We start from the raw sequence: 143,769 nt of genomic DNA, 5'->3' as shown, positions 1-143,769 counted from the left end.
GAAATGTTAAGCAGATTCTTGTTGTCAGTAATGTTTTTCAGTGCATGAGAATCTCAACCTTTTCTCTCTTGGTATAGAGTCTGACTGTGAAGTCCAAAGTCTTTCCAAAGGACGTTCAGTATTTCTAGCTTGTAGATGAAAGGGAAAGAAGCAACCACTTCTGAAATCTGTTTGTGCGTCACTTACTTCTGTATAAAGGAGAGATTTAGATGAACAAGAGAACTATCTCTACTTTTTGCTCTTAGTTAATAACCATTTAGACTTCAAAAGGGCTTTTCTTTGCCTAAATCATGGAGTAGCAGGAGCTGAAAATTACGTGGAACTCTAGCAGAAACAATTCTCCTCAGAGCCTGAAAGTACATATAAATGTTTGCATACCCATGAACAGCTACGCATATTTGTATGTACACGTGTGTATGTGTACAAGTGCATGCAAAAATCCAGCCAGATTGTAGGAGAGGGGCCCTCTGTCTGCCTCAGTTTACTGTGTAAAGGTAATGGTATCTCAGGTGCAGCAGAAACACTGTCTGTAATCTTTTCATTAAGTAAGGTCTGACCAGGCTATATGTTGCTCTCACACATTCCTCTTTGCCACTCTGCCCCCATACTTCATATTTTGGTAGCCCTTTCCTAGGAAAGAAAGTTAGATGCCATCTAGTCAGTCATTATGTTTTGTTTGCCAGAGCAAGCTGTTCTTGGAGCAAGAAGGGTATAGGCAATAGGAGGGACAAGGCAAAGGGGAGAGATAAGCTTTATACTAATACTTAGAGACCTGAGTATTTTCTACTCTTAACTGTATAGCTATGTTTATATTAAAAAAGGAAGTAAGTAGTAGGAAAGTTCATGTTGAGGGATGGAAGGGGTGATAAGGCATGACTCTTGCAAATTGGCAGAGTGATTTAGTAGGGTCTTTTGTATAACTTAAGCAGTGATCGCACAGCAGAAGTTTGTATTTAAAAATAGCACTAGACTGCACGCAGATTATGTAACAGGATTTTCCCATTACTGTGGTCTGAGTTATATTTATTTCAAGAGACATAATCTGATGTAATACTCAATACTGAAATTCAAAACTGATAATTGAAAAATAGTGGACAAACATTCAACAACTAGCTGCACATAAAAGACCCCACCAGAAACAGTTCCTATAATTTTAAAACCAATAGGAAAATAAATCTAAGGCTAAAATAGATAGGTCATGAGTTTGGATGGATATCTAGAAAGATCTTCCTAGATGGATCCTAATAGAAGCAGGCATCCTATATTCATTCTTTTAAACTGAGGTAGTGTATTACAAGGTCTGTGCTGCTAATGCTGGTCATGCTTGCAAGGTACCAAACCACAGAATCAAGCACCTTTGGACAATAGTTGGTAATCTCCACAGCTGTTAGTTAGGCCTGCCATGTGCACAGCATAAGGTACCAGCCCTCTCAGGACCTTGGGGCATAAGGTAGCAGAAGGAGGTTCTGAGCATTCTGCCAGCTGCTGCTCTCTTTCTTGCCCAGCCTCCAGAGGGGCAGTGCCTATCTCCAGTAGTTTGAAATGTTAGGTGTTGCTGCCTGTGCCGGGGTGATGGCCAGCACACAGAAGTTGGTGACAAAAAGCAGGATTCCTGAGATCCATATGGGGTGGTAGAAGGATACACCTCCTGCAGTTGAGAAAAAAAAGGGCCGTAGCAGGTTGGACTTCATCTCAAAGATGTTTGCAGTGCTGAAAAGAAAGTTGTAAAGAGTTCCTAAAAGGTAATAGTTGTGGCTATGTTGAATCCCAGCACTATGTGCTAGAAAACCAGTGTGCATATCTGTGTTGTGCAGGACATCCTGTCTTACCACAACCCAGATCACTGTCTTATGGTTGTGTCTTGCCAGAGCTGTACCCAAAATGGGGATGGTGGTCAGTGGTAGATGTACCTGAAAGTGTTCTCTTTCCAGTGCTATGAAATCACAAGTCTTTAGAGAGAATATGATGTCCTCTGCTGCGTAAGGAAAATGGCTGCTGCATAAGTGCTGTCTGTAATTAATGTGCATTGTTGTACAGCACACTGTGGTGTAGATAGGGTTGAGGATTTTATACTTGGTACTATTAGTTTCCATCTATATTCTAGAACGTAGTGGAAGTGAATTCTCCCCTGGTTCTACGTTTTTTCTTGGAGGGTGTGTATGCTGTAGTAGGGACGTGCTAAGGTCACCAGAGGGAATATTTCTGTACTTACTCATTTCTGACTCTAAGCCTTAGCCCATTTCTGATGTCCACTCACAAATTATCCTGTAATAAAAACAGCAAAACCCAACCTTTTGAGATTTTTAAACAGATTTTCCTGCTTGTGATCTACCCAGATGATCCCTTTGCTCAACACAAACATCTGTGACAAGGTGTGTGAAGCTGAACCGGGGGTTGTCCTTGCTATGTCTGCTCAGGAGGAGAAATACCCATTAATTTGAAATTAAGATTATTAGAAGCTGGGAACGTGTTTGTGAGAGGCAAATTTACTGATTCCTTCCCACAAGAGCCTCTGTTCTGGCTCAAAGAGCACGGTGGGCTGCCTGGAGGCGCCCGGGCAGCGGGCGATGCCGTTTCCCGGCCGGCACGGCGGCAGTTGGAGCCTCGGGGCGGTTCCGCCCGGGCTGGGCCCTTCCAGGTTCTATCCCCGCTCGGGCGGGGGCGGCCGGTGCCGGCGGCCGCGATGGGGCCGCTGCCGGGGCTCCTGCTGCTGCTGCTGCTACTGGGCGTGGCGGGGTGCCCCGGGGCCCGGGGGGCTCGGCCCGCGGAGCCGCGTGCCGCGTGGGTGACGGTGCCGCGACAGCTGAGCCCCCGCGGCGGCGACGACGCCCCGGCCCTCTCCTACTGGCTGAACGTGGGCGGGCGGCCGCGGGTGCTGCGCCTGCAGCCCAGGAGGGGCCTGGTCTCCCGCCCCTTCACCCTGGTCACCTACGGCCGCGACGGGGCCCGCCGGGAGGAGCACCCCTTCGTGCGGGACAACTGCTTCTACCAGGGCGACGTGGTGGGGAGCCCCGGCTCCCTTGTGGCCCTCAGCACCTGCAGCAGGGGCCTCCACGGCGTGCTCTGGGTGGAGGACGATACCTACCAGATCGAGCCCGTCCCCAATGATCCGGCCTTTCGGCACATTCTCTACCGTATGGAGGGAGACAACAGCTCCGAGGGAGCCAGCTGCGGACTGACGCCGGAGGTGCTGCAGCAACAAAAGGCTGTGCTGCCGTGGTTTAAGGCTCCCAAGTCAGCGGGGGAGAACGAAAAGCTGAGGGACTGGTGGACGCACATCAGGTATGTGAAGATGGTAGTGGTCGTGGACCACGTGCGGTTTGTACAGTCAGGCAGGAGCAAATCCAAAGTCTTGAAGGACGTCATGCAAGTCATCAATGCTGGGGACATTTTGTGCAAACAGCTTTCTGTCCGGCTGTTTCTTATAGGACTGGAGATCTGGACTGAAAAGAACATTATAAATATCACTAACTCTATTCCCCAGGTACTTAATGCATTTAACAGCTGGAGAAAGTCAGACCTGTTACCTCGGATGTACCACGATGTTGCTCACTTATTTGCATATCAGTGGTTTGGAAGCAGACTGGGATTGGCATATATAGGGACAGTGTGTAATATGCACTGGGCATCGGCTGTTATTTCCTTCACTGAGAAAAAGATGTTTTCAATTATTATCACATTTGTCCATGAGCTGGGCCATAATCTTGGGATGGTCCATGATAAACCGGAATGTAATTGCAGACGCAAGACGTGCATTATGTATGAATACAATGCTGAGACTGATTCGTTCAGTGACTGCAGTTACAAAGACTACTTTGAGCTGGTTGTAAATGGTGCTTCATGCCTTCGTCAGCCACCAGCGCTTGGCAGTTTCTACACCGGGATAAGTGAATACTGTGGGAATAAAATAGTAGAAAGAGGAGAGCAATGTGACTGTGGTTCAGCAGCAAGCTGCCGAAGGGATCCTTGTTGCCGCACAAACTGTACATTTACTGCAGGTTCAAACTGTGCGTCTGGAAGATGCTGCAAGAACTGTAAGGTCCTTCCAGCAGGAACACTCTGCAGAGCAAGTACGGGCAGCTGTGACCTGCCAGAGTATTGCAATGGGATTTCCCCTCAGTGCCCACTGGATGTATACCTACAAGATGGAACTCCTTGCAATGATGGTGTTTATTGCTATCGAGGAAAATGTTCTTCCCACAATGAAAAGTGCCAGCGTCTCTTTGGCAAACAAGCCAAGGCTGCCCCTTTAGATTGCTTTAAAGCAGTGAATACTCAAGGTGACCGGTTTGGGAATTGTGGTATTCGTGACAATATCTATTTTGCAAAATGCAGTATTAAGAATGTCTTATGTGGTAGGATTCAGTGTGAAAACATAGTCATAATACCTTTCTTGCAGAACCATGTAACACTAGTCCAAACTCCTGTTCGAGATAAAAATTGTTGGGGACTCGACTATCACATAGGGGTGGCAAGAGCAGATGAGGGAGCTGTGGAAGATGGCACACTGTGTGGTAGTGATATGCTTTGTATCAACAGGACGTGTATGAGTGTATCAGTGCTGAACTACGACTGCAACATGACAAAGTGTCATGACAGAGGAGTGTGTAACAATCGCAAGAACTGTCACTGTGAGTATGGCTGGGCTCCTCCATATTGTGAAGCCGAAGGATTTGGAGGTAGTGTTGACAGTGGACCCCCTCCACCTAGGAGGGCTGAGAGAGCAAAAGTAAGACTAGGACTATTGGTGTTTTATTCTGTGTGTTTCATTGGAATAGCCCTTTCCATCTGTTATAGGCAGAAAGTAGAGGGATGGCTTGCAAAGATAAAAGCCCCATTCCATAGAATATTGCAGTTGTTTCAAAGACCAAAAAAAAAAGAAGTTCCTAAAGAAAAGTCGCCTGCTGGTAAGTTAAAATCCCCCAAAGATAAAAAAGCAGTATCTTGGGATTCTATTGAGGAAATATCCTCAGAGCCATCTGATAACTCATCAAAATAATTCAGCAGGTTCTGAACAGCTCTAATCTCATGTGATATCATTAAATGCAGAGTAAATCTTATCTCTATATATTTTCTTTTAAGTTAATAAATGCAGGCAGTAAGGCATGCTGTTCTTTGTACCCTGAGCTCTTAAACTGATGTAGTTAAGTAAACTGCAGGTATTGTGTTTATACTTCATATCAACAGTATAAAAATGCAAACTTCTTAAAACAGGTGTAGATAGATGACTTATATGGTAGGATTCAGTGTGAAAACATAGTCAAAATACCTTTCTTGCAGAACCATGTAACGCTAGTCCAAACTCCTATTCGAGATAAAAATTTTGCGGTTTCAACTATCACATAGGGATGCCAAGAGCATATGTCAAACTACTTACTACTCTACTTGCTTCAATTTTCTCCTTCACCTAACGTTTTCTTCAATTCAGTGAGAGAGATGTTTATGAACATTGTTTTGTTAACAACCAAAGAGAAAAAATTGCACTTGCAGTCTCCACTGGTTCTGTGTCTCTATTTAATTCACATCTATGACACACAAACAGGTAAGGAACAGGTATTGCAGTGAGATACAGCTGTCTGTTTCACAAGTGCTTACAGCTGTTTACAGGGAGCAGCCCTTCAGGAGGGAGGTAGATCATAGGGAACAGGGTCTTCCTTTTGTGGAAGAGTAGAGAAGGATTATCCAGATCACAACCAGTAAGCATTGCATTTCTGAACTGTAAAATATATGTCAACAGGGTAGTGACACCAAATCTGGCATTTCACAAGAACAAATAGTTTTTATTTCCTGGAAATTTTCCAGTGTCTAGACTGCTGACTGCTTCTGAGAAGTGCTGTGTATTTTATTGTCTCTAAGAGGAGCTGTCAGTGGGGCTCCCGAAGTTAACTGAATTTCTAAAGTATTTGGAATTATTCTGCAAGTGTCTCCTACCTAGAATACCTGCAATATTTGATAGATACTTTATCTGACTATCTCAGGGGGTTTCTTTTGGCTTATTCTCTGATTCTTTCTTCAGCTATAACAGAATGTGTCCTTGCAGCTCTATGGAGTGCTACACAGGAGCATTGTCATTTTAATTTTTTTAACACAACATAAAATATGTCTAACTTCTGAAAAATATTAGGGACATGGAAATACCATTCAGTAAGTTTTATTGTTATTATTTCTATTACAGTAGTAACTAGACCGTTCTATCAGATCAGCATTGAGAGGAGTCTGTTATCCAGATCACAGTTAAAACTTTTTTTTTAAAGGTGTTTCAGGATAAAGGGCTATAATGCACTTGTCTGCTAACAAAAGAATTATCTGTATTTAGAAAATAAAGAGCACACTTTTAGCAAACATTCTGTAAAGGCAGGATAAGTACCCCAACACTTGGGAACACTTGGGAAGAAAGATATTGGTGACTCTACAAATTGTTATGGTCAACTCTTGCTGCGTCCCAAATATATATGTTTTTAGAATATGCATTTTCCTGTAATTTTTTATGTGTATTTCTTTGGTGTCCTGTATCCAAAAAGGGCCAATTATATTATGATGGGATGTGAAATAGAAAGCATGTGATTCACAGTTTTTCCCAGCTTTTTGTGTAGAGCAAATGGGTCCTTAAATATTTATCTATGCTGTCGCAGAAATGAGGTAACACATTGTTTGTTTAGGCTGTGCTTATTGTCATGATAGAACATGGATGGTTTTGATAAGATGATGAAAACTTGATCCTGCATTTATGTCAAAAGGCAAGATACTGCCCTTGACTAACACCACATCTATTCCTCATGACCAGAGACCTCCTTTGGGGGTTGGGGGAGTGGGAGGGGTGTCCTCTAAGAAATAACAATTGTAATTCAGGTGTTGCAAACAAGGGATCCAAGACAGACAAGAGAGTTGTGAATTAATTGAAAGATGGAGATAAAAAGTAACAAAAGCACTACACCCAGCACCTTCCAAGTACCTGTGCACATCTAGTACCTACTAAAACTTTTTTTATTTTGCTTTTTAAATACAAAAAGAGTGGCAGAAGTTTCAGGTTGCTACCTTGATGGCCTGCTGTTGTTGATCAATAGTATACTATAAATTTCCAAGTATGCTCTCTCTGTGCTGAGACAGAGAAACACTGGAGTCAGGGAGTTCTTGTTTACAGAGCTGCACACTGAGGAGACAGAGGTGTAAATGAAAGCACAATTTAGCCCAGAAAGCTTACTTGCAAATGCAGTTTTGGGAAAGATAAAGTAATAAAATGCTGTAGGTTCTGTTTTTCTCTATGCTTAAAGATTGTTCTGGAAAACCAGGACCTCCATAACTGGGAAGAGGCTTTCAGTGAGCTTTGGATAAGAGTATTTTTGTATATTTTTCTCGCATTTCTTCTTGGGCCATATGAGCAAGACAAACATGTATCTCAACAAATCCAGTTTATGTTTCATAAAATGTGTAAGCTCCCTTTCTGAGATTTTTCTCCTTGAAAATATTAATATTAGTATTAGTATTATTGAGAGCAACAGAACTCAACAGAAACAAGTGAAGCACAGTACAATTGCTCACCACATGCTGCCTGATACCTAGCCTGTCCCAGAATGTGTTGGGCCCCCTTACAAATATCTTCCCCAGCTTATATATGGGACATTCTGTGGTATGAAATATCCCTTTGTCCACCTGTCCTGGCCATGCTCCCTCACAGCTTTTGTGCACCTCCTCACTGGCAAGAGTATGAGACACTGGGAAGTTCTCAACTTAGGGTGAATGCTACTTAGCAACAACAAAAAAATCTATCACATGAGTCACGGTTCTGCTCATCATTGCAAGTGTAATTGGACCTTGAATGCCTGTCTCCCACCTCTGAGGCAGGTGTTCTAACACTCAGTTTAGCACTAAGCATTAATGTTGTAGCAGTCAGAGATCCAGTGCCCAGGTTGTCTCTCCCTGTTAAATTCAGGAATCCGGAAGTGCAGATAATCTTGGAACGAATGCAGTCAAAAACATCTGTTATTTTTACTGCAATACCAGTAGTGTAACATGGAGGACCAGATAAACTGGTCCTCATTTTCATCAGAGAGGTTCCTGCAGCACGTAGATGTGGCTGTCCTCATAGTGCCAAGCAGTCAGGTGGTTCGACTGACATTGTTCCCTGTTGTCATTGTCTATATTGATACACTTATAGCATGTGCTGAAAGAGATAAGGATAAATTTTTCCTTGCTATTTCCTGATAATCTATTGGTTCAATAAACCCTGAGGTGCAGAGTTCCAGGTTCAAGTGGCTCCTCTGTTACACAGCAAGTTGATCTACTTAGCCCTTTATTGCTGGGTAACTATCTAGAGTTCTGTAGAGTTCTGAGGAAATTTCTCAAATCCTCAAACCAAACACCTTCTACAGGATCTAGTTAAGTATTTCTTGCCCCAGCGGCAGCACGGTGTTTCTATGCACCGTTTGTGTTTCTGAATCTAGATCACTTTATTGCACCACAGGGTAACTCGGCGTTGGCATGGATGTTCTCTGTGCTGCTTGCCTGTATTGGGCTTTTGCTCCTGCCCAGCATGGTCTGATCTGTTTTTCAGTTTGCTGTGAGGACAGTTAAAAGGGCCGGGAACAGGTCATATATCCCCCGTTCTTCTCTCCTACGCCTACCCCAGATAACTATGGCCTACTCCTTAACCTTCCTAGAGGAAACCAGCTCCAGCCTGGGGAGCAAGGCAGGGCCAGGCACAGATGCCGCGCAGGGGCCTGGGAAGGTGCGGGGGCAGGAGGACGCTGTGGTGCGCTGGGCTGGGCGCCCCTGGGCCCGCTGCTTTACCGCCTCTGCGGTGAGCGCCGGTGGCGGCTCCGAGCGCCGGTGGAAGCAGCCCCATCCCGCGGGGACTACAACTCCCAGCGCTCCGCGGCGCGGCCCGGCGGCGGCCCAGGAGGTGAGAGCGGCTGCCCCGGGAGCCGAGTTCTCCTTCAGGCCGCAGCATGAACGGCAGCGTGGCGGGCGGCGGCTACGCCGAGGAGATTATCCGCCTCACCCGCAGACCCTCAGGTAAGGCAGGGGCGGCCTCTCCGCGCTGCGTCCGCGGCCCCTCCCGGGCCGGGGCAGCCGCGCCGAGGCCTCCGGAGCCCCCGCCGAGCCGGAGCGGAAGCCCGGGGTGGCGGCGGCCGGCGGGTCGGCCGTGACGGGCACCGGGGCGGCGGAGGGAGGGTCCCGGCGGCGAGGATAGAAGCGCAGCGCCCAGAGGTGCCGGGCCCAGGGGCCTCCCCTGGAAATAGCCGTGGCGGATACCCTGCTGCGGGAAAAACTCGTGAGGGAGAGCTGGCCGGGTCAGAGTCCGTCCTCTGCGGGAGCTCCGGTGGAGGCTGGTGTCCCTGCGGACAACTCGCCTCCGGTTTTCCCTGGAAGTTGCCATCTCTCTGGTGGAGCTGTGCCGCTGAGCGCCCAGCCGCGTTGGACACCCTGAGTCAGGGGCCATTCGGAAATCATGTGCCCAAGTGGCCGTCCCCTGTGTTGTCAGCTTGGCGTTCATGGTGCAGCGTACCTTGAGACGCTTTGTGGTGTTTAGAGAGAGGAGCATAGGCTGGAAGAAATAGGGAATAGGGCAGTTCGGTGGGGCGTTTTTTGGTTTTGCTTTTCATGTCTCAACAGCAGGTGTGCTCATGGAAACCGTACATTTTTATAGGATTTATGGTGCCGTTCAAATGACCTCACTTTCAGAAGTGAGGCAAGTAAACGCGAAATGTACGACTCTGGAGCAAAATCCTGGCTATAGAGAATGGCAGGCTTCAGGAAGGCTTTTGGAGCTAGAGTTGTACTTTGGTGTTTGAGGCCTTCTCTTCAATTTAAACGAGTAGGAACGAAAACGTGGCAGCCCTTCTGTTCTGCACAACTGCTGGGTGCAGCTGCTGGCCAGCCTTGGCTCCAGGGGCTCCCCAGAGACCCCAGCAGCCACGTTGTTGGTGGGTGTGTTTCCTTTCTCTGGGGTGGAGGTAGGTCCCGTGCAGGGCTGGGGTTGGTCCTGGCCCTCATGCTGGTGCTCAGAACCCAGAGAGTGTGAGCAGTGCTTTGCCTCCCCTGCTCACCAGATTGGCCTCTGGTCTGAAAGATGTGTAGCCCTACCTGCATAGCCATGAGCTTCAGCTAATGAAGCTAATGTGCTTGTCAGGGAAAACTGTGCCAAATGAAGCTGGTTCCGATGGGAATGCTTTTTCCATACATCTGGGGAGCTAAAATTTTAAGGAAGGTGTAAGGGAATGTTAAAGGGCATAGTTGAGAATGGTCTTGAGTATGACCACTGTTATTTCAGTCTTGATTACCATGAGCAGCATTTGTCCAGTCATTGAGATGGGCTGTGCATCTTTAGATTTAGGTTTCTAACTATGTTACTTGATTTGAAGGTCCTACATCCCCTTCCGGCCTTGATGCACTTTCCATGTGAATTATTACTCATTTCTGTGGAAGGAACAAAACACTTATCTGTGAAGTACAATTGGGTACTGTAATCTCTTGGAGTTTTGACTGCAACTTTTAAAATAGGTCTGATGCTAAACATGTCTGGCAAAAAGTTTGCATTGGTTGTGAATGTATTTCCAGTGGGCAGGACAGTGTATATTTGTCTTTTTCAAATTTTCTTGTATTCAGTCTCTCATTTCCTAATCCTGCCAGTCCTGTTTTTGGTGGGTTTTTTTTTTGGTTTTTTTTTTTTTTTTTTTTTTTTAATGGACTTAATTTTTGAGGGACTTTTTTAGTTCAGAGAGGGTAAGTGAGGCATAGGGAGGTCTGCAGCCTCAGGGAGGGTCAGTAGTTTAGCCCAGAGCCTGCTTTTAAAGCTCTGCCATTCTACTTCTGATCCCTTATAGACAAGAGATTTAGTGCTATGTCCTCTCTCCCCTTTTCTTCCAGTTGTGCTGTGTCTCTTTCTGTGGCTGCATGAACTGGAAGGAAGAGAATAGCAAAGAGCTTGAGGATTGATAGGGAAGATATTTTTAGGCAGAGTGCAAGTCTGAGTGCTGGAAAGGAAAGACACAGTGAAAAAGCCCTGTGAATACTTAACTTAGTCTAGCACAAACTGCTGCTCTTTGGCATGAAGATCTGCCTCTGCTGATGGAAGCTGTGAATCTTGATTATTTTTCCAGTCATGGGTAAAAAGTTGCAAAATGTATACTTTTTTCATATATATATATATATATATACACCTATTTTAGAGGTTTTATATATGGGAGAAAATCAATGTATTCTGAGATCCTGATTCCTTCTTTCTGGCTTTTTAATAAATGTTGATTAAACCTTATACTTTCTGTAGTATTGATTTTCCCCTTTCCTAAGTTAATGGCTTTATGGCAAATAATTTTTAGGAGTGTGGATTTAAATTTTTTTTTCTTTTCATTTTCTATTGAAAGGTGTATTACTGTGCACAACTGGCCATTCTTGGAATAGATATTGTTCTAATTGAAATGTCAGTATTTCTTCAATTTTCTCTCACTTTCATTTTTCCCTCACTTGTCCGAAGCTGCCAGGAAGGGAAGGAAAAAAAAGGTGTGGCAAAATTGCTGCTAATATTTCTTTACTTCCCAACTGTAGATGTACACTTAATATACCATGAGTCATTTTGTAAATGCTTTAGTCTCCTGTGACTAATTTAAAATGCTGCTTCCCAGCAGGCATAAGGTGGTTTTACTTTCATTTGAAACTCTGCTTCCCAAGGTTTCCAGTTCCAAGTTCAGGAGAAAATAAGAAAGAAAACAAAACCAAATAAATCAATCTGGCTGAATGTGGGCAGAACTTGCCCTCAGCTGTTCTTGACAATAGCTTTTGGATGACTGGTTCATGTCATAAAAAAAAAGTTGTGGTTTTTTTCCATTTACTTTGATTGTATATTTGATTTTTGTTTTCTTTTTCCTTGGCTTTTCTCTCTTTTTTCATTGCAGGCCTCTTAGGGAGTCTTTCTTGTCCCTTTTTAGAGAGGAACTTAGCTGCATGTACAGTGGGGAATCTCATAATCTTTGAGTTTCCAGATTTTTAAATTCAATTTGTTCTTCTGGGTTTTAATGAAACAAGAACTCTTAACTTTAGTCCAGAAGCTGGATCCAGATATCTGTAACTGAGGCTTCCTTTAAAGAATAATACAAGACGGCAAAAATGTATAGTGGACATCAGGTTTAATAAATGTATGTGTATTCCTGTTTGGTTTGCATTAAATCTGCAAACTTTGTCTTTATTTCCTATCATGTTTGAATTAATGAAACAGAACAAAGTGATTGTGTACAATTTGAAGTAGCTTCATGGAGCCTAATCTTCTTCTTGGAGGCAAAACACAGCACTTCCAGCTCCTGGGATGTGGAAGGGGAGTCTTCTGAGCTCTAGGTGCCCTCAAGCTGGTAGCACAGTTCTCCTTGCCTGTTTCCTCATCTGTAGATAGGGTCTTATGCTCCTTGCCTTTCCTTACCCTGTTTTCCAGCTCACAAAACGCTTGTCAGAGATGATTTCTTGTAGCTCAAAGGTAGTGATTTACTATAATCTCATGTGAAATGCAGAATACTTTCATTTTCTTTCATATTGTGCTTATGAATGTTTATTCCTGCTGAGGGCTGAATCAGCATCTCAGAAATGATGGCAGGCCCCTCGCTATTTCCTAGCACCCACCTGAAACAGCTCACAGGTGTTTTGTGTAATGAAGTATTAACACAAATGGGGTCCTCAGGTATTTAGTGTCTCTCCTCTGCTTTCAAGACCAGTTTTATTAGAATAACTTTCGTAGACAATGGAAAGGTAGTTGGAAAGGATAATGGAGATTTGTGTGCTGTGAGTTTTTGTATGGTGAAGAAAGCAAGATAATGTGGGAGGATGCAGTCCCCAACAAGCAAAACAGCAAGAACATTTGAAGCTTTAAGCTTTTTCTCATCAGCTTTCTTTTTGGCTTGCCTTAGGGTTGGGCTTCAACATTGTTGGTGGGACAGATCAGCAGTACATTGCCAATGACAACAGCATCTATGTCAGCTGGATCAAAAAGGATGGGGCAGCTTACCTTGATGGCCGATTACAAGAAGGAGATAAAATTTTAGCGGTAAGCCCTTTCTTCTGTTGTCCCCTGTGTTCTTGATCAGTAATGGGATGTGAGAGGCAGGTTTTCCTTCACAGTGCATAGAGAGGAGGGATGTGGTGAATGAATGAGATGCTCCCAAGCAAACTCCATGGAGGAGTCACCTTAGGGATCTGGGGAGAGCTCTGAGCACTAGGGATGTGAGTACCTCTACACATGGGCTTATCTCCTCTGCCTTCTTGATTTGCCACAGAAGTGCTCTGTGGTGCTCTGCTTGTGTTTCCTCTGTGACTTGCCTCCCTAAGGTTTTAGAATCCTTCAAGTGTTCTCTTGCTCACAATGGATTATCATTTACACACATGTAAATAAAGGTTTTCCACCTCTTAAATTTCTGGTTTTTGACTGGTAATCCATGATTTCTAATCCTTTTGCACAGGGGGTTTTTAGTTGATAAAATTTCTAGGCCATAATATTCTTCTCTTCATTTCAGCTCCTCAAGAATAACATAGGCTGCTCTCCTTTTAGAAAATTGTTTTCAAGTGTCTGATGTTCACACCCACTGGTTCTTCAGATAGCTGGCAATCATGCAAGAAAGCTTTACAAAGTGATGGGTGAAGAAGTAGCCTCTCCTAGTATGATATGCAACCTTTTTGTACTCCCTAATTTTATTTTACACTTGCTTATTTTGTTCCACATGTGATCTTTTTAGCTTCTATAGACTACCTTGCACTAACTGGAGCCTATTATTGATCCAGAAAGTGATATTAAGTTAAATAGAGAATATTCACTTTTTCCTGACAGTTTAATATTTATCTACTTGTGTTTGGGATGTCTAAATATGAAGAGAGGGGAGGGACTGGATGTGATCAGTTGGGATAGAGTTAGGGATAATGGGGGTGAAAATGAAAAGGTAGGATGAATTCACTCAGTGAAGGAAATCAAGTGGGTTATAAAACCCTGTGCCAGGATATATTACTTTAAATTAAAAAAAATCCTAACACTTGCAAGTGGATCAAGTGGATGCCAAGAAGCGTGTATGTAATGGGTTTTTTTTGGTTGGTTTTGCTACATCAGTGTGCTTATAAAAGTGTGTTTACAACACTCTCTCAAACAGATGGATTTCAAAGGTACACCAGTAGATGAAACAAGGGAAGAGACTTAAAATAATAATTTTGCTGAAGCTGCTCTTTTATGTTCATTAGTTGTCAGAATCACACCTTTGATTTGTTTCCAGTAAAGCAACAGCATCAAAAGCTGCTATTGACACAACTGTGGTCTTTAATTCTTATTTTGCTTCTAGGTAGTTTTTTTCAGTACCTCTGTGTTTTCACTTGGACTTTCTCATGTCCTGTCCTAACGTATAAAAAGACATCATAATATTAATTAATTAATTAGGATCTTTATGACTATAGTATTATGCCCCAAATGCAGAATTTTGTGAAACATGAAGATTTTTATGTCTTATCCTTCATATGTTAGCCTGCATCATTAAAAATTTGTTTGCTTTACCTTCAGCATCTAGATCTCCTTTTCCTTTTTTGCTAGATCAATGGCAAAGACTTGAAGGATTTGCGGCACAAGGATGCTGTGGAACTGTTCAGGAATGCAGGCTATTACGTCTCTCTGAAAATTCAGCGCAGGGTATGTTTTACCTCTTCCTTAGGGTTATTTCTGGCTCAGTTTAGACTGGTTTCTGTGATTGGTGGCTGCTTCATGAGGAAGAAGAGTACTGTGTCCAGGTGCTCAGTGTGATGCATGCATATAAAAATTTCGTTTGACCTATGACCTTCTCTCATTGCCTCAGCTGTGTCTCTGTATGACTTTGTAACCAGTGTAACCTTTGTATCAGTGAAAAGGGGAGTTTAGAGATGTCCCCAGGTCTTTGTTTTGCTGGAGTGCGTTGTGTTTGCTCACCCTTCTCCCTTCTCAGAGGTAAAGCTTTGTGTGTGAAGACAGAATCTCAAGTTGCCCAGTTTTATTTCAGTGGCTACAATCTTACTGGAGACAGAACTCCTTTTGTTTCAGAGGCCGTCACTCAAGTTAGTGAATTGTGTACAGCCCAGTGCTACAAGACAGACATTGACGTGCTGGAGCATGTCCAGAGAAGGGTGATAAAGCAGGTGAAGGATCTGGAGCACAAGTCTGGTGAAGAGCAGCTGAGGGAGCTGGGGGTGTTTAGCCTGGTGTTTAGCTCAGGAAGACCCTATTACTCTCCACAACTGCCTGGAAGGAGGCTCTATCCAGGTGGGGGATTGGTCTCTTCTCCCAGGCAACAAGTACAGGACAAATGGAAACATCCTCAAGTTGCATCAGCTCAAGTTTAGATTGGGTATTAGGAATTTCTTCACTGAAAAAAGGTTGTCAAGCAGTGGAACAGGCTGCTGTGGGAAGTGGTTGAGTCATCATCCCTGAAGGCATTTAAAAAATGTGCAGATGTGGTGCTTAGTTAAATGGTAAACTTGGCAGTGCTGGGTTAATGGTTGGTCTTAGAGGTCTTTCCAACATAAATGATTTTACAATAATAGGAAATATAGACTGCTATACTTTAAATATACTGGCACCATTTTCGATGTAAAAGGAGAGAAATCATTAATTCCCAGATAGCATGGAAGTTGACAAAAGAAATACTGATCTACCCAAAGCATGCTGGGGAGAGGTGGCTTGCGATCCCTTTTCTACTCCCTTAACAAAGGAGTATGTCTGCTGGACCAGTGTATAAGGCAGGTAAGAAAACCAGAGAGAATTGCTGATGTCTTTTTCCTGGTAAAGAGAGCAGGAAATGGTGTGGTGGTAAGTACATCAAGGGGTGACTGGGTATGTGTGTGTCATTTTTCTGCTGTATGAGGTGTGTCCTGCTCCACTTGAGTCCTAGTTTAGAAAGTGGCAGAGAACCATGAAGGTGTCTGGTAGTGACTGGGTACCCCGCATTTAAGTTCAGTCCATCCTAAGCTGTTTTAGCCCTCCATGTGTGGAGTCTGCAGGTACCTGGGGAAACTATTTTGACCATTCTCACAGAACCACCTGGTCCAGACACAGAACTGGGGGCTCTCTTGTTATGGGTTCTGACATAAATAATTTTTTTTCCTTGTAGTTGCAGCCACAGAATGGCCCTGTGGGTCATGGAGGAGATGGAGAATCAGGTGGGCTTCCTCTGGCAGCCATTCTTGTGCCAGGCCTGGCGCTTGCTGCGACAGCAGTCTGGATCTTGCTGAGGTATCGACAGCGGATGTGAAGAGTTCACGGCTGGGATATCACTGCGTATTTTACACAGCTATGATGCAATTTAAAGATAGAGAATCAACAATCTTGTCACAGACTGATGCCAAAAAGGATCATTGCCTATCATCAAAGTTGCTGCTGATGTTCGTATATATTGATTTTGTTGCAGGGTGGATAGAAGCAGAGAGAAAAAAAGGAAGGGAGAGGACTGTGTTTATGTAAAGAGTGGGATAGCTGTATTTTTTGACAAATCGAGGAGGTTTTGCCATCCTCCTCTATTTTGCACCATGAACTTTCAAACGCACTCATCTATTCCACATTTTAAGGTTTAACTTTTGGTTAAAGGGAGTGGGAGTGATTTTAAATCAAAAAACATTTTCTAGCGGCTTTGCCTTGTTTCCACAGAATTTTTTCTTGAATCTAATGAATTGTGTCCAAACCATGAATAAAGAGAAGCAATGCAAAGGGTTTATTATTTTTACCATTGAAGTTTTGTTGGTTGTTGCTGAATAAATGCCTTAAATGTGTAAAATCTGATCTTTGGTTTCGCAGGTAAAATCTTCAGTGTTGCTACTGATTTAACAGCAATATGCAGTATTGGTGAGACATTTTGCCAGTTGTGGAAAGATAGAAGATAGCTTGCTGCTAGAAGATTTTGATTGTCAAAATGATAGTTCATTTTTTGGTCAGAGTTGTAAGAGAAAGCTTTCCACAAAATGCTAGCATACTGGAGAGGGACAAACGGACAACTGAGTCACAAGGATAAGTGGTGGCAAGAGATTCAGGCATGCTGAAGCTGCAGAAGAGTCTTTAAATTAGTAGTGAAGCAATAGTTCCTCCATGCATCAGGTGGGTTGAAGTCTACATCTCTCAGGTTAGAGGTATGTTTTGGGGGTTATTTTTTTGCGCAGGGAATATTTCAGATAAAATTTTCTGTAGCAGCTAACTTGCTCTCTGCAGTCAGAAGACTCTTATGATGATTGAAAAGGAGAAGCTGAGAGCAGGCTGGGATTGTCCTGGCTTTTGCTTGTTTGTGAAGAGTTATGTGATGTTCAGGAGATGGGCAGTCAGCTTTAAGCCAGGGTAAAGCCTAGCAGGTAAAACCAGAGGGAAGAGACCCTCCTCTGGAAAGTATATGGCTGAATTTACCTCCAGGGTCTCATCTCCTCACTGTGATTTGAATAGATTTAAATGCCCCAGCTTGATAGGAGCTCTGTGTGTAAGACCTGTTTCTCTTGTCTCCAAGAAATCAATGTGTTTTGTTGTTTTTGTAAAAGAAAAGTAAAATGCATGGTCTGATCTGTATGATGCCAAAGAAGAGATCACATATGCAATATATGTTTTCAAAGAAAAACTGGTGTCTTGGTGCTTTACTTATCTCTGTTCTCATAGGACATTGCTGATGTATTTGAAATTGTTGTGTTTGCTCAGGGCTGTGTTCCTGCTGTCTGCTGGAGATAGAAGTGGTTATGCTGTTGAACATGGCATTCCTAAATCACCTTGGAGCTTCAGAGCACTTGGATCACATGAAATCTTGCTTTGGCCTATAGACTGCTCTAGTGTAAGGGGAAGAGAAAACAGCAAGAATTTTGCTCCATTTTCTTAGGGGACTTTGGGAACAATATTGATGTTGACTGGCCTGGGCTAAGGCATGCAGTGACTTGCCTTGGCCTGCAAACCAGTTGTGCCTGATAGCAGAAGAGCTGCTGTGTAGACAGATCTTTGCAGCTACCAGCAAAGCATGAACCAGCTTGTTTGTGACCTGCTCTGAATATTTGGCTGTGGTGTCCATGTGCAGCACATGTGTGTGTTAAGGTGGGTGATTAGAAATTGATGCTGTTTTATCACAGCCTTCAGAATAAAGGGGCAGACATTAAGAAAATGGCCTGTCTTGTTAGCTTTTCCCTAAGTTGAGTTTCTGTGATGAGTAGTAGTATGTGGATCAGGCTAGGAGGATGAGAATTTATGGAAGGTAATGGTTAGTTTTAGTCATTTCCCATTGAAGTAAGAGAAAGCAAAGCCTTTGGGATCTTTTGTTTGTTTGTTTAACCTTTCAGCTTTGTGACTTTGATACCATTCAGACATGACTGTCATCTATATTGCAGGCAGTTTATTAGGGAGGGGAGGGATTGTAGTCAATGCTCAAATAATTGATGTGGCTTACTAAAAAGGAAAAGGCCCTTCTGGTGCATAGTGTTCACAATTATTGAACTGCCACTCAGTAGCTTTTTCAGAAATCTGGGTAGTAGTTTTTACTCAGGATTTAAACCATCCAGTCTAAAAGTGTATAACACCTTTGTGTACCTGCCTGGTACCAAACAATCCCTTTCCCAATCCCCAGCCAGCTCTTTTCCCCTTTATTGACAAAACCCAAGTGGAAAATACCTCAGCCCCAAACTCTCTTGTGAACTGTGGCTCATGCTACTTTCTTTCAGCAACTGGACTGTCTCACCTAACCTTTCCATGATTTTCCAAAGTATTTTCCACCGTGTGGTTTCTGAAGCCTTGAGTTTCATCTTTGCACTAGATACTGTATATACATTTTCTATCATTGTAGAAGAAGCAAATTTTAAAAAATCTAGTGACGACAGCTTGTAAATACAAGTGATCAAAGAGAGTTTTGCCTTTTGTTACAACTTAAATCTCTGGAGTTTTTACAAAAGATAAGTTGAAATCCTGAAGACAAACAGAAAGCATCCTAACTGTAGTTTATGTTTGTTTTGTTTAAGAACACATTTGCCATTAATACTGAGGGCAGCTGAAACTCTTAAATACCCATGTTTCTCTCCCATTCTCATTTGTTCCCTCAAATGTATTGTGAATGTGCTGATCTGCTGAAAAATGGATTTTCAGGTCCATAATTTAAGGACAAATCTATCTAGTTTGACTTAATGTATATTCTAAGCATTTGTGTCTCAGTCTTCAGAATTGTATGTGCTAATAATATATATACTACTAGAGCATAACAGTGAGACAGAGCAGCTAAACTTGATTTGAAGATTGGTAGATGCACTACTTCTGGCAGTTTTTAATTAACACAAACTAGAAAGCAGTGTGTGGGAGGGAGAAGTGTCTTGCTTTCAGTTTGCCTTCAGGTTCCAACAACTGGTTTGTTAGGTTATTCAGTGCTAGATTAAAGAGGCCTCTAATAACTGATAGTCCCTCCCTTTGAGGGGATTTGTGTGTTGTAATTGCCTTACCTCTCACATTATTTTTAAGAGATGAAGCCAACTGAGCCCTTTCAGATTCTCTGTTTCTCTCTTTTAGTAGTTTCTGTGGTTCTGTGTACCCTTTCCAGTTTCTGTATTGCTTTGTAAAATCCAGACACCCCAACCACATGGGACTCCCACTGTTGACCGTGCCAGTGCCCCATACAAGGAGTTTTTCATACCATCTTTGTCTGCAAACTTAATTTTTTTTTCGTTAAGGTATGGATAAGTACAAAGCACATTTCAGCCAACTCCCAAGAGCTTGCTTTTTCTTGACTAGACTTTACAAGTCTCTTAATGTGGCATACAGCTTTGCCCTTCTTCATCTGCTGTCTCAAGTGTCCTAAGGAATCTGTAAAAGAACACCATTGCCCCATGAGGGGTAACTTCTCTTAGTTTGTAGGTCGAAAGAGTGATTCCATTTGGTCATAGTGGGATACTAGAAACATGTGTTAAGTGCCTGTATATACCAACTTCTAAATCCTTGTCCATACCCAATGTGACCTGCCTGGTGTGAGGGAAGATGTCTGACTCTGCATTTTGTTGAATGCCTGCACCTCCTGTTTGCATTCACTGTGCACTGACCAGCCAAGATTACTGTCTGGTTTTGCCTTCTGCTAGATCATCAACAAAAATAGTGAATGGAGTTTGGTACGGGGGCGACTTCCCCCCATAGTTATGAGTTTTCAGTAGCTGTGGGCATCTCCTGATTTTGGGATTCTTTGTCTGTTTAATGGATGTATTTTGATAGCACATGGCATTGACTTTTAAAAGATACATCTATTATTTTCTTCAGCATGTTGCATAGTACTAAGTAGATTATGTCTGAGTGGTAAGTAAACTTCATCTGTTCTCTTGCTGGCAGAAGCTGATACAAGGGTAAGGATTCGGTCAGGCGAGCTTCATGAGCCACTATTTTTCCCCATCCTCTCTTCTAACTTATTGATGTGGGCTTTACTTAGGGAACTTATTTTTCTCTGCTTATGTTGAAGGACAGAATAGATAATTTACTAACGGGACAGTATCCCCCAGGCTGGGGGCCCAAAGGAAGGCTTACACAAAGAATTCTGAAGGAGGGCCTTGACTATACCCTTGTCCTCAGGGTTTTCCTTGTGACACTGAGGCAGGCTCATGCTACATCCATGCTGTGTGTGGTACCTGTCATCTCTGGAGCTCTGTGCTCTCTCTGCCTGTGCAGCTGAGGGGGACTCCAGGCCTTCTTAAGCTTCATTCAAGACAGGGCCAAGTGTGATGAGAACATACACAGGTGTTAATGAAGAGCAGGGTTGAACAGACTCAAAATAGCTTTCCTTGTCATATTTGACAGCTTTTGTCCTTGCTGCTGCAGCTGTAACTGATCATGGGCAAACTTCACTGCAGAGTGAGTGTATATTTCCTACCTGGCTGCCCAAACCAACTTTCCTAGGCTGAAACTCTTAGTAAGGAAGAGTAACTGTGATGTTTATGCAGGGTAATTATTCAAAGCAGTGTGTGAATGATAGGAGATTGTTCACCAAGCTGGTATCCTCGTGTTAGTGTCCAAGTCTTCCAGCCATGTTTCCACTTGGTAGAGTTCTCTTTCCTCTTGTATCTCTTTACCACCTCTCAGCAGCCCAGCATTTGTGCCTGGCTTGCATTTTTTTGCCATGACACAAAAGCACTGATCAGCTGAATATGTGGTTCTGAAGCTGTGGAATGAAGCTGGAAAATAAACCAAACATAATCCTGCACATGGACTTCTGTGGCTGTGGTTATAAAACAAGAAAACTTAGTCAAAATGCTGCTTCAGAGAAAGCGCTTTGCTACTGCTGTCTCTAAATGCTGTTTCAGATGCTGGTGCCAGAACACGTATGCTGCTGTTTGAGGTGAACAGTGCAATATGGAGATATGGGCTGCTGTGAAAGGCCCTAATTACAGAAGATGGGCTGAAGAGGGAGAAGGGTTTGGATAACCCTGAGGACTCAACAGCTGCTGCTAAAGGACAAGGTTTGTGCTTCTGTTAATACTGGCAAGTATCTGTGCTGATTCTTTGCAAAGCAGGTCCTACTTGCCCAAAAGGCAGGCATACTGTTTTTGCATAAGGTCTTGATTTTGAAGCAGTTAAATTTAAAGGGATTTGTTCTCAAAGGCTTCAGTTGACTGAAACAGATTCCAACAGTCATGACATTTAACATTTTAGAAATGAGATTGTAGGCTGCCCTTTAACAGGGGAAACCATTTCTGATGTGGAGCAAAACAGCAGAAGATACAGAGATTCAACATCTAGCATTGAGAAAAACCCCCAGTGTTAAGCTGGTGTTCCCACCATGATTCCCCTGGTAGTGGGGAAAGGTGGGAGGAGAAGGAGGATGGCAGATAGTTATCAAATGACTGTTACTTGTCAAGTGCTGATCTATTTTAAAAGCACGAAAATGGAAGCTGTGGGACAGGGATGAGTTAACAGGAGGGCAATCCACGTGTGCCACATACCTGTCCTCCTGAGATTTTCATTCAGAGAGAAACTCAGCTTGTTTAACATGCCTTTTAAAGGTATTCCATACATCTCCCATATGGATTAACTCCTAAGGTGCTAAAAGTAGAATGCTTGCTTTGTGAAACCAGCAATGATGGCATATTTCTGTAATTTAACAATTGTCCGCGTAAATGCTTTGCAATGCATAGTTGCTTTAGCACCCATACTTTTCATGAGGGCGCTTGATACCCTTAATCTATCTGACTGCTAAGAAGAATGTGGAGCAAAGAAAATGAGAGATTAGTGCAAATGACACATTGTGCAGATGGTTAAAGGGATGAGTCAGACTCGGATGTGCTAATAGCTGTTATTGATGAAGGAACTCTTTCTCAAACAGTTGTTAGTATGGTTAAAGTTTATCATCTGGGGGCTTGTGTGTTTATCCCCAGGCTTTAAAAACACAGACTGTTCAAGAGCTGACACTCAGCCATTTGCTCACAGCTGCTTGCACACATGGCTGCATGGAGATCTTCTCCAGCAAGATGATCTATGCCAGAATCAGGAACTGGCTGTACTGTTTTCCCTTGGCTAAGGGGATACATGCCAATTTTTGAAATAACCTTAAAAAGGCAGGAAGAGGGCAGAGAATAGAGAGCTTTAATATTTCACCCAGCACATCTTTAGCTTTACAAACCATAACAAATTGCACACTAGAAGTATCTAGTTACATACAGCAGGAGGAAAATCTGCCCATCAGTGGAGTTACCTGTGTCAAAGAGAGGGGATGTTCTTGCCTTTCACTTCTTTCACTGCCTAAACAGTTCCCCACTTTTTGAAGGGGCTGTATTGATTGTGCTTCTTTCAGGATGATATTAATGAACGTTTGCATGGTAGAGACAACTCCAAACAAGGGAACTGGGTCCATATGTCATACAAATTCAAATACGCTTTGCTGGACCAAGTGTTTGTTTGGAGTGGAGAGAATGCTATAGCTCTCTGAGCGATAGTTCACCAGCACCAACTATTTTCTAGGAATCCGGTCTTTTTCCAAATCCTTGGTTTTGGATTTGCAGAGCTTCTGTTGACGTTCTGTTCTCTCTCTGAATGGAAGAAATCTTCACACAGATAACTTTGCCTCTGGTCAGCTATTGCAAAAGGTGCCTCAGATGGTTATAGGAACTCAGGGAAAGGCGCAACTGCCCCATAACAATGAAGATCTGCTCTCAAGTAGAAAGAGATTTGACTATGACCCATAGCAACTGTGTCTGGCCACAAATCCTGCTACAACAGCAGCCTTAGAATACTGAAGTCATGTAAGAGTCATCAATATGAAATATATACTTAGGTTCTCTTTAGTTCATTTGTAGCACAACCTATGAAAACACACCATGGAGTGTAGGTACACAGTTTGTGGTAACTGGGAGTGGGGCTGCAACAAAGCCTTAACCCCAATGGGCTACAGCTGTGTGGGCCAGGTGAACAGCATTGAAGGTAATGAGACACAGAGTGCCCAGGTGCATTGACCAATCACCAAAGGGCACACAGGTGCAATGCATGTACCATAAGGGTACAAAAGGCTGGCCTAAAGAACAAGAAAGAGCAGATGCTTGCAGCCTTCTGAAGTGATGTTGCTCTGTATGGGTAGATATCTGAAGCCTTCTGGTGAAGTAGGTCTTGCTCTGTTTGGGCAAATGCTTACAGCTTTCTTATATTGTATGGTGATATTCTGTGTATTGTGGCCATCTCAACTATGACGTCTGCTGCTACATGAAGATTTAGAGCTTTTGATCTCTTCTGGGCGTGAATGTCTTGCCTTGTCTTCATGAGACAAGACAAACTCTATCTTAGTACCCCTTTCATGAAACTCTGCTTTTCTGACTGTGGGGGACTAAATTTCTATCTGAAATGAAAATGAAATTTGGCCCCTAGGTTTTCTACTAGGGAAATGCTGCAGGAAGAAGTATACTTGGCTTCCCAAATGGTTCTTAATTACAGCCTTTGCTCTTAACAGTATAAAACTTCTTTATGTTCTCTGGAAATTAATGAGAAAGCCTTATCAAATCTCTTGGATATTTGAAAAAAATTTTAGTGGGGAGAGCTAGTGGTTGAACTAGATAGGTGATATTCTTTACTAGATGAGAGCTTAGCAGAAGAGCAAATTGAGTCACTAACTAGAAAATCTGCTAAGACAGTTTTGTATTTTAAGCTAGTCAGGCAAAGGTATCACCTCCCTGTATAAAACCTACATAGTGGTATCACTTAAAATACTGTTATTGTATTGCTAGTCTTCTCCTCCAGTTCACAGGTTTTAACAAAATATATCCAAGTTTTAAAAGTCGATGGATCCTGCTGTTGACCTGTCATTAATGGAAAATTGTTCCTTTCCCCCCTTTTTTCTGCCTTCAGTCATGGGTCAGAATAATCAAATTTTACTTCTTGCAATTCAAATAGAAATTATTCATTACTGCATGATAAGGAACTTCACTAGATGCCTCAAAAAATAGGAGTTGTTCCATTGTTCTTTCCTGCTAAATGTTTTATTGATAAAATTAAAGATTTACAACAGAGGATGCTTTTTCTTTATGCTGTAATCCTGGAGGGTGTCTTTGGGATTCTGCTTTCTAGGAGCCATTTAACTGATTTATTAAGAAAGTGAGCAAGGCCTAACTTGCCCATATTATTATTGGAGCCTTTTGAAATTAGGTAAAGAGAGCATGTAATCCAGCTCTCTGGAAGAGTTGCTGCTCTTAAGGCTGCATGTTTTTACTGTGTATCTAGTCTCTTAGATGTTCAAAATCTAGGCCTCACCCTTTGCTGCACACAGTCCAAATCCCTTTGGGTTGTTAATACTAAATAATGTGATAATAGAATTTAGAAAGGATAGGAATCTTTGATCTTACCTTTCCATTAAAAAAAACCTATTGAAGTCCTTTTCTCATGTAGTACAGCAGGTAGTGTTTTGCTTCCTCCTTGTCTCTTTCAAGGAGTTACCCAGATCTCACCTCAACACTCTCTCCCTGAGTTGTTCTTCAAGACATATTTGCTTGTTCTGTCAGGTTTTTTGCTTTCTTCTCCTACTCTCCTGGTTTCTGTGGTGTTTCTCCTGATTCATCTCTCACTCTCCTGCACCTCTGTATGCGCAGCCCTCTACCAAAAGCAACAGAATCCTTAGCACCTTTTCTAGAGTGCCTGAGTGACCCCAGAAATGCCTTTATTCTGGACAGTGATGTACGTTCATGTTTGGAATGCAGACTGCTAAAGCTCTTCAGAGAGTGTATTAAATAATTCCTAGCTTTTCTACTAGTTTCAATATATACTTTGTTGATTATGATAGATTCTTACCTTTGTTATCAAACTTCAAGTCAGCTAAACTTCCACACATGGAGATAGGCTTCAGGGTGCTGATGTGGCTGGTAGTGTGTCATTTACTGCAGAGATTGTCTACCCAGAGTCACATGCAGAAGGAGACTGGAGCTCTCTCTTTGGAACAGTCTTGTTGTTTCACTCCTCTATGAACTTTTCCTATTCTTTCACCCCTCAAATTTACCAGAAATGAAAGTAAGATTCTTTCTGCTTATGGTTCTCCTGATTGCTTCCTGTGCCTTTTTGTAACAATACAGTGTTTTCTATGCTCCTGTCCTCCAGAGCAGAAGCTGATCTTAAGAGATGGTATGATTTTTGGTTGAGATGCCAATGGAAAGCTGTACAAACTCTCTAGTCTTTTTGCTGGTACTTTGCTGGTCAGAAGAGTGCCAACCTCAAAGACTGCCTCCGGAAGGAGCTTCTCTTTCAGGGACTCTTCTGGGAAGCTGTGAGTTCTCAGCTCATTGAAGAGTCACAGACTGAGTTGTGCCCCCCACAAACTCTGAAGCTGTATGGTGGTCAGAGCCAGTCCTCTACAGATGATAGCACTGAGAGAGATTCAGGAAGGGATGATCTATTAATATTGCAGTGAAGCAAGTGGAAGATCTCCCAACAGGTAGTGAATTGTTTTCTGGAACAATTGAATAAAGCTATAGTGACCTTGTAGTGTTGAGGGAGTAATACATATAACCATTAGAGGTAGTTATCTTATTTCTGTGGAGAACCGTGTAGTTGGTGGTGTTCTAACAGCTGATTTCCATTTACAGGTTGTTATATTCTTGTATCTTGTTCAGAACTGAAGATCACTTGAGGATGTTGGCAGATAAGGTTCTTTTATCTACAAAATGCCCTTTCCTTTCCTTGGCTTTATCTTTGCCTCTTTCAAGCATCAACTGTTATGGCAACAGGAAGGTGGGAGGCAAATAAGCAGCTGGCAGTCTTCCTAATGGGCAGAAACATAGGCTGGAATCCCTCTTGAATTCTGCAGCACAGTGGTAGAACTGCACTAACATTGCTAACAGTGGCATAGAGTGCATTTTGTGCTCACAGGGTAGCTGGATTTAATGAGGTGAGATACTGCTCATGCTCAACCTTCTACCAAATGTGAACAATGTCATGCATGTAAATGCAGAAAACACAGTTTAAGGTTTTAAAATGGCTTTCCTTATTTGTTTATTTTTTCAGAACAAAATGATAAAATATGGTTTGGGCTGCAAAACTGGGTCTGACCTAGTTGCTTACTTGTTGATTCTGGACTACTTTAAGAAGGAAAAAAGAGGGACATTATGGTTGCCTCTTTTAATCTGGCTTTAATGCGATGCCCTTCTTTTAGCCTTGCTGGTTTTCTACAAATGAGAGGAAGTGTGTGTGTGTATGTGTGGTTGGGGGGGAAGTAGGTTTGACAACGATGGCATTAATACTGGTTTTCCAGGGTTTGATTTCCAATATACCTGTATTTAATTCCCTCTGCTGCTGGTGTCTTTTGTTGGACCCTTACTCTGCAGACTGTTTTTCTGACATATTTCTATTAGGTTTGAATTCATTCTTTTTTTGCCTGCTGAGAGTTTCCTTGGCTCAGACCATTCCCAGTTATAGGATAAAAAAGGTCATTTTGCAGTTGATTTGCCACTAAAATAACAATGTTTAGTAACTTACCTTTATTTGACCACACATCAAAATTATGCAGATTTACCAGGTTTAATGTGACAGATTCATTCTTGATGTGATTGGAAGGCTGAATGTCCATAGTTGTCTGTGAATGGAGATGAATACATATTTCTGATCTCAGTCTTACTCTCTTTAACTTTGATTGAAGTGTCAATCCAAACTCCATTGGTTGCCGTCATCTGCTTATTAACTTGAAATGAATCCAAAGTTTAAATGCTCTCCATGCTTCAGGGCAGTTCAAATTTGAATTTCAAGGAGGAGGAGGATCTGGAGGTAGACAGGAGGGAAAGCCAGTGGGGTTCCGTAGTTACTAGAAGTGTTTTAATTAAGTGGAGTAGAGCTACACAAATTTGATAATCTGAGTTCCTCTTCAGACTACTGCTGTCTATTTGGAGATACCTGTGCTGGTTGTGGTTCCTTCTCACATCAACACTGTTGTGAGAGCCATTTTATCCTGTCATTTTTAATGGAAGTTAAACCAGGAGTGATAGTATTTGAAGGCTGTCACTTCTGGCTGACAACTACTTCACCTCCATTTTTGTGCACTCAGCTTTGTTTCTTAGCATCCCCTGCAAAGGTACATGTTAAATATGTGAACTTCTGCATGCCTGTATTATGTATGAACTACCTACAAAATCCATTTGTTTGAGAGCTGTTCAAAAGTCAACATTTAGACATGTAAGGTATGAGACTGTGTCTCTGGTGGCAGACTTTGGATTTAATCCTAAAATACTTTCCAGGCTGCAGCTATAAACACAACTGCTGTAAGCAGCAGTGGGTACGGCCAGCTCAGCATGTGTCAAGCTGTGTGGTGACAATTGTCAATAGAACAGCTCTTCTAGAGTCACTACTACTTTTATTGTTGGGGCATCCCAGAATGCTGCTGCCTCTTACACTGAGATGCTAAAAGCCTTACTTTGGCCCCTGCTAGCTTCTACTCCCAGCCATCTAGAAACAGAGCAGAAGGAACTGGAGCTATTACAGCACTCTAGGATTGGAAGGGTGGAGGAATCAGGGCCTGAGCTGCCTGTGGCAGGGAAAAAGTACTGAATTAATTTTCTGTGGTGCTCAGGGCAAGCTGTGCCCCAGCTTTTCAGAACTGAAAAGGAGTTAGTCTTTACAAACTCCCCTGGAAAGTGTAGTAGTGCTGCTCACATAGAGCCCATGAGTCAAAGCCTCCTGGGAAGCATGTTTCCAGAGTGGGCATCAGTAGAGGCAGTGACAGGGATCTCCTCTATGGAGCAGCATGTGCACAGTGATGCAGTCCTGGCTGTGTGACACAGGGGCTGCTGCCCAGGGCCTATTCTGTCCTGTCCCCCTGGAATCGTGGTCGCATCCAGACTCTGCCACTGTCTATAAACAGCATGGTGAGTTCAGATAGAATAAGTGCGCATCAACCAGTGGGTGTATATTGAAAACTGTAAGGAGACCCAGCAGCAGGGAGAGTAGGGGTATTCTTCCCTTTTGTTGTGGGAGGAATCACTGGCAATTCCTTTTTAAAAGCATTATAGGAGCTTTTAGGCTTTAGTGAACAGAGGCTTGGCACCACAAGTTCTCATCGCTGTGAGAAGCCCTCAGCAATTTGCAGAATTGGGCTGCACCTCATTATGCAGGTTTGACTAGCACATGAATTTCCTTCTTTCCCTACACGTTGCCTTGCTCTCCAGGCGTGGTTAGGACCCTTCCTCTTTCCCCCTTGCCATGATTCCTGAACCTGTAAAATTGTTCTTGTTTCCTAGCACTGAAATCTGTTCTACTCCCTATGTCTTTTGGGTCTGATTTTGCTTCTGAGCTCAGTGGGGCCTCAGTCCATAGTTTCAATATATTGGGAGAAAGATGTTGCTTATAAAAAGCAAAGCAACCAACATGAATTCTGAGCAGGAAATCCCTTTCAAAGTGTAATACGTTTTAAGGTAAAGTGCTTTCAAAAACAAAGAAAAATCCTAAAAAAAGGAGTCCTTTAACTAGACAAAGCAAAATTAATTTGGCACATTGAATGACATGTTAATAAGCATCTTTAGGGTAGATGATGGTTTTGATCTGATTTATTTTCTAGTCCTGTGGAGACAGCTGATGAATTATATATATATGGTTATGGCACGTATGAATTGTAAGTCTCCTCACAACTGAAGGCAAATGTCAAAGGCACCATGTGTTAGAAAAAGACATTTTGTTTGGTGGGTATTGCTTATTCAGAAAGCAGGCTTCTGTTTTATACATATTCTGCTTTGCTCAGTTGGGTGTATCCATTCTTTGAGCACCCATCCTGTGGCTGCTGCGTGTGGCTGAATGCCTCCTCCTCATTTGGGTAAACAGCATTTTCTTTGATAGTGGAGAAGGAAGAAGGTATGATCAGTGAATCCTTTCTCTTTGTCATTCTTGCACTCTTCTAGTAAGCAGAACATGTCTGTCACCCCTGCAATTTGGAGGTGCGGCATGAGCTGGGTTAGAACTGAGTTGCTGTAAGGAAAAATGTTTGTGGCCATGTCCTCCCCTCTTGCTGACTTTATCTTCCTGCCTGAGTGGGAAGCAGGTTTCTCCCACCAGTGCTCAGAACTCTAGCCTGGCCTTTTTCCAGCAAACAGAAGACTTCCAACATTCAGGCTGAGCAAAGGACATCTGATGCTAAGCTTATTTCTCCTGATCTTCCAGGGCTTCTCTCAGAGAGGTAAAGCTTTCCTAGAAGACCTGGCTCTGAAATGGTTCCCTGTAGAGTTTTCATCTGGTCTCTTTTAACCTCTCACTTCTGACGGTGCAGAGAGAAATCTAACAGCCTTGGTGCTGATTTTTGAGAGCAGAGTGAAGTGTCTCTCTTCCTGCCCCCTCCCAACTTCTGAGCAGCAAAAGCTGCAGTCTGCAGACTTTGCTCACAAGTGGGTGCATGTTCTTCCCAGGCAGTGTCCAGGTGATTGTGAGCTGAACAAAAGCGAAATGGGAAGGTGATTGGAAACAGCATAATGCTTGCAGCACTGATAGTGGAGCACCTTCCAGGAAATATGTTGTATCCACCAGAAACCCAAACCAGAATGTTTCCTGCTGAGCCTATGCATGTTCTCCCTTCACCTGAGAATCACCTCAGAAACTAGTGTAACTCAGTGAGACTGGGAGACTCCAGGTACAAGGACCATCATAACTTTAAGACCTGTGTATTGTTAGTGTTTTACTGACCCTGCAGGAAGGAACAAAGTATGGTTTGGGCCAGCATGTTCCAAGGATGAGGTTGGTATGAATGAGAGCAAAGGTATTCATTTCCTTATGGATTGACCTGAGCAAGTCAGACACTGGATAGGGGTATGACCATTGTTGAGTAAATCTAAAGATGAAATTACCAAAGAATTTTGACTCTGTGACTGTTCCAGTAGAACACACGTCAAGGAAAAGTAGAGCCGCAAGGTGCGGCAAGCATCTGTACAAATATTGTCCCTAACAGTCCTGAGTGGTTGGAGATGCCCTTGTGCATATATGAAACAAGCCTCTGATAGCTGCACCTTGATTCCCATAGCTCTGTGTGGTCTCCTTCTCCTAAATCCTCATCTCTTGCTTACCTGCTCTACTTGCACCCACTGACTGCCATTTTTGTGCTGTTGTGGTTCTTAGCCAATCTCTGTAAACTTGGGGACTCTGCTGGATGGTGGTTTTGAAATATTTCTACTTTCTGCTTTTAACTATTTCCTACTCACTTCTTTCTGGATGCTGCCTCCCTCACAGATTCTAGAGCTGTGATGAGGCAATGCAGGGCAGTTTACAGGAGCTCTTCAGATTACATTCTATTGTGATTCTTCAGTTCCTACAGAAATTATTGATTCCCTGTTGCATTGTAGTCCCAGGAAGGCAGGCTCATGTTTCACCAGTGATGAGTGGTGGAGTAAAGTACAAGGGAGATATAGCCCTGATGAAAATGCCGTTGGAATGGAAAGTAACATTACTTCTCTGCTGTTACACACCCTATGGATATCTGAAAGATGTCACATGTGAGAGTTTCCTTTCTGCTAGCAGTGGGTTTCATAGATGGATAGTTCAGGTGTTCTGAGTTCATACAGGAGTATCTTGGCAGTAACACAGCTGAGCTGGAGCAAAAGATATTGTTTATTGTCCCTCAGCTGCTGGGGACAGGATGCATTTCTGGGTTGGATAAGTTTGAATGGCAGGGAGAGGAGACACTACTAAGCAGATTTTAAGAAATTTCATTCAAACCAACAGTTTTTAGAATCTAGCATCTGAATTTCTCTTCTCATACCAGGTACAAGGGATATGATTAACACAGATTTCAGAAGCAATGCACTTCAATATAATGGAAAACACTGACCTGTGTCTGATTCCATTTGGGATCTTGGTAACATTTCAAATGTGGCAAAGCTAAATTCCATCAGCATAGCAAGATTTCAAGAGCCCCTCTGGAGTATGCCCAGAATATAAAACACAGCCAACACCCCTGCATTTTAGCATGTCTCTCTGAGTGGGTGCTGTGGGTGCGTGTGACTTGGTAGCTAAAGGGGAGTTGCACTGCTTGAATTTCTGAGGATTAATTCATTGAGGCCTTAATGCTTGGTGAGGTTGGGATGCTTTTAAGCTGAGAAAGGAGAAAGGTTGATCTCCTGCTGGAATTCCATTTTGCAAGGAGTTCCTTTCTTTATATTGACAAGAGTTGTTCTACTGCTATGTGTTTTTCATCCAAAAGGCTCGTTGTTTGGGATTGTTTGCTTGTTCTCCTTTTCCAGGAGACATTCTTTTCCCATGCAGTCCCAGTAGGATTTGCCAAAAGAAGCAAATTTCCTTCTCCATTATCCAGGGAGAGACTCAGGGCAGTGAGCAAAGGAATTCTAGCAAAGTGTTATACAGAGAATAATAGTGCACTGAACTCCAGTCAAAAGTTTGTTATATGTATGTGATTCTATATGTAGATGTGGATATACACTTATTTGCATGTATATTTAATGAAAGCCGAGCACCTTTGTGGAAAAATGTCCTTGCCAATATTTTTAGTTTCATTAGACTTTCCTTTTCTGCTCTAATAATCCATGTTCCTTTGGAGGTAATCAAAATCTGTACCTGTCACTTTACCCTTTGGTTAGTTTCAGTCTCTAAGTTGTATTAAACCCTTTCATTGTCTGACTGCCCTCTCCCTCATTCTCTGGTGATGTTTTCGGCCTATAATCTCTGAATCCTTGTGTACTGAAATTGGTACAGTCTCTGCCATCCCAGAGGGGCCTCCAGAGCATTTCAGATGGTAATTTCAGGGCAGGATGGGGGAGGCCTGATGAATCTTTATCATGTGTTTCTCCTTTGTTACCCTCTACCCACTCATTTCAGCATATCTTCACACTGTGTCTTTTAAAATTGTTTTCATTTTCTTTTGTTGAGGCCATACCCTTGGCTTAGTCACTCCATAGTTCTTGCTATGTCAGAAGCATGCCCTTGTGTTATAGCAGAGTTTAGCATAGCTTAGTTCTGCTGCTTTGGCACTGGAAGAACTCTCTTCTTTTTCACTCAGATAGTAAAGTTTCCCTTTGGTATAAATAGATTAATTGCAGTCTTTGTTGGTTCCCACTTAAAATTGTGTCCCAGGCATGAGCAGGCTGGTGTGTCTGCCAGCCAGAGTGCTCTGATGGTAGTGCCAATGTGGTGTAGTTCTCATTTGCTCCATTGGCACATCTAAACCAAAAAAGGGTTTGTGCTGGGCTGCTGCTTCCTGCCAGCCATTTTTATCTTTCTTATTTAATGGTGAGCAGAAAATGTGTAGGACACACCATTTGGGTCTGTTTCACAAAGAACTCAGATGCTGCTGCTGTAGTGCTGTGACTGAGCTTTGTAGCTGTTGAAGAGTACCAGAAGCAGTTGCTATTTCCATGGCTACTTTGACAAATTTTGTCTCTAGATCCACAAGGACTGCCAATTAAACTCAATTGATTTATTTTCCCACCAATTTTTTTATTGCTTCTAAAAAGAAATTCTGCCAGCAGCCCAGTTAGTTCCCTATCCTTCATCAAATAATAGATAGTAAGGACTAAGCAGAGTTCATAGTGCAAATCAAAACAGACTGGGAACAGATAAGAAGCTAAGCCTGGGTGTGGATGGCTTCAAGAAGGGTCAGTTTTCAGCTGCTGCCTCTGACTTTTTCCCCTCTCCTCTTCCTTTTCCCATCAGCTTCTCTGTACATCATCTCCCTCTTCTGGCTGTTTCAGGGTTACAGAAGCAGAGGGGCTGCCCTCTGGCCTTGCAGAAGAGGTGTTGAAATCATTGCATCAGCATGAGCTCTTTGGCCAGTATTTCCTCTTGAACTCAAAGATGTCTTCTGTGGTAAGAGGAAACTGGGAGGAAATTAGATTAGACTACAAAACAGAAGTTATTTTCTTATCCTATTGGTTACAAAGTACAGTGGTGCTGGTTTAGGGGTAGGGGTGATATGTAGAGGCTATTTCTTCTTGCACACTTCTTAATCCTTCTGCCATTCCCCACCTCTTGTGGGTGACATTAGGAGTTAAAAAGGAAGAGAGGTGCTGGTCTGGGAATTCGCAGCCCTCTGACAAAAGAAAGGGAGAGGGCTGAGGAGGAGGTTAGTACCCTTCTGCTCCAGTAAGACATATGAAGGATAATGAGGGCAGTCTGGATATAACTGATGTCTTTGGAACTTTAGCTTAAGGACAACCATTTTATCTCTTTAAGTGCAGTGATGCTAAGTTTTTACTAAATATTCAGGTGTCACTGCAACAACAGTGCATATGAAATCAAGGTAGCAGGTGTGATGTGCTTTGAGGATCACACCATTATCCTGTTGGAGCAGATGAAAGAGCAGATGGCATAATTGCAATTCCCAGGTTCTTTAGACAAGGTCTACTGGAGACTGAAAGGCACAATCCTCATGTGATTTTAAGGCGTGTTATAACATTTGATTTAACACAAAGGCAAATATTAGTCATAAAGCAGGAAAGAAAAATTATGCTATAGAAGTGGTGAAGAATCTGAGAAGCTGGAAGATTTTTTTTTTCTGCCTCAAGCCATTATTGGCCTTAAGTGCTGTGACTTGTACTTGCCTCTGTTAGAATACTGCTAAAGCTGTTTTGGGCTTTTCAGTAAGGAGTAATTTTTTAAAATCTCAGGAACTTCTATTCTTGAAACACCTGTCCTTTAAGATCTTCACCCTAATTCAGAGCTGCTTCTTCCAGAGCAAGATTCTTCCTTGCTGTTATTTTATACATGAGAATTATTGTTGCTATAGAAGGTGAATGTGTTTACTGCTGTGCTAAGATGCCAGTAAGGGCAAGGCAGACACTTCTTGTTTTTTCAAGATGTAGAAAGATAAATGGCATATCTTTGTGGAATAAAATAACCAGAGTCAGGGAGTGGAATCAACAGGCAATAGGTTCTAGGAAGGGGCTTGAACAAGGCTGAAGTGTTAGGTCTGGCAAATTCTGAAAATGCAGAGAACTGAAGATGCACGTGTGTGTATGGAGCAGGTGAGACAGAGAGAAGGTGGGGGAAATGATGCTGACAGCAAAGCACAGGGAGGAACAAGCCTGCTATGGGGTTTTTGCTTTGTTGGTGGAAATAAACTCTTGTGTTTATTTTTTTGAGCCAGGAGGATGATATGTGCATAACACCTTTACTGCTAAAATATTTTTTTCTTAATAGGAGCATAGATAGTCCTCTGATACTGGCATACTGCATAGGCAACAAAGGAAAAAAAATGCTCCATTATTTTATTTTTAACTTTATTTAATTTTTATTAGTGTACTTTTTAACCAGAAAGAAGCAAATATCACTCTTTGTTAGGTTATGGCTGTAGGTGGGAGTCTGTGTTCTTTAGTGTTCATGATCCTTATATGAGGAACTCACAGAACAGGCAAACTCTGATATACATCTGAAGCAATGTTGGCTGAAGCAGTATTTTTATATCCTTATTCCATTACATCAAGCGAAGTTATGAGACTGAGCAGTGGGTTCTCTCCCACTGGCTGTTCATTCCAGCACTGACCTTAAGAAATAATGTGCTTAGGCCCATTGCCTTTGGTTTCTTCTGTGATTGAGGGTTGAAGTAATCTATGTTAGCTATGGAGCTTGTTGAGAAGATCACCAAACTCAATTCCAATAATAATAAGCTAGTCCATTAGTCTGCAGTGCCACCTAGCCTCCTCATCCTCTGGGGAGCAAGTAGTATGGCAGGAATATTTAAGAAGAAAAAAGCTACTTGGAAAACATTCATGTCATGATCTTTTTCCCACATCATTTAAAGATAACTTCTCATGAGAAGATTTTATTCAGTAGTCAGAAAATTGTTGCCCTGATATTAGCCAGTGCAGAAAAAACAGGGAGAATTAGAGATAATTTTTCTTCAAAATGTTAGTTCCTTGTTCAATGCAAGTATTACTCATAATTTGTAAGGAAGCAGAAAGCTAGTGCATGACTATTAAATTTTTGAACAGTCTGATTCATCTCAAAATGATTCACAGACTATTGATAGTAGTCCTGTCAGCAGTTGCCATCTCTGTGGTGAAGCTGGAGTGGTTAGTGACATACCACTAGGGCTTTGTGGCATTTCGTAGCATTCATAAGTTAGAAATATGCAAGATAATGAAGGCAGCAAATGTAGTTTTGCTGGAATGGGGATATTATCATCTCTGCCGTCTGCTGAAATCATGTAGATTTGGCATCTGTCCTTGGGTGGGGTCACAGGGCAGATCGCTGGGAGCAAAATGGCCCTGGGAAAGGGGAACCAAGACTCTGATGCCTACCCTGTCCACACATGCCTTCAGAAGCCAGGACTGCTTCTTTCCCATTCCTCCTTCCCGAATTCTTTACTGGGTGAAAGGCAGTTGGTGTGCTTGCGTTTGGAGAGTGGCTGCTGCAGCATAGCCATTTGGCTTTGTTTCATGGAAAGCCATGGTCCTGGAACTGCAGGAAGAGACGAGACATTAGCAAGGATGCAGGTTAGGAACAACAGCGTCCCCAAATCTGACAGGATTAATTAGATTAGTGAGGGGCAAAAACCACATCCTTGCATCCATGAACTCCACCAACTTTGCAAGAGGCCTTTGTGCTTCTCCCAGCCTCTCTGCCCTAGGTCCAGCTGAACCTTCTTCATCACTGTTGCAAGACAGAATTGTTTGTCCTCACCTTTTGGGTGGCTGGGTTCACATTTTTTTGCTGTTCAGATGATAATCTGGTTTGTGTTACAGGATTGCGGATAAATGTAAGATGGGGAAGATCTATTAAAATAATCTGTTTCTGACCAATACATACCTATGACTTCTGGGATAGCTTCTGTCTTCCTAAATAACAAATGTATTTAATCTGAAGCTCTGTAGAAACAACACAGCTTTTTGCTTTGGCACAGTTAAACAGAATCTCCCTTCATTTAGACTTGTGAGAGATTAACAGATAGGTCCTTTGTGAAAATCTGCAAATGGTGACTGAGCATGGGGCCACTCTCATGATGCCAACAAGAACAGGCAGAAAATGGAAAACATGCACTGCCACAGGCTGCCTTTGTGCAGTGGGCTCATTTGCCATTGCCAAGTAAGATCATGGACTAAGCTCAACGAGTGTAGGTGGGATGGGATGGAACACCATTACTGGTTGTCTTTGCTATGGATTTCAGCTTACATTATAACAGTGCTCAAAACCACTGGTACCTAGAATATTGACCTAGAATAAATTATCATATAAGCCTTCTCTGTACCACAGAAGGCTTATATGATAATTTGAGGGTGGGAGTAATGAGAGGAAAAATATCTGAGTTTCATCTCCAGATCCTGCTAGATTTTTCTTCTTTATCAGCAGACTTTCCTTCACTGTTTAATGATGTTTTTGTATATGAGTTTTGTTTGAGAAGGCACTGCAGTGGGTTTTGGCTTGACTGAGTCATTTGAGAAGTGCACACATGTCTAATGGTTAGGCACAGCCTGTTTGCTCATGTGGATTTCATGAAAAAGCCTGTTAGAGCGCTCTGGGCACATGTTTACAGAATTTATTGGGTTAAACAAAACCCATCACTAAGCCTTGTTAAGCTATAAAAAGCTATCCAGATTCAGAGATCAAATGAATCAACTTAAAGGTCTAACACTAAAGCCATACCTTCTTGCTTTTGTGAGGGAATGAGCTGCCCAGTCTCTGTATCTAACCAAACAAGAGATGAGGTACTCCTGGGGAGTTAGAGCTACCATTTTTGCTTAGGTATAGATTGAAGGCTCACTCTTTAAAAATAACAGGGGTTTTAAAGTTAAAACTGGTAAAAAAAAATCAACCAGCTAAAGCTGGTCATAGTAGTATGGTGGTAATAGTAGTACTGAAACTATCAAAAGGCACTTGTGGGTGCACCTGCTGTTGTCTGTGGTGTTTGTTTTATTCTATAAGCTAAAAGGTTCCTTGTATTGTTGGAATGCTATAATAACTCCAGAGAATGGCAGCATTCTATTGGCTAATCATCCAACATGAGAGACAAGCAAAATAAGGAAAGGTAATTACATTGCAGTATTCTGAAAAAAACCCAGCAACCAACCACAGTGATTTTTAAGGGAATTCATACAATCAAAGAAGAGAGTGGAGCACCTGTAATTACTAACCACTATTAACAAGCTGTAAAGAGTAGCTCTTGCAAGTTGCATTTTACCCTACTTTGAACATACAGTTTAGAAAAGTAATAGGAAAGTTAAAAATTAAAACCAATTTTGAAATACCTTGAAATACTTTTTGTTATTTCCTTATTTCCTTTATGAAAAGTTCAAGGTCTATGAAAGGACTGCAAAAAGAGGTTTAGATACAGAAAAAGGAATACCTAAATTCTGTGACTAATACTGTGATGAGTACATGCAGCTCTTTAATTAATATCCTGTACCACTAGCTTTGATCACTTTTCTGCAGAATATGATAGCTTGACTGAGAAAGAGACCCTGGACACTAATCTGTAGACAGCTTGAGAGTGCTGGAAAAATGTCACTTAGTAGCTGGGGAATATGTCTGGGAACAAATGCTGGAGCTTCTGTCTCCTTTTCTGTTGGTTGTCTTCACCCGATGTTTAATGCATAAAACACATTGGGAACGGAGCCCAGGCCTCTTGAATCCTTTGTTGTGTGGTGAGCAAGAAGGATGGCAGGTGTTGTGAGAATGTAAGACTAGGCTTCCAGTTCCCTCTAATCTAACCAACAGGTGCTTATACCAAAGGCATTCAGTGGCCCCAACAGGGTGGTTTTGAAGGAGCGTGGCGTTTTTTTCAGACGCTGTGGCCTGCTTTGCTTCCCAGAAATACAGCACAAATTACTGTGTACTGTCCCTTTAACTGCATCTGTTGGCTGCTTCTGACCTGTGATAGTTTGTGCTGTGAATTTTTAATAGCAATAATAAGAACAACTACTTCCCTAATCCTTAGTATAGGGATGTTTGGAATTTTCATCCCAGTGTCCAGGCTGGAAGTCTCTGTGTACATTGTTTGGCTCTCACTTGACAGTGTTGCTTTATGTAAGCAGAGGAGACAGTCCTGTGCTGCCCTGGGGCCTCTCCATGGCCCAGGAGCACCATTTCAGCCCAGCCTGGGGCCATGCCCCTGTGACATAGATGGGATCCTGTTCTCCAGCTCTGCTCTGCTGGGCCTGACACATGGGTGGATGTCCTGGCTTGACCTTAGACCTGACTTATTCTTATAAACTTGCCTGATGATCTGGACTTGTGGCTCAGTATGGTGGCCATCTGCAGGCCTGCCCTGCACACCTTGCTCATGGCCTGTAGGACAGACCAGCAGAGGGGAGAGACACTGCCCTGTCAGTCATGTTAGGAGCTGTCAGCCTTCATTGCTCCCTGACAAGGAGCTTTATATTAAAAAGTTGTGAATGAGAAGGGAAATGAAATGTAAAATCAGGATTGACTCAATGAGGAATTAAATGTAAATATTAACTTTGTTTCCCCCTTCTACTACTAACACACACCTAGCTTTGAGCTACAAATTCCCACAGTCTTGGATGAAATCTTTTAAAGTATTGAAGTAATCCAGTTTGAGTTTCTTTCCCTTTGTGGTGCAATAAGAAGTTAAATATTTCACATGCTACCTTACACAAGGAAAAAGCACATTGCTGGCATCCTGTGCTGATTTTCTCTCCCCATTTTTTCCCATAGCCTATACTCAGGTCTGACTAGAATCTGTCAGATCCTTGGTATATGCAAGTGCCTCAGTTAGAAGTGAGATTAAACTCCTTAATCAAAATACCTCTTCTCATACACCCAGAATAAAGTTACAAAGCTCCAGCACCTGTCCAGGTGATGATTTATTCCTGTAGATGGAAGGCAGGAATTGCAACTCCCTTTTCATTCTTCCATACCTTCCACCACTTTCAAGGATCTGAAAAAATACTGTCTCTAGTTTTTCAACAGCCATTTTATATTTTCTTTAAGGAGGATAGTCTTGCTAATGTACTCAGAACAGGATTATAATGACAATTTGACATGTGTAGAAGCACTTTGTAAATTCAAAATTACAAGTTGTCAAAAAATATAATGGACAGCTGGGGTGGTGTACCTGATGTCAAGAGAAGATCATTAAGTGTCTTGAGGTTTAAACTGGGCAGCCCTGCTGTGAAATATACTTAAAAGCCCCATTGTCTGCTGAGTTGCTTCTGAGCCTTTGAAAGTCCATGAGGGTAGATTAAGGAAAAATGTTAATTTTAACTAGAATTCCTGAATAGCAATGCAAGCAGACAAACTTGCAGATAGACCATCACCTCTAATGCAGCCATTATTTCTCTGTTGCACTGCTGTTCTTTTGTTCTTGTCCGCAGTGGAATGTCTCAGCTCTGTTTACAGTGCCCAGCAATGCCACTTTTGTGACTGTGACCTGGAGGAGGTGGCTGAAGTTCTCAGCTACTGACTTGACTGCCTTGCCTAATGTACCAGATAATTCCTTAAGGTTGTACCTAATTCTTGTTTTTTTAGTCCATGCTGGGTAGCAGCACTCATTTCCTTTTAACTCTCTTCACCTTTTTACCTTGTCTCCTCTAGACACCGATCCTTGTGGATGCACTCGTACCATAATAGTAAGTGGGGATGATCTCAGATGAACTCAAATATGTGAATCCCTTTAAAAGGAGTGCTAAGAATGTTGGGCTTGCAATAGGCTGCTTAAATGTGAATGAAGGTGCTGTCTAGCTTTAGGTGTATGTATGGAAAAAGTGTGTCTGCTTTGTCCTAAAACCACCATAAGTGCTTAAAAGAAGAATTCAAAACACAACCCAAGGCTTTAGTTCCAGCTGCTCTAACGAGTAGTGAGAAGAATTGACCTTTTCTCTGTATTTGCAATTCATTTATCTTGTAATGTTTTTACAACACAAGATATGGGCTCTGGTGCCTATAGGCAGCAAGGCTATCTGTGGGATTGTACTCATGCTCCTGAAATAGAACAGTTCACTTTCTCAACTGGCATCAGCCTGAGCTGTTGATGAAACATTTCAACACAGCCCAAAGCAAACCAAGCCTTGTGAAGAGTTTATATGACTGTAAAACAACTCATATTAATGAGATCTTTGAATTCAGACTGATCCCTTCTATCTGGAGCTGTAATAAGTTGTCTGGAGTAGAATGGCATAAAAAAGGAATTTTCAAAGGATCTCTGAAACACTGATGAGGCTAAGACACAATGTGGAACAACTTTCTGTGAAGGGGCAAAAAGGGAGAGCAATGACATTTGTAATGTAGTTCTCACCGTTGTGGATTCTCTCCCTCTAACTTGAAACGTCTTAATGTGCAAGTGACATTTACTGTCTCTCCTACAGCAGAAGTCCTTTAAATAACAAATGCACATTTAGGCTGGCTTTGATCTCTTGAAACAATATGATTGTTTTAAAGACATGTTTTGGTTTTAATTCCCCCCTTCTTCTAGCTCTAAAGTTTAGAAGTGGAATTCTAGTAATCTTTTTTTTCCCCCTAGGTGATGAATTTTGAAATGTTTGTGGGACAAAACATTGAAGCTTGTGGCTGCCTGTCACCTTTCCCAAATCCTAAGTATTTGTAGATGCCTGTCTCTGGAATGTGTATCTGATTTAAGTCTCTAATTGATTTTAGTGAACTCTGAGCATAGCAGTCATTGGAGTTAATTTAGCAAATAAGCATGTGGGTAAGTGTGGGAAGACCTTGTAGTGCTGCTTTTCTTTTCTAGTTACATCAGTCTGCTATTCCCTCTCCTTTCAAGTCTCCTTAAAACATTACCATCTCTAGAGCAGGACACATGTCCCAAAGTGACAGTCTGGGGGTATCTGTGACAGTTTAGCAGGAGCCTCTGGGTTTCAGTAGGCGGTTTGTCTCACAAGTTAGGGCATGAACCATACAGCTTAGCTTTTTGCAGAGCAAGATCTCCATTGCTCCATAGCCTTTAAAATGACAGTGGGGGCTCAGTTATCCTCTGAGGAGTATCTAGACTCTGAGATGGTAAGGAGGAGGAAGCACCTTTACCCACCTGCACAAGCTGCTCCTTCAGATGCTCAGATTGATGGTTAATGGCACAGTTAGAATTGGTGGATTGGAGAGCTAGGGAAGGGGGGAAGTCAGGGTGCTGGTCAAGTCCCTGTACCATGTGCGTGAGGTTGTCCAGCTCACCCATGGAATGACTAGTCCAGATGAAATTACTGTGCTGGGGTCCCTGACATGCTGCATGTCATCATGCCTAAGCCTGAACTGTGGCTTCGCACTTTCAGAATGCATACCTAGGGCAAAGCAGTTATGGATCTCCTTTGGCAGTGTCTGGAGAAAAAAAAATTATCTGACTTTGTGTTGGCACTTAGCTATGCTGGACATGGACTCACTTCCTTTTCCTACTGCCTGCCTTCACTAGAAATTCTCCTGCACACTGGTTAACAAGTCTTATACAAGGCTGCAGCTCTATGGTCTTGTCTTTCTGCTCCTGACAAGGGAGGTGAGCCCTTCTCCGGACGGGATGGTTCCCATGTGGCTGAAGACGGGGCTGAGGCATGCTGGGCTTTGCTGATGTAACAGGCTCCCTGCAATTTTCATTCAGATCTGGTTGGCTGTGAGCTGGCAGAGAGCCTCAGCCTCAGATACGCCTCCACCTCAGATGAGGTCATCCCTGCTTTTTTTTTTTTCCCTCCTGCTTCAGAAATCTGTTGTGTATGAACGTTTAAGGTCAGAGTGCTAATTTCCACACCACTGCAAATCTCTGGGAGCAGGAAATCCTTGGTTTCTGTCCCAGCTGCTCTCTTTTCCGGCACCATCACAGACTCTGCTCTCCCTTTAAAGAGAGAGGAGGAGCAAAAGGAAGACGAATTTACCGCAGTGCATTTTATAATTGATTCTCGCATCCAGTTCAGAGGGGAATGTTTGCTGGCAAGACATTGCAGAGCTTCACGGTCCTAACATGAGTGTAAAGTAGCTCCAGGAAGAAACTCCAGACCCTGCTGCTGCCAGAAGTGAAACTACTCGCCCTGCCCAGTCGCTTGGTCCCTTCCCCGCCCTCCCCCCGTGTGCCATGCAAGGATGCATCCAGCCAGCAGGGGACGGGGTGGGTTCCCTCGGCTGTCAGTCAGTAGGAGCTGCTCTGTTCGGGACGAGCTGGTCGCGAAATAAGGACTGGCCCTGCGGAGAGCAGAGCACAGAGAGCCGGAGTGTCCAGCCCTGGCCCCGTACCCTGCCTGGAAGCATCGTCTGCTCGGCATCTTCCTCCCTCCAGCCCCAGTCCGGTTAATCCCGCCTCATCTCCCGCGAAGAACTGCCTTCTAACTTCGGCGCCGACGCAAGGTCTGCCTGCACGTCGTGGGCAGGATGGGGGTTGCGGCATCCCCTCTCTGCCCCGGGGGCAACCAGCCCCCTCCTCCTCTTCCTCCCACCGCCGAGCCCCGCGCTGGAGTCCCTTTGGCACAGCCTCTTCACCATGTCCTGCCAGCGGCGGAGAGCCCTCAAGCGAGTGCCTGAGCGGGACCGGCCCCAGCACCGCGGGCAGATCCCGGCTCCGGGCGGACCGGCCCCAGCACCGCGGGCAGATCCCGGCTCCGGGCGGACCGGCCCCAGCACCGCGGACAGATCCCACAGTGTCTCCGGGCTCCGCCGGCGGGAGGGAGCTCGGCGTCCGCTCCAGCCCCGCTCCCTGCCTTGCTGGCCCGGGTTCCTGCGTGCTGCTGGCAGCCCCCTGCGGTAGCGGCACTCGGCTCTGCCGAGAAATCTCCCCGCACGCACTGCTACCCAGCTTGCTCACGGCGCCAGAAGAGGGCTTGTATTTGGGCTCAGAATCTGTCTTCTGTGGATCGGGATTTAAGAGCTCGGACGGTGCCTGGTTACAGTGGTGTATGAGTCTACAGACCCCGAGGTGCACTACAGAGTTAAAAAGAAACCTTGGATCTGTCACGGCGTGGAGGGCTGAAATAAACCCTATACAACCAGCAAACCAAATCCAGGCCTTCCTGCCTCCCTGCAACCAACTTTACACACACACACCCAACCGTGAGAATTCTCTCCTTTCCTCCTTCCTTCAGCGACTGTAGGATGAGGCATTTTCTTCTATCTGGCTGAGGGTAAAAGCATACCCTGGGGGCAGCAACACACATCTGGCAGGGACTGAAAGGTTTTAATCCAGCCTCCACTGCAATCAACAATGGCAAATGAACCAGTGATTCTGAATGTTTATGACATGGTGAGTATGAAATACTACTGACTGGGGGGCAGTGGGGCTGGGTGGGAGTTCATACTTGGAGGGCAGGCACTGTACAAAGAGGAACCAAGCACAGATCCCCAGAGAGGCTGATCCCCCCCCCCCCCCCCCCTTTTCCCTGGCCCAAACTCCTCATCCAAGTCTATCATGCTCTCATGTCAGAGTGTCAGAGATGATGCTGATCCTGCTTCTTTTTTTTTTCTGTTTTTTTTTTTTTTTTAGTGTTTAGCCTATTTGTCCACTTTACAGGTATTGTGCCTGATTTTCTGCAGGATTTTTCAGGAGCAGCACTGGGTGAGGAGAGGACTCTTTAATTTCCAGTACCCCACTTAAGGAAGAAAATGTGGTCACCTCTGTACGTGTTAGAGATAATTTTCCTTTAATTTTAAGTGAACAAGCATTACCAGGCTGTGGGGCTGGGGTCAGGATTTCATCTAAGGAGGAGAAACAGCTGTAGAGTTGCAGTAAGAACATAATTTCTAATAATCTGGATTAATTCCTCATATGCATAAGATTGTAGTTAATAATGTTCTCTGAAGGTTAATTGCAGCAACAAGAGTAAGAAACTGTCTGGTGAAGTTTCAGCACAGAAAGGGGCCTGGGCACATGCTGCTCAGCGATATTTCCTGAAAGTTCACAGGGCAGCAAGTGGTTTTCCTTGACCTCTTCTTGCAAGGGGGAATGTGAGTGGGTGTTTTCTGTGCTAGCAAATCAGAAGGTCCAAATCTTGGCACAAACCCCCAAAGAGAAGGCGGCTTGGCACAGCCTATTTCCTTGCTGGTCTGACAGAAGCTGAGGAGAATCATGTTCACATGAGAAGTGTTTTGATGATTATGTATTTCACCTTTGTTTTTTGATTACCAACTAATGATTTTTAAAAAGTAGTTTTCAGATCGTCCACAAATTTAATAAAACTTTCTGGGGAAAATATGGCCCAGGTGCTGACTGAGCTCTAAATATCCAGCTCCAGACCTTTAAGATTACAGCATAGATTTGCCAGGCAGTGACAACTTTTACCAGGAAGCCCACAGAACAGTGTGGGTTTCCCTGCTGGGGAAAGCCAGGGAACAGACACCAAAGAGATTAGGAGTGGGTTGCTGTAAAAGTCAAATGTCTTTTTATCACAAGAATCAAGGGATCTTTGTGAACTAAGGCAGGTGGGTTGTTTTCTGAGGGAAGAGAGAGTGGTAAAGGTTATTTAGGTAGGACTATATCTGCATTGGTGAGCAGTCCAGAAAGCACCAGTACTGTGGACTGAAACTGCCTCTTCCAGAGCTATTATTGGTCAAATTGAGCAAGTCAGTGTAAAATCCTTCCCAAGACTTTGGTCTTGAGTGTTTATTGGTCAGTTGCTTAGCAGCCTGAACTGTTAACTCCCCCAAGTTCTTCAGCCAACGGATTTGGTAACCCAAATAGGTGGTAGCTAGTGCCTGATAACAGGGGACTTACATTGCAAATGCACATGAAAGGATTTATCATTAATCCTTTGAGGAAAATAAAGGAGCTGTGTTGTCCTTTTATAATATCCACTGACTTCCTTGCAATTTTTTCAATTTGTTCTGCAGCAGACTATGGCCTAAGCTTTCCTCTCTCAGCCCCTGTTGATCCATCCCAAAGCAGTGGATGTTTCACCACTAAGCTGAAGAGATCCAAATACTGGATGGACATTATCTTTATATGTTTGATTGATTGACGCCAAAGATGAAGCCTTAAGTAATTAAGGCAGAAGGAACTTGCTGTTCATGGTCACTGTGTTCTGAGATGGACACCCAGACACAGTGAACAGAATTGAGGTCACCAATTTACTTCAGACTGAGTAGTTTTTGCTGCTTAGCAAACCATGGAAATCGTCATGTGTAAGTACTAACTCCATGGGTTAACCAGTCTATACACAGAAACCAATCTATTTTTATACAGCATCTGTTTGACTACCACTGAGTCACCTGTAGCTCAAGTCCTACCTTATGACTACTGCAGCTACATGCTTTTCCATTGCTGCTATGATTTTAACACCACGAAGCCTGGAATGTAGCCATGCAAAATCTGCACTTTGTTACACTGTGGTGGGGAATTGCGGGGGAACTGGGAAATGAGCACATTTGCTTGAATGACTGTTGGAAAACTAGCCTCAGTGGAAAAAACCCAACAACAACAATAAAAAAAAAGACAGCTTGGAACAACAATTAACTGGATGTGAAGTTCTGCTTTCCTGACAAAGAACATGACCCCCGTATGGCAACTGGAAGCACTTACACTGCAGGAAAATTTATCCCCAGGGCAGAAGTTCAATTATGGGCTTTGTGCAGCTATGAAATACCCACTCTGTGTAGTCTTGTGTATTCAAAGATTATAGCCATTTATCCTTTTACCCACTGGATATGAAGCAGGCTTCTTTAGGAAAAAAAAGTGCTGCTGTTTAATGAGGTGTTTTGCACAAATTGCTGAAGCAGGTAGATCTATTTGTAGGCTTGTTTTCTTCAGCATAAAATAATGGAGCAAAAATGACTGGGTATTCCCAGTGTTCTGAATATTGTCATCAAAAGCAACCTATCTTCACCCTCAGCACACAGGGTGGTTATACCCATCTCATGCCAAAGAGCTTGTACACTTGCAAAACAGAGCAAGTGGACTTTGCTGCTCAATTAGGACAATTTAAAGAGTAGATATGCAGGATACTGAACTCTGATTTAATGTGTAAGTGTGAACACAGAATAACAACATGGATCATGGGTTTGGTCACTGATGAATCTCTTTGCCAGTCTGAATTCAGCTCTTGCATGGACTTAATCTAAGCCATCTGCTGGTTGGAGACCTGCAAGAAATAACTAGGTCTATAAAATCTGTGACAGAGTTTGCTCAGATTAGTCAGTTACCACTTTCCCTTCAGAGGGACAAATCAAATTTCCTTTCATAACTTCTTGCAGCTCTCTTTCCTCCAGTCTGCCTCAATATACTGTTTATTGTGGAACAGATCTTACTTAGACCACAGGCACAGGGTTGACTTTTTTTAGTCAGGATATTATCCTGTTCCCTCATCACTTTAAGTTTTTGAGGCTTACATTGGAATAATTTATTTAGTTGCTGTACGTTAATAAATGTTGCCTACTTCAATCAGGCAGGAGAGTAACTGCAATTATTTCCTGGGTTTAAATCTTTAACAAGCTAAACACATTCCACTAAAAATAGTTTTCTTGGAAGAGATTCAAGTTTGGGGGCTCTCCTATTTTCAGCTTATTGCCTAGCAGATTCATGCTATCATATAAGAGGCAAAGATATTCATATCACTATTGTTCCTCTTTTATTACAGCTGAGGTTGTCCTGAATTTCCCCTGTCTTTGCAGTTGATAACATGCAGAACTGTTTTGATCTATTGGCATTTTTGCTTACTCCTTCTGCTGGGGAAAATGAGCCCCTGAGATGTGCTGCAGAGGAGAATGAAAGCCCTGGTCATCAGGGAGTCAGGGAGCAATGACGTGGGATCTATTTGAATGAGAGGGGGGGATCTCTTACTCAGCCTTGTCCCACAGTTACTCCATTGATTCCACTGACAATACTTGTCATTCCCTCTGGAGAGGGAAGTACCATTCAGGTCACTGTAGATGGACTGAAGAAAGGAAGATGCTTTGTACCTCTGCCTTCAGTACATAAGGAGCCTTTGAGTCTATTATAGAAACAGCAACAGGATTGCAAGCAAAGGACTTAATTCTGTGACGTGATTGTTTTGAAGCATTGAGTAGATCATGGAGCATGTCATTATCTCTCTGGAGGAAAGAATAAGTCTAGTTACTCAAAAATGTGAACGTATTAGTGCTTACTGTAGGTGAAAGTCTCCGATGCTCTCAGCTCACTTAGTCAGAAGAGTGAAAAACCCTAGTACAGGTGGTGGCCCCATCTCTACACTGCTTGTTAGTTGTTTGTGAGCTGCTGTGTGTGGAGAAGCACAGCATCACCTGACTGTATTTGGTATTCCAGGAAGCCACATAGAGAGTAAGGGGAATCTTTTGTCAAGTAAGTTGATAGCTGTGAAATTTCTTGCTGTGATGAGCTGAATGGTTGTTCTAAGTCAATAGTAGAACTTGTGGTCTTGAAAGATTAAGTAATGGACAGTCACTAGGATTTTTTTTCCCCTTCTCCATATGTTGACCACACATTTATTTTTTGTATTTAACAAATAGAGAACAAAAAGCAAAGTATTACCTTTGGGAGATTTTTATTAAATTCTGGCAACTCCTAATATAGATATATAAAATTAAATGCTTTGATTTTCCTTCAGATATTTGCGAGTCATTTCTGGTCAAAATTATTAGTCAAATCTGAATCATTTCAGTTCTCCAAAACACACTATTCACTCAAAGGTTTGCCATGTTCTTGGAAAGACATGGCAGGTGTACCCTATTCTTATTTGTTCTCTGACCAGTCACAAAACTCATAAGAATTCCCTCTTCCATGAATAAGAATAGGCTAGGAAAAATCTGGAGTGTTTTAATCTTCTTCACAGGCTTGTTGAGGAGGTAAGTGTAAAGATTTTGTGTTTAACATTTGACTCTATCACTGACTCTTCATTTATCTAGATTCTTATTCATTCTTCTGTCTTCAAATCACATCAAGCTCAGGGTACTGGGGAACAAAGCAGAATGGTGAGCTAACAGGGGCTTGGAAATGGGTTCCCCACAGTGCTATAGTGTATCCAACAGGAGTGCTAAATGCTCTTTTTTTTCTAGGAGTGGTCAGACATAGTGCTGCTCAGAGGTGTGAGGGATCAGACAGCCCTCAGGGGCTTGTTTTATGCATCTTCCTGGAGGTTTGAGTTGGCCTTCTGTGCTGATTTTTTGTTTGCTTGGTAGGACTGTGTTTAGATTATTCAACTATGCGTATGCTGCATAATGGGTTCAGGGTTCACAATAACTCTTGTGTCATACTATGATACTTTCTGTTATGGGCCCAAAAACTCACTGGGAAGACTCTTGGTTAAAGGTCAGAGAGCCTAAATAGACCACTGCTGAGAATGAGGGAAAAGAGCAGAAAAAGCAGAGTCCTGAGCCCAAGGTATGAGAGGTGTGTCCAGACTGCTTCAGTTTTCTTGGATACAACAATTCCCAGTGCAAATGCTCTTGACTTTGGAAAAAAAAAAACCTCAATATTTTTTTTTAAAAGAAAGGTGTTATGGCAAATTTGGTGGCAGTACATTAGAGGTTTCAAATAAATCAGACTGAGCAGCCTGGCAGTCTTTGCAGGTGAGGAAAACTAGGCTTTGTTTCTGCATCTCTTTTCCTCCTAGACTGCATCAATTTCATTTGCGTGACAACAGGCTGACCTCAGGCAGGGTGGTAGAGTGGGACTGTTCCCTTGCCCTGCTTGAATGCAGGAGCAGAGGGACAAGAAAAGCAATTTGTTGATGCTGAGCACGGTGTTGTAGTCAGTGCCTGCTTTAAGTCTGTGAGATGATGAAATGTAACTAGATATCCTTCCTCTCTTGTCTTTGGAGAGAGGAAATCAATTGGAAGAAGAAGAAAAGATTAAAAAACCTATTACAATGAGCTGCAGCTGAGTTCTTTCCTTCAAGAAGAAGGAATCCAAACATGTCATCTGATTTAAATCAATTAAAGAGAAAAAGAGGAAGTGGCATGGCCCAAGTTAATAAGTCCAGCAATGAAGTGTGCCCATTTATGTATAGTAAGTGAATTTTTGTTGTCTTAGCAACAGCCTAGAGATGTGTTATCCATTGGGGGAGCAGTCTGTTTGGATGTTGTCAGGGTGACAAGCTGGCTACCTGTCTGTGCTACTGCAGATCTTCTCCAGCACTGCAGCCCTGTCACTGACTACTGTATGCTTATGCATGAGATGTCTAAAGAGCTGTCTCTTGACTGCACACAGGGCATTGCTCCTCCAGCCCCAGCATTTATCCCATCAGCAAACTCACTGAGACAGTGCTCTGTTGCCCAGTGGACTGACTTGAACTGACTCATCCAGGGCAACACAGGAGTTGGCACTTCTGCTAGTCCTGCTTGCCTTAGGAAAACTGCTCCCCAGCATGCACCAACAAAAGTAAGAAACCTGAGGAGAACCTAGGAAAGCTAAAGACAGTGTTAAAAAATGTGTGAACTCTGCTTCTGGAGCAAAAGCCTCATGGATCCTGTCATTAGCCCACAGTTCCCACATCAGTGCTCTTGAGTTGGTTCCTGCAGGTAACAGTCTGACTTGGTATTTCTAAAGCACTTATTTCAAGGCAGTCTGAACCCTTGTGGGGTCAGGAGACTCCTGTGCAGGATTTCAGGTGTAAGCCCAGGGGCTTAAAGTAAGGTCAGCTCTAACCCAGAGATATGGAAGATCCAGAGTTACTTTTGCTGATACTGGAAGCTGTTCTTTCACCCTGTCCACAGGCGAAGTCCCAGTTCCCTGGCCTGGCTCTGAGCAGCTCTGAGAGAAATGATTGCTTTGTCTTGAAACCATATGGAAGTTGGTTTCCAGTGATTTTTCTCTGGTGCTTTTTGGGCGTTCCCCTTACAGAAAGGCAGATTCCTTTTAGAACATGACACTTCGGTCAGCAGGATTTAGCTTCTGGCTCACTAGGCTGTCAAGGTTCCTAATTTTACTTGGCTATTCTTTAAAACAAACAAATAAGCCCCCAAACCAAACAAACCCTTCTTACTATTGATGAAAGCTGATGTGTTGACAATACTGGAGCCTGTCATTCTCCTAACAAATAAATTTATGCTAGCAGTAGGAAAGCAGACCTTTCTCTCTCTACATCCCTACTACATCCCTAGTGTATAGGTTGAGCTGCTCTGGTGTCATGGCTCAGCTGGTCATCCAGCTTCCTACTCAGGCAGCCCACAGGGACTAAGTCATACATGCAATGGGAGCTTCTGTAGGGGAGAGCTGAGCATTAGTGAGCTACCAAGTTGGAACAGCTGTCAGATCCATTTCCAAGTGTGGTGATCAGCAGGTATATAATTGTGCATTAGTGCAATGAACTGAATTTAAATGGGTGTCTTAGGGCTGAAAGCTATGTTAGTGACCTGAACTGCCCTTATTCTAATTCTGTTTGTTTCAGTCCCTCTTGTTCCTGTCATTATGCCAAGATGACATAGCTGGAGCTGGGGAGGGAGTCAGAGACCAATCAATACAAAAAAATTTATATTTTTGCTGGGGAAGAAAAAAACCAAAATTCCCAAGTCTAATGATTCTTTCTCTAACAAGTGGACTCAAACTGTTAGGAAAGAAAAAAAATATTTGCTGCTGTTCTAACAACCACTGGATGTTTTTGAGCATGAAAGATCCAGGGCAGAGAAAGCAGGTATCTTCTCATTTCAGAGCTTTATCTATCAGCCCATGAATCTGTGAGACTTCTCATCTCAGAGGAAAATATGAGGCTGCATCCTAAGATTGGAAAATTGTTTTAATTGGTAACTTAATTTTTAAACAATTAATCTTAAGGTGTCTGGGAAAGCAATGATAAGGGAAATAGAAAATCTGGGAGAAATAAATGATCTGATAGGTGGGAATGCTGATCTACAGAAGCAAGTGTCTGATGCTAGAAATACTGAAAGCATTTCAGCCTGTTTAGTGCATTCATTGTGTGTGTCAACATATGAGTTGAATGCCATGTGATTCCTGATAGATCCACATCTCTGGGAAAGGGAGGACCTGGCACAGTGTAAGCTCTGTTGATTGCATGGTTTGCTGAACCTTCAACCTTGGATCTGTTATTTTGCTTTCCATATGGTCATACTTAAACACACAAGGAACTATCAACCCATTTGCTGTTCTCGTCAATATCTGCTAGTGAGAGACTTATACTGGATCCTGATGCAAGAAAATAAGCTTCCTAGATGCTGATTGCTGCCTTGGGGTTTAGAGTGTACAAGGAGCCCAATGTAGCCTTCCAGAGTGAATTACAGGCTTTGCCATAGGTTCGCTTTCCCTAGGTACACAATGTTCCCCTAGACATCTGTTCTTGGCTCATCTGTGTGTCTTGCTCTGTTTGGGATTACTTGGAGCTGATGAATTTATAATTGCCCTGTATTTGTCATCTCCCCTAGCCCTGGATTAGCCTGGTGAATGTGAGAAGTGACAGAAAGGAGTGAGAGGTTAACCATGGGATTAATCTGATAAGTCATTACCTCTGTCATTAACCTCTACTTTTGGGTAGTACCTGGGGTAAGAGCCTCAGCTATCTGCTCTAGTTCCATAAGAAGGAGGCCTAGGTTGTGGGTATTTTCAGGCAGGGCTTGGTTGCTTTCTTAGCAAATCACTTATCTAGAAAATGAAAGGCTATACCTAGCAAAGCATCGATATAAAAGGACGTTTTAGGATATTTGGCTGACCTCTGTATTTCTCTCAGGAAAGGTTGAGGTATTTTCCCTCATTGATCTTCTATCATAGCTATCAACTTTGAAGAGATGCCTTGACTATTTCAGGGCATTTGAGATGGCATCACACACCCAGAGGTTTCATCATGAGTGCTGCTTATGTGCTGGGGCAGTAACAGTACTAGTTCTGCATTTGGCTTCTACCGTTTAGTGTGCTGATGCATCTGGGGTGACAGAGACCAGGTTAAAATCCCTGGGGGTGTCAAATACAGCTGCCTCTTCACACAGGTCTGCCAGAGAAGCAGACAGCAGGAAACTCTGGATTTGCTTGTTCTGGGTCTCCTGTGTGAAAATATTTCTGTATTGTTTGCTCACTTAGCAGAAGAGTGCATATTTCCAGTGAATCCTAGCTGTTCCAGGAGGTTGTCCAGGCTGGAGCCAAGCTATAGTGCTACTCACACTTGTCCTATGGCCCACTGAACATGTATTTTGTATGAAAGGAATCTATTCCCTACTTTATGCAATTCTAAAACTGCTTCACCACAAAGGAATGAGAAAGCTGGACTCCAGATACACTATGATAGATCAGCCAGGCCACTTCTCTCTGAGGCAGGTGGAGAGTCAAATTCCTTCTGTCAGGCTGAGGTTGTTAGAAAGTTGGTTTGTACCCTCCTGGACAAGTGTGTGGGCTCCTGGTTATTAGGTACAAGCAGAAAGCACTTGCTCCTCCTGGGAATTAAGAGGTCAAGCTTGCTCTTCCCTCATCCTACTTGTTTGTTTTCAGTCAGGGCATTTTTAGACAGATGTCAGGCTTTGTTGTGCTGAGAGGATCTTTTCTGCCCTTCCTTCCTTACCTATCTACTAAGCCTGCAGATTCAGTTACTTGAGGAGCTTTTTTTTCTGAGTCTGTCCCAGCACTAAGAATTCGAGGGCTATTATGCCTTTAGAGCAACCCTGTGATGGAGACATTGTGGAAAGGGGAGAAGGCAGTGCTGAAGGTTTCCAAATCTGTGGAGGCCAGAGCTAAAAAGGCATGTCCCAGGCTGAAATCCACCCACCATCTGTCTCCAGCTCTAACATTCATTGTTCTTGATTGCAGTACCATTTGCTGTACTTTTATTCACTCTAATTTTTATGGCTGCTTGTTATCCAAGACAGCTGGCTATCTTCTCTTTGGCAGTTCTTTGGATGTAGAATAGACCTATTTTCTATTGCTGGAGCACTGTGCCTTGTATGCTGGCTACTGCAAGAACACTGGGGGACAGGGCATTGAGGAATAGGTTGTACTGAATTGAAACAGAACGGATGAATTCCAGTGTAAGCCAAGGAGAAACAGGGGCAAATTAAATGGGTCCAGTTCAAGCTCAGGTATTCTTGGGACCAGAAGAAAGGTAATACTGTAAATCCTTTTTTTCCCCTTATGTGTCTCATAAACAAGAGCTGTGACTTCTGCAGAGCAAAAGCTTCTGGAAGGATGAAAAAAATGCAAACCACATGGATCCCTAAAAATTTCAGTTGTTTTTATTGTCTGGGTCAAATTCTGTCTCCTCCCCTGGGCAGAGTGCTGCTGGCAGGAGGTGTTCTATGTCATGGTAGCCAGAGGCCTTGGCAAGCAGGCAGGACACCCCTGGGGGGCAAGGGAGGACAGCCCTGGGGGACATCCCAGCACTGTGTTAATTAGATTGGTTATACATCCCCCTGATGGCTGAGCGTGTACTCTTCTGTCCCTTGTATTCAGGCAGAGCTAATAGGAAGGAACATGTCATCAGAGAGCTGAATTGGGAGGTAAAAAATGAATGGGTATGGGGAGGAAGAGACTCCTTACACATCTGTTTTTCAGTTTTTAACTGCACAGTATCAACTAAAAGTTTTTCAATACTCTTTGAAGCACCCTCTACTCTTGATAGAAAGGCAAGGAAGCAGGAAGCAAACTGGAGTAAAGGTGATATTCTACAGCTCACAAGTCCATCTGTGGCTTTTCAAGTGCTGTTTGTAATATGGCATGTTATTGAAATGCTGCAAGGATTCCCTTTGTAATGTGTAATTACTCCCAGATATGCAGTTCAGTGCCTATTGCAGCTGCTGTTCTGACTAATTTTAATGTGGTTAAAGCCATTCATGGATCAAAGAAATTTATACAGATGAAATTTTAAAGCTAGTGAAAAGAACAATTTAATAGTCTCTAACACATCAGGTACTTAAAAATCCTGTACTTGGTACCTCTGAACTTGGTACCAAGTACAGGATTTTTAAGTATCTGATGATAAGTACCTTGACCTCTCATGTCCAGAGGACTTTGAAGCATATTTCTAACTGTCTGTTACCTCTCCTGAGATCTCAGAGGTGTCTTATTAAAGCTGGTGTTCAAGCCTATTAAATACATGAATGCAGCTTCTAATGATGCATCTCATTTAGGTGAGCTTGACACCAGAAGCTGGGAGGAATCATTGCTGCCCTGGTCCCCCAAGTGCATGGGATAGTGAATTAGTGATAGCCACCTGGAGAAGTGCAGGATAATACCTTCTTCTGTGTTGGAAGATACTAGCAAAGTATCTTGAAAAGGCTGCTGACTTCCAGGGGCACACCAACCTCATCACCTTCTTACCCTACCAGCTCCCCTCCCTCCCTTCTGAAAAGTGCTGCCTCAGCTCCAGGGGATTGCAGATGGGAAGCATCTGTCCTTGAGCTCTCAGTCTCTCCAGCCAGTTAATTATTAATCATCACAATATCCCTTGTGCCAAGCATCTGAACTGCCTATGAAGCATGGAGAACAGTTTTATCAGTCCAGTCAGAAAGTTTTAGTCTTCTGCTACTCATTATTGTAAAGCTGTTGTTCTGTGAAAGAACTTAAGCACCCAGAAGTGATAGTTTATCTCATCTGAGCCCACACCAGATGACCTGGTACTAGCAGGGGCAACAAATGTGAAAACTGAGAAAACGCAAGAGAAAGTTAAGCTTCTTTCATGAGTCTGGCAACAGAACTGGTGCTGTACCATTGTATGGGATGAGAACTGTAATGCTACTGGTATATTGCCCATTATGAACACCTACCTACTAGGAACATACCTCAATATTTAGCTCTCTAAAAGATACCTGCTAGGCTGTTAAATCCTGGGTGGCACAACTAATTTTCTGTGACTGTTGGCTGACTGTTGTGCCTCTCTATGGTATGCTGCTGCTTGCCTTTGCTTAGAATCAGAGACATTTGAGGTTGTATGGAGCTCTAGGACTTACCTGCACTCTGATTCAGCTTCTGTGCTATTATAAAAGAGAGACTGAGAGGGGACAGACCAAAGAATAGGCATGAAAGAAGAAAATTGCTGAACTCATGTCAAGGCACTTACTATTGGGAATATTCAGACATGAGAACCTGACACCCAACTCCTTCTAGCTGGGACAATTCTAGTGGAAATGGAATGGCACCAGCACTTCATTTCTGGTTGAGGCAATATTCCACTTTCCTGCTACTATTTAAAATCCTACTGTGGGAAGCCTTGGGTGTTGCAGTAAGTGAACCCATTAAGACAGGATGATACACATGGCTTAAATTTTGCTCTTTAGGATCCCTAGGATATCATTAGCTCCTCAGGTACCTCTATGTTCTCCTCTGCCCTTCCTTCTGTCCCAGGATGCCCTCATGCAGATTGAAAGAAATTATAGTGGATCGGATAGCATGCTTTTTTGTCTAAGTAAATTGATGATTGAGTATCAATAATTAGCACAGCAAGGGTAAAACTCACTCTTCCTTCATTCTTTTTGAAGATACTATGCAAAAGACCAACTCTTATTTACATGCAATAATAGATGGTGATTTTTTTTTTTCCTCCTTTCAATTCAAACATAACATAGTGTTCAATGACACCACAATGTTTTGTGGAAAGTACAAGTGCTTTGAACATGTGGGAATCAAAAAGCTCCAAACAGATTGTTTGATGCTGCCAACAAAGCATGTCCTTGGACTCTGGCCGAGAACAACCAAACCTTCATTTTGAGTAGAGCACTGGACGTTGAGAAAGAGAAATACCCAAACCTTAGTCCTAGTTCCCATCTCAATTGCATTTCTAGCAAGCCACTTCAATCTCTTTGCCTTGAGTCATCTCACCTGTAAGACAACCTATTTATGGGATGCTTAGGTGTTTAACACTCTGACTGCTTTTTTGGCACCTGAGATGTAGCTGCCTGGGTGGGAATGATTCCCATAGGGATGAGAGGCAGCAGCAGGATTTCTGGGTGGTGAGCTGAGGGGCAGCAGCCCTGCATCCTGCTGGCTGCCTGACCTGTGTCCAGGTGAGCACATGCCCTCCTGCTCCATCCCTCTTGCCTGCCCTGGCAACTGTTCCTGTCCTTCCTGTCAATCAGGGGGTGGTGGTCCCAATCCCTTCTTACCATAGCCTGCCTGGTGAGGATAGGGGATTTTCTGAAGTAGTCACCCACCACACCTGCTGCCCTCTGACCACAGACAGCAGATGAAGTGTTTAGAGATAGCTGCTATTTCTGTCATTAGCATCCAGACTTCCTGGGAGAAAACTGCTGAAATCTGTGACAGCTGAAATCTGAGTCAGAGGAAGCTTTTAACTTCAGCATGTACAAAAGCAAGGGGAAAGTGGGGGAGGGAAAAACAGAGCTCAATTTGCTATTCATTTAATTCTGTCAGGAAAGCCCAGGCAAATCAAGATGATGGTGTGCGAGTTGCAAACACACAGGTTGCAGCATGGTGGATGTTGTTCAAGGGATGGAAGATGCAGAAGAGGTGGGTAAGAAAACAATGCAGCACGAGAGGGCTGTGTGCTGTGCTTTGTGACAGGATACATTAGCTCCCCCTGAGCAGCTCTGTGCTCTGGACCTTGCTGATGGTGCTTGACAATTTAAAGCAAATGTATCTCCATGCTGTGTTGCTGTTGCAGGGGGTGGAACAGGATACCCAAGGGATCTGCTTAGCTTTTTCCACTCCAGGGCATGGTCCTTTCTCAGTCTTCTCCAGCATACTTGCCATTATTTCCCTGGAGAAGGAAAAGGCTGTTATTCCCAATGTGCAGCTGAGGCACTAGCTTGCAGAGAGGCTGGCGAGTCTGATGATAGGACACGAGGAAGGGAATGAAGCTATGTCAGGGGAAGTTCAGACTGGACATTAGGAAAAAGGTTTTCACTGAGAGGGTGATTGGCCACTGGAAGAGGCTCCTCAGGGAGGTGGTCATAGCACCAGCCTTGCATGTTCAAGGAGCGTCTGGACAACATTTGTAGTCATTACAGTTTAGATTTAGGTAGTCCCGAGAGAAGCAAGAAGTTGAACTTAATGATCCTTATGGGTCCCTCCAATTTGAGGTATTCTATGACTCTATGATTAGGTAACTTGTTGTACACTCCCTTGGGTTTTTATGTGGAGTTAGGATTGTGAGACTATTCTCATTCTTCTCCAGATGTAGCTGCTGAAAATGGTCTGATTTCTTTTTAAGGACTGTGATAGACATTTCAAAGCAAAGTGTTTTACTGCAGCTTCCTAGTTTACCTGTGCTCTCCTTTGACAGAGTTCAGATAGCTTCCAGCACTGAAGGGAACTGTGGGTCAGAAGCACTCTTCCAGCACTCAGTCTTTTCAAAATGAAAGTGCAGGCCCTCTGTTGTTATCATGATTTCCTGTTTGAAAGAAAAGTACCAGGATTTAATGTCGTACTGTGATGCCAACAGGATCAGAGATGGTTCTTTCCAAACTGATTAATTTACAGAGCATCTCTGATGATACAATTCAAGAAGCTCTCTGAAAAGGTGTCACTTAGTAAACTGGGGTAAATGAGTCAGAGCATGAACGATTAGTGCTCCCCTTTCCCCCTCGTGACTCTGTATAAGCTTTGGACTGAGAAAGGAGGAGGTAAAGGAGAAACAGTCACTCCCAGTTCTGCCCAATGACTTGACAACAGGATTACGTTCATGTTAATCCATCAAAATTTATCCTTTGCTTTAGAAATAAAAACAATTGCTCTAGACAAGCCTGAAGTCTTTATGCTGATGTGTTTATACAGGGTATAATTTAATTTGATGGCCAATGGATTTGAAAATATTGTTGTTTAACTTGGTACTGGACAAAATAAAATGCTACCTAGGATTTTGGGGGGATAAGGACACGGGGGTTACAGGAGGTGATGTGGTTAAGCACTGCATGCACATATGTGGTCTGAGGACAGCTTGACAGACTGCAGGCTTTTGGAAAGAACTAGTCTAGCAAAGGAGTGGGGGGGGAGAAAGCATCTGCCAGTAAATAGATGGATAAAGATGTTTCTTGCTGCTTTTAAGGAGCACCAATCATCTTTATAACTTTGACAGGTGGCAGTGGGGCAGGAGGGGAGGAAGAGATTCAGAGAATTGTGTGGGTGGTGAAGAAATTAATCCTAATGAATTGGAAGAGCAAATCCACAGTGGGCAGAAAGCTTTGGATTTCTGCCCTGCTGGATATGAATAAATAGAAGAGAATCCCTTTTGCACGCAAGAGCTAATTGGGCACTTACAGCGTGATCTCAAAACCTTTGCTTAAATTGTATTCTGACTACCAAAGTGTGAGGCAGATTCTCTCCCACAGGTTCACAAGGCTTGCCCATTCTTTCAGACGGATGAAAGCTCATCTTTGAAACACCTCCCCTCCTTGTATTTCCAAGGTTTCCTTTCCATGTTTTCATTCTTATTCACAGAAAAGAACACAAACGTAAGAACTGCCAAACTGTTTCAGACCAAGGATCCATCTAATCCAATTTCATTATTCTTCCCTCAATGCCTGCTCGTGGTCACAATTGGGAGATGGAGCAGCACAAGCATATATGACACTTCCTTCTAACACGTTCACACATTTTTAGCCCTGGGGCTTCTCTGAGCTTGACCTCTGCTTCTTTACTAGGCCTCCACAGCTCTTTCTTCCATTCAATTTTCCTGAGCAAATGTAACCTCCTGTATCAACAGCCCTTGCTGGTAGCTTGCAGGTGTATTACTTAGTGGTGTAAAGCTAAGTCCTCTTCTGATTTCCTCACTCCTCCTACTTCTACAAAAATAAAAGTGGGAGGTTCCAGCATGGGAATCTCACCAGTTTTATTTTGGAGGAAACAAGAAAATTCTGATGGAAAGATTAAATTAATTTTTTCTGTAACAGTGGGTGGGTGGATTGAGTTCTCCTTTTGCAGCTTTGCTATCACTTGGCCCTAAAGACTTCTCTTCTGACCTTTTGGAGGAAGGATTGAAGAAATAAATGTTACTGAGGAGGCTATTCTTTTAATTTTTTAGGTCTGTCTAGAAGCTAAAAGTGAAAATGTTTTCATCTGCTCTTGAAAGGACAGGGTCTTGAGACAATTTGAGTGAGGAATGATCAGTAAGAGTGCTGCCTGCAGTGCTCTCTGCTGGACACTCAGGTTCTCCCATCCCTAATTTGTGTGTTCATGATGTCTAGATCTTTATTGTGACTGCACTTGAACTAAGATTTGAGTGCCACAATGCCAAGCAGTTCCACATGCTCAAGAAACAGAGCATCGGAATGCTTCCAAAATCTTGGCTATTCTTAAGGCTTTAAAACTCAAGACTGATTCCTGTTTACTTGAAGCATCTTCCAAAGGCTCATTTGTGACATGAATCATGTTCTTCTCCATCCCATCTCTCTGTTAAACCTAGCTGGCATTCTTTATCTCCTGAGTGTTTTTCTTTAGGACTGGCACCAGTGCAGCAATTCTTCACCAGGCTGGTCTTGCTCATGTCTGTTCTGTAGTGCCATCTGATCACACAGATGAGGAGCACGTGCCTTGCTAGGACTGAGCTGGAAGGGAAATCAAAGAAGGTATTTGCAAACATGGGTGCACAAAACCCATGGTATAAGTGTTCAAGTGAAGTAGAAACTACAGCTACACAATTACACAAAATAGAAATGAAGCTCATGTCAGAGTAGGTGGTCTTTTTTTTTACAAAGAGAGAGGAAAAAATGTGCATTGCTGGCTATTTTTCTCCATCCAGCACTGTTTTCATACTTGATTACCTGAACATTGCTACTGCAGGGTAGCAAACCAAGGTGTGTGTTTACTTTTGTTGTTTACCACTTACAAATGCACTTTGGAGGATGAAGTAAGTTGAGAGTTAAAAATTTGCATCTTCTGTAGTTTACTTGCTGAAGAAGGCTGTCTTCTGAGCAGGCCAATTATTGCCACAGAAAGCAAAGGCATTCCTAGGGATTCAGCAGCACAGTTGTGTAAGTCACCATGTTCTGGAAGAGGAGGATTAGGAGAAAATTGTTCCTATAAGGAATTTTGCCAAGGACTAATCTGCAGTGCTGTACCTTTGGTGCAATACTGGGCTTGTTTCTAGGCTTGATTACTAAAATAGCATATGTGAAAGGAGACCGTTGGATTTGTGCAGTCTTGGACATGTTTGCATATTGCTAGCCAGCCACTTGATGGAAAGCAGAGGGTTAAAGCACTGCTGTTCTCTAAGGCTTTGCTGCACACATACAGACTGCATTTATGTTTGCAGATGTGGTGCATGAGCAAATATGTCCTGTTTGCTTGTGAAGTTTTCTCAATGTTCTCCTGTGGATGGAGGTAATGCTCTCCTGCTTACAATATGCTGGTGTTTGCCTTGTCCTGCTGTTGATGATTCATTTGTGATACCAACAATGAGCCTTAGCCATGAACTGGGATTCCATCCTATTTCACAAAGACACTTTGTAAATAGGAGCCAGAGAAAGAGCTCTGGCTCCAAAGAGATGATGAGCTACTTCTCCCCTAGATCTGATATGAAGCATGAGAAGAAAGATAGTGTTCATAAACCAATCTGGTGACACTAGCCCCTCCTGAGATCTCCCAGTCATGCAAGCAGTCTTTTGGTCATGATGCCCAGTTTTATGTTATCTTGGGGATTTTATCCCTTTGTGGTCTCTTACAGTAAGAGAAGCTAAACAAGATTATTGTGGTGTTAAAGGGAATCATAGTAAAATGAATTATAAAAATGCTACTGAACTTGTATACTTCATAGAGCAAATGGAACTTTCACATAAGATGAAATATATCTGGCTGGGCTGCTGATCTTATTTGTTTGATGAATCTGTTTACCTCTTGCATGCATCCATCTAACTTGGGAGAAGGCAGATGTATGGAGTGGGAACTGAATGGTCTCAGACCTATCCATTCATCACCTGCATGACTTTCATTGCTAGAGTGTCCAGATCACTTCCCTGCTAGAAAGGAATAGAAATATTTTTTTCTCTTGGTTTACTGGATAATTAGCTTAATTTATGGCTTTATGACCATTTGTATTCCTTACCTTGCATGAGTGAACTTACAGAAAAGCAGCTCAAGGGAACTGAAATCCACATGTGCTGTACAATACCCTTAATCACATATGCAAGTCGTGTCTGTATCAAAGGTGAGACCAACTGAATGGGGTTTTGCCCTTGTACTGCACTATGGATCACTCTGGAAAGAGGGTGATGACTTTTTTAGGTCTCTGACTCTCTGAGAAGAATTTCTGGGTCAGTATGGAATATGAATTGTGTATAGTGTCCTATTATGAGCATGTGCTCTTATTTTAGATAGTAATGAAAATGGGGGTGTACTTGGAGTGTGCTTCTTCACCTCCAGATATAAGTTGCAATCTGCTTTTGAGGAACTTGACAGTGGCTGACCTCCTCAGGCCAAATAAGGCTTTGTTTTTCTACAATAGATATCTAGGCATCTAGAAGGGTCCAGATATCTTAGAATACCTTCTTCTTAGAAGGGCCAATCTATGGAGGCAGCTTAATCTGAGGGCAGAGGTCTTAGATATTAGAGGATGTCGTGAGCTAGGTGAGGCATCACAGTGCTTACCTCTTTCTCCTACATCAGCCTGGCCACAGTTCAGATTAGATGTCTGCTCTGCATGCAGGAGAAACATTTGGCAGTTCTCTGAGGGATCTGGCAGACAACACCATTTGCACTCCACGGTACAAATACACAACCCTTTCTCTTTTCACTGAAGCAAACGGGAGCCAAGATGTAGTTGCAGTATCTAATGGATTTTTATAGAAATAAATACTAATGGGGGTGGTGAGGAGGAGACAGAGGGAGGAATATTCCCAGAGAAACTAGTTACATAAGGCAAATTCTCCTCTTTGGTCTTATTAAAGTATTTCCTTATCTTACCTTTTCTCCTTCAATTCCTGATCTTACAGGGTATATTTCAGATTGGAGATACTGTAAGATGCAAGTCTGTGAAGGAAGCAGTTGTCTGAATCTCTTGGGTCATTTCAGATCTGTTTCTAGATTTATGCAACATACAGCAGACTAGCACAGAAGATTTGCTTTAATACAAGTGTAAAATTGCTATTGTGCCCAGAAGAAAGGAAATATTTAGGGGAGCCTGAATACTAGTCCAACACATGCTGTGCTGTTTATGAGTTGGGGGTAAGGAGAAGAAAGAGAGGACAACTTAATGTTTTCCAAAGAAGCTTCACTGTCAGGTTTATGCCTCTGCCTGTGCAATGGTGTGTGTGCCCCTTGGGAGAAGCAAGCACAGAGGCTGTCCCTTTGAAGGGACAAACACCGGCATTTTAACCTGAAGTGGTTTGCACACAAAACAGTATCTTCATAGTGCCAAATGCTATTGCCTCAATGCCACCCAGTGCTGCCAACAGCCACTTCTGTCTTCTGGCAAGAGATGGCTGTTAAATGCTTTTGGAGCAGCACATCCAGTGCTGCCCATTAAATAAAGACAGAGGGAATTCTTGGGGGAAAGAAAAAAACAACAAAAACCAAACTTCCTGTAGCCCCCACCCAAACCAAAGCAGAGTACATTACATCAGAGTTGTTAAGACACTCCCACAGCTTTTTAATTGGTTCCCAACCACAGTGGCATGCTGCACATATTAATCATTCTGTTGCATCTTCATATGGGGGGAGCAAAAGTATCCCTAAAACACTTTGTCAGCATCCAGTAGGTAAATGCCAACAATAAGAAATTTCCTCATTTCCTAAGCTATTCATGTTTACTATCTTTGGTAATTTTAAATAGTGTTACAGTCACTCAGCAGAGAAGCCCTAGGGTCATGGGTTATAAACAGTTTTCTGTCTGAACTTCCTGACTGCTGTTTCTGTATCAGTTTTGTGCCTTGAAGACAATAATTATTCCAACAACCCATTTTGGCATTGAGCTAGGTTATAGAGTTACCCCTTCTTGAGACAGTTCCCTTCTCAAGGAAATGTTCCTTGCTTTACTGTTTTATTTTTTTTCCTTCTTCAGACCAGCAGAAGTGGGTTTTGAGGGAAGACGTGTTTGAATCTCCATGCACAGCAGCATTTTGTCATTGCTATATTCAGGTTCCTGAATATTTTCTGTTTTATCTCTAAAATTCTAACCTGGAGATATCACTGTAATGCAATTCCTCAGTAGCTGTGCAGGAAGAACAGAGAGAGAGTATACAATTTTGGCAGAAATGCACATGTATCCATTTACCTGTATGAAGTGCAAAGAGATGAGACACTGTATGAAGAGTTTTATCCAAGACAGGACAAACACTGTAGAGTAGAAGGACAGGTTATTAGCTGCAGGAATCTGTATTTCCCAGTGTTTTTCTAAGCTAAGCTGGTTAGGCACCCTGCCAGCCAGGCAAGGGCCCTGGAAGGCCCTGGAACCTCTCCAGGAAAAACCTCAGCTCACATTGTGAAAGGGTTTCCCCTATCTATGCAGCAGAATAGATTCTCTTCTCAGAAACTCGGAGACAAATATTGATTTTTTTTTTCTTTTGCCATAGCAAACTATTGTTAGTGGCATGCAGTCAATTTCTTTCATGGACACTATGAGGTATTTTGAATGTGTGCCACCAAAGCCAGCATGGAGTATAGATTGCTTAGTGCAAGCACACCCTGCCCTGCTCTTTTCTGATCTGCTCTTGGCTCAAAGGACAGGCACAACTGGCTTTGGCAAGTGAATGGGAATGAGACTGAGTGAGAATTTACAGGCCTATACAACATATAATTTTGATTCTACACAATCCTTGTACAAAGAGAAAATCTGGGGCATCTTACATTCTTTTTTCACTTTCTTGTAAGGATCCAGATTCACCTGTGGGTAGGTTTAACTCCTGGCTATGAGGTGCTAATGCTACCATTAGGAATCCCCAGGGTGACTCCTACTTTGTGGATCTTCATCCTTATTGGGGGTTCTCTTTACCAGAGTGTGGAGCTCACACTGTAGTGGAATGGGAAGGTCTTCCATTCAGATTGCTGATAATGATGGTGTTAAACACTTCAGGGTAGATGGGAATTGGAAGAAGAATTTGGAGGATCACAGTCTTGAATGTGAGTGTAGTATCATGCTGATGAAATTTCAGTTTTGACCTGGTCTGGAGTAAATCTGTGGTATGTCCATAGCAGAGCAGGGAATCCCTCTCAAATTCTTGTTTGGCATCCTAGCTGTGGAAACAGCATGGTGAAGTGTATTTGAAACTATACTGTAACTTGAAAGAGATTAGTGTTTTGCATGTTCTCATTAGAAACCCAAGAAGAGATCACAAGAAATCTGCCTCAGGTGGTCAGGCATGGACTGTTGGTGTGCCTGGGGTAACCAAAAAGCAGGTATTTGTGTTTGCCCAGCCAGGAACATCCAGGCAAAGGAGGGCAAATCAATAAGGAAGAATCAGTGTCATATTAGCATTTGGCTATCATGGAAGAGAAATTCAGGAACCTGAGCAGGGATCTAGACAAGCCTTTGGAAGAAAAGTCTTAGCTGCTGGTTTATTTGGTGGCATGAATCTTCATTCTCTTCTGCTGGGCAGTTTACATGTGCATGCATCACTTTGATGGAGAAGCTATGGCTGGTGATTAGGGTGTTCATCTTGGATTTGAAAGACTGAAGTTCAAATTTCTGCTAATAATCTGTCAGAGCAGAGATGAACTGTGCTTTTCAGCACAATCTCTTGAGGGATATGCTACAGCTGCTTGTCAATCAGCTGTTCTGTGGGGGACCTGGGGTGCATGGTACCTGCAGCCCAATACTCGGAGCAAAGCAGATGCTTTGGCCTGGGCAGGACTGATGAGTCAGCTGGAGTGTGTTTGCAAAGGATCCACTGAATGTCTGTTTTCTCTCTGTAATGCTGGGTATCAGGATGGGTTAGCTTCTTCTTTGGGAAGAAACACTGCTACAGATCCACAGAAGACAGCAAAGGATCCTTACCAACCAGGAAAAGGAGATGTTAATGTTTCTTGGTCTGAGCAAGGTCGCAGCATTACTCCACATCTGAAAAATCATTTAACAGCCCTATTTGTTATTACAGTTCTCAGTTACATCCTTTCTGCAAGAGGAAGGACAGAGAGCCCTAAGGCTCTATTGCTGACCCTACCAGATATGTCAGGGTCAATTCAGTTCCAGAGCCAAAGCATCTGCACTGTGCTTCAGACAGCTCTGATGAGCTCCTGTCCAAGCTGTTGGGTATTTATCTCCCTTGCATTTTTTTTCAGCTCATCTGAATCCTCTTTGATGGGAAGCCTACTTATTGACAGTCTGGGCTGAGGGCTCACAATACAGATAGGTGTGTAGTGTCTGAAATACACTCAGCTAAGAATGTTAGCAGACTCCTTGACATTAGCAGAGCAAAACAGTTCAGACCATTCAATACTCTGTCTTGTACAGGCACATTAAGGCTTTCCAATATCTGGTTTTGAGTCATACAAATGTTTTCTTGTTCTTTTTTTGCTGCCAGGAATCTTCTAAGCACTTAGTCAAAGTCTCTCTTTTTTAAAGTATGTTGCTCCTACTTGAATCTTTTGTGTCATTCTTAAGAAGTATTCCCCATAATTCATGTCAGCCCTTCAAATATTTGCAGATTTGTCATTTGCAGTCATTGCTTTGCTAAGCTATTAGTGCTTCTAAATTAATTCTTATATGTCAGTCTTGCTACTTCCCTGATCATTTTGCTGCTGTTCTTTTTCAATACCTCTCAATTTGTCATTGTGAATGCATGTAAGGCAAAGGTATTATTACTTCTTTAAGCTTCTAACACATGTGAGTTTCTCAGGCACATTCCATGAGTGAATATATTTCAGTGTAATCCTGCAAATGGATGTGCTTTTTTTCATATGCTTGAGATGAAGAGTTTCATAGAAGTTGTCTGAACTAAGGGGATACAACATGTAAAGGGGTGTGCAATAGCATGGATAATCCTTCTTCAGGGCTGCTTATAAGATTACTGTGTGGGACAGGCTCCTGGCACTGGCACATGCTCCAGCAACCCCTCCTCAGTGACTTCTGCTTGATATCCCAGTCCCACCCTGGCTCACTGAGCTGACTCCTTCAGGTACAGTCAGTAATGAAGTTTAGGGAAACAGGTGGAGGTTGGAAAAATGGTATATTGCTTCTTGTATGCTGTAAACAGTCTGCTATAAATGCCATGTTTGGTACACAGCTGAGATGGGCCATTAGTGTGCCTGGTGTGACAAACCCTTGGCCTGGTGGGCTGGCTTTGTGTGAACCTTCAAACAGAAGAGACAGGGATGGTCATTCTGCAGGGACAGAAAATAGTTGTTTATTTTAGCCAGCAAGTTGCCCTATGTCTCTGTTTGTGAGGCAGGTTCTCCCTCGAGCACTGAAACATGAGTTGGATGAGTGCTGGCTCTCCTCATCAAGAGAGCTGTGTTTGATGCAGAGCACACCGGGTCAGCTGCCTTCAAACAGCAGCTTCAGATGTGCATGCCTTGAGGCCAAGGATGCACAGCAGTCAACTTGTAAACACCTCACAGATGTAGCTGCAGGAGGGAAGCTCTGCTCAGGACAACACCTGCCAGCAGCATAACAGGCTAGAAAGTATAAACAGTAATGGAGAAAGCAGAAAATTGTAAGAGACTTCAAGTAATACGAGTATGCTGAGCTAGAACTGTGCCTACCATTTATAGGATGAGGCTGTAAGTGGAAGTGCTGGAGGTATCCCATTGTCACAGCTAAATCTTGCTTGTGACTTTTAATTAAAATATTCTGAATACACACAAAAGTTAACTTGTGAAATGCTTACTGTTTCATTTCCACAGCATGATTAATAATTTCTTCTGTCCTCATATTCTTCCACTAAAATCGCATTGCGTCACAACATTGAAGCATAAGTAGATTTCCAATCTCTCTCAGCAGCAGCATCAGTTTTTAATCCATACACAGCATTTTAGAAGCCTCTGAAATAAGCTCTTTATGCTTCTTGATTGTAAAGGTTTTATTGTTGGCTCATGCATCAGGCAATTCAGATGCATATTATAATAATGTCTGAAAAGCCACAGTAAACTCTGAAGAAATTCTTCCTGAGGAGACAGCCAAAGAATATATTCAGCCCAACCTGAGAAGAAAAGTTCCTTTGCAGAGCAGGACTTGGCTGAAATAGAAGACCTGCTGAGACAGAGCTGGCTGCTGCAGTCCTTCAGAGGCTTGGCCTCTCATTCTTCTCCAGGCTGCAACTGAGCATCCTGCCTTGGGTCTCCTCTCCTAGTATCTGTGGGTTTGCATGAGGGAATACATTTAGCAGTATCAGTTTTAAGCATCAGGCTGTTGTTTCCCAGGAAATCCTTGTTCTATTAGAGTGTATTAACCTGAAGAGTAGACAAGTGTCTTCAGCAGAAGCTTCTTTCATTCAAAATGCAGCAGAGCAGAGGCAGTTGCATGCCAAAGGATGCCTTGTCCTTTTCTTCTCTCTGACTCTGCTCCTCAGATGTCTGCTCTTCAGCCAATCCAAGTATGAAGTGTGGTTCTTGAGTGGGGTCCTTGTGTATCCCTGCCTCATCAGAGCTACATCAAGCTCTCTTGCTGCACTGAACCTGCAGAGTTCTCAGTATTTGAGAATGCTCTCCTGGAAGAAAAACTGTAGTTCCTGAGCTTTAATCAGTTCTGGCAGTTGGGTTATTTGCAAGCAGGCCAGTGACTACACCCTGAGAATTGTTTTTCTTGATATTTGAAAGTTACTGCCTACTGCAACTGGAGGCTGCACCTGTTTGTAAACACAGACCTCCTCACTGCAGCATTTTGTTTCTTTAACACTGTCTGGAACTGTAGCTGAAAGTTAACATACCTGACTAAAGCAGGTGCTTTTGGCTGATTGGATTTGGAGTGACCTGATGGGTTTTCACACTCATGTCCTTGACTTGCAGATTGATAGCTTTTGCCAACAGTGAAGAGGACCTGATATAGGAGATGATCCTCCAGCTGGAAGAGCCATGTTCTGTGTGTGCTGGAGGGAGGACCCACCCAGGTAGCTTTTCCCAGGTGTGAAGTAGCAAAGACAGGTCTGTGTCATCACTCCTCAATACTCTGTTAAGCTTTATTTAGTTCCTGTTCTGCCCACATGTATTTAAACCCTTTCCTACTTAATGTGTAGTCACTGTAGTATTAGGAAAATAGCATTTTAGACTTGATGAATACACAAGCCTTGGACTCCTGGAGAATGGAGTGTAAGAGACACAGGTCACACTGAAATGAGCTTGAGTCTCACCCAATTGCAAAAAAAACCTTGCTAATAGTAGCTATGCTGTAAAATTTGACGTCATCCCACATGATAGTGAGTTTTTACCACTAGAGCTCCAGGGCAGAAGGGGTGAACAGAAGGACTAGGACATGTTTCAGGACTGTGTGCCTGCCTGGGGCCGTGGAACAGAAGTGAGCACTGCTGCAATATGACTGAAGAGCCCTGGATCTGCAGGAAACCCCCTGTTCTGCATGTCTGTAGTTGAAGTAAAGCCTCCTTCATCCCTGCCAGCATTACTTGGGGAATAATCTGTGATGTTTTATGGACCCTTTCCATCCACCCCTGTGGGACCAAGATTCTGGATCTTGATTTAGAATGATGTATTGAGGAAACAACTCTTCTGAAGCTGCTGACTGTATGCTATAAACAGCTGGGATTTTCTGGCTCATTTCCTGAAATGCTGTTCTCTAGCTTTCCCCTCCAGTTTTATCTTTTGTGCTCTCAAATTTCTGGATCAATGCATCTCAGGACATAATGCTGAGGTATTACTTTGATGTTCCCTAGCTGGTCTCCTGCATCAATCTGATGTTGCCTTTAAAAGACTGCCTTTTGTGCTGAGATTTAACATTGCAGAGCATTCTCTTGGTGTTTGAGATACAGCTGAGCAGTGTATTTGTTAGTGCACACAGTCCTTTGCATGTCTTTGTGAGGCTGCTTAGGTAACTTGACTGCAGGGGCAAGCACTGCCCTGGGTGTTCTCCACTTGGATTTGTTGAGCCAAGGGTCTCTTCAGCAAGCCAGATTCCCCAACCTATAAAGAGGAGACATCCTTGTAAAGGGTCAAGTACAGTGTGAGACTTGGCCCTCAAAAAGGAAAGGATTAAAATCAAGCTCAGGTGGTAGGGCTGACAGTCTCTTTTGGGACCTGTGTTGACACGAGTCCCTTAACATGCTCCTTGCTCCCTAGCAATGTCTAAATATAATTATTTACTGTTTTTTTCCTTTCTCCTAGAAGCAAAGCTCTGCCAGTGAACTCACAGGGAAAAGGAAGTAATCCTTCTGAATTACATGCAAATGGTGCTTTGAGAAGAGATAGGAAGAAGTTAGTTACTGTTTCATCATCTGCACCCATCCTTGGTAAAGGTGTCTCATTCACAGTAGTGTGTGGTCGTACCTGGACATCAGAGCACCAGATGAGGTCACAGCCAAGCTCTCTCTAGCCTGGTATGCTGGCTCAGACATTGCTTGTGTGTGACACCTGGTGAAGAGTAGAGGTCTCTGCAAGGACCTATGACACTGGGTTCTCTGAGTTTGCAGCTATTTATTGAAATCAGATCTAATTAACAACTGGTGGATTTCTTTCCTATATGTTAGGTATGATACAGATCATAACAAAGGAAGGCTTAGCAGCTGTTCAGTAGTGGATGGATCTGGTGGAGTGGAATATCCAGTCAGTATTGTGGTGATAAATAGAATACTGCTTAGTGGGTTGGCTGCTCAGAGAAAGCATCAAGAGCTCAGAATATCTGCGATACTCATGGAAGAGGTCTTGTCTCCAGCATCTGGGGAGCTGTTTAGTTAAACTGCTGAGCACATTGATGCAGGAAAGATTTTGGTGACACACCATGGAAAGTAATGAAGTGTGTTTGAAGCAGGGAAGACAGAGTTAGTGACAGAAACTTCAATGTTATAGTACAGTATTAGTTGATGGTGGAAGGTTGGTGTTACATGTCCACTTCTGTCTGGACACTCATGTGTCTGGCATGAGTTCCTAGGAGCTCCTACTCTGAAAACCCCCAGGATGATATAATCTGCCAGTATCACATCATCTGATTCTCCATTCTAGACCTGAAAGATGCATGTCAATATAATGAAGCTTTTTAGTTTCTTTCTTTTTTAGAAAGTTAGGGCATGGTTCACTGTTCTGGACTTTTACTTCTACCTCTGTGAGATGGATAAATGAAGGGAATAATGCAAGAACTGACTCAGAATATCCCCCAGAATCTAAACTATCTCACTGGTTATTACTGACCTCTGAACCAAACCAACAGAAGATCAGGGAAGACCTGAATAAAATCTGAAAATTTTGAAATTCTACTTAATCAGAGATCTTCATTAAAAGCTATTAATTGATACATTACAAACTAAACACAGAGGTTCCTCTCTGGCTTTGAATTTTGAGTTTTGGGCTATCTGCTGCTATTATGAGGTGATTATAGCCTGGTTAGCCTTCCTCCCTGCCTCGTTTATCATCTGAGCTGTTCTCTGTTGAAGATGGAAATGAGACAGAATGCTCTAAGTCCCTCCTGTGTATGGTTTAGGGCACAATTTTCCAGGCAGTGTGCAATGCAAGCATGAATCACAACTCCCTTTAAGATACTGCTGTATTCGGTTCTCTGGCTCTTCATCTGACTGAACAGGCTGCCGATTCTTCTTTTTAATCTAAGCAATAACCAATTTACTCCAGAAATGAGCATTTGCTGACTGTTGCTGCTGTTCTTATGCTCAGAATTGTAAACCCCTTGGAAAACAAGGCCAGCTTGTGCATGTGTGTACAAACCTGATTTCAAATCTGGCTTGGATTCTCTTTTCCAGCTCAGCAAGTGACTGACACGTTCACTTTAGCATAGCTTCCTCCCAAGACAAGCCGGAGACTGTGCCAAAGTGCTCTGAGGCATTCACTGTGAGTTCAGTCACACACTGGAGGCAGACTCTACAGCACCCTGGAGACAGGGGTGAGATGAGGACAGTACAGCCGTGATTCAGAGCTGCCTTGCACTTTGGTCTTGCTAGTAGGTCATATCAGTATTGTATCAATTGAAGCTAGATGGAAATCAGACTCCTCTTCAGTGCCCCAATCAGGGCGTATTCTGAATTAGAAGCTCAGCCTGACCACAGGATGGAGTATACTGCTAAGCTCGATATGGCTAATAGGAAGAGCAAGCCTAGGTTAAGGTCTGCTAAAGAGAATGGAAGGGGTAGCTCAGTGACACCAGACACAGGGAAGATTTAGCTTATTCTGGTTCCACAAGAAGCTGCTATCAGATCCAGAAGAGAGTTTAATGAACCTGTCATGTCCTTGTACAGGAACAAGTGAGCAGCACTCATTTTCCTCACAGTGGTAGATTAAAACCAGAATTTAGTTACTAGAACATGTATCTTCATTGCACAGCAACTGTAAGTGAACTGCAAATATAACAGGCATGGGCAGTTTCCTCTGTGCCTGAAAACATCATTTCTGTAGCAGTGCAGCTCTGTAGCTGACCTAATAAACACTGATGCTGAACAGGGCTAATTATCTCCAATGCAGCATTGCCCTGGCATGGCTGTACAGCTTCTTGCTCTGGAATTAGCTTAGCTGGGACTTGTTTGGGTGTCTGCACTGTCCTTCACGGTGTGGTGGAAACAGGCCCTGCGCAGCGCTTGGCAGAGGAGCATCACACGCATGCACTGGACTGCAGTGCTTCTCTGCTCTAAATGTAACGGGGACCTCTGGGCTCCAGACAAAAGAGTCACTTAGCAGCTCCTCTTGAAAATTTCTCTGACCTACTAGGGCAACAAACCTCCAACTCTACGATGTCTTTGCCTAAAACCAAAATAATAAGTAAGGGTGCTGGGAGGTGATGTTATAGGGTGTGTGGAAAATAATTGGGGATTCTCTTACTGAAGATTTTGAAGGTTAAATAAGGCAAGTGAATTGATAAAAGTGACTCAGTGTCAGATATTAGGTGAGAAGATAGATAAATAATCACACATCCTGTAGCAGCTGGGTTTATGCAGGTTCAGGTCCAGTTGTATCTTAATACAGGTTAGTATCTTAGGTGGAAAAGGTTAGATGAGCATTTTTTTGAGAGCTAATCCAGTCCAGCCGAATAAACACAGTGCCCACTTCTGTTGGTCTGTAAGAGCCTCAATTTGTTTGCCTCAAGATAATTTCAAAATCTCTCTTCTCCTTAAGAGGAGGTGGGGAGAGGTGGGATATACCCTAGACAAAAATAATGTGTTTCTTTTCCACTAATGCTTCCCAATGTGACTTTTCTCTTACTGTAGTACTGGATAAATGAATACACCTCCACCTTGGGGATTGGTGTCTTCCACTCTGGCATTGAGATCTACGGCAGAGGTATGAAGTATTTCCTTTTTACTGCCTGCAGAACATGGGGACAACTGTATGGCCAGTCTGATATGGAAAAGCATCCCAAACTTACAGCTTTTGGCAAGGAATGTTTTGAGGGATAAAAACTGAAAAACTCAGCCAATTCTCTTTTCAGAGTCCATTGTGGAGTCTAGGAGGAACTCGTGCAGTTCTGTTATGACCCATGTAGTCCTTCTTATTCAGCCTGTAACTGCAGCCTGTATAGCTTGTGCAGGTGTGTAGCAGGATGGCAGATGGGAGGAGCCATTCTGTAGTGAAGGAGGGAGATAGAGAATGGGAGAAATCGGGGAGGGGGAAGAGAGGTGGATCAGGGGTTGTCTTAAGGCCTGTAGATGTGTTTGTGCTAATTCCCCGTCAGGAAAAATCTTTTCTCCATTTATTCTTTATGAATGTGGTCTAGAAAATGGTCTAGAAATCTTGGAATCTGGGTTTCCAGATACTGGAAACTGTTAATTCTAAACAGTAGAGTTACAAAGAAAGGAAAATTTTTTGAAATTGTCTGGATGGGGTACAAGCTGATTAGAGCCACCCATTTAAAAAGTCAAGGCATCTGGAACACATCTGTAGTGTGGGGAAGGATGAACTAGCATCACAGACTTTGTTTCCTTTTTCAGCTTTAAATGGGAATGACTTGACTACTCACTAATGGTATTTTCATGCAGTGCCATGCAGTAGCCAGAAACCCCTGTTGGTGCTATTTCCATCTTGAGCACAGAGGCTCTCACAGGCCCTGTGAGATGGCCTGTGTGACACCATGAGGATCACAGGCTGTGTTTCACTGGCCCTGTATGACATGGAGGGACTCCCTGGCCTGACCTTTGTGCTGAGGCAGCAGAGTACAATCCCACTCACTGCCTGTAAATCCCTCTGGAAGATTTGATTTCTCCCTGCTCTAGAAACGGCTTCTTCCAGCTCTGTAGCACTACTGGAAGCCTCTCACAGTTTAGCCAGATGTGCCTTCAATGCAGAACTTTCCACTGAGAGAAAGCCACCTGGATGAGGACAGAGACAGACTCGGAGTTTTCCTGGTGCTGTGGGAAAGGAGTAGTGCTAGCATGGAGGGAGGCTGTGAGGGCATCCTCAGTCCAAAAGGTAACCAGGCAGCAAAAACGGCTTTCAGAGTCTGGCTGAAACTGATTTTGGCAAGAGCCCAGCCCCTGGTGCTGATGTTGAGCCATGCAGACAGCTGCCATAGACTTTTTCCTGACATGGCGTTCATTCGATTACTCACAGTCTGTTTCTTTTCTTGTCAGAGTTTGCCTATGGAGGGCATCCCTACCCTTTCAGTGGGATTTTCGAGATCACACCTGGCAGTGCGGTAGAACTTGGCGAGACCTTTAAATTCAAGTAAGGGCCCTTTTCTACATCTTCCCTTCTGCCCCTGGTAGCCATTGGTGTAGGGGGAGCAGGGAAGTCCTGTCCTCTGGGTCCTCCTTTCACTCTCCTCATAAGTGCCCTCACTGCCATCCTTTCCATGATCCTGATTCAAAGGCAGCCCTGCAGGGATTTTGGAGGTGGATAAAAGAGTGCGTACAGCAAACAGGGAACAGTGATGCACTGTGTTTGTCAGGGGTTAAAAGCACACTTACGAACGAGTGCAGTTCTCTTTTCCTATTTTATTCATCTTCTGTTCTTCCACTTTTGCCTGTTACACAAAGCAAATGTACAGGGGGAAAAATAAGACTTCTCCTTTTATGAGTACCCCCTATTTGTGGATACTGCACAGAATACCTGAAGTCATCATGTGTGTTTTTTGCTGCTCTGTTACAAGGGACAGACTGGCTGTTAGAGGAGTCTGAGAGGATGCTGCATTCTTGTTTTGTTCGAAATGCTCAGACAGTGGGACTGTGAGTCAAGGAAATGTCCATGGCAGGGGGGCTTGACCTTGCCAGACCACCAGTTTATGTTGAGGGCCATTTTAGAGCAAGTGCTACTGAGTGAATATTGGGAGAAGCAATAGGTTTCTGCATAAAGTTTTCAGTCTGCTCCTTCCTGGCCCAGGGGACCCTCTCAATTGTGGAAAAAACATCTTCTCTCTTGTAATAGAAATTTATCTTCTGGGATGATGGGCAGAGTAGGAGCAGACCCCCAGAGCTGAGACTTCCCTGGTGGTGACCAAGAAGATCTCAGGACTGTTGTCTGTGATAACTTGCTTTGTGGAAAAGCTGTGAATATTACTGTGCCCTTCTGTTAGTCAGAGTCTCTGATAGCCTCAGATATGCATGTCCATAACATTTTAAGCCTGTCCTTCTTGCCAATAGCTGATAATTTCCTTCTCCCTTGGTATGTATTGCACTTTTCACTGTATCTTTCTGTTCTTCCTGTTGTATGTTTTTATTTTAACTAGAGAATCCATTGCCTTGGGCACTACGGACTTCACAGAAGAGGACGTGGATAAGATTATGGAAGAGCTGGGCAAGGAATATAAAGGAAATGCATACCACTTGATGCACAAGAACTGTAATCACTTTTCTTCTGCTCTGGCTGAGGTGGGAACAAATGGGGTTTATTTATTCATTTTTTACTGCTTCAGATCTGGAGTAATGTTCACAGCAAGGGACCTGGGGTCAGCACACCCTGCCAGGTCAGAGCCCATAGCCAAATATTCTCTCTTTGCCCTTAATATTTTTGGAAGCCCTTTGCTGTTGAAAGGGATGGGATCAGAGATAGAGATGTGGAAGGTTTATCAGTGTTTGGTCCAAACTGTGTGGGAAAATAGGAGTGCTTGTAATTTGGTTCACTGAACAGGCGCTGAGCAGGAATTGAAAGGACAGACCTGGTTAGCATGCAAATGTGCATCATTTTTATTACAAACATAAATAACAGTGTATGATCTGCAAAGGCATAAAAATGGTTTATCAGTGTTCTGGAAACAAAACTTTGTAGTATTCAGAGAGTGGGCATTCTTTTTCTTTATTTAATCTGCACCATCCAAACCAATTAAAAAAATAATTAATTTTCTTATGGACATCTTCGGTGCTTATTCCATGTTCTCAAAACCACTGTGAATTTTGAGAAATTATTATAACAGAGCTGTTATTTCTATTTAGAGACAACTGAAGCATAGAGAAACACAAATTTTATTCCATCTATCTGCTGATTTTGGGGTATCTGATTTTTGATTCCCAAAGATGTGATTATTTTGGGGGGAAGTTGCCTTCCTCCTCAACTCCCAGATGAGCTGGTTAAAGTGTGTTTCAATTAAGATGTGAATATTCAACATTTGTGTAAATCTGATTTCCAGATTAACCCAGTGTCAGAAAATGATGGGAAAAGCAAAAATGGAAGTGACCTTCCATAAAAACTCTTTTGGTGCTTTCCATTTTGCTTTATGGAAAACTCAAGGAGAGAATATAATATGTCATGATATGGTAGGGTATCAGTGAAACTTTAATTTCTCCCTCTGGAATCCTCATGCTAATTAATTACACATCTCTTGCCTTTCTTCATCATATGGGGCAAGGGTCCTATTCCTCTTTTGCCACAAGTATTCATTCATCCCCAAACAAGTCCATCACGGATCCCAAGTGAGATGTGTGGAAAAAGTACTGTATGACTTTGTAAGAAAAAAACAAGTGAATCTGAGAACCAGCAACTGATTTACAAGGGACCCCCTTAGGCTCTTAGGAACACCAATTCTCTATTGGTTCCATCCTTATTAATTATATGTAGAGTCCTTTCTGCAAATGTTAGTAAATTAAAACAAACAGGAAGGAATTTAATTGGTAGAAACAGAGAATGAAGTTCCAAGCAGTACACTGAGCAAATCAATGTTAGTCACACTACTAATTTGGAATCAAATATCAAATTACTAAAACAGAAAATAGGAACTTTAACAATTATGAAGGAAACTCAGAAGAAAGCTGTGGGATTACTAGGAAAAGATAAACAAAGTCCTTTACCTGCAGCAGTGAAATAAAGTTACTGCTTACTAGGTACTTTGAAAGGTAAAATGTCTGTCTTGTCTCTAAGCTATAAGCTCAAAGCCATTCTTCCTTGATTCTACATCAGTGAATCCCTCACTGCCCCTTCCTTGTCCAGCCTTCCTAACACAAGTAAAGAAGTCTTACAGAAAAACTAGTTATGTATTTTTAATTTTGTTTTCAATATGCTTTTAGTGGGCATCTTTATTGGAGTGGAATTTAGGGTTAAGTTTTCCTGCAAGAGCTTTCTTGGTGGATTTAGAGCACTCATTCATTGCCCCATAACCTGTCTACATTGTAAAGCAAAAGCCTGAATGGCTGGTTCTGACACTTCTGCTCCCAGGAGCAGAATTTTCTTGAGATTTACGTCAGTTTAAATAAGCCCTTCATAGGCAAGCAGGATTTTTTGTTGCTGTTGCTCTTCACATATGCCTGTGTTTATCAACCCTCTCTAATGCATTACAAATGCGCACCCAGAGGAGCTGGACAGCAAGCCCAGGAGCAGAATGTCCTGGATGGTCTCTAGCACAGGGATACAGAAAATGGGAGGTGGAATTCTTATAAAAATAGCTGGTGGTATGACACTAAGCAAAAGTCCCAGCTATTCAATAAGCCTCCATCAGCAACATGAGGAATATGTGTGGCTGCCTTGCAATAGGTAGCCCCATCTATTCTGGTAAGTACAGTAATTGTGAAAATTTGGAGCTGAGTGAGAAGTAGTGTAGCTTATCTTGGGATACTTCTGACCTTTTGGAAGAAGTCTGCTTGAAATCTGTTGAGACAGAACTGGAAGTTTCTATTCTCAACATCTGAATGCTTTCTTTACTTCCCAGCCTAAGTGATTTTTTTTCTCTTCTTCTTCCCGTAGTTCCCATTAAAACTAAACAAACCAAAAATGACCCCATTGGGAAGCTCCAGTCCCTTCCGCACAGAACTACAAGATGCATCCTCACAGTGCACAGAACATGATGACTACATGATGACTGGCTCACAAGCCTGCATAGATAAGTGTCATCATATAGACCAGAAAACAGAAATTATATTTGCTCTCAAAAATCAATTCTGAGATGCATCTCTTTAGTATTTGTATTGCTCTTTTCTTCAGACTCATCAGCTATGAATGAGTAATAATAACAACAACAGCAAAACTATTTAGCACCTATTATAGCATACTTACGTGACAGTTAAAGACAGTAAACTGGAAAAATTATTCAAAGAATTAAAATAAAAGATGTAGAAATTTTGCTCAACATAATGAAGCACTGGAACTGGGGTTTCATTCCAGCCACAAAAATAAAGATGCCAAGGATTTTGTGTGCAAATTCTCGATCTCTCTGTTGGCTGTAGCCCATCTGAAAGGTGATGCTATAGGTACCACAATGTCCTTTCACCACAGAGAGGGCTTGGGGTGAAGGATGCTTTTTAGCATGAAAGAGGGAATGCCCTGCTCTGCTCCCAACAGCCCTTTAGGCTCTTCTGCTTACAGGCATAAACCATTGTGCACAGTTAAGGAGAGGGTTGTTCTGAGCCTCCTGGGTAATGCCAGGCAGGTCACATCCCTGTGCTGTGCCAAAGTATCCCCCTCCTCGCATATTGGGTTCTTTGCTTCCTTAAAAAGGGGCTCTGAAATCTTATGATGACAGCTCTCTCACCTGCCAGTGTTAGTTGCTTGGTTTCTGTATGCAAAACCAGAGACAGAGCTTTATAGCTGAATGGTGATGTCTGAGTTAATGAGTGTTTACACAGACCTGGCTGGCAGGCCTTGAGGCTTGTAGGCCCTGTGCTGGGGAGCTGTGTTCAGGCACCCTAATTTCCTCAGCTGGCTGTGGGTTTGCTAATGCTAATTAGTATCCATGCAGAGGTTCTCCCCGTGGCAGGGCCATGGGCTGGGAGGATAATGCCATCTGGTCTTATAGCCTGAGGGTAAATGTAGCCATGTGTGCTGCTGACTGGAGTCACAATTCTGCAGAGAGAAAGGAAAGGAGGTGTAAGATTGGCCCTCCTTCCTGGATCAGCTTCCTCAGAATCATATTGTGAAAAAACAGTCACGTATCTAATTTCCAGGACTTGTAGGACAGGTTCCACATGCTGAGAAGGACTGCTGAAACCACACTTCATTTTCAGATTTTTTTTGTTTTCTTTTCCTTTACCTGTGTTTTCTCAACAAAGAGAACATCCATTCAGAAATCTTCCATCTACATCTGTTTAGGAAACATTTTTTTCTGTCAAATTTGCATTTAATATGATGATGTCTTGGGTCTCCCCATGATAACTAGTAATAGTCTTTAAGAGCTACATGCAGGCTGACTGCTGATGGTTAAGGACATGTCTGGACCCATGACTGCCACTCTGCCATTTGGCCAAGCATCTTGAAAAATCCCTGGACTACAGAAGTGCAGCACAAAAACTCACTTTGCAGTGCAATTGCAGCCTCATTGTGTGCTGCTGTGGCATTGAGTCTCTCCCTGAATCCACACATCTCTTCTGAGTCTTCTGAACTTCCTGCCCACATCACTTGTAAGCTGCAAGGGGCTTTCTTTGTTACTCTCTCATTGCCACTTAGTTCTGAAGTTCCCTTACTCCCTACTGCACACTGTTGAGCATATTTAACTTGTTCAAGACTTAGTTCTCTCCCTGCTTTGCCAGTTCCCTATGAACTTTTAATGAGCAGCTATTGGAACAATGAGACATGGCTTGGTCTACTCACAAAGCAGCTTCTCTGGAAACAAAGAATGCTGCAGTTTTAGCTGCAGCAGTTCAGACTTCATTGTCTCTAATGCCATTTTATGGCAGCCTTCTCAGTAAGTGAATACGCTGCATGATCAAGAGTCTTTTCCTGTGGACTCTTCTTCACCAGGAACTTTGGGTTATTCAAGAAGTGAAGAACTACCAGAAAGCATAAGTGTCTGCACAGCATATTAATTAGTTTTGAAGGAAGTTCTGACATAAAGCAGGGCATAATTTTCGTATGGATAATCATAAGAAAGAAATCTCATGCACTCCCTGAGCATTTGCCCAGCTCCAATTTAAGGTCATTCTATACACACCACTTCATACCCCTTTGCAGCCTCCCTTTACCCTCACCATCTATGTCAGTCTGAAAATATGAGAGGCCCTTGAGTCAAGCAGTCAAAATCTTGTCAAGGTGGCCTCAGCCACTTGATTCCTGCAACATGATGTCATGATACCTGCATTTATAAACCTCTTAAGCAAATTGTTTATGGGTTAAAATGAAGAGGTTCATCAACTGGGATTAGCAACTTGCCTGCAAGAAGCTTACTACTTTCACACTGCTTATATTGACAGTCCCCAATATCAAGCAGTATCATACTCTCTGAAGAAACTGTCCAAGAGGATGGGCAATCCCTTTGGAGGACTTATGCTTACAATTTATGCAAAGAAAAATCAGTGAAGCCATCATCATCAGATCTCAAATTTCAGGTCCTGTTCTGTATTATGTACTATGTACTATTCTGTGCTTTAGTACTCCAGTGGGGTTTCATTCTGATTAAGTTATGCATGTGTGGGGAATTCAGTTAGGACTATGTCAAGACTGGAAAAAACCCTTCTGTTTGATCATCTGTTTTAAGTTACTTTGTTCCTAACAATCCCCTGCAATCCTCCCCAATATACACCTACAGCATTACGTTCAAAGGGCCCTTCAAGTAATTGCAAAATATTTATGTTCTTTATGAGTTGTCCTGGCTGATGAAAAAGACTGTTTAAATTCTGCCAGATGGTAAAAAATACTGGCTTTTGAACATTAGAAAAACATTTCAAAACCAAGGCTAAAATAATTAGTTCTTTCCATAATGTGAATTGCTGAATTTCCTGATTCTTTTAGAACATGGAGATGTGAGATAGAAAAATGACGGAAGTTACAAATTGCTCTAAAGAAGACAAGAAGGAAGGGAAAAGCCAAACTCAAATTCCTGTACTGTAAGTTCCCTTGCAAGGTCTGGAGGTGTTAGGTCCTATCCTTGCCACTGCTTTGCAGAAGCACTGGTCGCTACAGCAGCGGGCCACAAGAAGCTGTGATGTGATCTGCCAATGACTTTCAATTATACACTTTGTCACCAAGTCTGTTCTTTGGATATGAGTTAGGGAGGAGCATGCAGACACAGGGAATGGTGATATTGCTGTCAGAAGGCTCTTTTCAGTATAAGACCACAGCTCATAGTTTCCCTGCAAACAGAATTCGGACTTGTGGAAGGCAGCTCCTGGGTGAGGCAAAAGCACACCTGGCACAGCTTGTGCTTCCAAACACACATAAAGGTGGAAGGTTGACTGACAGGGTTTGAGTTTGGGAATGTAAGAATCTGAGCCCTTTGGGTGGGTGGGCATATGCTGAGTGTACAGTGCCTGAGAACAGCTTCTGCCCAGGAGATAGCAGCAACTAGAGGTTCAGAGGGAGGATGAAGGTTTACTGCTTTGAGGTTCTTCTCCAGTCTGGTGATATTCCTTAGTGCTGAGTGTAAGGATCATACATGTCACAGGATCTTAAAGACTCTGAAAAAGCTTTTGCTTCTTAGCCCATTCACAAACAGAAGACAACTCATTTGACTTCTCACCAGCAATTTTCTATGCTTCTGCAGCATTCTAAATAAGCTGTGGAGCTGTGTTCTTACCAGAGTGACGACAGTTGCTACAACACATCTCAGAAAAGACAAACCGCCATGGGAAGAGAGAAAAACACCTCTGAGTCAGCACCATAACTGGATGATAAGCAAAATGACTCAAGGAAACCACTCCTCTCCTTTCATTAATGTGATTATTGCCAAGCAACTATCCCTATTTAAGGAAACCCTCCAGTACCTTGCTATTGGACATATAGCACATCATTATCAAAGAAATGTGGCTTCTGAGCATCAGGGAAGGCAGCCCCTTTTAGTCCCCAAAAGCCTTACTAGTGGTGGGAAAGCAATGAAGTCACTGGGTCTTATGGGGCCTTTTGATAACATATGAAGTTGATGCTCATTATAATTAGAAAATTAATTGAGAGTCAGTGGTTTGATTTGCCCTAGAAATTGCTGATGCTGGAGCTTTACCTGAGGATGGCAGTGGCAAAAGGTTTTATTCTTGTATGACATCTTCTTGAAAGAGGAATGATCTCTTTTTGATTTGTATGAGTAATTTATCTTAAGTACTGGAGAAGATCAAAACCCTCTGTATACCCTGAGAAACACTTGAATGGTCTGGTATGAATTCCCTCAGAATTTATGAAAGCAGGATCTCACTACATCACTGAGGGGTGATGAAGCACTGTCAAAAATCCCTATTTGCTTCCCAAATTACTTAGTCTTTCTCTTAAACCCAGAGAAACCTATTAAAAAAGATCAGACCCAACTGTGAAATTAGTGCCCACATTTGATCATTCTTCAGAAGGCATTTTAAGGTGATTTGGATTTCAGGAATCAAAAACTTTTTGGGAAAACATATTGGTATCTCATTATCCAGCTTCCTTTTGTACCTACTGATCCTTTTCACCCCTTTACTGCTTTAAATAGTAAATGTTTCCTTATTGCTCAGCATTTCTTGATCCAAATGATTGGATCTAAAGGGCTCAAAAATGCTATCTGGACAAATGGTTAAAATTTGAATTCATTATTAGAGTTGAACTAGGATTTTTGGAGTAAACCAGGTATTCAAAAGCAGAGCCTTTTAGAAGGATTTGATAGTTTTAATAAAACTATTGCTAGGATGTTTTGTTCAAACAGAACTTCTAGCTGATGAGACATTCACAAATAACTGAAAGGGAGAAGATTGCTGAGGTGCAGGAGAGCAAGTTGGACTAAGGATTTATTTACCTTTTGTCCTACATTTCAGGAAAAGTTCTCCTGCATATCAGCCACAAGATGTTCTGAAGTAGGGAATCCCTCAGCCTCTCCTGTGGGAACTCTCCTACCTTAATTATTTACATAAAGAGGGAGATAACACATTTCAGCAGAAGAAGTGAGAGGTCTAAATTGGAAATTTTGTCTTTGTTGTTTTAGAAGCTCATTTTGAAGTTGTAGAATTTTCAGAAGTTTCTATAAAGAGATTATTTTTGAGAATTGGTGATCTTGAATCACCTGAAATGGCCTTGGAAAATACACCTGGGGGTTAACAAAGTGAGCTGGGCCTATTCTTTGTTAACAGAGGAGAGAAAGAGAGTCTTCTAAATATTTGAGGTTGCTGAAATCAGCCTTTGAAAATTCTTTAGCATCCTAGATTAGGCTGGATCCTAGAAGGCAGGGATTTTGAACCCTGTCCAAATAGTTTGCAGCTAGAGCTGCAGCACTACAATGCTCAGCCTGGGAAGTAAATAGGTTCCAGTCTCCTGAAGTCACCAGGACTCTCAAATCAGCCTAAAAGGATAGTCTCCAACAGGAAATACCCTGAAGATTAACAGGTGGACTCTGCACAGTGGATTCTGGTCGTTACTGAGGAGTGCAGCAGGCATCTAGCATACCCATAATTAATGTCAGCACCACAGGGATATTATTAAACCTGCATGCCAGATGGAAATGCTTGGTAAAGCCACACACCTCAACCTCCTTGAGAGGCAGGGGATGTCCTGGAGCAATCAAGTTTGCTTGCAGGCAGATCACTGGGCCTAGGATGGGTGCTAGGGCTTCTTTACCCCTTCCTTTGTATTATTGGTAGAGATCTGTTCTATTGATAATAGCAGAGGGAGGCATTGTCATTGTATGTCAGTGTGATAGCAGGAAATACACATCTCTTGTAACTGCAGTGCAGCACAAGACATCTCTGTGATTGGCTGTACTGCTGTGTCTGGTGTATACTTCCCTGATGGTGTGGCTGTCCTTTGTCAATGTGGCTGGAGTTTTGGTAGAACAGAGGGATTGTATTTTACTTGTGGAGAGTGTAGAGTTGTGCTGAAGTCACAAGAGATGGTAGTCAGTACTTATTATTTTCTCTTTGAATATTCTCCTATCCTTTTTCAGCAAAACTGGCAGCACATAACAAACCTACATCAGAATCCTGCTTTCTTCAGAAAAGCTTGACTTTCAGCAAATTCTCTGAAATAAGGCAGGTTTGCTGAGTCAAAAATCAAATGAGAGCAGTTTTTTAATCATCTGTGAATAATTCAAGACTAAAGCTTTTCAGGTCCATCCCCAGGCATATGTGACTTCTTATCATAAAGTTATTCAACTCTAGGAAGCTCTCCTTAGCCTGAAAGCTATCACAGAGAAAGGATTAAACACCAGAGAAAAGGAGGTTCAGGTGGCATTTTTGAGTCACAGTCAAAAGCAGCAAAAGCTTTTATAAACCAATCTTTAGCTAATCCTAAGTAGACAAATAATGCTGATGTCTTCCTTAGTCAACAACTGCTTTTCAGTTGCCTCTGTTGCAGAGGAGGTAGGTGTATTGTTGAGTGAAAATCTATGTGCAATTCTGTTAATGGCGGGGGAGACAATGCTCCAAACAGACATAAAAGACAGAAGAAAATGAAGAAACAAACAAACAGCCACAGGACATGAAAGAACATTAGGAAAGCTTTATTTCCTGGTGCCTGAGCCAGTCCTCAGTGAAGTTGATGGAAAGGCTTGCATCACTGCAGCAGCCTTTGAGTGTTGTTAGCTCCATGGAGAACAGGCGGTGTTTGTTTTCTGGTTTTTAGCTGCCACATATGTTTAAAAGAAGCTTATTTATAAAGATGCCCTGCACCCATAAATTTATACTCATGGTTTCAGATGGATGTAATTTTTCATCTTGCTTCTGCCTGTATGCATCCATAGTTTTGACTGCATACAGTTAATATACTGCTGTATTGCATTCCTGATGTGGTGTCTCTGCAGCAGTAAAACATTTCTAGGTGTAGGTTGTGTGTAAGTTGACATTTATGAAGTCGCTGGGAATTCCTTAGAATGAAGGTTTCTGTAAAAATATTTTTCCCCACTGTTAAGCTCTTTAGCCTTGCTATCCTGAATAGCCCAACAAAAATTACTACTGGGATTACTTTTTATATGCACTTTTCAGCTCTCAGTCCATCTTCTTTCCCCATTTATCTATTTGTGCAGGAGAATAATATGAATTGGCAGATAATTTGAAACTGAAATCAACACCCCTAAATGGCAAGATTTTAGCACATTATTTCAATTTTTTGAAAAAGGTCTGATTTTGTTGCGATACATACCTCTGCAACTATTTAGGTTTTCCCTATAATGTGATCCATAAAAGTGAAGGTATTTTAAGAGGAAATTTAACAAAAGAAAAATATCTCTCTGGGGCTGGTGTAAATGTGGTGGGTTTATCACCTATTTTATTTTATCTGCTTTTTGCATCTGTCTTACCAAATTGAAACCCCTGCTTTCTTATCTTATAAATGAGCATAATACCTTGGGGCTAAGCTAGTTCACACTGTCTGGGGAATTCATTCCTAGTCACACCCTCATGGAGCCTTTGAGTCTGTGTGTGTGCAAATGCCTGAGAACAGTGCCTCCTTTCCACAAATGAAAATGGCAAAAAATACCCCTGTCCTTTTGACCACAGCCCGATGATAAATGAGAAGTGTGAGGAGTCTAATGAACTGTTTGAATATGTTGAAAGGCTTTTGAGACTGGAACCTTTTGCTTAGGAGTCCTGCTAACAATCATACAGAAGAACTTTCTCAATTTCTCCGAGTTCTTGTATTCTCCCTCCTCGTTGTCTCTCCATCTGCAGCAATCTGCTTCTCAGTGATGTTAGGAAACAAGGCTTGAGACTGAAACATGAGAGTTTTCTGGTTAGCTATGCAGGAAAAATAGACACTCTTAATGTCTGTCCCTCTATGCATATGGGCTGGCCTGGTCATGCTCAGCATGTCCACAACACTTGAAAGGACCTTGTTAAGCAGCAGCTGTTCTCAGCCAGTGCTCTTGAAACAGCATCTGCTAGGAGAAGGCAATTCCTCTTCATGCCAAATTGCAGTTGTTCATTCATTTGGTGGGAGATTCTTTATTTTAAATGCCATTAACAAGCCCAAACTCAATTATACCCAGTTTTCCCTAAATGGTCATCTGTTACGAGGCCACTTGCTACCTCCCCTATCACCCTGCAGCTGTTGGCTGTACTTACAAGTGCTCGTTACAAAGACCTTCACGCTCAAGAGGGCACTGCCATGCTCCAGTGTTGGTACATGACTAATCAGTGATGCCACTCAGAATCCAGCTCTCAATGTGGTTCATCAAGATGTCACAATTGCAGCCACTGTCTCTCCACTGGTGGCTGGCCAGTGAAGCTGAAAGAGTGCTGTGAGTGCTGAGGTGCTCTGAGCCAGCTGTCTCATTTGACCCAGAGCTACCTACCCCATCATCTGTGCATGCACACTGCTGCAAAAAGGCAACTCTGTCCTTCTACCACATGTCCACAGAGGTGACTGACATGCTTCTAACTAGCTTCACAAGGGGAGCAAGACTATGGCAATGTGCCCCCTCTGTTGACAGAGTGACAAAATTACCCTTTGTCCCCTTAAAAAGGAAGTAAGCCCAGAAGTTTCTCTCCTCAATTAGGTGAAAAGACATCTCATAGGACCTGGGGGACTTCACCTCATACTTAAGGATAACTAATTGGACAGGAGCCAAAAAGTCCCACCTGAGGAATTTACTAGGAAAAGAAGAGAAGAAACTAATCGCTTTTCTGAGTGTTTTACCAGGGGCAAAGACTCTTGCACCTGGCTCGGTTTTTCTCTGTAAAGGGTTTTGTTATTTTGCCTTTTATTAACACCTTTTTGTTTCCAACACTACCACAGAAGCCATCCTGCTGATTTTATGCCTTCTAAGGTAGCTGAGCTATCTTGGGTGTGAAATGTATCTCCAAGAGCTTATGAGACCTGGCTCAAGGAGACTCATATTTCACAAGACCATAGGTATTAGTTCCTCCTTTCAATGCTTTCCTTTTTTCTTCACTCCTGGCTAGTCTCAGATAGATGGTGCAGATGCTACCTCTACTTTACAACACCCACGGTCCTAGAAAAGAGCTGTAGGAGTTGCAGAACAAAAAAGGATTGCATAGGAGAATAGGGGCATTTCAGGCAGTTGCTTAAAATAATTTAAAATTCCTTTGACTTGGCTGCTACCTTCCTGACTTTGACTCAGGCTGCTACCTCCCAGAACATAGCTTCATTACTGAGCTCATTTATCCTCATCTACAGTTTCTCAGCTATAGCCCTTCCTCTGTAAGTCACAGGCCATTCCTGCCTCTGCTGAACGTGTGCTGCAGGCAGCTTTACAGCTCAGTGGCACTTTATCTATTCTGTGTGAAAATACAGATTCCCAAAGGCTACTTGAATTCCCTAGAGTAGAAACTGTAATTTTTACACAGTAAGTATAATATAAATCTGTTTCAAGCAATTGATCTAGCCTGCCAAGTCCACCAAGGTGAGACTGTACCTTCAGGTGTGTTGTGAAGGTGGTTATGTCTGTTCCTTCTCACAAATTTTATTTTCAGTGTACACACTATGTGCAGCAGCTGACTGAGGTGCAGAGCTAATAGGTATATTTCTTGTTGATGCACTCAAACTCCCTCAACTCTGCTAGCAATGGGCAGTTATGCTACCAGGTTAGTTTTTGTGAGGTGGCAAAAAAGATGTCCTTGTATGTTGGGTTACTGGTTTATTCTGGATGTGTCAAAGAAGTACACAGATTGAATTGCCATTTTCTCTTTCCACATAAGTGTTTTGGCTGCTCTAGCACAGCCTGCAGGCCTTGCCTGAGCAGATATGTTGGTTTGCATCTAATGGCCTTTTTCTGAAATTCTGATCAGGAATAATAAATTCCTACACAATAAACCTATGCTGTATTGTGTAGTCCTTGTAGGAGCCATTTTATGCAATTACTATAATGATTCCCCTGTAGTTTTAAAGCCTTTGCTCTTAAATTGCTCTGAGGTGTGTGTTAGACTCCTCAGGTGCCGATAAAACCCCTCTGCATTCTTTAAGAGACACCAAGGGGAATTCTGTAGAGTAGCTCAAATGGATCCATGCCCCATGTGGACTCCACCTCATCTTTAGCAAGGCTGCTAAGTGGAAGAGGTGGTGGGCGCTTCAACAGCTGTTCAGCACTGAACTCTCCAAGCCTCAGTTTGAAGATAAGAATTGAAGTAGTTAGTTTGTATTGTTTGTATTGAGGAATGTTACGTTGCTTCTGTTCATCTTGATTTTCATGGATTGGAGCACTACATGGATTGGAGCCCCTGAGAGGGCTCACTTACAAAAAATATCCTCAGTGTCTTGAGTTATACTTCCATGCGTGGTTTGAATTGCCCCAGTTTCATCATCCAGCACAGCACAGAACCTATTACATTTGAGAGCTTTCTCTTAGGATCTACAACCGATCAGCTTTTCTCTATATTTTGAAAGGAGCTCATCCTGTTAGACTATCTCAGATAATGTCTAGCATATGCCCATAGAACCAAAGCCCTCTCAAAATGCAGCACATTGATAACGTTGCCTTCTAAAAGGCAGGAGACTCAGGAAATCTTCCATTGCTGGATGGCATTTCAGCCCACATGGCCCAGCTGCTAGGCTGTTCCTCTGCCCACTGCAAAGCTTTATAGGGAAATGTTAAAGCCTTGCCCAGCAGGGACAGGTAGCTCCTAGGATACTTAGGGGAGGAGAGAGGGTGCAGGGCAGTTTGTACATTTTAACCAGTTTGTACATTTGACTGTTTAGTGCAAAATGGTACAGCTTAAGATATTTGGAGGATATTTCCATATCCCAAATTAGTTGTTTCCTGATGAGTTGAAATCCTGGTGTGGATTTGACAGTTGCCTAGAAAAAGCACCCAGACTGTCAGGTCCCATTTCTCCTGCCTATTTGGCTTCAGCCATGGATGGCTGAATGGCTGTTTCCACTTGACTCTGCAGGTGCCAGCTGGGTCACTCACAGTTCTCACACAGAGTCCCCAGAAGCAGCTGCAGCTATGGGAGATCTGGCTTTCTGGCAGCTGGTGCTGCTCAGTGGAAGCTGCAAGTACGTGCAGCCTTCACCCAAGTGCCTGAAGCAAGAACTGGTCTGCAATCAGAAGTTGTGCTTGCTGCAATTTCTGACCTGTAACAGTTTATTATTTATTTACATCTCCTATCAGAGTTAGTACCTTACATACCACAGAGAAGTTCATCCCCTTCAACAGAGAAAACCCCACTTCTTTGACAAAAAAAAAAAACCAAAAAACCATGTGAAATTTTCAACTCTAAAAACATCTGAAAAAGGGTTCTGCTGATGGAAACAATGGGTGGTAACAGCATTCAGTGAATTTATTGTTCCAGTGAGTGGTTTTCAGTGCAGAATTTCTCTGAAGAGCTGCAGTAGGTAATTTTTCTGTGACTTCATATGCAGTTGGAAAACACCCACTTCATCTTGCTTGTGCTGTTTTATTTAAACTCAATTGGCTTAATCCCATGGCAGCCAGGTTCATTTGATATTTCTCCATTAGCTAAGCACTGCTGGATGCTCCAGCACAATGTGCTTTATGTCAAGGAGTGAAAAACACAGAAGCAGATTGTAATGTTGGTAGCATTCCCTGCCATTGCCCTTTTGTTCCTATTGAACATTGTGTTCTGCCGTGAGGCTACACTGACAAGAGGTGACATGGCAAGCAACACTGAGGTAAGGGGAAACCACTTTGACTGCATCATTATCCTTGAGCTCTACAAACTGCCCTTTGTTGCTTGGTGGCCCAATGCCCACACATCTTCATTCTTGTTCTGGCTCTTCCTTGCCTTATTGATTCATTCTGGGTGAAGAAGCTCCTATAAAAATAAGGCAAACACCTCATCATTGCTTCTACATTGGGAAGTGCTATTTCTGTTGCTAGGGGATGTACTTAGAAAATAAACCCAACTCTTAAAAGCAGTATTTCCATTTCAGGCCATCTTACCTTATGCTGTTCTGTTGTTTCAGCTAATTTTCCAAAGAATCATACTTTGGTTTAGTTGTTCTATCTATTAATATCTGGGAGGAAGTCTTAATTAAAACTTTAAACTGCTTGAGAACTAAACTCACATGCATGCATATATCACAAGGAGTCTAAACTGAGTCACTTTCTATGGCAATATGTTGCCTAAGTTCCTGAAGAGGAAGAAAGAGGAATGCTACAAAATCTGAGGGAAATTGTAGTGCAACCTGTGATTGGCTCAGGTCAAATTAGTGTAGTGTAGGTAAAAATGTTCGAGTAGAACACATCAAATAGAGTCTTAAACTTCAACAGTCTTCTTGTGAAAATTGTCTGATATGTCTGGTAGGAAAATCAAATGGGTCAGCAAATTTTCTATGACTGAGTCTCAAGCACATGTGGAGAAGTTGTCCACCTATGGGTTCAGGCAATAGCTCTAGCAATGGAAACCAGGGAATCTAGATGGAGATAAAAAATTGTAAATTAAATAAGTGGCCCCAGATTAAACATTTCAAAAATACAGATTCATATAGGTGTGTCTAAGGTTAAGTGGAATGCAGCATTGGTAAGAACTGAAATAGAAGTCCTTGGAGTGCATTAGGTAAAGAACAGTCTATGCTTGCAAGTAATTTTAGCAGCTAAATGGCTCTGCTCATCTCATCTCATTCTCTGATACCTAATGATAATGTCTCCAATTTCACACATTGATTTTTAAACAATGCTTGTCAAAATAAAGTGAGTTCTGTAGTCAAATTAGCACAGTCACAGGTTTGCTGCCTTCTCCACACCTCATTGGAAATGCCACACTGTTGGAGCAAGCTAATTTCCTTATGCTCAAGGTGACTGTTGGAGTGGAGCTTGGAGTGTTCTGCCCTGCCCATTTGCAGGAAGGACCAGCTGCAACACAGTACAGCCCATCCTCTAGAAAATGTTCCATTCTCCCTGAAAACTTCTTGAAACCTCTAAGTTCTACGTTAACTTGCCAATAAGAGACTTCTCACCAAATCATCTTCTTAGTGGACTCCAGACAAACACCCTTGGAGTTTTTGCAGTACTTGGTATTAAATTAAGTGTGGTTTTAGTCAGAAAGTGGGTGGGAGGAAGAGCAGAGGAATTTAGTACTGGCAAAAGGTACAGTATGGACAACCCTGGAAACACTAATTCACGTAAATTGTGGGACAAGGTCTGTGGGGTGGAGTTTCCTCTCTGTCTCTCTTGCTCCATCGGAAACAACACATGGAGGGAAGGAGAATTCAGGTACTATGATTCCTGAACCTGCTACGGACTTTAGGCTCTAGCATGCCAGTATAGGGCCCTACAGACAGGCAGTAAATTTACTAAAGACAGGCTCTTGAGGCATGCCTGCTGATCAGTTCCCTGTGTCTCTTCTGTGCCTGCTAAGGGATTTAGTAAAATGTAAAGGGAAGCACATTTTATGTGGTCTAAGCCAGATACAGCTATTAAAATCTGGCACCTGTATGTCTGCATGGCTAAATGCTACAGAAGAAAGGGTCTGCAGTGTGAAGCAGTTTGTTTCATTGTGCTGAATTTGATATGACCTTGGAAAACAGTATCTGTGCTGGCAGAGTGTAATCCAAGTCAGTGCCAGGGGCATCTAGGATGGAACAGAGATACTTACAACCTAGGCTGGGTTTTTTAAATTGCTTTCCCCCCCATATTAGGGAGGGAAATACCTCATTCTCCGCATACTATATGAGGAGAAATTAGAGGGTGGTATGGTAGAATAGGAAAAGGACCCCCAGATACTGTAATTTGACTGGACCACTGTGTCAGCCCAAGGAAGAAAAGGGAGGACCAAGAACAGCTTCTCAGGCATCTCATCTACCTAGTCATACTCGGCTTCTGGGCTCCTCAAGGTCTTGCCAGCAACAGCTTAAATATTTTTCCCAGACTTTTTGAGCTACTTGCTAAAGGAATGTCATTGTCTTGGTTGAGAAGCCCCAGCAGGCCTGTTCTTTTACCCATGGACTGCCTGGAGAACAGAGTCAGCAAAGCCGGTGAGGGCCACAAATTGTTTTTCCTGGTTTCTGTTATGATGCTGACAAGACCTACAGCTGGCAGGGATCCCTGTGCATGTCAGCATGGAAGTTGGCAGTTACTGCTGTTTCTGACTGCAGGAGATGCTCCTTTCTGTTCTGAGCAACAGGGAATTCACCCTGTTGATGTGGTGGTGTGGATGGGGATGACATTGCCTCTACACTTGCTTTGGTACTATTAACCATGCTCCCTTTTGGTTTACTCCACAGATATTATGTGGGAAAGAGATCCCCCGCTGGGTGAACCGCCTGGCCTACTTCAGCTCCTGCATCCCCTTCCTCCAGAGCTGCCTCCCCAAGGAATGGCTGACCCCAGCAGCCCTGCAGAGCCACATCAGCCTTGGTCTCCACAAGGAGGAACAAGGGGACACAACAGATGAGGAGTCCCCCTCCACCTCTGCAGCCCCCTCAGCCTCAGGCACATCACGAACCTGTAGACATACACGGGTCTAAACTGCCCAGTTTCCCCCCAAATAACATCCCTGCTCTCTTGTTCTATTTATTTCTCACACCCTTTCGCACACATTGGTTTCTCTCTTCAACAGACAACACAGGGGAGGGAAGACCCCTTCTGCTTCAGTCCCTTTTCCAAGGACTGCCACTACAGTTGCTTGGCAAAATGACTGTGAACCCCAACACAGAACTGAGGATTGTGATGACTAAACTGTATTCTCCTCTAGGGGTCTCCATGATCCTTGATCTACAGAGAACTGCTGACTCTCTCAGGCATGAGAGCATGTGTATGGGCAGAGTGCACATACTGTGATGTTCCTTCTCTGGAACTGTTTTATCTTTTTATCTCTCCGTCTACCCATTTAAGACCAGCAGTCTCTTCTCTATTTTGGCTGGATTTTCCCTTTCCCAATGACAAATCACCTGCCCACACCCAGTGAAGGAACCAGAGCCAGAACTCAACCTTCTCATCTCTCAGACCAGCAACAAACTCCACTCAGATCCATCCCTTTTGTAACTATCAGGTTTCTAACTCATGTGAAGGACAAATGAAAGGTGCTCCTGTTCTACAAACCACCTGTTTTCAGTACTCAAATTTAAGAGCTTAAATGATTGTCCTGCTCTTGAAAATAATAAGAACCTAGAAAATGAATGTGTTACTGTGGCTTTTCTTTGGGGTCAAAAAGAGCACAGGGCTGTGGTGATTAGAGGCAGCTACTAAGTAGATGTAGAGGTTACTTGACCATATTGGTGCTTTTTGGCACAGACCCCTCTCAGTTTTCCTAATCCTAGGCAGTGTTCCCAGTTTCCTTTTTTCTCCCAGATTCCCTAGGGAATCTCTCTCCTAGCTGACATTTGCTGGCTGTATTCAGGGAAATGGCTTTCCTAAGCTCAAGGAAGAGGAGAGGGAATCTGTTTGGAAGGTCAGTATTTCCTTCAGATTTTCCTCCTGCACTCACAGCCATAACACATGGCTTCAGAGCCATTCTTCCCCGGCCTATTTACAAGCCAGCCCAAGAAGGTAAAAAACAAATGGTGAACCCAAAGAATGTCAACCTGTTACTTTCTCCTCCCTTTTTGGAGGTGGAGGGGGAAACTTAGGGCCACATCTGGAAAGCAAAAATGACCCTTTCAATGCATGGGCCACCATGGTGCCTTCTGCTGTGTGCACTACTTCAGTGGAATGAAAAATGGGCAGAGCTGGCTCACTGGCCTCTCCAAGCTGGCTCCTGACAAGAACCTGGTCCTTGGATGTATTTATGCTAATTCTGACAGCTGATGAGAAAGTACAGAATGAGGAAAGGACAAGTACACTAACTGTTCCACTCAATTACCTCACTAGGAATTCTAGTCAGAAGGTGTAGGAAAGAATGAAAGGGGAAATCCAGATCCCCTCCCTCCCTTGCAACTTCTCTTGGCTACACAAAGGAGGATGAAAAAGGAACAGGCAGTCTGTTGAGAGGGAGTTGCCATTTTGGAAATGGTGTTCTCAACAGCTACTACCAAGTCAGGACTTCCATTCTGGACCCAGAGGGAACTTAAGATGTTGGTTGTTTCCTTTTTTTGGTCATAAATGCATACTAAATCCAACCAGCTGTTTCTTTAGCTCAGGTATACAGGAGTGTGTCCTTTCAGGGCTGAAGGTCTCAGCTATGATGTACATCATGTCTGCAAAGATAACATTTAATGGTTTGTTATATGTGCATACCCTTAGTGAAGCAGGAGGCTCTGGAGAGATCTATTGGATGGAAATGTAACTCACAGGATGGCCTCACTCCATTGCCTCCTGAAGTGATGCATGTTTAGGCAACAAAACCTTTACAACATGCGTCTCATTTTCATCCTCTGTACAAACTGCTCCAAGAAGTCTACTGAACTAAAGTCATGTTCCTTATTAACCTTGGCTACCCACAGCCAGTGCTGCATTGTGAGCAATTCTGCAGCTCCTGCTAACCAGTCCAATACCAATCTTGATTAGTATGGCTTGTCCAGGGATGTTTAATAGGATTTCCATCATGATCTCTGTGCCACTGCCCAGAAACCATATTGCACAATGTACTGTTTCACTCTGTATTCCCCTGCAGTCGGGGTCATTGCAGCCTAAACCACTGCAGCATTGCAAGCTTCATTTGTCTGAAGTTCCCAGGGATTCTGCCAACAGCCAGCAGCACATTATGTGCAATGAATTTTAAAGGTCCTTCTCAGGGCGAAAGTGAGAGGAGGCTTTCCCAGACCATTTGTCTAGGCCAGGGCAACTGCAGTCAGAAACACCTCGTTCCCTTTGCTGTGACAAAAGCCAGCCAGCCATCACCCTTGTGTTTCTGCTCTGCACCTTCAGATGAAGCATCATGTATACATCTAGGAGATGGGCTCCAGAGGCATATTTCACACAGAAAACCCTCTCACAGTACTTCACAAAGTAAAAAATGCTTAACTAGATGAAAACCTGGACAAGAAATCCACATTTAGCCTACTTGAGAACATAAATATGTGCTTGAAATATTGGGAATAACATTTGGGGCAAGCTGTGAATGTCATAAAAACCCCAGATGTTTGTTTACCCATTTTTATGTTTGTCTGTCTGTTTATGACAGTATGGGTCACATCAAGGAGGCATCAAACCTCTGCTGTAAATCAAACCCAGAATATATTCCAATCTTCAAAACTTTTTGTTCAAGGTGACTGATCAACTAACAACGATAAGAACAAAGTGACACTGTGGAAATAAATTATATATTGATGATGGCTTTACCTTTGTAATATAGCAGCATTTTAGATTATTAAACATTAAGACATTTTAAAATCCTAATTTACTGTTCATCTCTGGCACAGAATGTTTGTCTTAGGCATCTTTATTATTCTTCCAATTATTACAAGATTGTTGTTATTACATAATTATATCATATTTGTATTTAGTTACACATTTACTTTCTCTTGCTGCTTTCTCTGCATAACACCATGTAGAAAATTTTAAATACCAACAGTAGTTATCAATGAAAACAGAAGAACAATGTATGAATCTTAACAAGAGCACCCCATAGCAGTGGAACAAACTCTTAACCTTTCTTCTTACAGCCAGGACTTTTGTGTCCTTTTAAAAGCTGGGATGAGATGGCACCAATTCTGCACATGGGCATCAGCAGCTGTGGGCTGCGTCTCTAGCAGTGACCTAATAGTGTTCAGGTGGGACACTAAGACTGGAGGTGAGGTTAGCCTAACACTGGAATATTAAAGGGACAAAACAAACTGTTGCTAGGGGAGGCATAAAAGGAGGGAAGCAAGTAATAATATCTTTTCTCAGCATGTCTTTATCTATAGTAGCAATTTCTTTAATTTAATGACATTATTCTTTCTGATTTCTTTCTGGTCAGTTACCTTCCTCTTCACAAGTCTGTGATTTGAGGCTTATATTTCTCAAACCCTTTAGAAGGGACACTTGTGCTTTCAGAGGCCCTGGGTGCGCTGCTTTTCCAGCACTGAGCCTGTGCTCTGTGATGAGCTCATCCCAGGCTCAGCACAGCATGGGGATGGACTCTGACAGACCTGTTCTCCTGCTCTCACTGCTCCCAGCTGAGAGTTTGCATCTCACATCTCGAATTCAAACCTATGTTGCCTTTGTGTTACTGAGGTACTCAATATATAGTAATTTCCTGCTATGTTGTTTTTTATTCTTCAGTTCTGTTTCTTTTTCTCTAGGCTGGTAGGGCTCTCAGAACAAGTTAGTGGATATTGGACTGCAATAATATTAGCTTATCTTACTATATGTTTTCGATTTTATTCTTATTTTAGTTTGTATATATGTGCTATCTAATTAACATGGTCAGAAAACTTTATTAAGTACCTCCACCACTTCCTTGATTAATGGAGAAAACTGAAGGAAGGGATCATCAATGTTCCATCTTCAAATGTTTTTAAATTACTCTTTGAGTTGAGGCAGCAGGTGCCTTGTTCCACTTTGTCCCTGCCCTGCATGCCATCAGCAATGACTTGGAATGTCATTGCTGGGTATGAAAAGGCTGTGTGGTGATTCAGAAGTATGTAAAGCAGGACCTGACAGTCTCCTGTCTCCAGGAGATTGCCACAGGCTACCAGAACAGGGCAGAACCTCTAGCTACAATAATATGTAAAAACATTGCAGCCTATGCCTGGGGAATGGGTGCTCTTGTCTGTAACAGGTCAGTGCTCCAACACCGTGCGTGTGGCTGTAGCTCTCACGTGCTGGGGTGGATGGCACAGCACATTTAATTCCTAGCACATATCAAGGATATTGGCTCTAAATATCAGAGTAAGGCTGTTCACTAGCACCGTTGTAGACAACTCTGTTTTTAAGAGGTTTTTTGGTTCATTTTGGCTGAGACATGGCATAACAACGCAGAAAAACAGATGATCATGGTCGTCAATCTTCTTCGCTTAGGAAAGCAGGCTACAGAATGAAAAGATGCAGCTCGTGACTAGGCCTGCTCAACTCTGTTCATCAACGAGCCGTGCAGTAAAGCGTGAGGGGGTGCGTGGGGGATGTGAGGTCGGGGCGATGTGTGGAGGAAAGGGGGCTGGTCTGAGCCATGGCCGATGCGCAGCGATGCCGCGGGCGCTCCCACGCCGCCCGGGCCGCAGCGGAACCGGCGCGCCGGGCCCGGGCCGCAGCGGAACCGGCGCGCCGGGCCCGGGCCGCAGCGGAACCGGCGCGCCGGGCCCGGGCCGCAGCGGAACCGGCGCGCCGGGCCCGGGCCGCAGCGGAACCGGCGCGCCGGGCCCGGGCCGCAGCGGAACCGGCGCGCCGGGCCCGGGCCGCAGCGGAACCGGCGCGCCGGGCGCGGTGCCGCTGTGGCGGAGGGGCCGCTGTGGCGCCGGAAGCAACGGGGCCGGGCCGGAGGCGGGAGGGCGGCGCCGGGCGCCTAGGGCGGGAGCGGGGCATGGAGAAGCTGCGGCGGGTGTGGAGGGGCCGCACGATGACCTTCGGGGTGCCCCTACTGGTGAGCGGCGCGGCGGGGGCGGCACAGCGCGGGCAGGCCGCTGGCGGGGCCGGGCCGCGGCGGGCGGAGCTCCGGGCGCAGCTGAGCGCGGCGGGGCCGCGGGTGGGCGCTCCTCCGTCCCCTCCTCGGCAGCGGCTGTGCGGGGCGGAGAGGGGCGGCGGGAGCTCAGGGACGCGGTTATAAAACATACTCCTAAAGATATTCCTGACTGGGAGCTGAGGAAAATGCTTTTTTTTTTTTTTTTCCTGTGAAACACCACTTGTGTTTCTTGTCTTACTTTCTTTAGCTTTATTATTGGATTTTAAACTGCCGAGGTACTGTTGGTGTGATAATTTGTATATCTAAATAAGTGGAAAGATTTTGAGTGAAGTGAGTTGAGGTTATAGGTAGCAGCTGTGCTCAAACTGGTGAGTGAGACATGACTTTTTATAGTTGAGTTTAGGAGAGATCAGTAATGTCAGAGGATTAAAACAAAATTATAAGACTCTCTTACACACACTACCTCTGTAGATAGTGCACATTAGGTTGCACTTCTCTGTCCTAAGTACCTGTGTTCATAAGGGGGAAAATGAAAAAAACGCAGAGGCACCTATGGATGAAAACTCAGGAAGGAAGACAAAAGCAGCACCAAAGCCAGTGTGGTTTCTGTTTGTGCAATTCAGATCTCCTTATCCATCTATACAGTTGGTTTGCAAAAAGTAAACAAATTTCATTGTCGATAAAGAATAAGGCAAAGGATGATTCCAACACATTTTTTTAAAGCTATGAGAGAAATCAGTGCCATCTTCCTCAAATATTCAACAGCATGCCTTGGAAAAAATGGAGTGGACCAAGGAAGGACATGGACACTTAACAGAGTTAAAAGTTTAAGGCCATTATTTTAAAGGGATATTACTGATGTTCTATAGTAAGGACATTCATTAAAGTTAATAATGAAGTATCTTTTCTCAAAATATTGATGAAGGCATTTTTAAGAAATGGAAACAGTTAAACCAAACAGACCAACAAAACAGTGGGATAATACCATAACTACATGAAATCATTTGCATCAGCAGCTCCACTCCCTGCTGTTGCACACAAACTCTGCCTAAAGCACCTTTCTGGAAGTGATCATGCATAGTGTTACAGCTTGTCAGGTATCCTGCTTGCATGCAGGTGTACCTGAGACGCTGTCCAGAACTGTGCTGCTTTCATATTTAGACCAAATTTATTTTGGTTTTGGATTTTTCATGTATGAGTGCTCTGACAATATTCTTCAGTTTAATAACACCTTGCTTAGATGTTAAAGGTTGGATTAGTTTTAGCTCACGCTGCTTTTGTTTATGTAATTATTTGAAGCTTGCTGCTTTTCTTCCAGAATCAGGGAAGATCAGGCAGTTTAGTATTCTCCCACACAACTTTAACTCTGTGGAAAGCCTGTGGAAAATACTATGTGATTAAATAATAGGTACTTAGAGGTAGTGACCTAGTGGAGAAAAAAAAATCACCCCTGCTTTTTAATAATAAGTATATCAGATTAACTGGTGTGGTAGGTGAGGAGATTCAACTGATACACAAGATTCTGATTTTGATAAAACTTTCTAAATTATTTTCCCTGTGACGATTGCATTTTAAAGAAGTAGGGCAAAGATATGTTTCTTTTTTTTTTTAGTTCTCAAAAGGATTAAAAAGATACTATAAAATGTAGTTATCACATGCTTGCCAAATTAAAATGTTATCTTTGGAGGAAAAGTAGGTCCTGTAGAAATAATGTGGGCTGTATTATTGTGAAAAAACAGAAATGTCATTACAAGATGGAGGAACTTGTCAAAAGTAGAGTAAAACATGAAACAGGATTCTTCCCGTGTACTCAGTCCTCAGCTGGAGTAACTTCTTAGCTCTGTGGTGCCATTCTGCCACGGTGCCATGTGGAGGTGATGAAGATGAACTGTAAAGTCTAGAGCAAAGCAACAGAAAAGGTAAAGCTGACATTCCACCTTTCAGGAATGCTTGAAGGAATTGACTTAGTTTATTTTAGAAGGGTCTGCAAAGTTCTGTACATTGAGAGTGGTGATTGCCTTTCATCACTTAGGAAGGTACCCCCAAAACAGATGATCTTGTGTTAAGAAAATGCTGCTGGTTTTTAGCAAAGAGCACTCTGATACGTAAGGAGGGTTTTTAAAACATCCAACTGGCAGCAATGGCATAGTTTGTCTCAGTTCTGCTTCAGTGCTGGAGCCAGGACTTCAGCGCCCCAGGCTAGGTCTGTTGTTGTACTTTTAGCCATTCCCAGTGTTTTTGCAAGATTTTCCATAGGTCATAGCAGGGATTTTTAAGACTGGTTTCTTTGACTTTGTACTGCCTCATTTCATTCTGTTCCTGTTGCAACAGAGCTCTTTCCTCCAGACACAATATTATATAGAGAAATATTCTATTCTGTTTCTTTCTAGGGTTTCATGTCTCCCTGCCTTAAAATTATTCTCCCTTGTGAATACTTCAGAATGTTTCTGACTTGCTGCCCAAAGGCTTCCCAGGGAGTAAGAGAAAGGAAAATTCATGCAATTGTCAGTTACCCAGCTGTCTATGGAGCTCTGAAGGCACCTCTGAAGCTGAACAGAATTGTGCTAAAAGATCAATTACAGCAAAAATGACAGTGAATCTAGGCAAAGAATCAGAAGGAGCATGCCTTTGCAATCCTTTCAGTTCTGCTGAATTTGTTAATAATACTGAAACCAAAGGTTTCTGTTAGATTATTACATTCTATACATAATTTTCTTCTCTCTAGACTGATGCAGGACTATTCTTCAGTACTGCTGAACTTTTCATCAGTACCATGTTTGCTTTTTTGGCGGGAAAAAAATCAAATGGCTTTCATATCTTGCCTTTTTATACTGCATATTTGAATGAAAAATCCCTGTGCAAAAATTGCTAAGGCTCCAAGGTCAAAGAATGAAACATCCTAATTCAAAGAAAATGGGTGTCTCATAACACCCCCCACTCCCCAAAATATATCTGTGAAATATTTCTTACTTTTTAGTGTAAATTATTCTGATAGTTTTTTATTTGTTCATTCGGTCTTGGGGCTGCTAGAATATTTCAGTGGGGAAGGAATTTTTGTGGTTGATCTTTAAACGTCATACTGGCAACAGCTTTCAGAGTAAGATGTGTTAAATCACAGTTTTCAGTTGTACTTTCTCAGCAGCTGAAAAAAGTGTTTCTTTGTGAGCAACAACGAAGCTGTAGGGGCTAGGACTTGAACTTGCGGGAGACCTTGATTTGTGAATTTTTCTATAACTTTGTACACTTTGCAGATACAGTATCTCTGTGTAGCACAAACAGTAAGCATTCAGGAGATCGTGATGTAACCTGGTATGGAATATCCCATTCATCTCAATGGCTTGAATGCAATCCAGTGAGTAGTCCCAAAGCATTTCTGACGATGGTAACATCTGTGTAGATGTTGGGATGAACTCCAGCAACCTTACAGGTGTATCTGAAATTTGCTGTTGCAGTAGAGGTCAGTGCCACCTCTGTAGTAACTTAAACATCTTTGTCACCTATATTGACATCTCTGTTTGCTGTTTTGATTCAGGAACTCTTTCCTAATCACATAAAGCTTAATTTACAAGTCTTGAGCACTCGTGGCTCTATTGTAAGAGGAGCTTCAGTTTCTGCTGCTTTATATTCCACAACCAACTCTACCTGAGCAAAAGGGATGTGTCTGTCAATGTCATATTGCTGCAGTGATGCTTCTGTAAGATCCTGAGAGAGCAAGGCTCCTTGGCTTGCTGCTGGTGCATCTAGCATCAGACCTTCCTTATGGGACACCAAACATGTCAGGTCACCTCTCTGGTACACTTGGAATATTTCAAGTCTGCTGGAAGTTATTTTTTTTCCAACAGGTTTAAATGAGGGCTTGGTATCATTAAGGAAACAAGTTTGGATTTCAAAATTGCTAAGTAGTAACAAATGTAAAACACATGTTAAAAACCCCCCTATTGTTTCAAGTGGTCACAGCACTTCCCATGACTTGCCTTTTTGGTTGTATGTCCACCTGATTCTAGGCAAGGATTGTTCAAACTCTCCAAGCTGCAAAATGAATGTATAGATGCAGTTCTAGTTCTGTCAGTATGTTACAAGGAAAAAATTATGTTCTGAATATCGGAAGTGACATTCTAGCAGAAAGAAAATATAGTCTGAGGTTCATTTGATGATTTTTATTGCATTCCTAAAATAAGTATATCACACTGTGTGTATAGTAATGGGGATTTTCAGATTTGCACTATGTTACAACATTCTCCATACCTACTGCTGTAGATTTTGACTTCTTTTCATTTTCCTGGGTTTTTGTGGGGTTTTTCCCCTCATCCTGTAATGACTGCTTTTACAAGTACTTTGCTTCTCCTTCTGGATCTTTGGTGTTTTTCATGTTGTGCCTTGTATTCTCAAAGGAGAAGGTACAGGTAGCTTGGAGCAGTGAAAGATTTTACTATGAATAAATATAATTCTAAAATCTATTCCCACGAGTGATTATTAGCACAGACTGTACTACAATGCCATCTACTCTGCTGTCTTGGACAGTGCAAGTTTACTTTGATAAACACTTTGTCAAGGGATGCCAAGAATGCATGTCATGTACAGGACTAGGAAAAAAGGTCAGGTTAGAACAAGTCCCTAACAATGCTGCAGCAATGTGGTCAGTGCTTCTAGGCACCATTAGAGAAGGTCAGTGGCATCTCAGACTCTCATTAATGAGCCAGTTGTTTTGACAAACAAAAGCAAAACAATTTTCAAGACATCAGGACATGAAATTACATGTCCATGGATTAGTTTTGTTCACTGGTGTGAAGTCAGGGTCATCTGGGAGCAAGGACTGATGCCCAGAAATGTTTTGCAGATATATGAAATGATATTTTGTTCTCCTGTGAATTAATTAAAGTGAAAGTTTGCAGGGTTAATGGGTTAAATTTTCATAGATTTCTTTAACTTCAACATTTCTAGTTAATTTCAAGAAAACTTGCTCAATTTGGAGTCCTGGAATATGCTAAATACAAGGCACGCTTTCCCCCACAGATTCTGGAGGATCTGCCTGTAAAAAGATGGTATGAACACTGGAAATACGGACAGTTTTTCTTGGGAGTAATCATGATTCTGAGATCTTTCTGTTGCTTATCGGTGTCTATAAGTAGAAACTGTTATTACATTATCTTCTGATATTGTTTGAAGAAGGATTACTGCAATCCGTATTTTTCACTTTTAGATATGTCAGTGTTATTGCTAACATCTTTCACATTATTGCCTTGGACAATTCATAATACTGAATTGCAGGACTTTTATTAATACCTATTACTTCATGTAACTTCATAATAAATTTTGACATATGCAGAACAGTTGATTTAACTGTTAATACATTTTTGAGAGATTAATAGAAATTAACATTCATCCATGAGAAGATAATTCTGACTTCTAGTATTTGTAGATAAATTGTGACTGCCTGTAAAAGTCACAAGTATTACACTTGCAGCCTAGAGGAGCAATAAATACAAAACTGTTTTTAGAATTAAAAAGTTGTTGCTCTCAATCAGTGGCTAACATAGTGTTGCTTTTATGCTTCAGTAACTGGTATTATACATGTAGGGTCTCTAGGCCTATGATGAGAGGCTTTGCTAGGCTGTGCTTCTGCTTTGCATCTCCTGTTCATCTGTGTGTCTTTGAATCCACAGTGTGGAGCTGTTCCAGACAAAACCAGCCCTGGAACTGTTAGTGCTTGTGTGGAAGCCAGAGTGTTCATGCTGAATGGGCTTTTGTGGAGTCCAGTTTGTGCAGTCTGAATTAGCTGACTTCCATCTTTCAATTGACTGTTAGGTCTTAAAACTTCTGAGTTCTCCTTTTGAATCAAGGCCTTAAATTTTTCATTTTCAGTTTTTGAGAACAGTTTTCCAGATATATGTGACAAACAAATATGCACTCTTTAGTACTTCAGAGTTTCCCTCTGTTTAATTTCAAAACAAAAAGGGTGCATTTGCATCATTTAATGCTGTTAGAATGGTCTAATCTGGCACTTGGGGGTACTGAGGTTTTCTATTGAGCCTCAGAATAGAAGGAGAAGTCCAGACTTGCCTGTTTTCACAGGCAAGTGTGTGCTTAGTCCTGCCCTAGATCTCCCACTTCTTCAGGGGGTGGTGATGGTAAAAGTGTAAGATTCATGTTTATTCTACAGAATGTTTAATCTTCATTCCTTGTCCAGGATTAGCAATAGGGAAATAAAACTTATTCTTATTTCTTTTTATGTTCTTTCATGCAGGTTTTGGTTTACTGCAGTTTTGATCAGGGCCTAACACATCACAAGAATACCAGCTTGCCACAAGATGTAAACACTTTCTCGTTGTAGTTACCTTGGCTATATTTGAACCTGTGAGTTGTGGAAATGATCATTTTAATAGGGAAATTAAATTTTGTTTTTTAGAAGCTTATGGAGAAAATGAAGGTGGTGTTCAGAAACTGCAGCTCAACCACCAGGACAGACTTGATTTTAAACAGCTGCAGCTGCAGAGTGAAATTCCTTTGCTGTCTGACCAGCCCAAGCAATGTGTGTAATGCAAAATGACAATGCTGTGGCTGAAATGCCCTTTTTTGCTCATGTTCACATTGAGGGACATATGGGTTTCTATGTCTTCTGCATTATTCTTAGATTGGTTTCTATTACATGAATTTTCTTTGGTTTAAAACCTATTATGAATTGGACATTTCACACAAAATTGTGAATAGTAAAATAAGAATAACAGAATAACAAACGTTTTGTTTTCTCATAAGACATTGAATAGTAAGATCGAAAGGCTATGGACAGGTTTTTTTTTTGTTCTCTGGCCTGTAGCAATTCATATTTGCAATCTTTAAAATCATGGCTTTGAACATTCTCTTACTGAGCCAATTAACCTGATACCTTGGGCCAAGTTTAATATTCTGCACATGTTCTACATGCTGTGCAAACTACACTCTGCTTTATCAGTCAGTAATAATTGGCTCCAGTTTATACCAGCAGCTGTGTGCTGAAGGCCAGCATGGTATCCATGTGGTCATCTACTGCTGGATTTCATCCCTTTTTGGGTGCAGTTCTGCCTTTCTACAGTGTGTGATTCTAGCATCTGTATCAAGTCAGAGCATTTGCTTACTTGGTGTACCTTTGAATGAAATAACTCCTGATGGATGCATGGGTTTGGTTTCTGTTTTCCCACAGAGGAGATTTCTGGTGTGAACCTAAAGTTATTTTCATTTTTTGTAGACCAGAGGTAAAGGTAGATCCTCTTTTTCTTCCATTGAGGGTGAGGAGAGGATTTAGTAAGTTTCTGAGAAGATGTTGCACTGTTTTTCTCTCTTCTCTGCAGTTTCAGTGTTAGAGCCAAGTGCAGGAATGGCTGTGGGAAATAAACTTTTGAGAGTTAGAGCTAGCAGAGGGGGGCGCTTCAGGCTAAGATGACTTGTCTGGTTTTTTCTAGGACTGGCAGTTTGGCCTGCTACTTTATTTAGGGAAAAGAAAAGAAACTTCAGTCTTCTGGACTGCCAAATTGCCGTCTCTCACCGGTCTTGCTCTGCACATCTCTCAGTTCTTTAAAAAGGAACCCCCAAAACTCCCTTTGGTGTGATCACTGCAAACTAAAATAATTCACTACTGCTCTAGTTTTGAAGCTTTTGATGAATAGCTGGAGAGTTCTGTAGCAGTAGTCTTGAAGAAGAGGTTAGAAAATTACCATGTTCCTTCTGTGTATACATATCATAACATCTTCTAGCACTGCATGATTGGCGTTGGCAGCACTAAACATTGTGATTTGGTTAATTTAGGGATTTATGACTTTGTAATTATCTTTCACGACTGGTACTGTAGTAGGAATGCCTTTCTCTAACAACAGGGATGCCTGTAACATGGCATTTTGCTGGTACTGCCAGAGAAGCAGTTTCTTACTATTTTGTTTAACCCAATAAAGTGAAGCTGATTGCTTTAGAATATGCAGGAAACTAAAAAAGGGATCTGTTGTAAGTCTTAAATTCTGCTGGTATGAGCCCTTAATGACCACCCACTGTAGTATGTGACAAATACAAGTATTTCCCATCCTAAGATGTGGTTCAGGGGATCAGTCTGATGCCATCTATAACTGATTGCATAACATACTTCCCAGTGGAGACATGAACAAATAGAATTTTTAAAAGAACGTTATTAAAGAGAATTTTATGTCATTTTTTTACATAAAATGTTTATTGAGGTTGCTGAGTGTATGTGACAGATGGTGCTCTTATGTCACATCCTATCTTTCATTTTGTTTTGGAACATGCAAGTCTTCCATGCATGCATAATTGCATTACAACATTGTGGGGGTTTTTTGTGTACTCACTGAAACATAAAGGAGTAATCCAATGTGGGATCTTTAATGGGGGTCGTGCTAGCAATGCTGTTAAGCTGTTTGCTTTGGTGTTAAGTGCTGGCTAACTAGTGTGGTTAATGATCTTTGCCTCCCTAAGTTAAACTTCAGGTGTAAAGGAAAAATAGAGAAGTTACTATCATTTCATGAATCTGCTGAGAGCATTCAAATAACGAGATAGATGATGTTCACTACATAATGTTTTTTTCTCTGCATTGTGAAGCAAATAAAATGAATAGTTCCCTCACAATAAAAGAATGCAGGTATACATGAACTTTGTAGCTTGAGTATCCTTCAGATGCCAGTCCCTTAATATTTTATCATGTACATTAAGTATCTGTATGATTCTAAAATTGTAATGAAAAAAAATTTACTTTTATTATACATGACATTACTTTTCTCTCTTCAGTTAACAGGAGAGTGAACTTGATCCTGACTTCATTAGAATGGTGCCAACCTAACTTATATTTATATTGCATCCTGAATAGCTTCTACTATCTTTTTATGCCTGGACTAGTGGATGGAACATACTGGACTTCACTGTTGCTTTTGGGTTAGATTGGGCAAATTTGTACATTGTAGTGCTTTTTTAACTGAAGAGTGTTTTGCAAAGAATGCAGAGATTATCTCTGTTTTACAGTTTGGGGAATTAGAAAAGTATGTAAGACATACAGAATATGCAAAGCCAACAAGCCAATAATGATGCTGGAAATTTTGAGTCTTATCCTGCTTCTAATTATTTTGACTTCTAATTATCTTGCTGGTTCACTGTTGTCTGTAAATACAGCCAACTGAAATTAAGGTAGTGAGGGCATCTTCCCTCACGGTGCAACAGAAGAGAAAGGAAAGAGTTAAAGCCAAGACTAGTAGTTCTACTCCATGCATTGTCAGTCACCGAGTCTTTTGCTACCTTTAATAGTATTACAGTTGCATAAATTCATTTATACCTTCTTTTATTGGCTTTTGAACACAGTTTTCAAAAAGATAATTGACTGAATAGCTGTCCATTGCTGCTCTGTCTTGTGTAGATGAATGCAATTCATGCTCAGGGCTGTCAGTTGACTATCTTGACATGCTGTTGGTTGATTAAATAAGTGCTGAGTATGACTGATTCTGGTCTGGTTTTGCAGTTTTCAGACATCATCTTTGGTTCTTTAGAACATTGGTCAAGTGGGCTTGTAAACATATTATTTATATTCTTTGTGCGTATCCTGTATTTTGCAAAACTATTTAATTTTAGTCCTAACCTTCCAGCATTATGCTGTGTAATATTTCAGCAGCATTAGTATTTTCTTACAGCATCAATGTGCTTTGTCTCTGATGGTGCTTAACTGATGTTTGGAAAGGTAAAGGCAACTGTACTGGTAATGCCTGATAAGCTAAACTTGTTATGCTGCTTTTGCTGTATGAAGAGCAAAGGTACATCAGAAACCAGGTGGGTTTTTTCTCCTCTTAGTAGTACCAAGGTGTTGTGAGTAAAACTGCAGCGTCAGGCCAAAACCTGAATTCCAAAACAGGAAGTGAGAGGTGTGTGTATCAACTTCTCTCCTGTGTGTAGCTGCAATATAAAGTGTGCTGTGTTGTGGCTGGTTGCTGTCAAACAAGCAATAGGATGTGATGAGACAAAGTGAGTAGCACGTGACTTACTTCATACAACAACCTTGCAAAAACTGGATTTTTCGTAGTTGCAGTGTACGTTACAGTTTTCAAGCTAAAGAATGTAGTATTTCCTCTTTAGCCTGCAGCATGGCTTTGTAAGCCAAAGTTTTCCAGTTGTTCATATCGCATCTCATAACAGGATATGCTCCATGCAAGTTTATTCTTGGGCAGATTAATTTTTAATTGATATCACACGTGTTTGCTGCCTTCTGCCTGGTTTAATAACTGAATCATTTCTAGTGCAGTTAATTCTGCCTTGCCATAGACATTCTCTGACAACATGCTAATATGAAAAAAAGGCAATAACCTCTGGTTTGTAACAGCCATAAACTTGTCTATAGCATTTCAGATTTGTGTTTATTAGGACTTAAAGTTAAAATTAAAATTAACATAATACTTGTTAGGAATTAAAGAAGATCAGCTAATGAAAATTTATGCTGAGGCATCAACCATGCTAAAATTCAATTACAGTCTGATCCTTGAGATTTTTAGCATTATGTGCTACCATATCTTCATCTGACAAATCTTCTGATTTGATTGAATAAATCTTGAATAATGTCCAAGTTCTTTTTAACCATTTCGAACACGTTATTTTCTGCTTTGTTATTTTTTGCTTACCAAAATACTGACCCAAGGAAGACTTTTCTTTTTTTTCCCTACTGAGTAGTTTGATGATTCAATATCTGCAAGATCATCATTAATCCCTTGAAACATTTATGGCACAAGTATGATGCCATCCAGTTTTTGATCATTCATATTTCTAGTTGCTGGACTTGATACCATATGATGATTTTCTGATTGGCTTTCTGACACTAGTGGTCTGTGGCCTAGCAACTGGGTGTTCATATTGCAAAATTTGTGTCTATTTTTATTATCAGCTAGATTTTAAGGCTTTTTGAAAGGGCTAGAAAGAGGCTCTGGAGCCTTTAACTCCTGGCTGTTGATGAAGGGTTTTTTCTTCTTTGAGTAGAGTACATCAGTTCTGGCGTACCAGTCTGTACCTTACCAGCGTCCCAGTGTGTGCCTGGAGAGAGTGTTCATGTGGTTGTGAGTAATTTTACCTGCTTGGTGAGAAGTAATGCAGTCCTGCAGCTTTGAGAATGAATCAGAGTAGAAGGCAGGTTTTTGTTTCTAATTTCTAATTCTTTGTGGCCACAGTGACATGAACTTCCACTTCCCGGAACCAACACACACTGTGACTACCTGCACAGCATAATTATACAAATTCTTGGACACAGGCCATTGCTGCAAACCTAATATGTAGTAAGAAATCAGCCAGCAGTGTGTAGAAAACAGCAGTTCAGCTACAGCCTGTAATGAAGGACTGTAACAGCAAAGTTGCACGATGAAAGAGGGTGGTGGTGGTGGGTTTTGTTTGGATTATTTTCCTACCTACCTTCACTCAGGTCCTTAGAGCTTCCTCATGCTTCCACTTTCCTTAGATATGCATCTCTAGATGTGAAGCCTTTTGGCCTCCAGTGCATCTGTATTGAGAACAGCAGACACTGTGAGGTCAGAGCAGTAGCAAGGGACCTGACTTACACAAAGTAGCTATATTTCTAAGCTAATTTTCAAGTCTCTTCTCTTTTTAAACAATACTTGATCTTTGGATGGTAGATGGATCAATTTCTAATGGTAAAAATACATATGCGGTTTTGTGATAGCACTCTCTCATAAGAAAGAATAATATAATGATTTCTTATGTGTGTATGAAGTCCTCCCCTTTCTCCCTTTATTATTCTTAGGCTTTACAGGCGTGGAGGAAATTGCAGGATAACTAAGGAGTAATAAAAGAATGGGTGTTCTGGATGTGATTTCTTAGCCTGGGTGATAATATGTTATTGAACTATAGCTACAGTCATGGTCTGTTCAGAAGCTTAATTAGATCTGTTACCCACAGACACCAGAGTAAGTCAGCGTGGCATTGTTACTTCCCCACAGAGTTTGAAAATTTATGAGAATAAAACCTGTGGCAGTGAGGTAAAGGTTCCTTTGCTGCCATTATGTCAGGAAACCACATGGGGAGGGAAAACAAGGGGTAAGAGGAGAGGAAGTCCCTGGAAAGACTGAGTCATGTAGCAACTGTCTTTCTATGAAAGAGGAAATGTGTGAAATCCAGGCTCAGAGAGTGGAAGAAGGCACCTGCACTTATTTTCTAAAGTATTGTTTTTTTCAGCTCCTGGTGTTTCTGTTGGAAAAATATCAGAGTCCCTTGGTAAATGAATTGGGTCAGTATGCACGGTATTTTTTGTAGGTGTGCAAAGCGTTGTTTTCTTAGCAGTCCTAACATGTCTGTTTTCATTCTCTTTTCAGCTCTATCTCATTGGAGGATCTTTTGGACTCCGTGAATTTGCTCAGATAAGATACGACGTTCACGAACTACATGGCAAGGTAGTTTAAATTATTTTTTTTGCTTTTAATTTCCTTATGCCTACATGCTGCTTTCTAAAGAATTGATAGGACAAGCAAACTTGGTGTAGGGGATTTGCCTTTCACTGCTTGGCCCTGAGCTACAGCTGAATCTCACAGGCAGTAGGCAGAGTAGGTGACAATAAAGGGGCTGACATGATGATGAGTTCTTTGCCATCCGTGAAAAAATCAACATAAATAATAGAAACATTTTATTCGTTTGGTTGATTGCAAGTGGCAATTCTGAATCCTGAGAAGGAACTGCAGCATGTCTAGAAGGAGGTTATTACAAGGGTACTGTATCCAATTTAGACTAAGAAAACTGATATTTTAAAAGGTTCAGTTTTCAAACAATTCTAGGCAGTGAGCTTATAATGTTAGATGGTTTCTGGGCCTTGGCTGGGCATTGACTGAGACAAGCAGGTACCTTTGACATTGTGCTACATCCTGTTCTTTAAGCCTTGGGAAGGAAACAGGAGCTAGTCTCTACCCATTTTGTCAGAATATCCTGTATATAAGAAGCCTTTTTTAAAATTAACCTGAAACCTTCTTTCTGAGGGAAATAGCATGTTTACTAGTGCTACTTACCCCTCCAAGTATAACACTAGTTCCAAATTGCATATGAAATGATCTGAAAGGATTGTGTCAGTTTAGCAGAAAGTAGTATTGCCTTGCTTTTCTTGGTCTGGTAATATGCAGGTCTGCTATTGCAATGCAAAGAGACTTTCTGGTTTCTCAGAGGTGATGACTTGCAGGTTGCACAAAGCTGTTTTAAAGACTTTATGCAACTTTATAGAAAAAAAAGTTGTTCAGGACTCTGGATACTGTGGCTTTCTGCTGTGGTGAAATCTTTGAGATCCTGAGCTGTTGAGAGTCAGGAGAAAAAACCCTTTGTTTTGTCTTAGACACTTGTGGACCATGTAAATTACTTTAATCATTCCTCATTGTTCTCTCTGTTGCATACCTGGCTGTGGCCTTCCATGCACCATGTGGCCCACTCCTGCTCAGAACTGTATATGACAGAACCTGTAGATCAGGGAGAGTAATCTTACAAATATTTTCTCTAGTGCTGTCTTCTGGGTGGCTTTTTTTTCCTATCATTTCTATCCTTTTAGGAGCAGTTGGAACCTTTTAAGTTTTTCTCCAGCCAGATGGGGATCACAATGGGGCAAGAATTTGCCTGTTGTGTTTCTGTTAGTTTTTGGGTCAGATTCATACTCAGTGTATTGCATTTGACCCCCATGATGTGCACTGTGATAGGAACTCAGGGAAAAAACACTGTTAATAGTTGTGGTAATTCAGGTCTATGTGGCTCTTTCTCCCAGCATTTATAATCAAGGGAAGCATTACTAAATTAGTCAGTAGTACATGAAAGCTCTGAGTGGAAGCTACTTCAACCTGTAGTTCTTAAACTCTGAAAAGCTAAAAGAGGCCTTCTGGTTTATGCTCTAACCAGTATTACTCAAGTCTGCAGCATCTCTTTTGTGTTTTCTTTTTCTTTTCCTTGCAGTTTTATTCAGAAGTAGATGACATTGACGTAAAGAACAGTGCAGTATTGGCTCACAACTAGCAACACCAACTTTGGGCTTGTTTGTAGGGAGAGTAATCTACATCTTGTTTGTAGATGGACAAATCAAAGCAATGTCTTTCATTAATTTCTGTTTCTGTGTCCATAAAAACAGAGTTGAAAGCCATTCTAATTCACTAAATAAGACAGCCAATGAGACTTGAATGTATTTTAATGGATAAAAAAATCTAGTTTAAAACATACCTGGAACTCAGGAAAAGAACATTAATATGAGTAATTTAAAAGTGATATTAAAATCCTGATGCTTTTCTCTTACAGCACAGTTGGAGTATTTTAAATCCTTATCAGAACAGGGACAGACGGGCTAGTGCTCCTCTTGGGGGGTTGGACAGTTACATGCAATAAGCAATAAAAGAAATAAGATTTTTTTTGTTACAGCTTCTCCTTTAGAAAAATAAAATTATTTAATTAAATAACAGTTTTAATACAAGGAGCTCTGAAAACTTTCACATAATTTAAATGAATTAAGCTTGATAGTCCTACTGTCAGAAAAGGTAGGATTATTATTTACATTTTACTGCTAAAAAAATGGAGGTTGCACAAATCTTAAAGCAGGCTAGGATTCATAGCACCCAAGTGCCTGTCTTTTTTGATTATATTTTAAGGATGTGCAAACTCCAGTATGTCACCTTTTGTAAGCATGATTCTTGAATGTATTCTTGCTAAGTCAACTGCTAAAAAGACAAAAATTAAACAATCCTTTTGTGGTAAATCTCTAATATATTTCAGATGCCAAACCATGATCCTTTGCCTTCAAAGTACCTGTTCTTTTCCTTTTTCACTCTTAACTTCACACTGTGCTTAGAGGGAAACCCCATTAGTAAGCAACTTCTCAGTCAACAGTGATGTTCAAAGGCAGCACTGCAGTGGAACTGCTGCTATGTAGTCTGTGTTTCAGTGACTGAGGGGCTAGCTTTCACTTTGGATTCCTGTGCCTTAATGAAAAAAGCTGCAGTAGTTAGAAAGACTATGTTATTGATGTCAAACTGACTTTTGAAGAACATTTCCTGATAAAGGTATTAAAGTCCAAGAGAAAATGGTGGTTTGGACCTTTGAGGGAGTATGATTTGGTTGAGGTGCGTTGGGCTGGGGTAGCATTAGGATTGGGAGGGAGACAGAGCCTACAGCTGTAGGTGGAGTGGGGCTGGGAAGGGGCTGCAAAAGGAATTGTGTCCTCTTGTTCATTTGGGCTGTATTTTGGGATCTTGGACTGCAGCTCAGCCAATGCAGAGGATAGAGAGCCTAGAGCTGCAGTTGAAGAGGGGCTATTAGAATGTAAAGAGTAGATAGTTCATCCATTTAGTTAATCTTTGAACATCAGGACCTCAAATATGGCCATCTCTTGCAAAAGCAAAAAGCCACTTTTATCTTCTCAGGATACCTAGATCAGTCATATACCCTCAGCACAATGAATGTCCTGTGTTTAAAGGAAGCTTGCTGAGGCTCTTACTGATGTAATGCTTGTTTATGCTGCTCAGAATTCTCCTGAAACTAATCGAGGATTTCTCCATTATCTGTTGTTGCCAAAATGTCCATTAATGGAGAAATCATTAGGTTAGGTAATTGTTCACTTTCTGGGAAGAATTTATGCAAATCAAAATTGGTTACAGAAAATCAGGTATGCTTATGGGAAAACCATGTGGAATTAACAGAGAAGAAATTAGTAGGTTTGTATGGGCATTGTTCCAGATGCCTTTATTCATAAATGGAAGACTAGGCTCTTTCTTTGTGTATGTAATTGGAGATGTTTATTTAATTTATATTATTTTACTGAAAAATATACAGAAAATGTTTTTTTCAACTATATAATAATCAATTATTTTTATATACTGTTTACCTATTGTTGTCATTCCAGGTGTTGTATAGACTTGCTGATTCAGATTTAGTTTTGGATATAAGAATCTTGGAACATGGGGTCTGGTCTGTACTGCTGGCTAATAGTACTGTACTGTAGAGAATTGAAGGGAAGTGATATATTAACTATCTGGAAAAGTTTATGCTTTCTTCCCATCAGAAAACCTTTTAGAGTAAGAGAGGTTTTAAGCTCCAAATTGACTCTGTTGAAGAAGTATCATTGCAAGGCAGGTTCTCAGACTTTTGGGATAGGATAGGACTGAATGAGTTCCTCCAGGGTAATGTGCAGCACTTCTAACAAAGCTGGAATCCCTATGCCATTTTGTTAGGAAACAAAACGTCAATTAGCCTTTGAAGTCTGCAAATGTTTCCTGCTGTGGGTTATGTACAATAGTATTGTATACTTATCTCTTTACAAGCTATGAAGGTCTTGTTCACTTTTTCTTTGTCCTGTGCAAAGTGAGTGCACCCCAAAAGTAGAATGCTAAGAAATAATACTAATGTTTTCTGCCTTACTGAGGTAGAATGTAGAGGCAGTAAAGAGTCAAAATGATAGAATTTCAATTTCTCCTCCATGAGTTTTACCCTCAAATTGGTTGTTGTTTACATTTAAATATGTATGACACATTGTGTTCCAGGAGTTCAAATCCAAATGAAAATTAAGGTTCCTGACCTATTCTTTCACCATTCTCTATGAGCAATAAGCCTGTAAACCCAGAAAGGTCATTAAAAGAATGGTGGTGGTGGTTGGAAACATACTCAGTAAGCACACTAGGAGTGTAAAACCTGCTTTCTGTAGACTGAAGATTGCCTTTAACATTTCTTAGCTAGTGTTTTTGACCAATTGACTGGCATGTAGCTATCCATGAGGTGTTGCTTATTGACACCTGTGGAGTGTTAGTGTTGCCATTGTGAGTCTTCATTTATTGTATATTTGCTTTGTCTTAAGGTACTAGTTCAAGAAATTATGTAACTGTGAGGATCTCAGTTTTCATTTTACAATCCTGGACTTGAATTGAGAAAAAGAGCGCATGTGGTGCATAGAAGATTATTCTGGAAACCTTGCTGTCCATTGAAGAATGAAAGAGAAAAGAAAGTTAACATGATCACTTAAGGCACTCTGACTTTTCTGTTTTACAGCAGTTCTCATAGTGGGGCTCAATAGTGGTGGAAGCACGTTGACTGTCTGGTTGGTTATACTCAGTATTACAGGTTTAGAATATTGTTAGTTTGGTCCCTAGTGCTGTTCTTTAACATTGTGTCTTTAATCTCATGAGTGGATGTCAGGAGACCCATAGCAGTGTGTGATTTAAATAACACACACTGATCTCACTGGAAATTTTATATCCGTCTTGTTCAGGTTCTCTCTTTAGCTACCTCCTGCACCACAGACCTCCTCTCTGCCTATCTCACTTTCTTAGGCTGTGGAATATAGGTAATTAATGCTGCTCCACTTTACACAGGAAATAGGACAGTTAATTAATTCAAATAAAAGGAATTATTTAAATTCATATGAGTATTAAAAAATTTCCTCAGGTGAGATCCATTACTTCAGGTGTTCTGGGTCAGGGTAAAATAGCTAGGAAGAAATAGGAGCAGAGAGCTGACAGGTTTCCATGAGACTTTATGTCAAGCAAGAACACATCAGACATATGCCTGAGAAAGGTGTAGGAAGTCAGTCCAGCATTTTCTCCCTTCTTATAAGTGTATAGTTAAGAGGTGGTATCTGCCCATTAGAATGCTTTCATGTTGCTGTCAGAACATTGCTCTGTTCACACATGTTCTGCAATAAGTTTCACACTGTTGAGTCCAGATGGGTGAACTGCAGCAGCACAGTGTTTAAATGAGGTTCAGCATCCACCCAAAAGGGAGTACATCTGCAAGTGACTGGACAAAGCTGTGCCTTGTTGCTGGCTGGCACATTCCTCTTGCTGTCCTCATGTAAACTACCTCAGGTATGTCTGTGGGAGTTACACATATGGGCATGTCCTGGAGTAGTGCAGTAGAAACTGTCTGTTGGTTATTGCTTCCATTTAATTTGCCTATAAAGTCCATCTGGACAGGATTTCTGTGCCCCCAGGAGAAGTTTGGTTTGTTTCTCCAGTTTGTTTGTTTCAGAAAAAAGAAGCATTACAGAATAAAATGTAATTTCAATGTTTAGTGTAATGTTAGTAAGGTTTACAAATAATATTGTGTTTCTGTATGTCACATCATTTTTTTTCTTTAAATAATATGTTTCATGTGAGGTGAAAATTCACTTAAATTCACAAAATCACTTAGACCTCTGAATATGTCTGTAGTGTTTAAAATTACACATATCATATGGGTTTTTTTAACTTAGATTTGTGGAATGTCAGTGGATTGTCTCCATCACTACACATACTGCGAGCTATTGCATGAATCTGGTTTACTGCAAGCTGACTTGTTTATCTTATTTTTGGACCTGGTTCTGTGTTCAAAACCAGTATTTGCTCTATATGAAAGACTACCAGAGATACAAAGAATTTAACTGACATAGGTAGCAAGATGAAAAGGTGTGTTTTTAATTTTCTTCCACAAACTTTTCTATTGACTGCAAACTGCAAGATACATGTATTGCAATTCTAAGTAGATAAGCATCCATGTTTGAAATCCTGTTACATCTTGGTGTTCCCCAAGATCCTCAATCTGACCAAAACTTGATGAACTTCATTTCAAGGAGTAATGTGGATAGCGCAAGTCGCTGTGACTGGACTGGACTGGCAAAGCCCACAGTGTTCTAATAACAATTAATGGACTTTACTGCTACCAGCCCAGATTGTACTGCACTCAATTACCTTGTGTGTTCTGCAGGCTTTCTGCTTTATTTTCTTCCAAATGGATTTAGATGGATTACGACTCATCCTCTGGGCTTCCTGATGTGCAAACACCCCCTACCAATATTAAGGTCAATTTAAATTACCACTGTTAATACTCAAAAGACTCCAAATGGGTTCTTTGTATTATTAAAGTTAGGGAAGTGAAATTTCAGTATCTGCTCAGCTAAATCTAAATGTATGTTTGTGGTACTGTGCACCATGTCAGGGTTTCATCTTGCTCATTTTTCCATTGTCTTAAGTGAGATGCCTAGTTTGAGATAGCTATCCAGGTAGTCCAGAAAGGAGGTTTGAGAGGAAATGCCCCAACATAGGTTCCATTCAGTTTTAAAGTAGATACTTGAGAAATATGTTGTCCTCTTTTGATGGATTGAAAAAAAGAGAGGTTGAGTTTGGTATTTTATTATTACCTCATTGCAGTGAGACAATTACCTTCCTTAGTGTATGAATATGGTTATAATTTATTTGTGAACAACAGTGAATAGTGAACAATAGGTGAGATAAACCTCTACCTAACTTCAAGGTGCAGACAATTTATGATTTTTCATATATCTTTAAGTGGGACTTAGTTTCTTAAGGAATGCCCTTCTACAGATGACTGGAGGAAGAGCCTAAGTAGAGACTTAATGCTTCAAGTCAAAAGTATAGATGAATAAAATGAGGTGAGATGAAGCCCGCCCTAGATACTCTTTTGCTGGAGCTTCACTGGCAAGCTAACAGATGTCTTGAAGGTAGAGGAACTCTTATTTAATCTGTTGTTTGTGCCTGAGGCATTCCTGTATTCTGAAGAATCTGATTCCATAGGAGTTTGTCTTTAAAACATCTTGCTTGATTTAAGTGTGAACAAAATCAGAATATCTTCAGTTGGTGTTTGGTGGAATGTTTTGGGTGGGAAAGGTATCCTTTCTAAACCTGTCAGCCAAGGAATGTGGAATCTTTTTAGCATCTGGCACTGAACTTGGCAGAATAATCAAGTCTTCTCATCTAGCATTTTAGCATTTATTTATTTATAACTACATCTTCCTGTGTTTAATTGGTTTCAGTAAGCTAATTGCACAAGCGCAGCATGGCAAGGAATTGATGTTGGTGATTACTGTTTTCTACTTTTTCTTTTCCTTAAGCAGGTCAGGTTGGCCTGGGTCTTAAGTCTAATGATAAACTGGCTAATTTCCTTGTATAAGTAGATTTAGTTTATTTTCAAAGACTAAATGCATTACTGAGCTTGCCCCTAGGTCATCCAAAAATTAAGAAAATAAAACACTTAAATGTTTGGTGCTGTAGAGAATGTAAGGCATACATTTAGGATTGCTTATAGGTGAGAAAGTCTTTGTCAGTCAGTTACCTTTATATCATCAGGCATATTTTACTAAATTAAAGCAGACCTTGCTTTCAGGCATGGCCTGCTTAGTGGGAGGGGTTTGGAATTGTATATTTAGTCAGGCAGATTGGCTCATTGTTGATGGCTAAACAGGTACCCTTACAGTGACTTCGTTTCTATTTGCAGGCAGAATCTGGAACTTGTTACGTTTTTTGATCATGGTTCAGAACTATATAAGGTAGTAATTTCAGTCCTGCCATGTGGCACAAAATGAAAGGGATAGCAAGAGCTTTTCATACCCAGTATTGTGGTGGTACCAGATGCTCAGATGTTTTCTCTCTCAGTTCAGTTCAGTTCAGTCCAGAAGGATTGTATGGAAATGAGCTCTTTATCCATGTTATTCTTGAAGATTTTGAGGTTCAGCTGCTAGTGTTTGGTTCATGTTTTTGTATTGATTTCAGCAAAAGCTAATCCATTTTACTTGAGCTCAGATGACTTCTCTACATTGTCTGTGAAGAGCTGTCTGCTGAATTTGCTATTATACCAGACAGAGATGTATGTTTCAGTTTTTCAGACATCCTTTCAGTTCTGCATATAAACCACTATTTTTCTGTAAAAGGCAACACCAGAGTCAACTCTGGGATTCAGTAAGATTTTTGTTGCCACATTCTGAGGCTTACTCTGTATGTATACTTTTGAATGGTTTCCAGTGATTGGATCTGGCTAGACCAGGTGCTTATTGTCACCAAAGACAGCTTACAGCACTGTAGGATGACTTTGAGTTAAGATATTACCTCACATTATTGAGCCTCTCTGTGATGAAATACAATATACATTGCAAGTACTAAGAGTTCTTTGTTTTAAACAGAAGCATTTTTTCAATTTTTTACTTGATGGTCGCTCTGTTCTCAAATTTAGATTCAGATGAAGAGAAGGTTATTAACTGGAGAAACTCATTCTGATGCCATTGCAAGTGGAACTAATTTCAATACATAAAATGTTGATAGCTTTTAGATATTTATATTTTATATACGACAAAGAATTCTGTTTGGTTTATTTAAATCCTGTCACATTGCCAAAATTAATTACTGGTATTTTTGCCTTGCAATTGAAGTGATTACAAGTGTGTAACTTAGCTTCAGGCAGTTTTTAGCCAAAACATAATTAAATATCCAGCTGTTTTTCCCAATGCCTCCCTCAAGCACCAGAAAACATCTAGCTTTCCAGACTCATCTTGAGAAGCCAGTAGCCATGATGTCAGCAGATCCCAGTCCCTAGGATTTTCTGCAGCTCTAGATCACTACCATTTTTACAAAGGAAGTGTTGAAAACCTTTTCCCCAGCATGTGTCCATTTTAAGTGCAATTTCTGTCTAAATGGACCTTCCCTTTCTTCTCCTTTGTGTTTTGAGGCTTGAAGCCAAATGGTGCTGTTGCAAACTTCACCTGTATAGCAATCTAAACAAGCAGAGCCCAAACTCGATTACAGAGAGGATGTAGGAATACAGGCTTTTTGGATACTGCTTAGAGAAGAGAGATGACTTATCTTATTAGTATCTAAAATGTATGAATTAAAATATTTTGCATTCATAATTCCCACTGATTTTAGTAGAATTGCTTTGTTAATGTTGTATGTTGAGCCCTTAAAAGAAAAACCCTTTGCTATTCATGTTTTAAACTTAATTACGCCAGATTTTACCCTTGTAACTTTCTCTAAAATACCCATCAGAATGTCTGATCCTTCGACCAAGTAAACATGTTATTTATTAAAAATAGTGACAAAATATCTTTCAAAACAAAATGGTGTGTGATGTACAAGCGTGTTGGAAAGACTAGTAATTTAAAGTATAATGATTTGGTAAATTAACAGCTTTCTGTAAGTAAAAAGTATTAGAATATGATTTTTCTTCTTACTATAAAACTTCACTAGATGTCAGTGTAGAAAGTATTTTCTCTGAAATGCAATGGGAACTGTAGAATAAGAAGTGTTAATTTCTTCAACACATGCAGATTTTAAGATGAGTTACTAGAATTTGGTAGTAATTTTTTGTAGAAATGCATTTTCAGAGCACTGAAAACAATTTTGATGAGTTGACACTAAGAATTGTTTCTGTTCAAAAAGACATTAAACAGTCAAAATTTGTTTCATTACTCAAAAAATTTCTGTAAAAAACGGATATGTACTGTAAATGAAAATTATGTTTTAAAACATCATTCAAACCATTTTTAGGATTAAAAATGGCAGACTTTTTGGTGTTGTTTTATATTCCTGTTTATTTTCAGCGAGGAAAAAAGTTAATGTATATTTTCATATAGTTCAAGATAGGGCTTAGGCACTAACTTACACAGAGAAGAAAAGCAATGCATCTATATTTATAGATGTTTCACTCTGATTAGGGAAAGCATTCCTAATCTGTTAGTGTGCTTGTGCTTGTTTTAACTGTGTTATGTTTTTATGTCATGTTTGAGGGATCAGACTATCTCTGTTCCTACGTGAGAAGGTTGATTCTTTGGAGTTCCTTGGGAGCTGGGTTTTTTTGAACATTTTTTGGTGTTATTTTCTTGAAGCTTCAGTGCTTTTATTGATGGTTTAGTCTCCTATGAGATAGACTTTTCCCTTTAAATTAATTCCTTTGTGTTTCTGAACTGACACACCAAGTGAAAAATAGTGGTTTGGCTATTGTAGGGTGCCTCTAGTTTCACTTGGGTTGAAGTGAGCTACTGCCAGGAGCAGTTTACAGGTGAGCCTAATTGAACAGCAGTGAGCACCTGGACACAGGTATTCCTGCTGATGTACAGAACTAACGAGGACACCCTCTCCAGTACTCTTCTGTCTGATAGTACAGCACTGAAAAGATTCAGAGGAGATGAGCACAGACTGCTTCCATGCTGCCTTCAGCTGCCAATTCACAATTTCTCTCTTGAAGTTGCTTGCTTTGAACAGAAACTTAAGTGACCTTCATGTTTTTCAGAGCTACCACAAAGGGATTGATTCTGTGCAAAAATAGGATATGACTAAGGAAGCCATAAGGGAAAAAACCCTCTATAAACTATATTTACACTAGTTTTCCAGCCTGGACTTGCATAGTAGGTACATAACCATTAAAAAGGAATCTTCAAAAAAATGACCAAAAAAATTTGACTTTGCTGGAGTTGCATCCAAAGTTGCATTTTGGATTGTTTCTAGCTGTTAAGTATATTTTATTTAGAGGCAAAAGGGTGGGTTTTTTTTTTCCTAAATACTGGCATCACAAATTTACACCTTTTTTTTTTTTACACCAAAAGGAACATTTTTTTGTACTGAATTTTGCTGTGAAATTAAATTTATGCTAGCATACTCAGAGCCAAGATTTACAGCACTAAGTTGGTGTAAGTCATATAAATAAAATGTGCAACTGAAAATCAAACTGGATGTGAAAGCATACCAAAATTAATTAAATGATGAGTACTTCCTGTTCAGAACTGAAAATTCTAGAGTCCTTGTTAGTTTCATTGACCTAATATGGAAGAACTCTAGATATGCTTAAATGTTTGTTGAAGTATGGGATAATTTGGCCATCATATTAGCTTTTAATTGCATTTCTCATGACATTATCGCATAAAAAGTCTGGTACAGAGTTTGGGATTGTAGGTCTTTTTTTGATCAATCTGGAAGCAAGTACAAGGTTTGGATTTTAAGAGATCACTGGTGCACCATGTTCTGTAAGTCTGGGAACTTCTGCTGTAACAACAATTTATATTGCTCCTTTGGAAATGCCTGCATCGATTTCTGTCAGAGGCTGGATGAAATGGGTTTTTTTTGTTTAGCTGTCTGTATTCTATGCAGATCATAGGAAAAACTCAAAAGGACACAAAGCTAGGGTTTACATCTAGTCTCAGCTGTCTCCCCACTCTTTGTGAGTGTTCTGATCCAGTCAATATTCTTGGATCATATCCTATGCAGTATAGAATCACAGAGTCATGGAGCTGTTTGGGTTGGGAGGGACCTTAAAGATCACCTAGTTTGAGCCCCCTGTCAGGGGCAAGGGCACCTTACTCTAGACCAGATTGCTCAAAGCTCCATCCAACCTGGCTGCAATTACAAGGATGGGGCATCCACAGCTTCTCTGGCAACGTGTTCCAGTGCCTCACCACCCTCACAGGGAAAAAGGTAGCCTTAAGTAAGTGGTTTTTGTGTATTAAATATTTAAGTAATGTAGCCGAAGGATTGTTGTGAATGAAGTTGCACAAAAATAGTATGTTTTGTCTTGCCCTTCTCTGTTACCTAAGACTGTATGCCAAAGAGCTTGGCATAAGTACAACCCTTGTTGTACCTTACAACCTCTACAAGCTTTGTTCCTTTAATTTCTTAAGTAGAACAGCACTCAGCTTGGCTGTAGTTTACACTGCATTTCCTGAGTCCTGGGATTTATTCTCTCCCATCTACTGCTTCTCACTCTGCTCATAAACCACAACTTAGAATATTTATGACACAGATTTCTGTAGCAATTTATGGGAGTCTTCTCAAGGAAGATTAAAGTTGACTGATCCACTCAAGATTGCTGATTTTCCATTTGGAGGAGTTAGACATATGATAAATGTTTTCAAAGAAGATATGCTGTGGGAGAACTAGAATTGGTGATTATGGTTTACTCTTAAGTTTAAAAATTGGGTGGGGAGAACAAATTGAAAAATTTCATATAAACAGTAATTTTGTGGACTCTCGTACTGTGGTTACTGCAGGAAAACTGTGTCCCATCTATTCATGCTGGGAAGGGCAGATGAAAAAATGAAAATCTCAATCCTAATTCATGTTCATTAAATTCAGGCCACTGTCTTCTCCCATTTCCAAAGCTGAAATCTTTTTCAGTGGGATATTATTTTGTGGAGGACAGGGTCAGAACAGAAACTCATATTTTAGTAAAAATAACTAGCTTTAGGGTAGAAATATCTTCCACTGTTTTTCTGGAAATGCTTGCTAAAGGGAAAGTTTTGTAAAACTTTGGCATGCAAATATTTGGTCAGTACCTGCCAGGACACAAGTATACAGTATGCTGCACTGACTGATGTGAGAGGAGGCTGTTAAAATCACAGTCCTCTTCTCATGATGTGGCTGTCTCCTGACAGTTTCCTTGTGTAGTAACTGAACCCATCATTTTAGAAGATGTAATATATTCAAGTCTTGGTTTGCTCTAAAGCCCATGGCCACGAATAGTACATGGACAAATAACCAGTAATGTTTATAGCAGAGAAAGGCTGCTTGTGAAGATGGGCTGTTTGAGTTATGGATCCAGGCATATGTGTTCTGTGGACAGCTGGGATGCTACCGTGAAAATAAGAATGTGAGTCAACTTGGTGGTCCTCTCTGAATGCTCAACAGGAGTGACACTGCTATTCTGCTTTGTATTCCTGTGTTTAGCAGAACCATATAATAATTGGGGTTGGAAGAAACTTTCAAAACTCTTTTAGTAAAACAGTCCTGCAAGGAACAGGGAGATTTTCAAGTAGATGAGATTGCTCAGAGTCCCATCCAGCCTGACCTTGAATGTTCCCAGGCATGGGGCATTCACCACCTCTCTGGGCAACCTGGGCCAGTGTCTCACCACGCTCGTTATAAAAAGCTTATTTCTTATACCTTGTCTAAATCTACCCTCTTTTATTTTAAAACTGTCAACCCTTGTCCTGTTGCTACACACTTTACTAAAAGGTTCGTCTGTCTTTCTTGTTAGCTCCCCTTAGTGGAAAGCCACACTCAGGTTTCCCCAAAGCCTTCTCTTCTCCAGAATGAGCAAACCAAGCTCATTAGCTTGGTGTTCTTAGCCTGTCCCCATATGGAGGGGTGTTCCATGCCTCTAAACTTCAAATGGGTAGTGATGGTATTCTTTGGGTTCCCTTGTGGAAGAGCTATCCTTTCCTTATCCTGGAGCTAAAGTTAGTGGCATTCACAAATTTCTCAGTTCTTCTCTACCAGTATTATTTGTTTCTGAGCCAAAATGAACTGTGGTCAGTGAGTATCAATACAAAATTTTTAGCAGAGATTTTTTTTAGTAGCAGCACTTTTAGGTTTATAAATGTACCAAAAATACTTGTGTCACAAACAAAAAATCCTCTTTACTGAGATGAGTGTGTGTTTTTCACAGGGCACTGCAGGAGTCCCTGGTTTGGCAGGGGCTGCAAGGACCAGTTATTCCTGCTTTGCTGTGTAATGATGTCTGCACCCCAAGGTGCACTGTTTTTAACACCTAGAAATGCTGTCCAGGTTCTAATTGAAAAACTGAAATGTCAGCCTTAAAATGAGAAGCAGCAGCCTCATTTCAAAAGTTTCTATTACAGCCTCAAGTAGCTGCCTACTAAGATTTCTAAGAATGTTTCTGTGCTTAACCTCTATTACTTTTAGCTGTTAAAAATCTTTTAAAAGTCTGTTTCTTTGGGAACCTTTTGAAGTTAAGTAAGGGTAAATCTAAAGGAATGGTGGGAGTGTGAAATGGGACAAAATTCTAATTTGACACCTGGATTCTTAAACCTTTTCTGAGATTTTTCTATATTGCACTTGCCCTCGCCCTTTCAGTTGATGTAATATGAGATAAGCCTGTATAATGCAAAATATGGAGAATGTTTTATTCATTTTTCTGCAAGTGCTAAAAAGGTAAAAATACACCCTAGAAAAAGAAAATAAGTAAAGCCTTTAAAAATTGTATTTATAGTACTGATTTCAAAGCCTTGCAGACAGCATCTCGTGAAGGTTGTCTAAATACTTGCATCAAGTATTTCAGTAGTCTTTCAGTAAGAATTTAATGTGAAGTTATGCTGTAACTACACATGCACATATCTTTGAATTCTACATTTAGACATAAACTCTGAATTTAAATGGATCTTAGAAGAGTAGCTGAGATTTTGCTGAACAAGAGGAGTCCTCTAGTGTAAAGGAATATCTTTTCTGTTCCTTCCTGCCTCCTAAATACTGGTGGAGAGGACACTGTCAGAGTCTTAAACAGCATTTGGGCTTTGTCTGCTGTCATCATCATATTTACTAATACAGATTTGTATCTGTAATTTAGCTGAAGATCTATTTGCCAGTGCATAGCTGAATACTTCTAGCCCATTTGGCAGTATGTGTTGGCATAGTAGTCATCATGGAAGCAAAATGTATGTTTGTATTTGGATCTTGCGGCAGATGTGTAATACAACAGAGCTACTGCTCTGGCATGGCCATTTTCCTGGCTCTACCCCCATTTGAAGTGTTCTCTGGTTATGATCAGTGATTGTGGCTCATATTGATGTTTATCTGCCTTTTCAGCCTTTTCAGAATGAAAATAGCATATAGCATCATTCACTTTTTTTTCTTGTGATGTTTCAAAGATAGCACAGCATCGTACAAACACAGTGGAAACAAAACTTTTTAATACACTTTTTCTCAACTTCTATATAGGTTCCTAAAACAATTTATAACCCACCCATCTCATTTGGTAGCTGAAAAGCTGGGGTTTGCAGTCAAGGCATTAGAAAGTGCAGGTGACTGAATTACTGTGCCAGCTCAAGTATGTTTAAATTATTCTGTGTGAGTAAGTATGTATATAGGGGACAGGAAATATATACTTGCTCCTCTTTTTTACTTTTTTTTTGGTGGAACTTGGGGCAAAAGAATCAGTTTTGTGGAGTGAGCTTAAGGTGTATATGAAGTTTGCCCTCAGAACAGGGTTTAACTTGTCTTTTTGGGTAACTTAATTTCCCAAACAAAATTTCTGCTTCCAAAGAAGCAGCACTCTGTTCATTTTGCATTTTCAGGGTATTTTTTAAAAAGAAATTTCAACTAGGCTTCTTCATTTCTGACTTTTTGTTAATATTAAAGTTACAGCATCAAATTGGAATGCTGTGTCTCAGTTTTAGCTGTCTTTGTGAAGGCAGAGCAGAGTGAAGACAGGAGAAAGTCTGAAGACAGAAAGGGCTGGAAGGAAGGAGAAGCAGTAGTAGCTTAACTGATTGTTTGCCTTTGCCTTACGCAAATGTGGCCATGCAAACACCACACATTAAACAAACACACTAAAAATTGATAAAATAAAACTTGATAATAGGATATTGAACTGTCTTTGTAAGTTAAATTCTGGCTGTGTTTAATTAAGTAAAAACAATGTTTCAACCATGATACTTTGCCTTATTATTAAATGGAGGGAAACTGTAGGATAAAATGAAACTGTTGCTGCCTTACTTACTGCAGCTTTTATTTCCCCTTGTCCATATGTGTATTGTGAGAACACAAAGCATAACAAATAGTGTTTGCATTTAGTTCTGAATACAGTGAGGTCCATGATCACTCTTCTCTCTCTGAAAGCAAGCTTCAAAGCCTGTCTGGCTGCCCAGAGACTTTGCATTTCTGCACATGTGATGGATGAGTTCGTTGTTCTAATAAAGCATGGCTGTTGTTGGAGGTCATGGTCACAGGAGAAACACAATCCATCTTTAATGAGGGGCACTTCTACAGAGGCCTTGGATGCCAAGACAGAGATGGAGCATTTAATTTTTTATTTGATGTAGAGGGCCAGTGCAGAGACACTATCTTGTTTTACAATTTTTTTTTTTAATTGCAAAGAAGGTGGGAGCTGTATCCGGTACAAACATTAACCATTTTAGATATTTTGGCTTAGGTCCCAAGTGTAATGAATCTGGAGGTTGCAAATGTGTGTATTTCTATGGCCAGATCGCTGATGAGGTAGGGAAATCAAACCTCTGGCCATGCACAGATGGTGTTAGACTTGCCTGTCTGAGCATCCATCCTTAGGAACTGAGGTCTCACAGGCTGCATGCTAACTAGCAGACAGTGCCTGTAATCAAGGGGAACATTATGGCCCAGGGAAATTCTTCAGAGCAATTCCCATCAATTCACATAGTTGATGTGTATTTTAAGTACCTCTGATAAGTAGGAACTTGTGTTAGAAGAGAATCTGAAGGTGGATCTTCTCATTGGCTGGGCAAATTCTGTTACATGTATGCCCTCCTTTTTGTTTTCTAAACTATTTGTAGATGTTGGGCCTCGGTTGTGATGAGGGTTACTGGGCCCTTTGTGTTCAGATCAAGAAGCAGCAAATTAAGAGTAACAAGTTTTCTTCACTGGATTAGTTATAGTTGGAGTAGTGTACAAGGGATATAGAATTACACACATTACCAGTCTCCTTACGCATTTATTTTGGTTTTTAAGCTCTAAAAATGAGATTGTTCTCTCATGGTGAATTTATTTGGTATTATAATTATATTGCATAAAGACTATGTCTGAATACTGTGTATGTGGCTGTTTGAGAAGAAGGTAAAACGCTTTCTCTAAATGTGAAGAATGCTAATTATCTTCTTCCCCTTAGCTTCTGCTCTTAGACCTGTGGGAGACAGGCATTATTTAGCAAAGGGAGGGATGAACATCACTTCTTCCAGGCTCAGAAGAAGTTAAAACATGAAATGTTTCTGCTGTGGTTCATTGACATATCTGTTCTTAGGTTTGTTCTTTCAATAAGCGTCTCTGAAAGGTGGCAGGAAACACCAGCAACTGTCAGTACAGAATCAAAACTAGGAAAGAGCTGTGTGTTCACCAGAAAATTGGAAATTCAGCTCATGCTTAGACTTTGAAAACCAGGAAACATTGTATGCCTATTCCCTGAACTCAACATTCAGGAGTATAATATATTCCACAATCCCAATTTTATTTTTCTTGTGCTTGTTTCATTTAATTAGGCTTTGTTTAGTTTAACAGTTTTAAACCAAACAGGTACGGATTTAAGTATCTAATGTAATGCAAGTGTTGGGCTATAGTGAAAAATGTGTTTTGAATATTTAATAATTTGGCAGTTAACGTGTTTCTTTTCAGCCCAATTCTTGTGCTGTGTTCATCGTTCTGATATTGGAACAAATGGCACATAAACTCTTTTAGAGGAGAGGAGGGTTTGCATGTACCAGTACTCAGTTTATTCGAGGTTAAGATTTCTTAAAAAATATACTCTTAAAAGCAAACATTTTTGCTGTATTTTTATTTGTCTTTCAGGTTGATCCAGCTTTGAAAGAAAAATTAAAACAGAACCCTGTGACACTGGAATCTGAATATGAGGTAAAATAAATTTGTTGCCTGGGGCCCATAACCTTGGCTACCCTTGATTACTCTGGCCGCTGGTGGGTCGTATCTGTCCCTAACTAAAATTAGATCAACCATCTGCCTTTGACTCACTGATGTCCAATAAAAACAAGGATTTATGTAAAGAAAGGTTTTTGAACACATAGTGCTTCTTTCTGAACACAGCTTTACTTTGATTTCCAGGCATCAAGTACAGTGGTACAAATAAATTCACTATTTCTGTGGTTAACCTAGTTTATAAATGTAGAGCTGATGCTGGCCTTAGAGGGAGTGTGTGTGAATGTACGTCAGCACTTCTACTGCATGAGTTTGGATGATCTTTAGACCAAATTACAGAACAATGTCCATGATGTACTTTATCTTATTTCTTCTGTATCTTTGAAACAACTGTCATTCCTTTTATATGGTTTCAGAAAATTTTACAGAAAAATAGTTCACTCTTCCCTCAACACTGCATTTTCTTCAAATATTACTGAGTTCTAAAATGTCTGTTTTAACCAGTTCAGTATCCAGAGTCTTATAAATTTTCAGGCCCACAAAAAGCCATGTTAGAAAAACTGGAAAAAGCCTCTCTGAGACCAGAAACAAAGGATAAAGCTATTTAAGATTATTCTTAATGTTTTAAAATGAATTGAATCAAATGTCCAACTAACACTTCATCTATCTCTGTGGCCTTTATGCTGAACACAGATTTTTGTTTTCTTCCCATACCACATTTCTGTCACAAGCCTTTGAAGATCTCGATTGCACCCATTGCTCTCATACTTAGGTGTCCAAACGGCAGTACCTGATCTTGATAATAAAATTTTACTATTTTATTACTGTTTTGTAATTTGTCTGAAATAAAAATAAAACTTACCTTTTATACTTTCACAGGCCTAATTTCACAAAATATTTACTGGTTTTTACCATTATTGCAAATAGTTTTGGGCTTCCTCCTGCTATAAAGAATTGTGCTTTCTGGTGCAGGGAATAACAAGATGGAAAGTTCCAATGGAGACTCAAAACTTACAAATTCATTAAGTTCTGATTGCTTCTGGGATTACTGTCTCTCAGTTTCCATTCAATATATTGTAAGGCTGCTCTGATTTGTTTATGTGGAAAAAAAAGTAAAAAGAACCACATCTCAAACTCAATATCTTACCTCAAAATCAACAGATCTGTATTCAGATATACCATAGTCTTTCTTCAGGAGATGAGTAAATAGGTTAAGGAAAATATTTAAATAGCCATAATTCCATTATCTTTATGGATAAATCAATGCTAATAAAATACATCTGGCATAACAATATATTACAAGCCTTCTTAGGTAATGAGACTCTTTTCTGACGGACAGAAATGACAGAAGCAATCTTACTTTTTCTTAATCTAAACTGTAGAGAGTTCCCAGACTGAAATTCTTCCAGAGTAGTGCTTGGGTGTTATAGAGGGCAGATCAGTTCAACAAAACAAATGGATTTGCTTAATGAAAATAGATTTGGATTATTGTTTTGAAATCTAATATCAATATATACTTTATTATGGGCACCAACTTGCAAGCACACTTTAATTTCTTGCTTCAGTGAAACTTGTGAAACTACCAGCAGTCCTGCACATAGTTTGCAGGCTCCACACTGCTGAGTGTGTGACAATTTAAAGTCACTGTTACCTCTGTATTCTGGTGGATAAAATCTAACCAATCACCCCGTTGCAGCTAACATTTAGGAGAGTAGTTTTCTGTGGACCCCATCTTTTCCAGACTAGAGGGGTTTGGCTGGATGTTTTTCTCCTTTCTTTATTTTTGACTTGTCCAAAATACAGCTCTTAGGAACACCTTCTAATTCAATATATAGGTCACATTGAAGGATTACACTGGTGGCTGTTACTAAATATGGTGTGATAAGAGATCAAGGGCAGTTAAAAAAAAGTTGCTGTTTTGATATGTAAAGCCTTATTTTACAATATTATTAGCATTATATCTGCAGTTGTTACTGAGGATACCATGCCAGCTCTTTTGAAGCATGGTTGCCTGATAAATGCAAATGTCCTTTGGCCCTCCCCAAGATCTTACTGTCATTACAGAAGTGTACATATTGAATTCATACAGAATTCTTCTAGAATGTCATAATTTCTTCTATAAGCATACATATATGCCCTTATGGACATATTGCAAGAAGTAAAGACATTTCCAGTATTTCAAACATGTTGAAGTCTGCATTTTGTCTCTGATGTGCTGGTCATGGTGATGTAAAAAGATATAATCACAGACCTAATTTATTGTGAGGAAATTAACATGAAGACATTTTCTTACCTTCTCATTTACTATATTATATCTCAAACTATAAAAGGAATGTTTCTGGTCAGGATACTATTTTGAGGAAGGAAGAATTTACATGTGTAATTCATACCGCATTTCTTGTATCTCAGATCTGTTAATAATGGCATTTATCTTGTGTCTTGGGACATGCCAGAGGAGCAAGCTACCTTTGCATACACTCTCCATTGTTTATGCATTCCTCTCGCACACTTTTGTGTCCTCATATGACCAATTAGACCCTGCTGCTCCCCTTTGCCTAATAAATCACAGCTCTGTCCACTAGTGATGCTGGTACTAATGTGAATGTAGTTCTGCTGCTGAGCTGGGCCTTGTAGAACACACTGTAAAAAATGTCAAGTGTTTGACCTGTGACAAAAGCCTGAGTATTTTATTTGAAAGGACAAAAATTTGTTTGAAAAAGGGAGATAAAAAACCTGATTATTATGATGAGTGAAAACCATTCTTGTGGTTGTTTAACAGTCATAGTACATTCCTCTTCATGTTTTTAATGCAGTCTCAAAATAGCATTCCTTATTCTAGCACTTGGTTTCTGTACTTCTGTGAAATTAATGGTCTAATAAGCACTAAAAAATCTGGCCTCAGTTACATCAGGCTCCAAAATATAGAATTGTTGTTAGGGGTTTTTGTAGCAAATAAAAGCTTCCTTAAGAATTTACTAACATTTTGCCGTGGGAAAAAATCATTTAAGTTTGAATCAAATATGTGATATTCAGTGGGAATCAATAGCAATTGATAGTAGAGGAAAATATATTCCAATAAATAAAAACGTGAAGGATTGCTATGGAAACAGTAAATGAGTTAGTCATAAAGCAGGGAAGACTGATAGAAGATGCTAAGGGCATCAGAGCTGCCTGACAGGTAATCTGACAAGGACAGGGGTGAGAGGATGGTGTTGCAGCAAACCAAGAATAAAATAATGAGGATGTAAAATAATGAGTAACTATGTTGACAAAGTAGCAACATTCGAAAACATATCTATTTTTTTAGAGAAAAAAGTCCTTTATATTTGAATCAGATGTGCTTCCAAATCCCTTAATAATCAAACAAGATGTTAAGTACCTACTAGACTCTGATGGTTTATAGCTATGTTCTAGGAATGGGCTTGGAAGACTTCAGTGGCTGCTGAAAATTTCAGTCTGGGAATGATGGTTCTCTGAGAATCATCACTAGGCAGGAAGGTGATGCTATTAAAAGAGTTCTGGGAAATTTGGGACATTCAGGCACTATTGGGTACTTTTTTCAGTGATGTGAAAGAAATTGTGAAATCATTACTAATGTGCAAGTGATAGGAAAATATTGCAATAGTAAAACTGTGGCAAGGCAGGGAGAGAGAGCTGTTCATATAACTTGCTAACATGGGCCCGTTAAAAGTGCTAAGTACCTTTTAGAGTAGCTGAAGTTATTTATTTCAAAAACTGAAAATGCAGAGTAGACTGCATTCTGAAAAGCAGCAACTCTGAAAAAGATTTAGGAGTCGGTGAATAAATAATTCAGCTTGATCTTCTAGTGTGATCTTGTGGCACAAAAGCTAATTCAGTGTATGAATATGAACAGGAATGGTAGATGTAGGAACAGGTGATTTTACCTCTGAGTGTGGCACTGGTGAGGCTGGGACTGAAATTCTGGTTCTCCTTTTGGTATCTGCGTTTTGAACAGGGCTTTAAGAACAGATTGCGGAACAGGCTGACTGTACTAACTTAGGGCTCTGAAAATTCCTTAAAAGAAAGTTAAAGATGTAAATAATATGAAAGGGACTGAGAAGAATGGTGTTTTCATATAAATACTTCCATAGGAAGAAGGTGATAGGAATTGAACATTGTTTACTGCAGAAATTATAGTAAAATTAGAAGTAAGATCTCTTCTTAATAGCTGGGAAGATCATTTGAACACAACAGCAAGAAAAATGAGTCTTCTGTGTTTCAAAATATCAAAACTAAAATTTTACAAGGTTTTCCTTCAACTGGTTGCAAGGATGGCATAATTGACATAATAGTCAAATGGTCTGCAAATGGTCAGACTAGAGAATGCTGCTTTCTTGACTTAAAGAGTATGAATGTTGAGAAGGTTTCACTCCTAATAATTTGATAAATCACAAAAAGTCAACAATAGTTCTGGACAGAAGTTTTTTAATTGTTCGTCCTGAGAATTACAGCAAAAGACTTGTAATTACAGTATTAAAATGTATATTGAGCACAGTTGAAAAATTAAAAGAAGGTATTTGGATAGGTGTTTTGGGAATATAACCTATGTATTTACTGTCTTAAAAGAAGAATTTGAATAAGCTCTTCTGAAAAAGACTCAGGCCACTTATTGCTTATTTGACATATCTTCAGGGGCCAGCAGAATGGATGAAACCTTTTTTTCAGGGAGTGACAGTGTAGGAACACAGTAATTGCATCCAAGTGTGTGGACAGCAGGAGTGCTCTAGGAAGAAATTCCTGGATGCCAGTCATTGATATCTGCAAGGGTCTTGTTGCTGTCTTTATCAGTACCAAAGGATTACTGATTTTGTTGCTGTTCAAGAATTAACAGATTAGTGTACTGAACTGATTTGCTTCAATGTCTGTGAAGATAGTGGTGGCTAAATGCCTTGAGCTGTTTGAGAGCTGATGGAGATCTTGGGAAAATATCCCTCCTTAGTGAGTGTCATGATAATAAATTGGTTTAGATAAATGAAGAGGTTGAGATACTTTCTTCTTCCTTTAATCACTCTGTTCCTTCCATGCACTCTTCTTTCTTGGTGCATTGTCCAGCCTAGCCATTAGATTCCAACTGCCCTCCATGTTGTGTCTGGGACAAGCTGAGTTTCTTGTATTTCAGTTTATTCACCTGTGACATGTTCTTTTATGTTTTTATTTCATTGTGAGTCTTCAACACAGTGTTTTGTAGAGAAGTACAAAGTTCTGTTATTTTATCATCAATAGAAACTGCCTTGGGAAAGGATTTTAATCTAAATAGTTTGTGTTAGGCATTTTATTCTGAGTAGATGTACAGTCCATACCCAAACCTATAGTTTTTGAACTTTTCTTTTTGACATCTCAATAGTTTTCTGTACCATAGTTCAATGTATTCAAACTATAAACTCTCTTCAGAGTTTTTCATAGAGAAACACATGAAGGTGGAATTTGGTGATGGGTATGGCCCAGGAAAAATTCTGGTGGAAAAGTCTCTTGCAGGAAAAAAAAGACAGCCTCCAGAGTAAAGTTAATAGGGTATCACTTTTTACTGGTGTTATTTCTGGAATGCATCTCTATTTAATAGTCCAGTAAATTCTTTCATAGTCATCTCTTAGCACAGGATTTTTCCTTAACTGAGAGCTGTTTCTTTCATATATGTTTCATTTGCACTTTCCTTATCCAGTAAGAAGACACTGATGTCTAATAGATGGAAAACAAGGTGAGTGATTATCAGTCAGACAGCTGACATGGTTGGGACTGTTACAAATGATCTCTTCTCATCACCCTGTCTCCTCTCTCCAAAATAGAATCCTTAGTATCAACTTGCATTCCATGTGTGTTTTTTTGGTTTTTAATGCCACATGAATTGACCACCTCTTACCATGCTAGTGCCAACACTGTGTGTTGTCTCAGTCACAGAAAAGCCCAAAAGTTTGAGTAGGGCAAGTTGTATGCACACATCATGGCTGAATTCTTTCATTTATTGTGTTAATGAGTGCTGCTAGCTACTGCTTGTTCTAACAGGCTTACTGATCAAACAGAAAAATTATATGCCAGATTCTGGTGGAGGCTGAGCATGGAGTTTGCACACTTCTTAGCTAAAAAATCAAATTTCTAAAAATTGAATGAAGAAGTTCCCAAGTTTAATACCTGACTTCATTGTGTGTCTGGTAAAACTTGGTATTTGCCCAGGGATAGCTGGGAGGCATCACTGAGAAGTTCACAGGCTGAGGAAAATGGTGTTGGTTAGTCAATATGTAATAATCCATCTTGTTTATAGCATCTTCCCCTCAAGTCATTGGAGAGCCAGTGTCCCCCTGTGCCATCTTACAGCTCTAACACAAATAGTCTTTAAGCACAATGCACTTCAAAACCAACATACCTTCCAGCTCTAGAAAGACCCCAGACCTTACCTTCTAAAACTTCATGCTGTAAAAATTTTAAAAGATGCCTTGATCTTTCTAAGACAGAAGTCTTTCTGATTTGATTTGAAGACCTGTTGGTTCTAATAGAATGACAATTAGAGTTATTCACATATTATTTTGAACTGTACATTCAGCAGTTTTGCTGAGAAGTAGCTTTACTGTTACTGGTGGGAATAATGGGAATAATGCTCCTATTATTGTCCTCATCAATTAGAAAAGGGATGTTAGCTGTAGAGAAGAAACAGGAGGATTTTTTCCCCTATGAGAAATTGCACAACAGCACAAATCAAACAGTAGCCACTGATATTACTGAAAAACTATTTATGGCTGAAAGATTTGAAATTGCCCTGTTAATGTTTAGCCCAAATCATAGTTTCTCAACAGAGAAAAGCCTTCTCTTTCAGCATATAAATTGATAAGCAAATTCTGGAAGAGAGGTGAGTGGAAAATCAGCAGGGAAGTGTAGATGAGAAGTCCTAAACTACACTAACTGTGTGAATGTTACCTGAACCAACTGAGACCAGGGTAGAGGGGGGGAGCATGTGAGAGGCAGGAGACTGAGCCCACCAATTCAGAAGGGTCAACTGCTTGGTGAGGTTGACTGCTGATTTGAAGGAGTGTGGTTACGTTAAAGTAGTTTCTTAATGGCCTGGATTTAAGTTTAATTTGACACTGTTGTTGTAAACCTTCTCTAGTTGTTTCTTTTCTTATGTCCACACACTTCTGTTAGTAGTTTCATGGTGGTAACTGATCATTTCTTGTTGTGGTAATCTCTTAGACTTTTGCTGTGGTGTTCATTGCAGCTTTTCCTTCTCACATAAGAAACCTTGTTTTTCATATCTCTTCGGAAGGAAAAACACCATGTGTGACTCATGGGTCTCATATGTTTTTATCCTGGTACACCTCATCCTTTTTTTATTAGAGTATCTTTTTATCTTTATTAGAAGGACAGACTGTGCCAGATTTTATATACAGAAGGTAAAAAAATGTCTACACTTCCAAGTATTCATAGTCTTAGGAAGTTGTTTGAAATAAACCATTTCATTGGTGTCAGGAGGGCTTTCTGGGCTCCAGATAGAGATGTGCTGTAGAAATCTGTATGGTCTTAGCAGCAAAAGAAATGTAATTTTTTACTCTTACTGGTCTCCTGCATTGTTAAAGATCACACATCCACTTCAGTCAAGTTCACCTTTATTTAGTTGAAAAAGATGCTGCAAACATCCCAAAAGTCTGTCCCTGGCTGCTTATATTTTAGAGACTTGTGCTGCAGTAACTAGGACATCCCTTTACAAAGTTTAGTATGATATAAACTTAGCAAGAACAAGGAGTCAGATTTGGGAAATTCCTTGGTACTGTTGACTTGGCTAGGTCTCCCAAGTAGTGAATTTAGGGATAAATCTTAGTAAGCACCACCTCCCTTTCTGGGGCAGAATAACTATAGCTTGATAAAATTTTTTCTATATGAGAGAAATTAAAACTATCCTAAATGTACCTAATTACTTAATTAAATGTGGAATTCACTGAATTTGGGATGTTTGATCTTGAAGTTGTACTACTGCAATCCTGCTATTATTTATGTTGGACCTTTCTGAGTTTCATTTTTGCTTAGGAAAAGAAGATACACTGAAAGTAAATGACCCATGCATGCATTGTTTTGACTTTGTCATAAAGCTTGTGAATCTTTTGGACTGAGAAGTCCATCTTGGGTGATCTGCAGCTGTAATGCATAAATAGCACTGGATTATCCTCTGAGATTTATTGTGGTTTTTAAGAGATTCTGAATTTTAAGAAGGAAAACTGCTTGTAAATTAGGATGAAATGGCAAGGCCTAATTCCGGATGGAAGTTTGTCTCATGTTATTTTCTCTTACGTTAAAAATTCAAGGTTGTGTAATCATGTAGTTTTAACTGAGTGATAGAATTGTTTAGTTTACGAGCACTTTGTATCACTATAACACCTTCACATAAAGCTATGACAGTACTCTGTGAACATTAATTAAGCTCTGTGACACCTCTGAGGTGGAGGCAAGTCCTGTTTGCATGCTTTACATATGGAAAAGGTTGCACAGACAAACTGGTGGTGCAGTTCCTCAGAACACATCTTCTGTGAAATAGTCACTCAAAGATGTTTCACTTCTCTCTTCACCCACTTCTCTCTTCACTCTTCATCCTTCAGCCAGTTCAAGTGTTTCCATAGTCCTATGCTTCTATAGGATTTGTTCATAAGCAGTATGGATTTATTTTCCTAAACTATTTTGTTGTTTCTGGTTGGAGCACAGCCCCACATCATTGAATTGGCATAATTAAAGGGGAAATAATGCATGGGGAAAGAGTCTCTTAAACCAGTTCACCATAGGTTAATTAATTGTGCCATAGATGAATGCTATTGGATCCCACTGAATTGAGCAACAAAGCTTCTATTGGGTTTTGCCAGTCTTCAGTAAAGCCAAAAGGAGAAGCAGCTCTCTGGATACTTACATGCCAGTCCCCCCTCACCCCCTGCAATTCTTCCCTTAATGAACAAAAACTGATCTTATTCTGGCCATATTTTGCTGCTTACTAACTTGCTTGTTTTCTAATATCATAAAAACTAAACATTCTCTAATTGAAAAAAAACCCCTTCCTTTTAAACTGAGGATTCAATCACTAATCATGGGCTATTAAATCCCAGATTATTAAATCACTAATTGCAGATATTAAATTATGTCACTTCCTAGGCAAAGTAACACCCAGTTTATATTAAGAAAATGAGATGTCAAAAAGATGGCTCTGTGAAAGAGTTATAAAAAACCCCACTAAAGCCATATCAGTGCGATGATGAAGATTTTCAGTTATACACAAGACAGCAGATTCAATGTTAGCTGTAATTCTGTACCTCTTCATCCATATATCATTATAGAGCTCCTCAATATACCTTTTGTCTCTTTAAGCTTTTTTGACACCTTTAAAAAACAGACTGTTCAATTGGTTTAATTCTTTCACTGCCTCTTACAGCCATGAGGATATTTTTCCCTGGCTCATCTTTTGTCTGCAAATAGGTTTGCTTACTATAATGATGGGAAATAATTTGCTCTCTATATCAGAGCCATTTCTTTCTGTGGTGTTCATCACAGAATTTGTTTCATCAAGCTTTAAAGTAAACAGGATTCTCTTATCCCTCCTTTCACATGTGAGAAACTGAGACTAAAGCCAAGCATTTTTGCAAGTGGCCACCTTGAATTTACTCAGCCTGAACACTAATAGCTCTAAATGAATTTCTGCAGACTTCAGTTTGTGTATTGGGGCATGAAGACTATCCTGCAAGAGTAGAAGTCAAGCTCTCTTTCTAAATTTTATCTTTTTAAGGCTGTCAGAGGCTTATAACTTGTACTTAAGCCAGGCATTTGAACCAGCACTTAAGAAGTGAAGGTCTTTTTATGTCCTTTTTGGTACCTTTGCACCAGTCAAGCCATTTGATAAGTCTTAAAAGTCAAGTGTGGCAAACAGTTGAGCATATTTTTCCTTTTCACTGTGCCTGTCTGAATAACTGCATTTTTTCCCTTGAATTTACAGCTTCTGTCAGTCCTGTACTCTTAAGAGGCAGTTTAGCTGATTTAGGGAGTGAATCAGTAGATTTAATGGACTATACTGATCTTACTTTAAATGGCTAATTTTCAATATCCTTTGGGCTATTTGAGACAAGCAGGAAAAGTGCTGCTGATCTGATCTGATTACATTTCATTGTAGTCTCCAATGATTGAGTGTTTAGTACATTTGAATTGGGAGAAGAAGTATTTCGAGTTTTAGCCTTCCAGTTCATATGAATTTCAGTTTAGTAAAAGCTGGAAGTAGTTTAACATGTGATGTGATGTCTTCATAAAGTTAGGTAGGCAGTATCCAAGTGGCTCAAATGAAAAAAAGAAATAAGAAATTAAGAAGACCTGGCCAGTTAAAATGAAAGATATTTACTTCAGCTCCATGTGAGACCAGAACTAGCTGTTTGCCTGAATTCTCACTGTACAGCTCAGGGAATCTGAAGGAGCTGTGTAACTTTGCAGCTTGTGCTTCACTTAATTAAGAGTACTGGTCTTATTCTCATCACTAAGATGAATTTACAATGTAGCTATGTGCATGTCTTTAGCCTACATCTAATGTAGCTATTTATTCTGGGATGATTCTGTTGTAAGAATTTTCATGTCAGTGACCAAGCAAAAAGGGTAGGGTTTTACTCAGTTGTATGCGAGGTACTCTCTTGGTTTAACCCCAGCAGCCAAGCCCTACGCAGCTGCTTATGCACTCCTCATGATGGGAAGGGGGAGAGATTGGGAAAGGTAAAAGTGAGGAAACTCATAGACTGAGATAAGGCCAGTTTAATAGCTAAATCATAAGGTGCTGGTGTAAGCAAAGCAAAACAAGGAATTCATTTACCAATTCCCATGGGCAGCAAGTGTTCAGCCATTCCCAGGAGAGCAGGCTCCATCACATCTAAAGGTTGCTTTGAAAGACAGACTCCATCTTTCTGAATGTCCCCCTGTTCCTCCTTCTTCCCCCAGCTTTACATGCTGAGCATGGTGCCCTGTGGTGTGGGATATCCCTGTGGTCAGCTGGGGTCACCTGCCCCAGCTGTGCCCCCTCCTGTGCACCCTCAGCTCACTGGCAGGTGGGGTGGAGTGAGAAGCAGAGACAGCCTTGGCACTGTGTGAGCTGCTCAGCTGTAATGAAAACGTCCCTGTGTTACCAACATTATTTTCAACACAAATCCAAAACATATCCCTATACTTGCTACTATAAAATATAACTCTATATATAGAGTTATATTATATACTCTATATATACTATAAAATTTAACTCTACCCCACCCAGAACCAGCACAGATACATTTGAAAATAGCTATTCAATAGGAAAGCATTGCAGAACAGATTCTCACATCCCCTTTCAGTAGTGACACTCCTTCTTTTGCTTATCCACATGCAACAGTTGTGCTCTGTTATTCCAAAACTGGATAGCTTCAGTTCAGAAAGTTGGAATGTCAAATCATTCTGCCTTCTGATGACTGATAATTATCCCACAAACTAAATTTTTGCAGATACTGTTCCATGGTAGTAAGGAAGGTGCTTTCTTCTTGAATTGCAGTAAGATACTACAAAGTCTTTATACATGACACAAAATGTTAATGATCTCTATAAATACAACGATAATAAAAAATTATAGTCTTCCTATGTATGCATTAGAATCTTTATTTCTTAATTGATTAATAGATCTTATTTGTCATCTCAGGCAGTGCCATTCATTGCACTGCACATTGTAACCCTTGGTTGTTTTATTCTGTCAGTGTATTCCAGTGTGTTTTCTAGGTACCTTTATGGTTTCTATTAGAAACTGCCAAGATACTTTCTGGTACTGATTTGTTTGGATATGATAGTTTTGAAATGCTTCCTGTTTTTTGACAAACCTGCTCTCTATAAAGCCTCTGTGAAGTTTCAGGGACAAATTAATATGAACCTTTTGGTAAAGATCCTCAGTACACATGTCTCTTTTGATAGACTTCTTTATGTAGCCTATCTTTAGATACCCCAAGTTTTGTTGTACTTATTTTAAAAGTTGATTAATGTTCAGGCTTTGGGAGACAACTTTGGAATAGTTGTGTTCCTCACAGGTGTGTGATACCTTTGTGTTGAATTAAATCAGCATGCATCCTTTCAGTTAAAGCACAAGGTTATTTTAAGTGTAGTTTCCTTGAAGCTTCCATTAGAATCAGATGTTAAATTCCGAATTTGCAATCAGAGGAGATAGTCACTGATGGATGATGTGTACCTTTCCTCCTTCTCTCTCCTTTCATGTCAGTTCAGATCCCTCCTGGGGAAATGAAGTACCAGCTAAGCATAAGATGTATAAAGTAGTAAAGACAATTCTTCAGAAAGACCTATGCCAACTCAACAAAAAGTTCAGTTGCTCTTACCTTGTGAAAGTCTGCTATGTTTGTGCCTGTGTTCTCATGTATCTTCTGTAGAGTGTTGCCTAATTTCTTTTGATATCTGACTAACCTCATTTCAATTTCCTCAATTGTAGAAATGTCAGGAAACTTTCACATAACATGAACTAAGCAGTAGGTCTATTCTGTTATAGCTGTTGAATTTTTCTGCAACTATTATTCAAGTCCCTGGGTGTTTGCCATTTATTTGAATGATTGATAGTAGACAAATTAGGCCACAGGCTCAGGGCAGGGTGAAGTATTTTCTGGTGTATTTTTACAGCATTTGCTGAGATGAGGCCTTGATCACAGGTCAGGTTTGAGTCCTACTGCAGTTAAGTATCATTCATTACTGGAATGCAGTGTTGCCCTTTTCAGTAGCACCCAGGACAGCGCTGATTCTGGCAGTGGTGTAGACCCTCTTCTCAGTCTCCCCTCCATGTCCAGTGTGCTGTTCCACAGCTGGCCTGTGGGACTTGAGGTCTGTACCCTGGGAAGGGACAGCTAAGCCTCTGCCAATGGGACTGTGGAGATTCAGTACATGTTTGTGTTCTTTGACTGCAGCACATGGTAGGTGAGGTCAGAAGGGCACCTGTTCTTCATTTATGTTGCCTCTAAGTCATTGGTAGTTCTATGGAGGGATGATAGGAGTAGGCAAAAAAAAAGGTGATTAAATCTAGTTTTTCAATACCTGACAGTTCAGTCAGGTAGCATATCTCATATATGACTTAGTAAGAGGCCTGTCTGTGGTGGCTGGGTGCCATGGGAAAACTAGTCAGCAGAAAGCATTGCATACCTCTCTCAAGTTAAAACCACATGGATTGAAGGGGTTTGCACCGTTGCTGTCTCTCTTTGTGCTAGATAACGAATCTTTTCCAGCATGCTTTGTATATTTGCTGACAGGATACTTCAGCTCACTAACTACTAATCCTTCTGTTTGAGCTGTACCAATACTTGTCACTCCTACTACTTCAGTGTTTGGAAGACTTGCAGTTGAAGAACAGATCTAGAAAACAAGGTGAGAGGAGAAAAAGTGAATACAAGGTATCTTCAGTCTTGCTCAGATACTGCAGTGCTTCCTCGCCTTAAATGTTACTTACCTGCTGACAAGCAGATTCAGTAATGCCTATCTTAGTCATTTATGTAGCTGTATGGATAACTACTAGGTTTTTCTTTCTTGCTGAACTTCTCATGCAGACTAGATGAAAGTTCATCCACCCAATGGTGATATTGCGTTTCTTGTGAAAAAAAAAAATCAATTTGGAATCATATGTACTTTAAATCATGGATCTGTCAAGGTGACCCTCTTTTTTTTTTTTTTTTTTTTTTTTTTTGCTGTTTGTCTGCAGAAGCTGGAAAAATCCAACTTGGATAACTGGGAAAACATCAGAGGACCCAGTCTGTGGGAAGATTCCAGGACAGTTCAGAAACAACGGCGGGAGGCTCTCCGTCTCAAGACAGAGTGACTGAGAAAGCTGCCTTTGGTGCCTCTGGGAAAAAAATGTCTCAGGCTGGACTGTCTTAATTTTTAATCCAGTGTCAGGAACAGACATGGGAACATTTGCACTGAACAATTCAGCTGGTGTAAATATAAGTAACTGTGAGATCAGTCCAAAAAGCATTGTATTATATGAAGCTCTTTGTTTGCATCCATTTGTGCAGAGTACCATGGGCTGTATATGTGAATTTTCAATTAAAAAAAGCTGATTATTCTACTGAGAATATCCCACTGTTTTTCAGTCTCTAACATTCAAAACTGCTTCAGCATGGAATAACATTTCAAGAGTGACTTGTCTGTACCAGAAGTTGTCATCCTAATGAGAACAACAGTGCTGTTGTCTAGATGTGTGTGACCAGATAAGTGCTGCTTCAGGGAGTCCCTGTATGACTTCAGGCTCTTTAGCTTGGAAGGGACTCTACAGGCATATGAGCTGTTCAGAGCAATGAGTCCAATTTTGGCTAATACTCTTGTGTTTCATTTCCAAGGACTGCATAAAGGCATTTAGTGAGTGTCAGCTGATAATTGGTCAAATAGCATTTGTTTAGCTGTGGTTAAATTTCTGTGATTAGTTTATCAATACCTTCATGCAGGCTGGACCTCTGCTCTGGAACCTCTCAGTTTAACTTGGAAGAACTCCTCCTCGCAAAGAGCTGTGCTGCCTTCCTGTGAGTAAATATTATAGCAGAATCTTCTTCAACCACTACATAGTGGCAGAGCTCATCTTACATGTCTATTTGTGCATGTGCGTAGAAATTTTTTATGTTCCAATCAATTCTTCTGAAATGCTTGTCTTTTTATATTTGTCTTTGTGTGCTAAATCTTTGCTGTTAGAGGACATTGTGCTAACATTCAGGACCCTTCTGCTGAGAAAGCTCAATGAAGAAGCACCTACTCAAGTTTTCAAAGGAAATGAAGCTTTTGATAAGGAGTTGCAACAGACTTGTGAAACTCCTCATCAGAGGAATGGAGCAGTAGAGCACACATTAACAGCAGAATCTCGTTTCAAAACTCTCAGTGACACCTATATGTAAAACCTTTTGGAACTGCTTTGGAAAAGGTGTGGCCTTACTCCCCTCTGCAGGATGTGTCAAATGTAATCTGAATGTCCTTTTGGACACTTTTAGGGTAGCCTCCTCATGTAGATCTTCTCTCAGCACTTCATTTTCTTTAGACTGTCAGTGGTGAGGCCCAGTCTTTCACTCGGGAAGAAGAATTAACACTGATTCTTAGGGAGTTATAAAGGAATTCATAAAGCATCACATGAAATATCTTAGGCATGTTTTGTGCATGTTTTCTTCTGATAAGAGTTGTGAAAACCATCAGAAATTGGTGGATGAAATCTGGAACAAAGTTGGAGCTGGGTGTTTGTGTGTTTCCCTGTTCAATGTCATAGATATCTCTGCTTCTAAATCAAAGTATGAAGAAATTAAACCACCCAGGACAGGAATAAGAGGATCAATGCAAGAGTAGGAAATAACAAATGCTATAGGGAAACCAGTGAAATGCTAGAATACTGTGGAGGGATAGAATGTAAGAAAATAGTGCAGAAGGTAGTCTCACACCTGAGGAGTTGCAGCTGCACTAATCCCCAAAGATTAGGAACAGGCCTGCCCTTAATAGGCCACAGCTGTGTCCAATAAGAAGAAGAGTGCTACGAAAGAGTGGGTTAGCTGGGTGAGGAGAGAGCTGCAGTCTGTTGGTTGTGCTGTGAAAAGAGCTGGAGTTTGTTGGGTGTGCTGCAAAGAGATGCCCATGAGAAATCAATGAGAAGGTATGGAACTTTTGCAATAAGGTGACAACAGAATACAGAGGCATTAACCTGTGCTAGACCTAGACAAGGAGGAAATTGGTTTAATTGTTTTGTCATTAGGCAAATAAAATATAAACATGACAAATAAGGAGTAATTAATACTGCATAGCTTGTTAAGAACTTTTTCAAGGCTTAAATTCAAGTTCAGGTGCAGTTCCACTGACTGTAAGATTGATCATTCAAAGGACATCAGCCCTTTGGCTACACTGACTGTGTTCTCTCAGTTAGGACTCTGGCTGCATTACTGCTACTGTTTCAGTGAGAGCTAGACCATTGGAAATGTATCTTTACTTTCCCCACTGGTGTGGACTCTGCAAATTCACTGCCTTTGTGAGAGGATGCACATCTTCCTTTTCCCTGCTTTGATTGAGGGAGATGGGAAGCTGCCATTGCTTTGCATATGAAGAGGCATGCTCAGCTCCCAGGCTTGCATGGTGCCTCACGACATGGACCAGCACTGCTCCTGAAATAGACACATGGCTTTCTAAGAACAGCATATGGAAGAGAAGCAGCCCCTTTCTCCATGGGAAAAAGCAAAGATATTTCTCTTAACACGAAGCCCTTATCTGTTTTCTTGATGAACAAAACACTCACTGAAATATCCTGTGTATTTTTAGTAATTTGATATTCTGCAAAGACTGTTTTGGGAATGGTCATCGTATTTCAGCAAGTTTGGAATGTAGTTGTAGATAATCACTGATTTGGAGCAACTTAGGATCCAGTCTTAGTTGATAGTTTGCTGTTTGTGTGGTTTCCCCTGCCTTTCTTAAGCACTAACTGCTTCTGAGGGCATATGTGTAACTACCTTTGAAGTGGCCTCTCTGGAAAGCAATGGATTTATCTTAGCATCTCTGAGAAAAAATGATATGCAGTTGGAAGACTTTGCAACTTGCCCTTCTCTCCAACTTACATTTTAGACAACAGCCTATATCTATTGATTGTCCACTAAAATAAAAACCCACCATGTTTTTAATGATGACTTATTTTAATAATTTTTTAATGTTGACTCATTTATGAATTATAAAAAATGCCAAACTAACAATAGCTGGTACAGAAGGTGTACTTTTCAGAAAATGGGAAGGGCTATTCCAGCAATTCATCTTTATTGCCATGCACTTGAACAATGGCTTGATGTTTTGTGCTGTGCTTTTCTTAGCCATTGAATTGGAAATAATACCTTTGAAAGGCATGTGAGAGCCAAT

The 143,769-nt window shown here is 41.3% G+C and overlaps 4 protein-coding genes across 4 annotated transcripts; all 4 read left to right on the top strand.

The window, feature by feature from the left end:
- The first annotated feature begins 2,582 nt into the window (after positions 1-2,582).
- Positions 2,583-6,635, top strand: LOC139590084 (disintegrin and metalloproteinase domain-containing protein 21-like). Its single transcript, XM_071427198.1, has one exon. The coding sequence runs from the start codon at positions 2,684-2,686 to the stop codon at positions 4,997-4,999; it is 2,316 nt and encodes a 771-aa protein (XP_071283299.1). The 5' UTR covers positions 2,583-2,683; the 3' UTR covers positions 5,000-6,635.
- Positions 6,636-8,726: 2,091 nt separating this feature from the next.
- SYNJ2BP (synaptojanin 2 binding protein) lies at positions 8,727-16,711 on the top strand. Its single transcript, XM_071427196.1, has 4 exons — positions 8,727-9,012; positions 12,891-13,027; positions 14,549-14,644; positions 16,095-16,711. The coding sequence occupies exons 1-4, from the start codon at positions 8,946-8,948 to the stop codon at positions 16,233-16,235; spliced, it is 441 nt and encodes a 146-aa protein (XP_071283297.1). The 5' UTR covers positions 8,727-8,945; the 3' UTR covers positions 16,236-16,711.
- A 25,324-nt stretch (positions 16,712-42,035) lies between these two features.
- LOC139590082 (deubiquitinase DESI2-like) lies at positions 42,036-92,403 on the top strand. Its single transcript, XM_071427195.1, has 6 exons — positions 42,036-43,529; positions 43,770-43,841; positions 72,338-72,410; positions 73,697-73,790; positions 74,791-74,932; positions 91,509-92,403. Exons 1-6 carry the CDS (start codon positions 43,491-43,493, stop codon positions 91,749-91,751), a joined length of 663 nt encoding a protein of 220 aa, XP_071283296.1. The 5' UTR covers positions 42,036-43,490; the 3' UTR covers positions 91,752-92,403.
- Positions 92,404-96,298: 3,895 nt separating this feature from the next.
- Positions 96,299-143,546, top strand: COX16 (cytochrome c oxidase assembly factor COX16). Its single transcript, XM_071427194.1, has 4 exons — positions 96,299-96,724; positions 109,090-109,167; positions 126,802-126,864; positions 140,606-143,546. Exons 1-4 carry the CDS (start codon positions 96,314-96,316, stop codon positions 140,720-140,722), a joined length of 669 nt encoding a protein of 222 aa, XP_071283295.1. The 5' UTR covers positions 96,299-96,313; the 3' UTR covers positions 140,723-143,546.
- The last annotated feature ends 223 nt before the right edge of the window (positions 143,547-143,769 follow it).

Source organism: Agelaius tricolor, unplaced genomic scaffold (genome assembly GCF_023055355.1).
Source record: "Agelaius tricolor isolate 1412-34295 unplaced genomic scaffold, bAgeTri1.0.p SCAF_5, whole genome shotgun sequence".
NCBI classification, from domain to species: domain Eukaryota; kingdom Metazoa; phylum Chordata; class Aves; order Passeriformes; family Icteridae; genus Agelaius; species Agelaius tricolor.
This window is presented reverse-complemented; position numbering and strand designations above follow the sequence as displayed.

Bases quoted from the DNA above. Each gene is read 5' to 3' on its own strand.
- LOC139590084 (XM_071427198.1), top strand. From the start codon at position 2,684: ATGGGGCCGCTGCCGGGGCTCCTGCTGCTGCTGCTGCTACTGGGCGTG.
- SYNJ2BP (XM_071427196.1), top strand. From the start codon at position 8,946: ATGAACGGCAGCGTGGCGGGCGGCGGCTACGCCGAGGAGATTATCCGC. The intron at 9,013-12,890 runs GTAAGGCAGGGG...GGCTTGCCTTAG, and splicing joins CCTCACCCGCAGACCCTCAG to GGTTGGGCTTCAACATTGTT. The intron at 14,645-16,094 runs GTATGTTTTACC...TTTTCCTTGTAG, and splicing joins CTCTGAAAATTCAGCGCAGG to TTGCAGCCACAGAATGGCCC.
- LOC139590082 (XM_071427195.1), top strand. From the start codon at position 43,491: ATGGCAAATGAACCAGTGATTCTGAATGTTTATGACATG. The intron at 72,411-73,696 runs GTATGAAGTATT...TTTTCTTGTCAG, and splicing joins CATTGAGATCTACGGCAGAG to AGTTTGCCTATGGAGGGCAT. The intron at 73,791-74,790 runs GTAAGGGCCCTT...TATTTTAACTAG, and splicing joins GGCGAGACCTTTAAATTCAA to AGAATCCATTGCCTTGGGCA.
- COX16 (XM_071427194.1), top strand. From the start codon at position 96,314: ATGGCCGATGCGCAGCGATGCCGCGGGCGCTCCCACGCCGCCCGGGCC. The intron at 96,725-109,089 runs GTGAGCGGCGCG...TTCTCTTTTCAG, and splicing joins CCTTCGGGGTGCCCCTACTG to CTCTATCTCATTGGAGGATC. The intron at 126,865-140,605 runs GTAAAATAAATT...GTTTGTCTGCAG, and splicing joins CACTGGAATCTGAATATGAG to AAGCTGGAAAAATCCAACTT.